The sequence below is a fragment of the Lasioglossum baleicum genome, chromosome 1, assembly GCF_051020765.1.
Source record: "Lasioglossum baleicum chromosome 1, iyLasBale1, whole genome shotgun sequence".
NCBI lineage: Eukaryota > Metazoa > Arthropoda > Insecta > Hymenoptera > Halictidae > Lasioglossum > Lasioglossum baleicum.
The window spans coordinates 22,102,553-22,224,448 of NC_134929.1; the positions used below are offsets into that span (position 1 = coordinate 22,102,553).

The following is a 121,896-nucleotide window of genomic DNA, read 5'->3' on the forward strand; positions in this document are numbered from 1 at the left end:
CGTTATGACGCCTGTTTTCCCTGTGTCGCTAAGCTAACAATACGTTCTTACCTCGGAGTCTAAACTCCCCTTAATTACCCCGAAACGGTAAATTTATGGCGGAATATGGTTTCTTCGAACGTTTCGTAGATAAATCAGCCTCCCCGTGTCCTGCAGATTTTTCTGAACTATAGAAACGTTCTTCTCATTAACAGCGCGTTAACCTCGAGGTCATTAGCGACCACATTGTGTATAGTCTACATTTGGAATAGGAAGGAATATAATAATATTGCGAACGAGATTTTATGTGTAAGAATTCCGAAGCAAGATGAATCTCTCGAGCGTGTTAACTTGAAAATAAAAAGAGCTCGACCGAAGGAAGTAGGAAGCTGCGGTCTTTGATAGAAGATCGTGAATCAGCCTCCTTTTACCAAGTCTTCCAATCTTTCCCGCTTCCTTTGGAACATTTCCATCCGACGTCCTCTGTATTATTCGCTTTTTTTTTTGTTTTGCTGTATTTAGTTTCCAGAAAATCTGAAAAATTCTAGGACATTTATTCGAGTCTCTCTACTTTAATTCTGTGGTTGTAAGGAAAAACGCTGCATGTTGCCACGACAGGTTAATGCTGTGACATAAATAAAGTGTAAAATTGTTGACTGGACTAAGGGGAGAGATAAGACTAGAAGGAAATTTTGTTGATAACGATTCAATGAAGTCTCCTCTGGGCCGTGTGCATCCCGGACAGTTCAAATTCATTTCTTTGACCCTTACAGGGGACCCTCTTCCGGCCAGGTAACACGGGAAACGGTTAAACGTCAACTGCCCTTTCTTTCTCGTCCTTTTTTTTCTCGAGCGTCTAATTTGACTTCCGACAGGTCCAGATCATCCCAGCAAACGTAAAGGGGTAACTTCCTCCCTTCCGAGCCCTTTTCCCTATCGTCAGGTCACGATGGACCATCTGGACATCGCGGTCAATCCTTTTCCTCTGACTTTCATTCTTATTTGGACGCTTTTTATCGGCCTGGAACAAAGGGGACCGGGGCAATCAGGACTCGGCAGTGAAGAAGTTAATGTGCCCTCGCGAAGGGAGTCCCCGTCCCTCGACCGTAAGTGGACCTTATGCAAATTTGCATTTTTTTCGGAGTGGGGGGGGGGCAACGATCTTCGCACCGAGATGAAATCGAATTTTTGACTCTTGCGCGAACTGCTTTAGAACTCGACTACATATGTATGTTATTTGGTGGTGGTAAATGATTAAATGAATATTTTCAATAGCGCAGATATTGTAACATGAACCGCACAAAGTTCAAATAAATTTAATCTTGTTATTTTTATAAGGCAACATGTATATCGGCTACTTTTGAAGCTAACTAGGTTTAGTGTTAATATTCGGACACTCTTAAACAGGTCATAAGTAAATGGAAGTCGAATGAAAATGTATTACTTAACTTTTAAACGCGTACATATTAATACCTGCAAAGAGTTTTTAGAGTTAGAAAATTTCAAGGTACACTCCGGGACAAAAAGATAGCACATCATCTGTTTTTCCTCATTTGATACATTAAACTGAAGAAAATGAATATTTTAATATGTCAACATATTCTGACATGGCTGTACGTACAATGTACTGAATATCATCCACCGTATTTACTTCAATAGAATTTTCGGAATGAAAACGTAAATATTGGGGCCCACAAGCGGGACAAAATGATAGCACAAATAGCAATTTTACATTTGTCAGTTGTGCAGAAGTTACTGAAGAACGAACATTCATTGTAAAACGTAATTGATAAAGTGGGTACTAGCTTCTTTCGTGCTTATTTATTAAAACGACATGCTAAAGCGTTAAGATTGAGTCGTGGAAAGAAACTAAGTGTATGTGAAGTACATACGATATTGATGTTAAAGGAAGAACAAGATTGAATTACATAAATATCAAAAATTGTAAACAGATGCCGAAAAGTGATCATGAGCTTGTTAAAAAATCCTGAAAATTATGGGAAAAAGAAGAGTTCCGGGCGCTCACAAAGTTTAACTGCCCGTGAAACACGTGCAACATTGAGAACAGCATCAAATTCGAGGATGACTGCGAGATAAATCGCCGAAAGTGTTGGCGTAAACACTAACGGAAAGAATGTACGTTGTGTTTTACAAAAATGCAAGCACTTAGCGCGAAGAGAATTGCAGAAAAACCTTGGTCAAAGAAGGAGCATAAAGCGTTCCGCTTACAATTTGCCGAAAAGCATATAAATATGAGGATAAAGCGGCGAAGAATCATATTTACTGACGAAAAAAGATTTAATTTGGATGGTCCAGACGACATAGGCTATTACTATCATGATTTGAATGAAGAACAGCAATTTTTAAGCCGTCGCTAAATGGGAGGCGGCTGTGTGATAATTTGGGCTGATATTTCATATTGGGGTAAAACAAAAATCAAATTTATAAAAGGACGAATGTGAATAGTGAATGGTATATTGAAATGATAAATGAACAACTAAACACTTATGCTGTAAGAATTGCTGCAAATAAACACATTTTACAACAAGATAATGTTTAAATTCTACGCTAAAAAGCTAAAAAAAGTCTACGCGGCGAAAGCGGTCAAGAAATACTTTTCTTCAAAAATGATTCGTGTTTTCGAGTGGCCAGCAAGATCTCCAACCTCAACATTATTGAAAATTGTTGGGGACATCTTGTCAGAGCTGTGTACCAAAATGGCAGACAATTTCAAAATATTAACGATATAAAATAGTGTATTTTGGACGAATTTGAGGATATTAGCCAAAACAGTATTAAACAATTGTATAAATATTTACCAAACCGAATGATTAAAGTCGTTAGCTGTAAAGGAGGTCCTACAAAATATTGAGCATTGATTTTTGTGGATTAATTCTGTTATATTTCAAGTTTTTCGTTAAGTGTGCTTTCATTTTGTACCTTTATATTTCGTTAATAATTCGACTTCATTCAATAAAAATAGATAAGTTGACGAAGCTTCGTTTCATTTCATACATATACATATGTTAAGAAAGACACACCAAAAATATGTGTATAAGAAATTGAATTTCTAATGTTTGATAAACAGAAATTATGATACATTAATTTGTAGAGATTTTTACGGTACTTTTACACTTTTATTTTCTACATAGACATCTATTGGGTTGGCAATAAAGTAATTTCGGTATTTTAAGGTGAAATAAAACTGAATTTCTTTATTCAAGCGATGAACTTTCATCAATAAAATATTTTCTTATTTGTTCTCTTTGGCAAAAGATCATCGCACAAAAGGGAGAATATTTTATTCATTAAAGATCATTGCTCGAATAAAAAAATTGTGCTCTATTTCACCTTAAAATACCGAAATTACTTTCTTGCCAACCCAATATTTTTGCCAAGTCACTGCTAAACTCTGTCATTTGTGTATATTGGCGTGCAAAACAATTCCATAATTTAGTTGTAGGGAGTGTAGAGAACGTCTGTTGATGGTAGAATGATTGAAGGTCGTTTCCACCATCGCGCGCATGTAGCTCGTTCGGGGCAGTTCGGGGCGACAATAAACCGTCGGCGATTGTCGCTATACCTGCGCCGAACAAAGCGAGTCGCATAATCTCCGAGGTCTGTTGGTCAAACAGCCGGCGGATTTTGTTGGACCCAATAAACTAATGCAGGACTGTAGTTGATTCCGGGTGTTATCCCTCGAGGCGCAATTCAGGATCATCCGAAGAAACAAGGAAAGCAACCTTACCCCTCGATCTTAGCGTTCGCCGAGACACTGTTCGTATGTTAATCCCGGATACCTGGAATGCTCTCGCAGTGGACTACGTTCAATATAACCTTTTGTTATCCTCGATACGGCGCGCGGCGGATAACATTTTAGGCTATACATTTAATTCGCAATCTCTTCCAGGGTTATCTTTGTTCAAGAGTTTAGTAACCTTCTCTCTCTAGAGGGTTCGGGATTGTCATAGGGGATCGGGGGACGTTACAGAGCCAGCTTAAGTGGGCCTCACAATAGTTAACGATGGTAAACATTGTAGATACGGTAAACTATGTGAAAAAATAAACGCCCGCTTTGGCTAATAGGCAAAATAAAAATGTGAGAACAAGGTGTCAAGTGAAAAAATAAAAATATACTGAATCAAGAAGAAAAATGAATGTGGGAGGGTAAAATATTAAAGCGAACAGGGGTTGAAAAGTGTGTTTGCTAATCACCGTGAATATTAACACATTACCGACCGATGATTATATAAAAACTGTTTTAATGGAGCCTTCAGTAGCAACAGCAATTTTCATTGTGAACTAACAAGTCACCCTCAATAACGTCATCTAATAGTTTCATTTGAGATTGCAATGTAAAAGAAAATTTCTATGCTTTCTTTTGATACAGCACAATTATTGGAAATCCTATTAATAGGCTTCCGGTAGGTAAAGTGTTAAGCGAAGGGATGAAGCTATGAGGAACTAAGAGTTGCGAAGATTGAATTTTGACCAAATCAAGATGTCGGGGCGATTTTTCTCGAGATCGATATGCATAGCGATGCGAAATAGTATGTACCGGGTGGACAGATGGAGTTTTCGACGAGCTGTACGAGACGGAAACACTGAACTTTCGCGACAGTTTTTATCGCTATCGCGAATTGCTCGACAGGCATCGTTCCCTGTTGTTCTAGCTGCGAGCTGACGCAAGTTCGAGCATACATTATCTAACGAAACTTTAATGCTCGGTCATCCATCCAATGACGGTGACCTTGCACCTTATCGGCAGGGAACTATCGACGACAATTTTCACGATCCGCGTTGTGCATTAGTCCAGACTCCTTTCGAACGACTTTGATAACAGACTTTACCGGCTCGGTGAAACAACAACGCACGAACGTCGCGCGTCGGCCCTCCGAACTCTCGATGCTGAAAATTCTTCCTGTCGCATTTTCAACTCTGGCAACAATTGAAATGATCGGAAATCTTGCCTCGGAAGAGAATTTCTTGCGAGCAACTGATCTCGAAGCTTTTCTGTTGCCGAGCTTCCGCATGAAAATATGTTTCGAGAGGGGAAGAAAAAGAAAGAATAAAGAAGAGACTCGAATTTACGTAACTCCCGTTGCACCGTTCGTTTCTTCGACGGTGCACCGTTTCCCGGCGCGGCGCGGCGCGGATGCGCTCGACCGATGGAAAGAGGGAAGCGTATCGGATCTGGAGGTGCGTATAGCTCGAGCGTGGCTAGTGTGGGTGGCGAATCCGAGAACCGCGCACACAGTGAAACACGGGCGCCCGCGAGCCCACACTCGCGCGCAAGATACATGGCACACACGAGTGCGGGCGACGAGCATTCGCGGCGGGATCCCCCGCGCACGTAACCCTGGTGCGCTGTAGCACGGGTTGGCGTTGGCATAGGTACAGCCTGGAGGATGGTGGGGATCGATGTCGATCCAAGCGGGAGAGAGAAAAAGCCACGGGAGAGCGTCCGAGAGGATTGGGAGCGGTTTGGTGGGGGGAGCGGAGAGGATAGGAGTCTCGAGAGAGAACCGGCAACGGACGGAGCCGGGCAGGTGGAGAAAAAAAGAGAGAGAACCTCTCGAAAACGAGGAGAGGCGATCCGGAACGACAGTGGGGGAGTTTCGAGAAGCAAGTAGAGAGAGAGAGAGAGAGAACAGGAGAGGCTGGAGGAGAGGGTTCTCCCCCGGAGAACGCGACGGATACCGTAGCGAGGCGGGGAAGAGGAGAAGGGGGTGGGTATGACTGCAACAGGGAGATCGGACGAGGATGGACATACGGAACCGTTCGTAGAGCAAATAGAGAGGCGAGCAGGGGTCCGGAGGACCCGTGGATCGCGATAGGGGGGCGTACGCGCTAGACGAGAGGGGGTAGATGAACGAGAGAGAGGGAGCAAGCGAGTGGGGATGAACGGGAAGAGTGGAGCGAGAGACGGTAGGGGAGCGAGAGACGGTAAAAGAGAGCAGATAGGAGGATGAGGTTCAGTCTGCGCCCAGAGAGAAATTGTCAGAAGCGCCGCGGCCGTGTCACTTCTCCGTGGTGAATCGGCTCGTCGTGACCTGTTCTCATAGACCTTCTCTCTCTCTCTCTCTCTCTCTCTTTCTCCCTCGCTCACCCTCCGTCCAGTCGTTCTATGTAGTGCGTGCCCGCTCGCGTCTTTCTCCCTGCTACGCTCCGCTCCGCTCCGTTCCGTTCCGGTCTTCCCCCTCTCTCCGGACGTCTCGGTCTCTCTTCTCCGAACTCCGACTCCGACTCCGACTCGGAACCGAAGACCGTCTGTTAGCCGCCGTCGTGGCTCAGCCCGTGTTCGCACCGCGGAGAGTCCTTTACTTGTCCGTCGTCCTTCGTACGTGTCGCATCGGCCGGTTGACATCGTTCGTTTGCGCGGTGATAATATTTGGTAGTTAGTGACATCCCTGTTGGACATCGGGCCTTCCTGCCTGCTTGGATGCAACAGAGATACATCATCGTTGGATCGCTCCGTTTGTTCCATCGACAGTGCTGTTCTACTATCGACGCATCCTCGGAGTTGTTCGGCCACAACGTCCTACTCCGCATCGTACATCCGAGCTACCCCTTGGACGCATCAGCGGAGGACCAGCGTGCCCGGAGGATGTCCTTGTGACGTTGAGCATCGTTAGTGATAGAGCCTGTTGTCGAGATTTTCTCTCGCGACTCGGACTCGAATCGATCACGCTTTTAGGATCTAACAGATCGACGAAGACGTGTGCAGCCCCCGATGGGGGGCTTGTGTTGAGTGCAACGTACCCACGCGTTTGTGAGGATTTTAAGTGACCAGCAGGACCGACCTTGGAGACGTACCTCATGTTTCGACCAAGACGCTGAGGACACCCAACCATGGATTATTCAACAAAAGGTACGTCTGCTACCTTTCTACACGATCATCGTCCCTGTGTCCGTGGTGATCGAGATGCTCGCACAGGACGATACCATTGCGGATCAGAGATCTTAGAGAAATAGGGTGCATCCTTGCGGGGACACAGGCCCCGCCCGCGATCGATCTACCTCGACCGTGTTTCGTTAGCGAACTCTGCCGCGGACTTTGTGGGTCAGCTTCGAACAGATTCGGTTTTCTCTCGATTTAAGCGATTTTACGCTCTTACGACGAGTTCAGGGGATGATTCGGTTGGGTCACACCCGATTGTACTATTTCTTATTGTAACCCTAGACAACCAACATCTGAATCTTATGTCAGACGATCCGCAAATGATTCAACTCGGAAATTCAATATCACGGATAACTGTTTCATCTCGGCGTACCGTTCCCTTATCAGGGATTTTTGTAAAAATAGTTTTCTCGTCAGCGTGCCATTCAATTTACGCTGTACCGTGAATGAAGAAACAACAAATTTTACATGTACTAATGTAAAATATTTAAAAAATGGAGAATTCTAGGACATATTAGGATCGAAGCTAATCTTTAAGTCACTTGGACAGTATTTTTATCTTATTTCGATCACAGAAGAAATCTTCCAATAGTCCAGAAAATTCTTTCCGAAACTACCCCTAGAAAATAGCAATTCGTTTAACGACTGTCCTGCCACCTACATTCCGATTCACTCTCAAAAAATTAATTCTTTCCCTGACAGAGTATAGTAATGGCCTGCGACCTGTGGAAGACCTCGAGATGACTAAAAATAAATAAATTACCTTGTTGTTACTGTTAATTACTATAATAATGCGATTTTAATTTACGTCGTCTAAACAATCTAGCATCCCGTGACCGTAAGATCTCGTTGACGTCTTCAACGATTCATCTCGAAGGTGCGTGTTACCGCCAATCGTCTCCATCGTTACGATTTCCTAATGGATCACGGTTGTATACAGTATGTACATTACATACATCTATGGTGATGATCTATCGTCGAGATCGACTCTACCACGTCTAAACGGTGGAACAGAAGTCGTTTTATATCGCAGATAAGTCGCCGAACATTATCTCGACAGTATCTTGTGCCTCGAGATGATCTGCCGGCGAGATCGTAGATCGCGAACTGGCACAGATCGTCGTCACGATCTAACCACGAGAAACGATGTTGCGCGATGCTCTTTCTCTCTCTCTCTCTCTCTCTCCCTCTCCCTCTCGATGCATGGAACTCGAACTTTACATGGGAGAAACGTTTTTCGGGGTGTCTTTGTGACTTTATTTGTCACTGGACGGAGATAGATATCTTCAAGATGATCTATCTCGGAGATCGATGCCGTGACTCATCCGCGTGATATTCGGCACCGCGAGCCAATTTGCAATTATTGCTCGTTTTATCTAGGGGGGTATCTGTTGGATGACTGTGTCATTTCGTGCACGAAATTCTAGAGCTTTGAAAACCAATTATTGCCGCCGCGCTAGCACGGCGCTCATTTCAATTGCTCATGGTAGAGTTTTATAAATGAAATTTACCATTTCAGCTGTGTAAAAATTGTGTATCGATCTCTCTTCTGTAATACAAAGAAATATTCTCGACTGTGTACATTCTTCTTCGTAAAGCTCCGAAAATGGAACAAATGTACGCTGTAAAATCTGCATTTTGAGTCAAGTTTTTCTCGCAAAAGTTGAACTTCACTGAAAATAATGGATCAGCGGATTCTGTTCACTCGCTCAAAGCGAAACATTGTATGTATGTAGTCTCTCATCCAGTTTCGTTTCAGTGCGATCGTTCCGAGACGATCCTGATCTCGATCCGGGTGTTCTCGATCGAGAGGCTTGTTTCTTTTCGGTTCATTTTTGCGTCGGTTTCGGTGTCGGCTGGAGGAGACCGCCGCGTCGTTTCTGTTGGGATCCGTCGAACGCCGAAGAGAAAAAAAGGGGGGGGGGGGAGGCAAAAAAAAAACGGCGAGCCAGCGAATCATAAAAGTATACTCGGTGTGTCTCATTTTCTTAACGAGCCTCGCCATTGTTCCGGGATCGAGCTAACCGCGGCGTTAACGTCAGCCCCATCAGCGGGCCTGGGAAACGTTTCCGCGGCCGATCGCAACAGGAAACGACCGAATTTAGCCGGCTAACGAGTCGAACAGCCAACGGAAGATCGTTATCTATCGACAGCTCGAGCTCCCTTATCTCGACAGCCGTTCGATTAACGCACGAAAATGCCGATCGGTATCCACACACCACCGCCTCTCTCTCGGTCCCCAATTTATTCCGCAATGGGATCTCGGTTTATACGTACTTTGCCGTGTCGGTGTTACCCAAGACTGGATCAGATCTGTTGTTTAACTGTTTTCGAGTTTGATTTACAGGCTGACCTTGACAGAATTACTGTTTGCACTTTTTCAACTTCATCTCGACAAGCTTCAAACTCGTGTTGAACATTTTGAACGCAATCATCGAGATCGTCTGGTATGTTCGAATAGATTTGACTCGTCGTGAAGTTGTGGAGGACGTCGCGGAGTTGATAATCGTTTAGTACATGATTAGCACTCATTTTATTAGACGAATTTCATTAACCCTTTTTCATTTACGAACGGACACGTGAAGGATACTGGGTCACGAGATGCGAATAATAAGGAAAACAAAACGATAATGGCTGACAGACTTGCAACCCCTTGTCCAATAAATTATAGAGTGAAATGGTAATCTTACATTTAAAAGCTTAAACAAGGGGGAGGGGTAGCTTCACCGACAAATCGGTAAATACCGGATTTTCTACGGTTCCGGGGAAACGGGGTTCGACGTAGCGACAGATAAGGATAGGAAGGTCCTTATCAGCGTGGACTTGAAGCTACCATTCGGTGTTCTCTCGACAAGAGATTAGGCGACTCGAGGGCTCGGGGTGACACGTAAGCGGAGGTGTCTCGCGACGCGAGATCTCTCGAGCGAAGGCTCTCTTTCCCGGTCGATGGATAGGCTTGGCCGCGAATCACGGCTATCGATGTGTATCGAAAAGAGAGAGAAAAAAATATAGCATAATCGATACCGGCTTCCTGGAAACTGTGGCACTCGGTAGGACTTGGTTCTCGGATTGCGTCACCTGCGATTCACCACGTAATCTCGTTATCTCGTAAGCTCTCGTTTCCAACGCCTCTCCCATCTTTGACGATTTCGGACCGTGCGTCGTCGTCGCCATTGCCTCACGTCGCGCGTCGGCCGATCGATCGATGATAACGTCGCAGGCGCAGGAGATCGTTCCTCGAAGAGAGATAACCTCGTAGGAGACACTTGGCCGCGACACCTTCCCGCGGCGTTTTTAACCGACGCGACGTGGACTTGTAATTGATCTCCTAGCTAATCGATCTTCTGGGTCCACTGCCTTTCGAAAGAAATCACCACCGTGGTAGGGCTCGCATGATTCTCTCGCGGTGATGTAACGTGGGGCGTGGTAATTAATTAAAACGGAGAACGCTGTTCTTTCATTGAACCGATTAGGCTGGATTTACCGATGTCTGGAGAACGATAGAGATAACGATGGTTCGAGGGGATATTATTGTAGATTGTAGAGGTACAAGATTTCTCGGGAGTCTAGGAAATTTGAAGGACTCGAGAATCCTGGGAATCCGAGGATTCGAAGAAACGAGCATCAATATTGAGGGTCCTAGCCTAAGAATTGTAGAACCTCGAGTTCCCTCCAGGAGTCTGAAGTGTCCGAAGATCCTAGACTTTAAGAATGGAACGGAGCAGGGCTCTGAATCTGTGAATTGGATGAACTTGATTAGCACTGCGAGAACCCCAGTAGTTTTCGAATAGAAAAGAATTTGACGGTTGTCACCGAGAGAGGCAACAGATTTATACGAAAGTGACGGACCGAGGGAATTGGATTTTCACGGGTCACGGGGGATAGAGCAGTTTCTACATATGGGGTTACGGACCCGTAAAAGCCGAATCAGGGCGTGGCGTGCAACGTCAACCACTCCCTTTTCTCACCCCACAGAGTCGGCCGTGTCTTTCCCTCTCGAAGCATTCCAATTAGCACAGGGCTCGTTAACGACCGAACAAAAACGTTTCGGCTCGTCTCTTCCGGCGCGGCGTTCAAGTCTCTGGGCCCCGCAGGATAACCCCTGGCTATTAAATCGTACTCGGTGCGAATCTACTTCTAATCCTGTCGAATAATTACCGTTGGAGGTACTTATTCGAAGAAATATTTATACGTTTGGAATAACAGTTTCTTGGCAACGTTACGCGGGAGTCTTCTGCAACACCGTCGATTTCTCGTCTCGCGTTTATTTTATTCAGCACGCCGATAGCTCGAGTCTGTAGCTCCCAATCGATCCACATTCGAGTTCAGGGTCGCTCTGTTCACGAGTCGAAAAAGATAGAGGATTCCTAACGAATGGTAGGTTCATTGCCCCGTCGAAAAAACTACAAGAAAATCTGCCGTAAGAAGTCACTTTGAAAGTAAACAGACATGGTATAGCGTCAACAAGTATTTACCTAGAGGTCGTGCGACATGTCGTCGTAAAAATACATAGCATCGAAGAAGCCTCCAGATATATTTAGCATGTAGATAGATAGAAATCTTCCACACATGGTGGAAGATCACTCGTTGTTGCTTAATTAGATGGTACTAACGCGAATTTGTGCGAGCAGTGGTTCTAGGATAAGAGAAATTCTCCATTTTTCTTCACGTCGATTTTCTTATATGGACCTGGTAAACAATTTCATGTGGCTCTTAGAAAATTCGAATTTGAGATGGTCTGTCATTTTTCCGATCAATTATATTCGGAGAATTTGTCACTTTTTGGCGACAAGATCTTTTCTGAAAAATCGGGAAACAAAGGATTGTGAAGATTGTGCGTGGTCGAACGAGAGGAGAGCCAACGTGTGTCCGAGCTTGCGATATAAAAGTGTGCGTCCGATCCATAAGTCGGGGCTGTAAGTATAACAACCGCGTTTCTAAGGTACATGCGGAAACACATGGTTGGGCCACGTATACTGGCAGATTGTTTCCCGTGACATTCTTACACGCGGACGATGCGGCTCCCCGGCCAATCGTAAAACTGGAGAAGAACTCGTTGACACGTATGTACATGTATAGCCACCAAGGCGGCGAGCGGCGCGGCGCGGCGAGGGGAGCCGGTCGATCATCCACAGGATTTATTAAATTCATGAGGGCAATTTCTCAGGGCTTTGGATGTGGTTATAGTTAACTGCGCTTCGAACCGCGGACGATTATTGTCGCTCGACCGCGAAGACACTTGCCTTTACCCCCTTTCCTTGGGTTAGTTACTTAATTCCGCGGCAAATCTTGACGTCGATAACGCTCGTGATTAAACCTCGCGATTGATCCACCTCGTTGAATAATGGATCAACCCTTTGCGGTCCGAACTGTTTTCTCACTTTTATTTTAGAACTTGCTACAACATCGTCGTATTAGTTTAATTATAATCCTAGCCTGCGTACAGTCGTTGAGAAATATTGCAATTGTTGCTACATATGTACCTATGAGATTGTGTAAAATAATTGTTGATGCAATTACGGTAAATCTTTCTATACATACTGTCATACTGTACAAATTTTTCATCTCTCCTTGCTAGCATCCTACGTGACATCCAGTCGTATTTTAGTAAAAAAACTTGTTTGTTTTTAACGATTTATTTGTGAATCCGATCAATACGATACGCACCACGATACACTTCGAGTATACATATGTAGCCGAGTAATGCACGATAGAGTAGAACCTCCGTTATTCGAACAGATCCGCGATCGGTAGAACTTCGGTATTCACGTAATAGAGCAATCGTTTGATTACGGTGCTCGGTAAAATTTTTCTGTTGTACGCGGATCAATCGTAAACATTCACCGGAGCTGTCAGACCTGTTAAATCACAGGCTCCCTCCCTCGTAAACTAATTTGCCAACTAAACATACATTTATTCCCCCCGTTAAAGGTTCCATTAAACGAGGACGTCAATTAAACGGAATTAAGTCTTCCAGTTATTCTGTTCCGCCCATTCGAATTCTCTGTAATCGCGGAAAATCCGCAATGTAGTAATTACTCGACTGCGGATTTCATGCATTTATAGCACACGCAACTGGTCGAGGCTCCGAGCTCACAATGGCCTGCGAATTTTACGCATTTTAAGCGTAAGATCGTCTTCGAAATTTCATTCAGGCCATCCAGTCGGATTAAGGTTTAAGAACGCTTCTACCAGCACGTGCATTGAGAAAAACTTGTTCTCGGATGAGTCTGCTAAAAATTTCCTCCTATTCTCTATCAAAATCTCTATTCGGCGAAGTTCAATTTGCTCTTACACGAGTCCGACAAAAATGAGCTCTTCGATGATCCTCGTACCGGCATCGCTGTCGGCGTTTCGCCGCTGTCGAACCGTGGAGAAACCGGCCGCGGAAAAATTCGAATGACGCAATTACAAATTCGTTCTGGTTTCACTGTCGGCCTGAGAAAAAGAGTTTTTCCGCGGCTTCGATCCTCGTGTGGCCGCCTTTCATTTTCCATACCGTTTATTGCCCGATCCGGGCGCATGGTTCCCAAGAGAATCCCGTAAACGTGAGAAACACCGTTCCCATTTATCACCCGACGCGTAAATACGAAAGCAGCGTTACGCATGCGACTACCATTTTCATAAATTCGCGGCAAATCGCTGCCGGGACGATCAAACGAACGCTCTCCGATTCGATTATCCTGCGCGATCCATTCTCGATAATGCAGAGAGGGAGAGATTTATCATTTCTAGAGAATTTAAAGGATTTTATAATCTCTTAACACATTATTGTATATCTACCGGTGATTATTCCATAATTGTTGATTGTCTATGGTTCATGGCTGAGGATTTTTTAAAAGAATCCTTCAATAGCAACAGCAATTTTAATCATAAACGAACAACTCACCCCCAATAACAAAATCCAATCATTTCCTTCGGGATTATTGTGTAAAAGAAGATTTTTAAGCTTCCATTTAACTATGATAAAATTCGCTCCGATAATTTTGATATTTTTCTCAAAGATCCTTTTTTGTGAATTCTTGAAGGATTTGCGACAGCCAGAAGCATCTTGTGATGTCTAGAATGATCGTGACTTCTAAGATTTGAAGGACCCCGCACTGTTTCTAAAGATCCTAACAGTTTACAGATCGGCTCATTCCAGAGAGGCGTGAATTCTCGGCGCGATACATCTGTTTTCGCGAGTCGATTTGCCCGACGAGGACATTCGGACGTCTTTTTCATTTTCCTCGAGCCGCGAGCTGTTTGCTCCCGAGCTAGAGGTCGACTCTTGTGTTTACACTCTGGCAGATCATCCGTTTTCAGAGAAAGCCCGCCGAGCATGATCCCAATCAGATAACGGCGTGTTTCGAAATTCGTTCGACGACGCCGCATCGTCATCGAGAACTTCGAGGAATGTCGTTCGGTACTATCGATCCGTGTAAACTAGACGTAATTTTCAAATTATTCAGATTCGTTCCTACATTATTAATTTCTGTTATAAATACGCGAAAAACCTGTCTTCTGTTGGACTCGTTGCGCGGAAGGGGCCGAAATTGTTAGACCAACGTGATGAAGCAATATCAACACTTAATACATACACGTCAGATACCGAAGATGATATCAGCGTTGAAGATCGCGGAATCGAAACCTCAATAGAATAGATCCCGGTGTGGTTAAAGTATAACACCTTTCATGGCAACAGATGATAATCTCCGTCGCGACGGAGCTAAATCTTCCATTGACTTGTTTAATGATGCCGCTCACCGGCGAACTTCGTACTCCCTAAATTAGAATCTAATCACGGTGCGTGATACTGTCTAATTATTCTGATTTGTCGCGGTGATACCGAGCTGCAGAGACATTTAATTCTTCATCATCGTTCTCTCTCTCTCTCTCTCTCTCTCCCCCTCTCTCTTTCTCTTAATATGTACGCATAGACTTTGAATTCTCCGAATCACGTTCTCCCGAGAAAAATGTCAAACGCGACTCCAGCCCGAGAAGCTGTGAATAGACGCAGATATAATTGCATACTATTTGCCTAATTGTCTTCATGAATAGATTAGACTGCGAATCTGTATGCAAAGCGAGCATTCGCTACGCCGATTGCGAGAATCTTAAATGGCGATTGTACTTCTTTGAATAATCCTGATAATCGAGAATTCTTTTTTATTTCTTCAAAAACCGGAATAAATACGTTCTCGCTGTTATTACAAGGTGAAGATACCACTAGTTCCCATCGATCGAATTTTTCGCGTCTCCCTACCGGTACGTCATGGCGGACCGGAAGTGGACACTGAGACGAGAGGAGAAGAGTAAGTGAGAGAGAGAGAGAGAGAGAGAGAGAGAGAGAGAGAAAAGGGGCGAAACGAAAAAGAAAAGAGCATGTGTCACCGGTGGCGGCAGGGTGGCCACAGGGTGTCACGGGTGGGTAGGTCCAAGGTTGTCAGGGCTACGGCTCTCGAAACACACCGCCATCTTTGCTTCTCCTGCGTGCTGCGTGGGTGTATCCGAGCGTGGAGAGAGCGGGGTTGAAGGGGGTGACGGGGTGAGAGAGGAGAGAGAAATACAAGAGAGGGAGAGTCGGGTCGAGACGAGCGAAGAGACGGTGGGACGGAGAAAGAGGGACGCGGAGCTCTGGTCGAACTCCGAGAGAAAGAGGAAGAGCGGGAGAGAAATATGTAGAGAGCGTTCGAGATATAGGGAGAATGGTGGGGGTACGACGGAGAATGTGGGAGAGAGAGAGAGGGAGAGATGAAAAAAGGGGGGGGACCCCGACGAGGGGAAATGTGAAAATGCGACGAGACAAAAGGGATGACGGGGTGGAATTGATCTGGCCGGTGACGTGGGTGGTTCTATGAATTCTCAGACTAAAAGTAGACGGGATGATAGGGGAGGTTGTCGTTTTTCAATACTTCCTTAGCGAATCTTCTTCGAGGTACAAATTTATCATTTATTCGCTTTCTGTTTCGACGAAATTGTGAATGACCTTGGATTAGTAGAATGGACCAATAGTAGTGTGAATTTCAGGAGTGGTCCGAAAGCTACCGACAGAAAAGTGGTCCGAAAGCTACCGACAGAAAAGTGGTCCGCAATCTACACATGTAGATTAGAAAAACACAACCGTGAATCTTTAACGATATTCGAAAAAAAAAATAAATCGAGGAAACAGAGTAGATATCGACCAAGGGTGCCAACACTGCCAACAGGGAGAGAAAGAGTAAAAAAAGGCGAAGATAGAGAGGGGCAGAGTCGTTGAGGCGGCAGCGGGGGGGAGAGCCGGGGCCGGGGGAGATAAAGCGGATCGTAGAAAGAGACGGCGAAACTGGTGGAGGGAGTGGAGGGAGGGAACGTTGCTAGCGGCAAGAGGGGGCGGCGGGGCGAGCGGCCAAAGGGGAGCGGAGGAGAGGGAAACGAGATAAAAGCTCGGACAGATGAGGCCGGCCAATGGCGAGGATCTCCCCCACCATTGGTTCAGCGCAGCATCACTATGATTCGTAGGTGGCTCGGAGTCGGCAGAAGTGCGCATGTACGCCCTCGATCAAACCGACTGACACTGCTCCCTTTTCCACGGCCCTCTGCGACACCGGCCTCTCCCTGGGGGTGCATTGCGGATATAGGGCGTGGCGGCTGAGCCCTTCGAGCCCGGCAACCCTAACCGTGCTTGCCAGAGAAATGGGTACCGAAAAAATATTACCTCGGCGAACGGAAGCAGAACGAGCCGTGCTCGTTTCTCGCGTTTTATACTTTTACCAACAATTTGGACAATACTGAACGACTAAACGATCAATTATTATTTTAGCTACAATTTATTTCACTTAAAATTTTCTTCGAGCTTAACTAATCGAATCGTTTCGGAAGAATCTGTGTACCAGTTCTCTGGATTATTTAAATATCCGAATCGAAGGTCGAGCCAGTTGAAAGAGGTAACATTAAAAAATCGCATCTGACGATAACAGCGATTACGACGATTACGACAGTTCCGTAGTACATAGTTCGCACCGCCATCACTGTGGCCATCAGCCGCGATCTGAGTTGAATCAACACAGGCAATGGGCAATCATCATTATTCGTCATTATCTATGAGAATAATAAATTCGAGTTTTTCCGTGCACCGAGAGATGACCAAGAGACACCGAAGAACACGCGACAAAGGTTGAGACAACGAAACCGATTTTTCCAGATCGATCCGTCGCGCGTCGCGTCGCGTCGCGTCGCATCGCATCGTTTTCTCTGCCGTGGTCGACCGGTCGAAAGTGCAATTTACGGGACGTTCGCCGCGAGCGAAGGAAAAATAGAAATCGTAGTTTTCGTGGTTCACAGAGCCCCGTAACGATTGTCCGTCCCCCTAGCGATCGGCGATCGTTAGAAATGGAAAGCACCTGGATTTCCACCTGCCACGACAGAGGAATCTGTTCCGAATTTCACCGGTCGTCTTACGAAGCTTGCCTGCCTCCTCGTATCCTCGATTTCATATTTCACACATGAATCGGAATGATCCCCGTGACGTACCGTCCGATCCACGGGACGCCCGCGCCCGCCCGATCCAGATAACGAAATTTTCGAAGTGGAATCTCTCGAAACGCTGATAAGTCTTCGCGAACGGCCGGAGATAACCGATTTTTGCGCCTGAATCTGCAGCGAGAGATAAACCGGCTGTGTTTGCCGCGTTACGAAATTACCGTCGCGACGAGTCGGAACTTGGGAGATCGATTGATCGACATTTTCCGAGAAATTCGGTGAAATCAATTGCCTAGAAAATTCTAGGGAACTTTCCGAATTGAGATACTCGCGTGATCTCGGTAAAGTACAACGAGCTAACAAATTGTCAAAACCGCAGGGCAAAATGGCTGATCCAAGATTCGCCCGGGGCCCGGGTGAATGGTGAAGCGAAGAACGCCGCGCGCCGTGATAAATTGCTCGTGTCGAATTAATATCCCACGCTTTACGCGCAATCGTGCGAGCTAAACGCGGACGCAAACCGCAAGCAAAGTGACCGCTCGCAAAACCCGTTTGGTCCGCGTGATTTACGCGCATGAATAAAGTCACCTGCCGGGCAGGTACGTTTGTCACAGAAGCCACGCAGGGAACAGGTTCATTCGAGACCGCTTGTTCGCACCTGTTCCTCATAATTCCGGTAACTCGCCGACTGACTACTTGACCAAGCAGGGAGACACGTGGAAAGGGACGAGGTTGCCGAATGATCCTGGTCGCCCTTCGGCGATCCTGAAACCGGTACAGAAAATCATTGTTCATCTTGAGCGCTTCTCGTTATGCGATTCGGGCGAATCTAAATTATTTTTCATCTTCATTTCGCCGTCTTACAATCGGCTTGGAAAATTTTAATTTTCCATAAAAATCCTTCGTATAAACCTTTGGATCGAAACGGTCCCGATTTCCGCCATCGAGGGTTAGCACGATGAGAGAGCGGGGCCCTGACGACTTCGCCATGAACCCCACGCGCATAACAATTGTTGACAAAGCCGTTATCGATCGCTGTCCGGTTGTTGTCGGCTGAGCGACCCGATGATCGCCGTGTTATCGCAGTTAATCGCGATTTGCTTTTTCTCTGGCCGTTTTATTTTCGTTCTGGTATCGTTCTCGGAAGTGGACTGGCTCCAGTCTCGCCTCCGGGATCCTTGGCCACCGTTTCCATAGCGCTTTCTTTATAAATAGGAACGGACTGTGGTCAGGACATTGTCGCACGTGGCCGCTGATAAGTGTCATTGTCCTAGCCCCGAAGCAGCGCGGCGGCGTTCCTTTTGCGGTCTCGTCTATCAGCTTCCGGAATACGGGCTGATCGCCGCGACACGATCGCGCGTCGACGGGACACGCCGTTTAAACTAAAAAATTTACAAACAATGCGCCATTATTGTCGGGTCGATGGAAAACCGACGGCATTCCCGTCGTTGTCGCGAAAACGTAGTCGTTCATATTCACGTTTCCAGTGGTCTAATTCCCTGGAATTCATTGTCTCCGTAGAACACCGTCGAATCTACTTAAATGTTTATCGAGTGTCGTTGCGTTTCGATATAGAGCGAGGCGATTAGAATGAACATTACAGATTCTGAAGTATCGAATTGTTGTTGGGCAAGTTAAGCGAGTTAGGGGAGATCCAGAGAGCTGGTTAACGACATTAATAGAAATTATTGTCAACGGACTTTTTGAACCCTTGTGTTTTCGATCTGGAAGTCTGGAAGTTTTCCATCGGCATTTGCTAAATTATTACTGTTGTTTGTTGATAATGTTTCTCTCGATTCCAGTGCTAATCTTTCCTATTTTGTTTCAGTTACTGTCAAGAGTAGCCCCGATCAGGGACGCGACAACGAAGCCCAAGTTGATGCAGCATCGCCACTCTCAAGTGTAAGTCGCCATTTTCTAAGTCTAGTTACAATAAATATGTAGGTCAGAAGACCAGGGCAAATTTCTATCGGGACCCCGTTTACGATGTCTGAAATCATATTCGATCATATCTCAAACCGAAGAACAGAAAATCTAAGATACCCGGGCGATTAGGTACCGTAACGTAACATTTCAAGTCGTGTATCCTTCCTTGTAGAACTTGATCCGAAAAACTGTAGGAACTGTAGGGAGCTCGAAGGATCAATAGTTTGAACACTGATAAGCCGATAGAAGTAGCGTGCCTCGGAGTCGTTGAACTCGTCTTTGAACTTGGATCGGATCGATATCTTTAAAAAAGCCTCTATGTATTGTAGAAAGACTCCAGTAACCTCGATTCGCGTAAAATCCATTCCTTCCCGGCCTCCCTGAAGATTCGCTTACACCCCGCCATCTTGTTTCCTGGAGTTGCAACGCGCTTTTCAACGCGGCCATTCTTATCCGGCGCAATTTATTATATTAATTCTGATCGGGAGATCTCGTCATTTGTTCATCTTTTTCACCTATTTTTGCACGTAGAATCAGCTTTCGACCGCTTGCACTCTCTCGAGAAACCCCGTACGAAAATGGTACTTGAAATTGCTATTGCCCAGGGTTACTATGTACCGAGAGTAACATTTCATATGTAAAATCTTGATCTGCGAAGATGGCATAGTCTAAACGGACACTCCGATCGTTGCAATTGCAGGTGGAGTTACCGGAAAGCGCTCACCCCTGTCCCGCGTGCCCCACGGTGCTGCCTAGCTGCCGAGAGCTGACACACCACCTGCGCGACCACAACTCTCCGCGCAGCACCGATTGCAGCGTCGAGGACGATTTCAGTTGCGGCGTTTGCAACAAGGTGCTGAGCTCCGCGAGCTCTTTGGACAGACACGTGCTGGTGCACTCCGGAGAACGACCGTTCAAATGCAAATTCTGCGAGATGGCGTTCACAACGAACGGAAACATGAACAGACACCTGCGAACAGCGCACTGTTCAACCTCCTCGCTCAGTTGCACGGACTCGGAAGTTAGCTGCGACTCGGAGAAACTGTCGAAGAGGAACATCGAGGAGTACAACAACAACGAGATCGCGAAAAGGAAATCGCCGGACTTGATCGACCAAGACCAGGAGAAGAGTCCGAGTCTGAAGCGAAAGTGCACGGAGTATCTGCGCGACATCGAAAACCAGAAGAGACACAAGATCCTGCTGAACAACTCGAGCCGGCCCGAGGTCAAGGCCAGACCCGACGACAGCCAGAAAGTGTACAACTGCCCTGTATGCGGGAGGAAGAACTTCGGGACCAGCCGGCTCCTGGAGAGTCACCTGGAGCGCTGCCACCCGGACTTCCCGCCGAACTGCGACCCCTGCGACCTGTCGTTCGGTAACTGCCGGGTGATGAACCTGCATCAATACGTGCTCCAGTACGAGGACCAACCGACCGGGAACACCACGAGGAACCTGCGCAACTCCGTGGTCGGCTTCAACGACCTGACCTTCGTCGACTTCTCCTCGGAAAAATTCCCAACGATCGCTCGGGCGGTCTGCGAGCAATCGGTTCATCGGCCTGCCTCGGGAGAGGTCGCCAAGTTCCAGTGCTCCAAGTGTCTGAGGGCGTTCCCCTGTAGATTAGCCTTGGACGCTCACGAAACCGATTGCGGCACGGTGAACGCTCCGACCAGGGTGATCAACGACAACCAGTCGAGAAGAGACGACTTCTTCGCCGGGCTGAACCTGCAGAACAAGGCTGCCATGACCGAGGCGAAAGAGGGCAAGGACCTGGCCGATATTCAGAGCATCATCTCCGTCACCTCCGGCCCCATCCTGCAGAACTTCCCCAGGTCGGACGCCAGCACTCCCGAGAACAACATCAAGTTCAACCTGAATCTTAGCTCTTCGGGCTCCTCCGGCACCTTCTCCACGGAGTCCCACGAGGAGGAGGCGCAGGACGCGTTCTCGGCCGAGTTCAGGAAGATGAAACTGAAGGGTGAATTCCCCTGTAGACTGTGCACCGCGATCTTCCCGAACCTGAGAGCGCTGAAGGGCCACAACAGGGCGCACATGGGGGTCGGACCTGGCCAGCCGTACCCTTGCAATATGTGTTCGTACACGAGCACGGACAAAGCGACCTTGGTCAGACACCTGAGGTCCCACAACGGCGATAGGCCTTACGAGTGCTCGTTGTGTAACTACGCGTTCACAACGAAGGCGAATTGCGAGCGGCACGTGAGGAACAGGCACGGGAAGCTCACCAGAGAGGACATCAAGAGCGTTCTGATCTATCATCCAAACGAGGACTCGACAACCGACAACGCGGAGAGAAGCTCGCCCAGAGTGATAAAAGACGACCCAAGGAAATCTTTGATGTACCCTAACGAGCGGGACGAGCTGCACCATCAGACGCAGATGCGTTATCCATCGGTACCGATGGAGGGCCGCAGCGAGATTAGGATCATCGAGGAGGCGAAGCTGCATAATTCGTTGTCCCTGCGCAACAGTCGCTACGAGAATGCCGAGGCGTTCCCGATGTCGAGCCACCAGCCGATGGAGTTAACAAAGAACGCGGACGATGGAAAGTCCGTGGACGCGAAGCAGGACTACGCGAAGCTCGAGGAGGACCAGGAGTCGAGGTCCTCGGCAGGCAGCGTGTCTCTAGTCAGTGATACCAAATCCGAATCGCACCAAAGAATTCAAGCTAGTCCGATGAACCTGAAGAAGGCTCTGACGGTATCGGAGACTGTCGGCGAGGACGGTCCTCTGGATCTATCCATGGATGTTCTAGATCTCAGTAAGAAGACGAAGGAAAACGAGGATGGCAGTTGCTCGGCCTCGCAAGATGGATACGGGAAGAGCCAGAAGGAGATGTACGATGCTGTGAAAAGTCGACTATTGATCACCCAAGCGCTGCTGGCCAAGGCTGGCCAAGGGAACCCGCCGCCTTGTTCCCTCGATACGCTTTACGCGAATGCTCATCTGATTTACGGAAACTTCGGAGCGTTCCCCGGAACTGTAGGAGCGGGAATATTGCCACCGTACTTGTTCAACCCCCACGTGTTCGGTCAGGACTTCACCGTGAAAGAGACACTGCAGAAGGAGTTGGTCAGGGGCCTGCAGCTGACCAGCGGCGGCACGTTGGTGGAGCCTCCGATCGGGACCACCGGCTACAACGCATATCCTCAAGGAAGAGACATGAATCCGCAAACGGCGAACGAACAGAACGAGTACGCGAAGCTGATCACATCGAAGCTGACGGGTAAGGCGCTGGCGAATCGAGATAAACCCGAGAACCACATACCCTCGTCGAACTCTGTGAAAATGGTGATAAAAAACGGCGTGCTGATGCCCAAGCAGAAGCAGAGACGGTACAGAACTGAGAGACCTTTCACATGCGGACATTGCTCCGCGAAATTCACCTTGCGGAGCAACATGGAGAGACACATTAAACAGCAGCATCCTCAGTTCTGGAGCCAAAGACCCAGAGGAGGGCACTCGACCAGGGGAAGACCTCCTTCGAGCCATCTGACTTTGTTGCAGAGTTTGGAGCAATCGGCGGCCCAGCTGACCCAGTCGTATTCTACCATCCTGCCCAAGGCGGATCAATCGAGTGGAGAGTACCCCGCGAAGCACCCCATATCTGATCAGGTCAAGTATGCGATCTTGGCGCAGCAGCTCAAGGCGAACAAGATCGAGGACAACGAACATTCCGAGGAGGAGCTGGTGATCGACGAGGGTCCGCAGGAGAAGGAGCAAGAATCTCAGAAGGAGAAGTGCACCAGTTTGTTGAGGGGCCAGTTAGAAGGATCAGAGGTTGCAAAAGAGATAAAAGAAGATGCCGAGAAATGCGTTAAAGAGGACACGACCAATAGACCCGAGTCTACGAACAGCAATAACGAGAACGAGAACGAGAACGAGAAAGAGGACGAGGACGAGGACGAGGAGAAGATGGACGCGGCGGAGCCGTCGACGACAGAGATGAACGAGTCGAGCGATAAGAAAACGATCAAGCGTGAACAGGAGGAAGAGAGGTCGGAGAAGGCTGAAGACGGTGCGACTGACTTGGCTAGCGTGTCGGAATTGTTGGACAATGCCTCGCAGCAATACCAGCAGTTCCAACCTCAGTATCTGAGCGACGAAGAAGGATTGGTCGCGTCGAACAGCGACTGCAACAACTCCGGCAGCGACGAGAAGTCGGACTCCGTGAACTCGTTGAACTCTGAGAGTCCCTCGTCGAAGAAGAAGAAGAAAAAAATGAAGAAGAAGTCCGCGTACTCGATGGCTCCGAACCGAGTGATCTGTCCGTACTGCGAGAGGCCGTTCCCCTGGACATCGTCTCTAAGAAGACACATTCTGACGCACACCGGACAGAAACCGTACCAGTGCATGCACTGTTCGCTGCTCTTCACCACCAAGTCGAACTGCGACCGCCATTTGCTGAGAAAGCACAAGGCGAACCCGAACAAGATCCGCAGGGTCCGAAACTCCTCGTCGCCGGACAGCCAAGCGGCGATCAGCAACAGCAACTCCTTTTCGATGAGGAACGTGCCCGAACGGCCGTACAAGTGCAATCAATGCCCCAGCTCGACCTTCTCCACTTTGGGCAACCTGAAGAAGCATCGCTCGACGAAGCACGCGCGAAAGGTCAAGTCCAGGTCCGACACACCATCCAGCGAACCTCAGAACAGTCCTCAAGAATGCTCGAAACAGAACGAACAGACCGATTACGACAGCCAGTCGTCCAGCGTCTCCGAAAGCATGGAGGTCGCTTCGGTGTCGGGATTACCAAAGACGAACTTGAACACCTTGCCGTCCACCAATGACGCGGCCAGGTCCAGAAGACCGTCTCCGAGGTCATCGCCTGGACCGAGCGACGTCCCGTTCAAGTGTCACCTGTGCGACTGCGGATTCTCCGACAGGCAGGATTGTCTGGAGCACATCAAAGTCAATCATAAAAGGTCGTACGAGATGCTGGTGGCTAAGGGAGCCCTGGACATGGATATCGACACCGTGGAGGACCAGCAGCCGCCTCCTTCTCAGCACCACAGCGACGGCGAAGAGAAGAGGGGCCGATTCCCTGACTACAGCAATAGAAAGGTAAGGAATCGTTGTTGGTCGAATCGTCTATGGTGGAACTTCGTTTAGCCGAACACGGTGAGGGATGGATCGTTTGGGGAACCTCCGGACCAGCCGGAGGTTCAATCGTTTCGATAATAGTTTAAACTAGCTCCATGCCCTAACCGAGGTACGGACAAACAAAGGTCTACCGTGTCCTCGTATCCCGTGATCAGTCTCTAAGCAACTTGTTCTGTAATAGATGTGTGATTGACGAAGAATCCCGGCGTAAACTAAACGAGTTGGCTCTTCCAACATTTCCAGGTGGTCTGCGCTTTCTGTATGAGGCGCTTCTGGTCTGCGGAGGACCTCCGTCGACACATGAGGACGCACACCGGCGAGAGGCCGTTTTCCTGCGACATCTGCTGCAGGAGATTCACGCTGAAACACAGCATGCTGCGACACAGGAAGAAGCACGAGTCGGTGGACTCGACGATGTACGTAGGCACCAGCGGGGACGAAGAGAACGCGCCGACACAACCGCCTACCATCGCGCCGAGGAGTCAACAGCAACAATCGCCGGTTCTGGTAGCTACAAACTCTGGAAATCCTAGGATACAGGATAGAATATCGTTGCCAAACATGGCACCGGTTGTAACAGGGGACGCCGCGCCCAGCGGGCTCGCGCGTTTCCATCCCTACGAGAAGCTGACAACTTTGACGGGTAAGCTGGCTAGTATTCCGCAAAACGCGAATCCCGAAGCCAGCGAGAACACCGACAACGACCTAATCTCGAATCTATTGGGGATTAGGGATAAGACCTTTATAGACAGAGTGCTTCAAGCGACCGCCGACGACGCAGCCAAACTACTCGGGGTGAAACACAGCCACGAGTGAAAAACTGCAGTCGCTGTTCAACAACATTTCACGATCGTGCCTTAGATAATTACCTCCTCGGAGACTGGTCGACCGCATCACTGGGTTGATCCTCAACCGAAACACTGTAGTGTTCTTATTCTTAGTTATACAATAAATAGATGAAAGTTCGATCGCGTGGTACCTCGATGTAACTTGCCGATACAGTTTTCAATTTGCTGATAGCTTTACCGATTATAAAGTACCGTCGCTGTCTGGTACAGTGTGATAATCGTGATCACGGCGAATTACGAAATGCGACCGAGTGCGCCTGACCAGTCGGATATGGTTTCTTGGCGAATTCCGTTCGCATTCCTTCCGAGTACCACGTTACGAGACAGCGACGATACTTTTTCTTTTGTTAGTCGCACAGTTTTGTGTCGCATGATATTTGACCGGTGATGGGATTCAAATTTAGAGATGAGCTCTTGGACACTACAGTTGAATACTTTCTCTTTTATATAATATATTCTAAAGTTTCTTTATTTACAAATTTGAGAAAAATCTTTCTTACGCATTGCAAACACAATGCAGATAGTATTATAACGTTATTAAATCTATATAATGATATCGGACATGGAACGGCGTCGAGCTTATTTCAGGTACAGCACGTTAAAAGCTTGTTAACGCTTTGAGTGCCGCATCTTCCAAAAACAGAAGACGTTACGCCGTTGTGGCTCAAAGCGTTAACAAGCATCCAGTAGCTAAAATGTGCTAGCAAGAGGAAGCCATGGGTTGTTATCTCGCTTTTGGAACGATAGTACGCGAGCATAACACGACCTTCTTGGATTTCTCTGGAACGGGACTTGCTTTTTTTAAGTTTTTCACACGAGATCGTACCGCTATGATCTTCGCGTACTATCGTTCCAAAAGTGAGAGCACCACCCGTGCCTTCCCTTTGTAAATTCCATTGGGGTTCGAATTCCACCACTGATTTTGCGTCTCGTAGCAAACGTATCATTTGCTAATTAAAAAAAAACAAAGAATCTTCTAATTCAGGCCTGCCGATGTCTTATGTCTTCGTTCCCCACAGTTCTGCAGGAAGTTATCGAGAACTAAATCTGATTTAGGATTATATATCAAAATTCTACCCCTTCCACTACTAAATGTGTCTCGATTTGACACCAGCGACGACTCTCTGCACGATGGGATGGGTGGCTATAGCGTTCCTTTCTCTCGTGCAGAGAGTCGCGAAAGGGGAATTTGATGGTGGAGGGGGAGCCTAAAGATCACGCTGACAATATCGGTGGGGCAACGAAAACTTTTTTCCCTCGATTCGAGTCGGAATTTTAAAAAAAATTACGATACTTTTGATTCGTACAAGTAAGGGGTTAGCAATGAACGGCAAAAACATCTAATCGGGTTTCACGCAATCGAAACAGGAGGAAACGATCGATTTCGGAATCATGGTACCACCGCTCGTATCATAGTGTAACTGGCCAACGATCGTAGGATCTCAATGGCATTCCTCCATCGATAATGTGCCTATACATATCGTAATCGAGAGCCGCGGGAGTTTCGAATTGCGGTAGTCTGTAATTGCGCGTGTCTCTCTCTCTCTATATATATATATATACATATGTGTAATATGTACATACTAAATAGGCACACGTGTGAGTGATATACACATAGAAGTGGTCGGTGTCGTACGTCGGGACATAACAAGCATCTCTCATTGTGAATCATAGAAGTGCAAATTATAACGAAGCGAGCCGGAAACTGTTCGTACTAAGTAATATCTTTAGTTTATTAAATATATGTATAGGTATATATATATATATATATATATATATATACGTACATATACATGTATATATGTTGTTGTGTACGTGTCACAACTACATATGTTTTAAAGTTAGGTTGACGCGCAAACGTTTGTAAGATATGAATAGATAAAGATGCCTTTAAACTCTCGTCGGTTAAATTCCCAGCGAGCTGGGGAAACTAATTTGTTGAAAATAACGACAGCGATACGAAATAACATTTTTTACTTGTTTGAACATCTCGAAAAGTAACATATGTTCCGATGTATAATCACCAAAATTTGAGCTCGTTGGGAATCGAACCGGCAATAGCTTGACTGTGCCACCAGCGTCTATGTGAGCACGGCCAATCGTTATCACACTAGTAGATATCATTTCAGTATTTCAAATCATCAGCATCTTTTTTTATAAATATCTTAGAAACGCTTCGATGTTGGACCCAGAGTCGCCAGATTAAGACTCGTGTTCTACCCTTCTCTTCGATCACGCGGCGCGTTCGTTTCTCTCGCGCATGGATCCGGTACTCTCGCAGAAAGAGGGTAACTCTTCCCCTTCATTTGGGGACTCTGGTTTGACCCGACTACCCTACAACATATGTATATGAGACACATTTAAATCCGTGTTTCACGTTTCTCGGCCTCCCCTTGTTAGACTAAATTCGGACAACGACGCTCCGTCTGCTTGCCCCGGCCGTACTGATAAATCCCAAAGACGCGTTTTACACAACGAATTAAGTTAGCCATATATACGTACTTCTATTTATTGTTTATCACGTACTCAACGTTCGCGATTCGATAGAGCATCTTTCTCGCGTGAGGATGACCTTGACGAATGTCTCGATAACATCGATTCGCGGAACGAAGTCACGGAAAACATATAAAGCAATATAGAAAAGTTATACAACATATATATATAAATATATATATATATACAATATAAATATATATAAATATACATATACATATGTAGTAATCGATTTCTATCCATTCGCGTACAGATATCCTTGTATATAGATAGCCTAATTGTCCACATTGATAAGTTTTCCGCGAAGTAACGGTTATTTAAATGCAATTACCAAATAGTCGAGCCACGGTTCGCTCGCGGACAGACTACAGATCGAACCGAGCCGATAAACAATTATTTGTATCTCCTAGTATATATCTTTTTTCCTTTCCTTTCGCTCACCATGTCTCTCTCTCTCTCTGTCTCTATCTCTGTTTTTTTTCTGTTTTCGTGCAATCCCTTCTTTCACATCCGTGGAGTACCTTTTTGCATTTCGTACACACGAGAACGCGCGTGTTACCTCTTAATCTCTCAATACTTCCTCCTCTATTTCTTCTCCTATAGATCTCTAATCCCATCTCCGATCTACGTCTCTCTTTTTTAAACTCATTGTATTTATTCTTTTGTAGTGAAAATGGATGCGCGTGACTCGACGTATGCTCGCGAAAATCTCGAGTTTCGAAAGTTCTTCGGGGTGACTTCCAGTACCCTGGTGAAATGAGAAGAAGCGTCCCGGAAACGGCGCAGGGGCTCCGACGCTCCCGTAGTCCCAATGCTTACGCTTCGACGTCACACTCTACGTGGTATGTGTGACCGCTTTAGTCCTGTCAGGGATCTTCTTCTCATCACACCACGATACTTCGCCACGCTCTTGGCTCAGATATTTCTTGCGACTTCTCATCGAACCCGTAGCGCGTTTATCCGTGTCGCATTTATAATATGTACGAACAATGTAACTTTCGCTTCGACCAATAATCATGACCCGTGGCGCCGAAGTCCGGGTCACGTAGAAGCGATTCGATGTCGTATCGATCGCCAAAACCAAATACTACGAACCATGCGAACCTGCGTTTTAATGTAAAAGAATGTTTGCGAAAACGGGTGTCAGCGATTGTTCTCGAATACGTAGAGACCGCGTTCGAAAGTACTTGTACTTACATTTTCATTTATCCAACCGCGGTGTGAGTACCTATTAACGCGGTAGTGGAAGATTTTTTTCAAAAGGCGAATCAACTGCGTACTGTTTTTTAGCTCATGGAAGACACCCCCGGTAATTTGACTTTGAATCGGTGTTTCTAGATCCTTGCGAAACATTACTACGAGGAGAACCGCCTACACGGAAGAGAATTGTCCCTCTCGAACTCGTAATTCTAGTTGCTCATTTGATTCGAGAGTATCTTGATCTATACGAGACGGCGCGGCGCGGCGTTGTAATGTTTTTCCGATGAATAATCGAAGAATGCGATCGTTTTGGCGCGACTGTACATACTTAATTGACTCCGACGAATTAGGAAACGCTCCTTGAAAAACTGTGTTCGACGTTGATGCACCACGACTGGTTAGCGAGATATGCGTAAAGAAATTATGCAATATATAAACGATAAAGATCTATTTGTTAAAGAGGCGAGAACGCGTTTGAATCTTTCGAGTGACGTTTTTTCTTGATTCGAGTTAAGAGGATTTAAGCTATGGAGTAATTATTGTAGCGCACGTGTACATGATTAAGTTGTATCCTTGTTTAAACTTTGCCTATGAATAAGAATATACGATATCAAAGACATTAAACGTTGTTCAATCAATCACTGCCCAAACAGCTCTCGATCCACTGTCGTTGGACTTGTACGTATTAGGCAAAAACGAGTAGGTGCGTGCGATTTGAAACAGCAGAAAGAATGAAAACAATTTAAAGTTCAACTTATATTAGAGAGAGAGTTTAAATATATAAATTAGCGAGAGTGACAAGCACGCAGAGCCAAATTAAAAGGCGGGAGTGGATAACATAGTCGCCGAGATCCCGTTTCCATAGTTTTATTTCCCGTCGAATGCTATAATATTTCACTAATAGTAACGTCCAGTAAATAATGTCAATTAAAGTAATAAATTATTAGGAGCAACCAAGCGCGCATCGCTATGTACATATAAATATTACACGTTTCACTAATCTGCGTTCTACTGTAAAACACGCTATCGACTGAATAGCGTCGAATGCCGATATAAGAAAGACTCGCTTATATATCTTTTTCTTCTTATTCGAATTATATATTTGTTTATTTTTTTTTTCTTGTAGTTTGTAAACCATTTGCACTTCCTTTTTCCGAGTCGCTCACGCGGACATGTACATCGTCACAGTGAGCGAACATCGTCGTTATCTATTACTTGGTTCGACGTTCGTTCCTGGAGGAGAGAGATCTGTATCGCTGTGTCGCGATTGTACAAACGTGTGCGTTTAACGAGAAAGAGACACTTAACTATCAAATGACCAAACAACATCGACGCTCGTACGGAGCTTTCTATTAAAAAGATCTCAATCTTAAACGGTCCAAGCTAGCAACGAGTATCTCAGTTAAAACATCATTATAGAACTTCCTTAATCGCTCATCATCAATCATCGAACAACCTCCGGAAGTATTGGTCACAGTTTCAGAAAACACGAACAGTGTATATATATATATAATTAAACGCACTTAAACGTAATATGAAATACGTGTACTAGCGGGTAACGATCGAATCAGATAGAACACTGAACTGTGAAGGAAATCGTTGCTAGAATCACCCTCATTCTGAAGTTGTTCCTCTGAGCCTATTTTTAGAAATTTTTGCAACTTTTCAAACAATGATATAACAACAGTTTCGCAGGTCTCTTCTCGAAGTTCATTTCATTCGACGCCTCTTTCAGCATATTATCAAAATGTCCAAGTTGTGCGCGGTGATTTTTTTCATGTTAGAAAGTTAGATTGGGACTCGTCATCTGACTATATCGTTACCGGTAAGTACACATCTCTTCTCGGAGATCTACGCGGAATCCCTATCAACGTGTCACAAACGATCCTAAATAAATCATCTTAAGTACATAACGTTAGACGATGTATGTACTACGACAATGGAAAGAACCCATGATGTTGTGCATGCATCTATGCGCAGGTCGGAAGTATGATACAACGTTAGTCGCTGAAGCACTGACCTTCGTGGCAAGAACTACGCTTGTACACACGCTCGAGTAATGGGGCAAGCGGACAAAACATGAAGCGACCACGAAATTACTACTACACATATGTACACGTATTGCGCAGCGTTCTCTGGCTTCTGACGATAAAAGCGATTTACCGAACTTCTGTTACAATTCTCCGTGAACCTTTCTCTGTTTTACTCATGTACTGCGATATCATTTTCCGTATAAACAAATCAGTAGCACTTTAGGCATTCTTCACATACAGATATAACATCCATTCTATATGCACTCGTGGATAAGTTGAACGTGGACTGAAAACTAAGGGGATCTTCCCGTTTCGGAGCTTGAAAACACGACAGTGATTCGTCAGATTTCTTACAGAGGAACCGTCGAGAGTCGCAACTATCTTGAAATTCACAACCCTTTATTTTTCGTCTGATCTAAGGGGAGAAAGCCTGCTCGAATTTTTAGTTTATTTTCAAGCCTCCGAGACGGAAGGATCCCTCAACAAGAATATTAGGTCGTCAAGATCACCATATGTTAAAATCTTCATGCTACAGTATGTCGGACACTTGTAAATCGGGATCCGGCTGGCTCACGCTCTCCGTCGAGAACTCCTCGAACGGCTCCAGTTGGTCCTTGATGTCTTGCTCGATCTTCACGGTATTACTGCTCATGTCGCCGACCACGGGCTCGTTGCATTCTATGGTCGACGGGTTCAACGGGTCCTCCTCCGTCTTTATGTCCTGATTCATCATGAACGCCGGCTTCTTCGACTTCGCGTCCCGTTTGGCCACCTCCGTCCGCTCTCTCTCGTACATGAACGTCTTCCGTTTCCTCTTCATCGGTTTGCAGACTTTCTTGTACAGGACGTTCATCTCCTTTATCCTGCTGGTCGGTATTGTCCAGTCCATTTCCTTGGACGTCGTGTCGGAGTTCCGTGTCGGATCCATTGTGCTCTCGTACTCCAGAATCTCGAGACCCAGCTTTTTCATCACGCTGACCATGATGTCGTCGATGTTGCCGTTGATTATCAAGTCCGCCTTTTTATCCTAAAATCAAGACATTGTTTTTCTAGTCGAACGCGCCGATTCTTCGCGAGTAACGATCATCGAATAACTTACATAGGAGCAACCTTAAATTATTAATCTATCGGTTAGTATGTTGAGAGGGTGCGGGGAATTCGGATTAATTACGTAATATGTTATCTTACATGTTTCGTAGGTTGTAGATTACATATAACTAGCCGGCCTCCATACTTTTTGGTGTACAGAGGCAGATTACCGCTGGGAATAATTTGTAACGTCGTCCCCAGACATATACTCAAGTCGGCCACGCTGTAATTGTATTTTTCTCAAGTTAGTTTTACTCCGGACGGCGTTTCCCGGTACCGTTTAAATGAAATATAATTGTCAACTGAAACCTGAGAGACACCGAGATAGGATTTTCTGATCAACGAAAGCTTTCCAAAAATTTTGTTCTGCGCATACTTGCGTAGATGTATCGAAATTTTTTAACATCTAACATTGTACTTCAACAACCGTGAAACATTTAGGCGCTCTTCTTTTCATCTGTTCGCAAAAAAGGATCAAATTTTTAGCGAATTAACAAAGAAGCAGTCACGTTTCCAATATGACTACACCGTGTTTCTCTTGGCGATATGATTTCGGTAAATTTTCTTCTTGTCAAAATTTGCGCAACGCCTCCAGATTTCCACCTTTCGTGTTTACATAACATGGAACATAACGTACGAGTAAATCAACATTTTTATCGACACGAAAAACGTTGTGTTACCTAGAGTGCAGATCGGACAACGTCAGATCGCTGTCTGGCAAGTTGTGTTCCCAATCGAGGATGGTGTCGTGCATACGGCCACGACAAGGACGTCCGCCTATCTGTTCCGATCTACAAACAGTGTCTAATGATTTCTTGCCCACGCTTTTCGTTGCAAAATTCCGAATGAATTGTCTGAAACGAATACAATGTGTCACTCTCTATCTCTCTCTCTTGTAAATGCTGCGCATAATCTCTGAGGTAAGATATCAACCTGCCACATTTGTCGCATTGTTCCGTGAACATGTTCCCGTGCAACTCCGCCAGGTGTTGTCTCTGCACTCCTGACCGTAGATGCAAACCGTCGATATTCTGACTTATGATGAACTTTACTTTTTCTACAATGGAATAGTATCGGTTTGAATATTATCGGTGCACGACTATTCCAGGTTCGTTATACTCACTGGCTTCCACCAATTTTTTCAATGCCATGTGCGTCTTGGTGGGTATCGCCTCGTCGAAGGAGATGCTCATCGCAGGTTTCAAACCTTTCTGTTCTAATGTCCACACTCCGTTTGTACCTCTAAAATATCAAACGTTGACCATGCAAATTATAATTACTATTTCTTCCCTTAATAATTTTCACAATTTTGCTATAAACGCATAAAGATCCGCAGTCTACCAATTAATTACCAAACGAGGTAGTATATCAATTTTATATCCACCAAATTTTTAAAAAATCGTAGAGAATGTGGAAATATTCTAGGTCGGAAGGAATGTATAATTTTCGAGTTAAAATAGCTCTGATTGCAAAGGGTTAACTTGGAGAGACATTATTTCGGGGGTTTTGATTTATTAAAAGCTCATTAATAATACGAGGTGACGATCGAAGATCAAACATTTTCGGCTATACGTAGAATGTTTTTTTCTTTGAAAAAAAGAGGGAGAAAATGAATTTCGCCTGGAATCCGGCGAGAGAGATCGTGCGTGTGTGTGTGTGTGTGCCTGTGAATTCATGATCCGTTTCGGGACGGATGATCGTCACCAAAGCTGCGCACAACAATGGTGGACACCGCGACCGAAACGAAACGGATTCTGGTTGTTTCTTCGCGGCTCCCGTTCCCGCTTGATTAATTTAAAAGAATTGACCGGTGGCGCTTTCGGGCTCACAACAGATTGGAATATGATGGGCCATCGGTGTGGCGGCGGGAGGGGATGGAAATACATAGAAGTAGGGTGGGGATTCGAACGAAAAATTACAAATGATAATCACCGAAAATCCGGAATGCCCGCAGCAGTGCTGATGCCGGCGCCGGTGTGAACAACGACGTGACGCGCCGCTTTTATCCAATCGGCGAGTAGACCGCATTTCAGTCGTAACGCCTCGACGCTGTCGTATCGCTGAAAACAACGAACGATAGAGGGAATTAAAAAGCCGAGTCGAAAAAAAAAGATCGAGGAACCAGCGGAGGGAGAGCGAGCAGGCGAGCGAGAACGAGAGAACGGGGACGGGACGGAGACGGACAGACTCGACGAAACAACAAAGGGTCAAAGTTGAAAGGGTCGCGGGGATGACCGATAGACTCCCGCCAAACGATCAGTAACAATGGAGTTTTTTTTACCTCTTCGAGACCCAGCACTCCTTTGTTTTCGTAGTGCGAGAGCCCGTCCGCGTAGCTGCATGACATTTTGCCTCGGTGTTTGACGACGCACAGAATATACGACCCGAAACCCTGAAAGCCCGTGCGACGCTTACAATGGTTCTCTCGATCCGGTTTTTTTTTCCTCTAGCAGTAACCAGCAGTAACCAGCATCCCGACGCCGATATCAGCCAGCTCTCATGTGCCTGTACCCGCGCGCGCGACACGTAAACAATTTGTAAGTTAATGACCGCGTGCTGTTATGTTTATACGCTACGAATGACGATAAGTGATAGGAAACTCGAGATCCACCGAGAACGCATTCTCTGTTTTATAGACTGCACTGCATGCAATGAAATGGCACTTGAACAGAAAGAAGATAATAAACGTGCGGCGCGTGCGCGTTGCGCGAACCCGGAACTGGCGGCTTTAGCGTTGCGGACGCTTGAGTTTCTCGCGTACATTCAATTCATGCCACGGCCAGTCAACGCCACCCACAGTCACCTCGACACACTAAATCGACTCGGCGGCATATTCGAAAACAGAACTGCTCCCCTCTCCGGGCGCCCTCCGCATTCTTCGCGAATTGTCGTGTAAAGCGCGCGCTTTCGTTACAGCTTCTTTCATCTTTCTATCAATTACCGGTTGTCTATCGCCATTCAAACGGTATGACGCATTCTCGAAACTTTCGCGTTCCTGGATTTCTATGGAATGGTGGAGCACAGTTGGGCAAAATGTAATTTCAATTACAATTACTTGCCAATTACTGTAATTTGAAATTGCAGAAATAAAATTACAATTACATGTATTTGTAATTGGTAATTGCAGTTACTTGACGAATCACTGTAATTGTAATTGTGATCCGCAATTACCATTACTGGTTGAGCCACAGTATAATTGCAATTACCAATTACAATTACATGTAATTGTAATTTTATTTCTCCAATTTCCAAGTAATTGTAATTGGTCGTTGCAATTACAAGTAATTGTAATGGGTAGTTGCAATTACTTAACGCTAAAATGGCACTAAAAAAAGGTAATTAGATACCTACTAAATGGAAATGTCTAAAAAGAACAAACAAAAGGCATATCTTAGGAAATATTTATTATTTATTAAATCACAGCACTTAAAGAAATAGGTTCACTTGTCACTTACATTGACAATGTAGTTTTCACTAGGAAATATTTATTATTTATTATGCTTTTTGGAGGGCGGAGATAGCGCACCTGTGCAATATTTGAATCTTTTCGAATTCGCGGATGACGGAGGCAGAGCCAATGCTGAATGTGAAAAAGAAACGAAAGCTCAGTAACAAATTAGTAATTATTTTTCGCATAATTACTACTTATTCTACACCGCTATAAAGCAAACATTTTTTCGAACTGATACTGCTCTACCATCCTCAGCTCCAATTGAAAGACTTTCATCGTTTGCTTCCATGACAAACACTCCGAAAGCAAATCGATTATCCGACTCCAACTTTGAAATCAGGGTCATTTTGAAAAGTAATGGTAATCGTTTTTGTGAAATATCAAAAATAATTAGCTACAATAAATATTTAAGAAATAATAAATATTTCCTAGTTAAAACTACATTGTCAATGTAAGTGACAAGCGAACCTATTTCTTATAAGAGTTGTAATTTAATAAATAATAAATATTTTCTAACATATGCTGTTTATTTGTTCTTTTTAGACATTTCCATTGAGTAGGCATCTAATTACCTTTTTTTAGTGCAAGGGTGTCGATCGGTTTTCGAGCGAGAGTGTGGTGCACACTGGATGGTTCACACTCACACACCGCTAGACACATACAGTGGATAACAAAAGTAAGTTAACACTCATATTTTCAATAATGAAATCACGATAACAGTAATATTTATTCACTTATAAAAATAAACAAGTTGATTACATATTTAATGGTAATGTTGAAAACAAAATTTATCACGATAATCACAGTGATCTGAAGATTTATCAAGATACTGATCTTTCTATACTAAATATACAAAATTTGGTGTGCCAAAAGTAAGTTAAAGTATCGTTTAATAACACTGTCCAACACCGTTCCACAATTAAATTGTGATGGTGGTTCTTATAGAGTTTTATGCACTGATTCCGAATCTGCTTTTAATTTTTCTCCTAGACGAACATTTGGGGCCCCTACGTAGTCGCAATCGCTAGATAGAAGATCAATCTAGCGGGGGTATATCCCTATTTGGCTTACTTTTTCGTTTTCGAGGCGTAATTTGCATTATTCGGCAGCATGTAGCGGAGCCGCAAGAAGCATTGGGCGGCGCGACAGTGCTGCTACTGTCAAGAGACATACACTTTCTTAAATATCGAGAGATGTAGGGTTCTTATAGAAAAAGTTGGAGGCAACCCCGCTGGCAGGGATACATACAATGTCAATGCAACGTTTATTATGTTAAACCATACGTATTTAAACACACAGTTTGTCAGATACAGAAATACAAAAGCGAGGGTTCTGCGACGATACACTTCCGGTTCGAACGCTGATATCTGTTTCTCACATTCAGTGTGGCATTGTATTTATCGCAACTCTAAAAGGCGGGAGAGATAGAGAGATTTTCGACCTTTTGTGTGTGAATATTGGAAAACTTGCATATTAAACTAATTCGATTCTGCGAATTCTCACAGTAACACCCAAGAAGAGGACTATACTTTGGAACGGCAAACAAGTCGTGCGTTATGGGACATCGCGGGGAGTTGAACGTTGAACGTAGTAACGTGCACTGTGAATTTGCGCTAACTACTTACGGCAACCTGGCCTCAGAACGTACCAATACGTTTCTTCTCTACGTAGTGGTCCGGTGGGCGCATGCTCCACATTTTGACGATATCAAAAACTCTAAAGTACATACATATTATAAAGTGTCTCCGAAATTTTAATATGGTCATCTCTACACTCTACTCTAATACTCTTATAATTAAATCCTGATCTAGCCGTATCAACTGCATGGACCATTTTCTCAGTGGTTCGTTGCAGCTGGAGCATAGACGCCTGCGCCTGAAATGACGAAAGATTCTAACGCAAACGCGATTCTTTTGCTGCGCAACGCTAATTCAACGAACACAGATCCAAAAGATCACTTTATATTTTGAACAGAACAACTATGCAAACTTTACTCTTATCAAATTGGAATATCTTAAAATTGCTTCAAGTAGAGGTAAAAATGGAAAAGGGAATCGCGACTATTTCATTCGCAACGCTACATATTGAATACAATGGAAATTAAAGTTAATTGAATATACTTAATCGAAGTGAATGGAAATCACGAGTATCTCCGCAACGCTAACTTATTTGATCTCTGTTCAAAAGCTTAATGCAACACGCGCGTGGTTTTTTCGCAACGGTACTGCAAATCGCACGTAACATCGTTCCTCTTATCAAAAGTTTTAAGCTATAACTTAAAGTAGTGGGATTTCTGAAAATTCCGCAGGAGGATCTTATCGGACGCCATTTTCTTTCCGTTTGAGGGCTCGTCGATAATGGCGGTCGTTATTTGGACCACAACAGCTTTTATCGACTTCGTTGTTCGGGCAGGTTATGGTTTTGAAATGATGCAAATATTATCGGAGCTAGTATCTGTTTGCAACAGGATTGTTGAGTTTACACGGGTTGAGTTACAACCTCTAAATGTATTTATACATATATATAGTATATGTGTACATATATATATATGTATACATATAAATGTTGGATTGCCGGTAACACTCCGGCAGTCCAAATGCAAAAACGAATTTAGTTTTGTGTGAGAATCACTGGCTTTAACAGTAACCAGATGTCAGCGGACCCATGGGCCTGTGATTTCTCTACATACCTATTGCCTGGGAAAAAGACAGAGCGCAGGCCTGGTCCTTTATTTCAAGTGGACAAGGGACTTTTCCACGTTGCCTTTTTCGCCTCTCCCAGCCTCTCCTCACTTCGAGTTTAGCTTTCAACGCGATACGACGTCCTTCCAAGCTCGGTTAAATAAAACAGTTTTAACAGTATACGCTGTTTTCGTTTAATCTACATATAACCCATTTCCAATAATAAATACAATTGATCTCACTATGTAAAGGTCCCTGCGGAACCACCGATTAGTATAGTAGTATGTCGTCAGTAGCGGAACTTTTAGCGATGTTGATATTTCAGATCACTGTTAGAACATATGGCACAGACTGAAGATTTAAGTATATGTATATGATCAGATTTGGTCTAATTCTCTAATTGTAAGTTTGAAATGCATTACAGCTTGCAACATCAACCACTAGATGGTCATAAGTATTTCGTAAATGGAAATGGAAGCGTGCATGGTGTCACCGAAGTTAACCTAAACTCCTATATTTTTATAATAGAAATTCTGATTGTCCCTTGAGATTTTAGAAGTTGTTATTTTTGTAACATACAATCATGACTCGGGTTAAAATAGGTAAATAATTTTTCTTAATATTCATATGAATTAACATTTCACATTCATGTACGATTTTACTTTTAGAGTATGAACAAAGTAAGGAGGAGCGGATGATGATGACAATTGGTGAAATTATACAAGAATTGTTGAAGGCGCACGCAGCGAATAGGGATGTGGACCTAAACAAATTAAAAACTCGAATATCTTCCAAGAATGGTTTGCAGACATCGCCTAGATTGGTCGACATTATTGCAGCTGTGCCTGCGGAAGCAAGGAATATACTATTACCAAAATTGAAAGCTAAACCTATTCGAACTGCTAGCGGAGTTAGTACTATAAAAGATGAAACCTTGTCTAGCAAATTATCGCGAAAGATACATTGAATCTTTTGGCTTCTGCAGATAGCTGTTGTGGCTGTAATGTGCAAGCCGCACAGGTGTCCTCATATTAATATGACAGGAAACATTTGTGTGTATTGTCCCGGCGGTCCTGACTCCGATTTCGAATACTCGACACAGTCGTACACTGGTTACGAGCCCACGTCCATGAGGGCCATTCGTGCAAGGTATAATCCGTTACTGCAAACAAGGCATCGTATCGAACAGGTGAATGCAAAATTCTACAAGCAACTCCTCCACAAGTGCTAACACCAAATTTTGTTATAGTTAAAACAATTAGGACACAATGTAGATAAAATTGAATTTATTGTGATGGGGGGAACCTTTATGTCCCTGCCAGAGGAGTATAGAGACTACTTCATTCGAAATTTGCACGACGCGTTATCTGGACACGTTAGCAGCAATGTCGAAGAAGCAGTGAAATACTCTGAAAGGAGTCGAACCAAGTGCATAGGTATTACCATAGAAACTCGTCCCGATTATTGCCTGAAGAAACATCTGTCGGACATGTTGAACTACGGGTATCTATCAGAGTCGTATCATAGAAGGAAACGATTAAACAACGTATTTTGAAAATATGATTTTTACAGGTGTACCCGCTTGGAGATTGGTGTGCAATCCGTATACGAAGATGTAGCACGCGATACGAACAGAGGACACACAGTGCGCGCGGTGTGCGAGAGTTTCCAAATGTCGAAAGACGCTGGCTTTAAAGTAATAGCACACATGATGCCAGATTTACCGAATGTAGATATGGAGAGGGACATTAATCAATTTATCGTGAGTCGCATTTTTCTGTAATCTTCGATTCTTTTTTTCTTTTGAATGTTTCTCAAGTTTCGTCAATTTTCAGGAATTTTTCGCAAACCCAGCGTTCAGAGCGGACGGTCTAAAGATTTATCCAACGCTGGTTATTCGCGGTACAGGATTGTACGAGCTTTGGAAAACTGGAAGGTACAAAAGCTACCCGCCCAGTGATCTGATAGATCTTATAGCTCGCATATTGGCCCTCATTCCGCCTTGGACTCGCGTCTATCGTGTGCAAAGGGATATACCGATGCCTTTAGTGAGGTATGAATATATCAAAATCACACAGAGGGCACAGATAGCTGTTCTGCAGGTTCATCAATGTTTAATAAAATATTTATTTAATACATAGTTCAGGGGTAGAACGCGGAAATATACGTGAACTGGCGCTGGCAAGAATGAAAGATTGGGGAACAGACTGTCGAGACGTAAGAACGCGAGAAGTGGGTATCCAAGAAATTCACCATCAGGTGCTTCCCTACGAGGTAGAGCTGATTCGTCGTGATTATGTCGCCAACGGTGGCTGGGAAACGTTCCTATCGTACGAAGATCCTACACAGGATATTTTGGTCGGTCTGCTAAGATTGAGAAAATGTTCCAGCGAAACCTTCAGGTAAATCGTCGATTCAACGTGTTGTTTAACGATTCTATTAATTATTTATATTTTATAGGCCAGAACTAAAAGACAGGTGCTCGATTGTGAGAGAACTTCATGTGTACGGTAGCGTGGTCCCGGTAAACGCCCGAGATCCTACCAAGTTTCAGCATCAAGGATTCGGTATGCTTTTGATGGAAGAGGCGGAGCGCATTGCGAGGGAGGAACATCAATCCGAGAAGATCGCTGTCATCTCTGGTATAAAAATAACTATACTCGGTCCAACAAGACAAGTCAGTGTAGATCAACAAAATACCAGCATACGCGTCCTTTGCTAACTATCTGAGAAATGTAACTTCAACTCTGTTGCACTGGCGTTTGTTTACCATTGCTAACTCGACTTGTTGGGCGAAGTAGATCGTATAGATATCCTATTAGTTGGTCAGCTATGTATTAAAATCTTTTCGTAGGTGTCGGGACGAGGAACTACTACAGAAAAATGGGCTACGAACTCGATGGACCGTACATGTCTAAAATGTTAATAGATTGCAAATAAACGGTGATTGATAATTGTACAATGGAATTGCGCGTCATTATTTCAACCGTGTCTCGAACGTTAAAAGAACTTGCAGGTGGATTTTGTCTCAAATCTTTATTTCTTGGAACAATCTAAAAAATATTAGAGTAAAGAGAAAAAAATACAGCGCATTATTTTGCGGCGGTCACCGGTGACCGATATCTATCAACTCTAAGAAACAGGACTATTCTCAACTTACTATTTTGCATAAAAATCCGCAGTTTAGTAAATAATTAGTGTTGAACGAATTGTCATTATCAGGAATAGTAACGTTTATAGAAAATCGTCTAGCCTCGATAATTGCGATCTATCGAAGGTGGACAATTCGATCGGGTGATAAAGGAATAATAGCATAAGAGCCATGGGATCATGGGATATGGGATCCCCCACCTTTCCTTGCGCCACCTGCTGTCACGAGCCGGAGAGAGTAAACAAAAGCGAGTCGCATTGGTCGCATTCGTGTTCGTGACACCGCTGTCGATCAGTGAATGTTATTGCTTGCGCTTGAACGGTTCCTGTTTTGTGATGTGTGTTGTTTCAAATACGTCTCGGTCACGGACGCGCGATTCGGCAGGAACGAAGTACCGCGTGTGTGCAGCAGCGTCTGACATTTTCGCGACCGGGACGACGATGTCGAGCAAGGAATGGGTCGGTGAACGCTAGAGGACATTTTGGGCGAATCAAGGCGGCTCCTTGACAGACGAAAGGGACGAAGAAGTGTCCTGGCGCCAAACCGTGTCAAGGTAAGCGAATTATTTGCATCGGAAAACGCCGATTTGTATTTAGGTTAGGTTCCTTCGGCTGGCACTCGTTGCGCTCGAGATCCTCTATCCCTGTGCGACATAACATATCTCGCTCCTCGAGAACAGAGCTCCTTGACCGGCGATTTTGAAATTTCGCTTCGGCTCTACAGTCGACCAGGCACGATGGCGTTCGATTGACAGCGAACAGTTCGGTTGAGAAACTCGCCGTTTTCGGTGGTTGCACAGTGCACACGATTTTCGAACGCATGCACTGCACAAGGATATCCGTGTTATGTAAACAAAAAGAGAAACTCCTCCGACATTTATAATCGCGGTACACGTAATCCTGCGCCGTAACTGGTTCTGACATGTTCCTCTCGCAGTTCCTTGATTTATCGAGGTGCTCTGACCTTGTCCGTGCATTCGCACCTCGACGCGCTTCCCAAAAATTGCGTCGACTGTGATAATGCAATTAACATTTCTCGACGAGGTCTGTAATCCGCGCTTACATCGTCGAATGGATCAAATTGATGCTTACACACTGGGCTTTGCCAACGTAAGCTCGGTTATGTTTCGTCGAGCCAGCAAAATTTCTCAGTCGATATAATTGTCTTGTTTTGCTGTGCCTTTGTGCCCGCTAGAACGATCAAGGTATGCAAAGTCATCGAAATCCGACACGGCATACATATGATAATAAGAGATTCGCAAATCTTTACTTTGAGAAAAATGATAAAATCTTTTATCAGAGAACCGATGTTTCGATAATTAATTCTTGCATATCGGAGGAACGTCAGACTTCTAGGAAGCACATTATCTACCGAGCAATAGAACAGATATATATCAAGAAAGGTGCAGATTTTCAAGGACTTCCGTTCGAAGACGATCCACGGTGTTTCAGTCTGTGTCGTCGTGTAGGCAAATTGGAAATGTACCCGAAGAAACGAGCGTGTTATATCACGGCTCAATTCGACAAAATCCAGAACAACGAATTATCGGCGGGTTGCGCAATTCTAATTGCCGATCGAAAATCACGATAAGCGGTGCGTTCGCACACGATAACCATCGGGGCAACACGTCACGTCCTCCCTCGTGCGTATCGTGGCGAATCCGCGCTCGGGTGCACGCCTCCCTGTGTTTCGCGATGATTTTGGCTCGGCGCTGGCGATATATGTATATTCGCAAAGTGGCCGCGAGTCATGAATTCGTCTCTGACCGGCCAATTGGATGACTCGCGATCTATAGTAAATATCCGGCTACTATTATTAAGTTTGTCCTTAACGATCGTTACGGGTATCGTCTCGCAACCATTAGCTCCCGTCGTACGAATGGCACCGGAGCGGTTCGCGGACTTCGCGAAGTTGTCGGGTCGTGATCTTGTGACGGGTTGTGTGTGTTTGCGTCACTCGCGCTAAGTGCCTTCAGGATTCGCGCGGGCAAAACCTACGGAATAGCCGATTATCCTGACTTCGATCCAGCATCGCAAACTGTCCCGGTCAGTATGTATGTATAAACTTCAGACGCGAAAATAGTTCTAGAATTGCGCGACGGTCACCGGTGACCGACACCCTAAAACACTGTTCGCTGATCACGGATCAGAAATATCGTTACCAACTATTAACGACACTCAATTTCATAATAATCGGCGATGTATCGTAAAGATCTATCGACACCGTGACGGGCATCCCTGCACGATAAATAGTTGCTTCGATTCGTGCCGGTCGCCTGTACACCGGTCAAGGAAACAGGATCTATGTAAATGAATCTTTTCTTTCCAATAGAACACACACGATATTGAAACTGGATTAATAAAATTCGGGAAGATTTTTTTTATTAATTTTGCAACCAGAGATGCGTTATAATTTCGAGCGGTTTTTGCTGTACGCGCAACTGCAGGCTCGAATCTCTGCCGCACAAATCGGCTCTCAGCATTAGGCTCGTATTTCTGGATAACGTTGCCGCGCTCGTCGATTTGTTAAAGTTTCGAATTATTATTAATTATAATTTTTCACGCGACCGCGGCTCGCACACCGTATTCAGAAAAATAAGTGCCGCTCGAGTGTGGCACTCGATACTTGTCGCAGGCGCGATCGTTTGCACTCGTATTACCGCCGCCACTGTTTATTCAAATAATACGGTTAGGCCACACAACGACGACGATGCTTGTACACCGGGAATTCCTAGTATCGGATTCGTGCGACTGTATTACGCCAGATAAGGGATCGATACGTCCGCGCGACGATTTTAAAAGCGGAACAGTGTAGGGCAATTAGGTTCAAGCGCGTTCGCATACCTCTTCTCCCAAATATGTAAATAGTACACCGACAATCTAATAACTAAGCGTATTGACACTGGCTGCGGGGCAGGAGGGGGTCGTCGTCTCTCGTACTCTTGTAATATCCGCGAAAACCGAAAGATGGCGGTCACTTAGGTAACCGTCATTTTTCATGTCCTCTCGTAACAAGATTCTAAAGAGGAAAAGAACCTCCTTTTCTCATGCTTATTCCCGTGCTTCCTGGCGAGCTTTTTTATCTGTTGAAGACAGTCTGAACGCGGACATTTACCGGAAAAATACTCTTTCAGAATGTCTTGAATCGTGCTCATATATCTTAAAACAAAGGACTATGGCTCCTTGAACTGTAATGTTGTTTCTTTCATAGATTCTAATTACCATATTTAGACACGTGTTTGGAATACGTGTAATACACATAACGTTGGAAATACAGGGATCTGTCCTTTGTTTAAAACATTTTATGACACCGGGTAAATCCTTAAACTTAAAAAAAACTTAATTGTCTTGTTATTGATCAGCGTTCAAGGTCATCGACGAGCTCCGGAATAATAATTGAAACATTAATATGTCTATTTACGAAGTCGAGAGATCAGCCGAGTGGAGGCTAATTACCAGCAGTTTGCTCGGTTTACTTTTTTTTGTGGTCGTCTCTACGTTGCACCGCGAGCGCCCGCGCGCGCACTAGAATTTGCATCTTTGTTCGCCGAAGTAGCACGTTGCCGGGAATGCGCGGTGTTATGCCCGTACGCCTACATGCCATGCCAGATAAGACGTCGACATGTGCAACGAACATTGTCGGAAAGTGGGACACTCCTGGTTGACCATGAATTTCTTGTTAAGCCTCGCGAATTTATGCTCGAGCGTGGTATATCGTGTTGCGCGGAATCTAGATGGAACTAATCTGAGATTAATCGGAAACGACTCGCGCGATGCTATCCGGCCGCCATATTCACGCCGTTTCGCCACCAATTAAAACCGAGCGTGTTAACAATAAGACTAATCGTCGGAAACGTACGTACACATACTTCTGAATGAACGCTTTCTGGAAATGTGGGAGACGGAGTTGGCCGCCTTTACTTAACCATCGGATTTTCTGGAATTTTTGAGTGTTGAAAATGTAGGTTTTGTCGGCGAACCGGTTGAGAGCCGCTGCGCTAAGTAAATCCAAAGATCGATGGACGCTGTCCAATTGTTCGACACAGATCGATACGCATCGATACATCGGCGAAACTCAATTCCGTGACGAAATTGGATCGTCGCGTTGATTGTTCGTTGTGCAAAGTTATCGGTACTTTGTCGTGTATGTACATATATTGCGCGGCGACGAAACCGCTGTTCCGTCGTGACATTGGAATTCCTTGAACGCGCTTATGCTCCTTTTTGCGAGCGTATAGCTGCCCAATGGGTGCCGCGGAACTATGCGGGACGATTCCATTCAATCATAAATTCCGACTCGTCTACGAGCCGAGCTCGATACACACATGCCTGCGAAAAAATCAATTTTTACTCTTCCATGAATAGTAATCGATCAACCATCGCTATCGTTAGAAACAATTTCTTTGGTGGATGTCATCGTGTAACGTAAAGCTCCATCCTACGAGGAATGGAGAAGAATAATATGTATTCGGATTTCTCGGGTCCAAAATGTTGGAGTGTCTCTTGCAGTCTTGCAGTACCTGCAACAACGGTTGCAAGTTTCAACAAACACGGCGGAGAATATTTTCGTGGAGGTGCAGGAGCACGAGCACGTAGCTGCATGTAATCTCGCGTGACATATTTTAATCGCCATAAGTTACGCCTCGGGTGGTTAACGCGCGCGCCGAGGATAAATTGCGCGGGCCTCTGCTCTCGCTTCTGGGTCTCGTAAAAAATTATTTAATAAAACCGGAACGCGAAAGCACGCCGACGTTAATCCGCCAAAAACGGACGAGAATGCCGCGAAATTGGTCGCGACGTTCAACGGCCGTCTCCCTTTAAATTTTAAAAGGAACAGGAACACACCGAAGCCGGCTAAAAATATTGGACGGGCTAAAGAGGTAGGGGATGCGAGAGTGCTTTCTTTAAGCTGATGGGCTATTTCAGCGCTGGGGATATATGTATCTTGCAAATTCCTCTTTTATCTGCAAACTAAAATTGTTCATGTTTCGTGTACAGGCTGTTTAAACGAACGTCTCCGATTATCTGTGATTTTTCAGAGTATCATCGTTCGAATACAACTTGCATGTAATGGATGGTGACAGTGTCTTCTAGTGCAAATGCACTCGTATCGCACGCGCTTAGGCTCGCTCGAAGGGAACGGAAGTTCGATTGGACGTGATCTCGAAATATGTCCAACGATCCCGAGGACGCGGCCACGTAATCGGTAATTCCGATTGCCTCCTCCTCTGATTAGCCTAAGCCCCTCTGCGCGGCGTGCGTTGCATCGCACAGAATACGCCAAGGGCCAAGAGTCAACTGTGCAATTGACCAGGCAGACGTGCGTTTCCGAGAAATGTCCTTCGAGTTATGGAACAAATGTCGTCTCCGACGGCTTCAGATTCCAACGAACCAGTCTCGCGCCGGTCATACATTTTGTTTGCCGCATCCTGGACAATCCACAATTCTATTCGTCGAACAGATTGAGCACTGAAACTGATACAATCGGTGTAAAACCTCCATTGACCTCAAAGAAGTAGAAAAGTAGAAAAGTAGAAAAGTAGAAAAGTTACCCTCTCTCTGCCAGTACCGGATGCACGCGTCACGTCACGTGTCGTGTCCGATCCGTGGGGGAATAGCGTCGTAGAGGGGGAAGGTTGTACGGGCCCGTACGGGCCTGTGCGGGCCTACGTGTGTCCGCACGATTATTTTCACGTTTTCATCGACTGCGTTTCCAACGATGCAGTTCATTTTTCTAGAGCTAAGCTTTCAGAGAAGATTATCCGTGAGCATACACGTGTTCGAGCGTATGCTAGGGCGCTCAGATGCCGCAAAGAACGGGTTCTAGAACCAATTAGCCCGTTCTAGCGTGGCATTATTCGCCGCAGGACGAAAACTCGAGAGCCGGGTTGCCGCGGCGCGATCGATTGGCCGCGCGTTTCAGACGATAATAAATATTGTTCGGCCCCGGTTTACGCGTCGATCACAGCTTTTCGACAATGAAACGCATCCCTCGAAAATAGAATCACGTAGCCGCGTGGGTGGGTGCATAGTGCGCGTTATGTAACCGGTGCACGTGTACAACGGATGTCGATACGAGGGAAACTTCACCGCTCCGAAGAGCAATCGTGTCCCGACTCCCGGTGGATCGCACGTGGAACATTTTGGCACCGAACCGATGTGACAAACGATTTCGCCGAACACACACAAACTGCTGGGCAACGCGTTGACTCACCAGCCTCGCGATTTATTTCCGAGATCTTGCCATTCGACGCGACGCGGGAAAACGCGACAATTTAGAGGGGGGGTTTGAAATTTGAATAACGAGTGTATTTCTTTTTACGAAACTTTTTGTCAAATTTGAATTGGTATCGTCTCACGTGACGCGTATTTGTCATTAATCGAACTGTGCAAGGAGGGATACAAACACCACCAAAAAAATCTGCTTAAGAAACGAACATAGCTGACACATGTCATTTATCACGACGAAGATGAATCTTTAGAGACGATCGAGGAACTGCGTCATCGATGCACGACCAACACATATGGCAATCAACGTATCGATAATTACAGGAAAAAACTGTCTTAGATTCTAGAAATAGATTGTTTAGAGATTATTATTATTCGAAATAAATTGAATGGCGGAGGCCCAACGATTTTTCGGATTTTTACGGGCATGTCCCACCTGTTCCCTTATCAGCGCAGCGCGTGTGGTTTCTAACAGCGTCGTGCGTCTAATTGCCGTTGTTTTTACGCGTGTTGCCAGCTGACGCGAACGAGCAAAACACGCAACGCGACGCTGTAACGACGGGAACGTGTTTCGTCTTCTTTCCCTTCGTTTTCTTCTGGCTTCTTTTTCCTCTTGTTGTTTTCGAGTTAGAACTTGTCCCCGCGTGTTATCATACGTCGGTCCTCTCGAGTGCACGCCATTAGAAGACAGCACTCGACGGTACTTGCTCGGCTTCGAACGAGGACGCGGGAGAAGAAGAGGGTTTCTCGTGGACACGGAACTCCGCGGGCTCTAGGCACCCCGATAACCAGATCCGGGGAAAAGAAAACAACTGGGACGAGCTGAAAACTACTGGCTCAGTTAATATTACCGAGACGATTCCGAGTGGCATTTTTAATTTTCCATATTTCAGAATTCTTTCTCAGATAACTGATTCCACACACTTTAAATCAGAACAACTTTTTTTATGAATGGACCAAACGACTTCAACTTCTCTGTGGGGCTAGAAGAATTAGTTTAGTAAATGATGTGTAAAAACTATGTTGAACAAATTCATTTGGACGGAATTGTGAAAAACAATAGTAAAAATTGATTTTTACAACTTTTTTTACCTGGGCCAATAACGAAAATTCAAAAGATGTGTCTGGTCAACTACTGTAAATTATATACGCTCTGAAAATTTCATTGAAATTAGTTAATTGGTTTGCGAATTACTAACGATCAAAAGTGGTATAAATTGCAATTCTTCAAGATTTTCGGCCTTTTTACCACTTTTGATCGTTTATAATTCGTAAACCAATTAACCAATTTCAATGAAATTTTCGGAGCGTATATAATTTACACCAGTCGACAAAACACATTTCTGAAATTTTCGTTATTGGCCCAGCGAAAAAAGTTGTAAAAATTGATTTTTACTTTTGTTTTTCACAATTCCGACCAAATGCATTTTATCAACTTATTTATTAGACGTAATTTACTTAACACTCTTTACCTACCGGAAGCCTATTAATAGGATTTTCAATAATTGTGCTGCACCAAAGGAAAGCATATATAGAAATTTTCTTTTACATTGCAATCTTAATTGAAACTATTACATGACGTTATTCAGGGTGACTTGTTAGTTCACAATGAAAATTGATGTTGCTATTGAAGGTTCCATTGAAAAGTGTTTAGCCATGTACCATGGATTTTTCAAAATTATACAATGATCATCGGTCGGTAATGTGTTAACTAATTCTTCTAGTGTTACAGAGAAATTGAAGTCGTTTGGTCCATTCATATAAAAGTTATTCTGATTCAAAGTGTGTGGAATCAGTTATGCTCCTTACTGGACGTACTTTCCCCATATTTTTTCATCCCAAAAAGTCAGCCAATTGAATTATTCATTGCATTATTTGGAATCGAAGTGGCGCCATAAACAATTTTTAAACGTTTCTGTGAGCCAAGTAGTGAAATCTGCTTGCACAATCGCCGACAGTTTTATGGTTATCACACCGCGCATCTCTACGCGTTTATGGCACTTGCAGATCCGTGAAATACTACGGAAACGTGCGCAGAGTCGGCGCAATCAACGGTGTTTTTATATTCGATCTCCACCGTTATAAAATTAATGGTCAACAAATAAAAATGTTTCCTTTACGATTCGCAATTTCTGCGAATTACTCTGCGAAATTGCGATATGTTTGTCGGTCGTCTGACGAATAGATTTGAAAACTGAATTGCTTATTAGCTCGTGGGAATGAGATCTCTATCGCCAGTTAGATCGCTAATTTTTTGCTGTTTAACGCTACAAGAAAGAAGCCTCGCGAAGAGGTAGCGACTGTGAGAAGTGTAAATTCTTCGTTATGGTTCAGCGCGTTGGAAAATACGGCGAACTCTGCGGAAGGGGGTTAATTAGCGTACAAGGGCCCGGCGATGTTGCGCGAAATAAGAAAACACGGCGAGCTCTTTATTTCGTGTCCGCAGGCCGGGAAATTTAATGGGGGATGATTACCATAAACTCTCTGGATTTACACGGGGGATCCCACGGTTCTGCCTTTAACTTGAACAAATGTGCTGGTTCGCTCAACACGAGTCTTATCGGAATTATAAACATGATCGATTACATGTATAGTTATAAAATAATGGTCCACCGTCCGAGTAATTCTTTGGAATGCTAAATCGATGTTGTAATTGGCCTCGTATCTCGTACAGCTGTTTTTCTGTTGAACGCCCGAAGATATCCAGAGTCCATTAGTCATAATTGACAAGTCAACAAAGAAAAATTGTTGCCGATCACGGATCTTTAAAAAGCCTCTCGGATAATCGTTGTCAAGCGACGCGTTAACATTATTTTACATACGATAACTACTCGACTGAAGATCAGAACCAGGTCAGCACGGTTGTAGCCAGGTTGTCGTTTGTCCGGAAGAAAAACACTGGCAAAAAGTAGCCTGCGACCGGACCTCGTCTCCATAAATTAATCGTTCTCGCCTATGATTGCGCGCAAACATCTGCCGGGCTCTCGATAATTGCGTGTCACCGGCGAAAATTACTGAACGTCGTTAGGCAGATGAGGAGAGAGAAAAAGCGTTGTATCGGTCCGCGGAAGAAGATTGTTCGCTGTTAAACGGGGTTGAAGTGACGTAACGTGAATCTGATCGTACGAACCGGCAAGAGAAAGAGTGAGTGAATGTCAGAGGAGTAGCTTGGGTGGAAATAAAGCGGCAAGTAAATAATGAGTTTCCTTTTTGCTCGTCCCTCGTGGCCCTTATCAATCGAGCGCGGTTATTGCATTATTTAAGACTTAGCGCCTCGTTAAAGCAGAAGGGATTGCCGAGATTATCAGCGGGCTGAAGCGGTGTGTCCTTGACTGATGCATTCTCGAGAGCGCGGAATTTTCATACCGAAGATACCGCCGCGCCGCAACAGTTTAATCACGTTCCCGTCATCGATTTTACGGTACGTGACCACGATAACCGATGCACCGACTTTCTTCCTTCTCCATACTGTCGAACCTTTTATTCTTGCATCGGCCAGAACACTGTAGCGCGTCCATGCATGCGGAAATTCCGGGACCGAAGCACCATTCGCTTCGTCTACAGGCGATATTTCTTGATAGAACTTGTTTCCTACGAACGATTCTTTAATGAGACTTTTATCAACGTATTACTGCTGCTTTCCCGATTAAAACGATACCCGACACGACGAATTTTGGATCATAGTACACATTTAATCCACGATCGAGTGGTCAGAGAGTAGCCAGAGTTAGAATAGAAGAACCAGGAGGATTTAAATGGGTAGCACGCGGTGAACATAGTGACAAACGATACAAGAAAAAACATAATAGTATCGGGTACCGGGTTGTGTAAGGTTTTCCAACACCAGGGTAGAACAGTTTAGTCTGCGGCGACCGCAGTAACAATATCCGGAGTCTGACATGGAATGCAACAAGAATACCGGCGCGTGCCAATGAACCATGAAAGGTCCTTTCATTTCGATTTCCCTATTGTGATTTCGTAATCCTAATAATTGCATCAGCCGGGATCTCGTTTTCCCCCTCGCGCCAGCGGAGTACATATTATTTTCATCGACAATCGACTGGGAACCAATGGAAACCGATCGAAATAAAAAAGAAAACAATGAGAAACATAAAAGCATTCTTATACTATTATGCTTGTAGTTTGCATGAACGCACTTTAAGGATTGACTTTTATACAAGTGTGCACTTATCTCGAATCGTTTTATCGACACAGGTATCAAAGTATGTATGTATTCGGCTCGAACGTGGAGTTAGATTGATTTAAAAGTTAAGGCTCCCGATGTAGGTCGGTTGGATTTTTCGTTATGTAAATGATCGAGTGGTATCGCAGGGATTCGGTGCCGCACGGTGTTAATGAAAAATAATAGATTGTCAGTTCGGGAACCGGTTCATGAGGTTGCGTCATCGGTTCGTGACGCCCGACGTAAGAGCGATTTTCATTCTGGATAATCGAGAACGGTAATTATCGCCTCTGCACCGTTGCACTTGCACCAAGGTTCTCCTCTTCCTACTGCTCCTCCTCCTCTTCGGACTGCATCGATGCGCCGCGCCGCGCCGCCGTAGAGACGTTTTTCACGGCCAACCGGGCCGGGCCCGCTCGTTAAACTCCAATTAAGTGACTCTATCTCGGCGGAGATCGTTTCCTGGATTGCCCTTCGCAAAAACTCGTTCAAGCCTTTGATCCACCTTGTCCTTTAAAATTCCGCGTTTCGGGTCGATCGGGTCGCCCGCACCCGTTCAATATGCCAATAAACGCCACGTGATGCAACAAAGAATAAACAATCAGGCAAAGTCGAAAACCCCACGATCTTTGGCAAGAAATATTAGAGAGAAAATACATTCTGTCAAGAAAGTACCGGGAATCGATCATTTAAAAAGTCCGCTTAAAGGGATTGTTAGAATTCTTTTTGTCGCTAAGTTGGCATAACTGTCCTCTATACTCGCGCGGAGTTTGAGCGTCACTTGTCATCTAGTTTGTTTACAATGCGCCATTTTGTCAGTTCATCTCAAGTGTGTTTTGCGATTTTTACAATGGATAAAAATATCGAACAAAGAATCTGTCTTTTTTGCATTGCAAATGGAATTTTCGTGTGCCGAAGCGCTGAAAATGTTACATAAGGCTTACGGTGAATAGACTTTATCAAAAACACGTGCGTATGAGTGGTACAGTGCATTTAAAAGCAGTCGAGATGTGGTGGAAGATTTGCCTCGTTCTGGTCGGCCATCAACGTCTTCAACTGAACTATCATTGTGAACGAATTTCTGGCCGAAAACTCAACAAATCTTATCGAGCAGCCACTGTATTCCCCTGATATGGCTCCGGCCGACTTTTTTCTTTTTCCAAAACTCAAATTACCACTTCGAGGCACCCGTTTTCAGTCGATAGATGACATAAAAGAGAATTCGCGGCGAGTACTGAAGTTGATTCGAAAGAATGCGTTCAAAAAATGTTTTGATGATTGGGTTATTCGTTGGCATAAGTGTATTATTTCGAAAGGGGCCTACTTTGAAGGCGATACAATAAATTTGGATGAATAATACATATTTCGTGTTCCATTGACCAATTCCCGGTACTTTTTTGACAGAATATAATTGCAAAATTGTACCGGCAGTGGATGGAATTATCAATGTTTAACGAACCATATATTTAACAAAACGTATTAGACGCTATACATATGTACAAACTATGTCCAAATATCTTAATACATATAAGTGTATTATTTTAGTGTTCAAACAGTGGTTACGAAAGGGCTGTTACTCCGTCGTAAAAGAAGGAAATAATATTCGTATGTAGTAGGTTCCGCTTAAAGTCGTTACGAGTCTGATTCGTTGTTAATTATGAAAACAAAAACGGCCAGTTTTTATGATACTTTAAGCGTACTATTAAATCTGCGGCGAACCCACGCGAGTTACAATTAATCACTCTTAAACATACGTTGATGTAATCGTTTGAAAATTTCAGTAATTCAGTGTTTTTGATACTGCACGACAAAATAGACTCGATCAAGCACAAACAAAAAATCATTTAAAAGACATTTCCATTCAGCGCGGCTAACAATTTCTTTTTTTTTTTTTTCGTTGCGCAACGCGACACCGTTTATTTTTTTGTTTGCAGAAACGTCCACAGCAAAGGTGTTTTCCTTTATTTTCGAGGCTCTGCTTTGAATTCGAAGCCGGATAAACAGTACCGCGAAACGAGCGTTGCGCAAACGAGTTCGAAAGCGGCGAGTGCATCGCGGAAATTTCGCCTCGGGCGAGTAAGCGTCGCTCGCCCGCGGATTTCGAATCCTCCGCCACTGTGTTACGTAAAAATATGCACTTTGCCACTCTTCCTCGCGCGCGGGAGAGAAAGAGAGGGAAAACGTTTCTATAGCCATCCACGGTCTCTTCGCCGCGATATCGCAGAGATTTTTCTGGCTTCAAAGACGTTCCGACGTTCAATGCCAAATCTTTCCTGCGCTTAATTATTTTTTGGTGAAACTTCCAGGCAGATATCGGCGGACATTTGCCTGGTTGAAATGATACCAAGCAAGATTCAATTTGCTGTTTACAAATCAAAGAATAGAGTGTGTGCACACGATACGAGTAACATTTTGGTGCCGAGGTGTTGACATACGTGAGCCATTGCTGTATGTATATCTGTCCTTATTGGATCGATGCAGCGCTCTTACATCGATGCGTCGATAAAACCCGAGGCACCGAAATAGAGGAACGCCCGTCGCGGACGAACGCGGCTAAAAATACGAGATAAACCGTTTGCCGGCGCGGGAAGATCCGTGTTTCTGCCAAACTTTACTACCCTGACGGCGAACGAGTAATTTACAGGTGTTTTCGGTGCATTTTGTCGCCCGAATCGCGCCACGTTCCTCGCTGATCTCGGCTTAGGGGATCATCCAATGTAAAATTACCTTGCGAAGCTCCTTCGGTAAACCTCTTCGCACTGTTACATCGACAGTCGCTCGCGCGGATGGTTTTTTTCAGCTAGCGCATCCGTGTATCTGAAGTTTGTATAAAACCACTGCTTTTTTATTACAGTTCGTGTAATGACTAACCCTTTGCACTCGAGCGGCGCCGCTACAGCGCCACAGTGGGACAAACCGATGGATTCTGTGTGAAAATCAAAAAATTTTCGATAGAAATGAGATAGAGCGATGATTTTTTTTTTTAAATTCAAGCTGAAACATTGCAGAATGTCGGAAAAATAGAGAGTTTATGGTACCAACGGTTTTTAACCTTGAAAAAAATCGTTAAACTTGCACAATTTCAAGAAAATTGTTGTTTATCCAATATCACGCGCCAAAAAAAATTTTTTTTTGACATGCTATACATCATTTGCATGGAAAGCTCCATGTTGTATTGAAAGGGGTAAAGAGGGGTTCCAAGGTTCGCTCTGACCGAAGTTTGCCTGGCGGTAGACGTGAAACCTCAAATTATTGTGATACGTGCCCTGACAAACCGAGGATGCATCTTGGAGATTGTTTTGTAAAATATCAAACGAAAACCAATTACAGAGAGTAATATTTAACAAATTTTGTTTTGTAGAACGTAGAAATCAATACATTATTGAAATTTTATTATTTGTATACGTTCGGTTGAGTATAAAATCATTTTAAAGTATGTACCTGTAAAACACTTGCCTAATATTGCCAAAATCGTCTCGAGTTACTTGTTCACCCGAGCGAAAAAGTCCTCGAGTGCAAAGGGTTAAGGACTGTAACTAGGTGACTTGTGAACAAAATTGTTTTATTTAAAGTAAGTCTTACGCGAGAGTAAGAGAGAGAGAGAGAGTGACTTTTACGTAGATTTTACGTATAACGAGAAAACCATTACATTACTTCGAGAATGATTAAGTTTGATGGAGCACCCAGCTAATTTGTCCCCGAAGGAAGGTTCAAATATTGTCCGACACATCCTGTAAATACAAACAGTTCCGGTGTTCCAGACGATCCCTCGTCGTCGTCATTGTATGCTTTGACCGTTCGACCGGACTCCAGCGCATTTTACTTCCAATAACAGTGTCCTTCCGCCGTCATCGGTTTCTCAGCCGTCGGCCATTTTAATCAGCCTAAGACCTGCTCATCGTTCGAAGGTCCGAGCGAAACTCGAAGCAATATCGCCGCTGTCAAAAACGATAGCACACCGGCCGCGCTGAGGATCTGCCGGTTTTCTTGGCAGCCGGTTAACTGTTTTACGACACGTAATTTTCACTGTTCGCGCGTGCGAGAACAACGAGGGTGAGGATAAATTTGCATCCCGATGGCGACTTTGTTGTTCCGACGCGATACATTGCGCAAGTTGTTATTTCCAGTCTTCGGCGTTTCCACACGGTTGAAACGAATTGTCAGTGGAAAATACGTACTGACGTTGCGTATTAAAATTCATCCGAGTGATGGCATGGTTATCGTCGGGGACGGGCCTGTACGACCTCGGAATCAGCTCGAACCGTCGACTTTTTCTCGAATTAAACAATGAAAAAAATGCACAACGAAATAAACAAGCGTGATCGATGCAAAATTGCAACGATTCTGACATTCGAAAACATGCAATTAAAATGCGGTCGCGTGGCGAATTTTTTTGCAAGTTCACCGAGCACATGTATTTAAGGGCTTGTTGTAACTTTTATTGAACCACTCGATACATTTAAACAATCCTTACGATTTTCCACACAAGCAATAGAACGTCTGCCTACTTTGACTGTTAGTCTCAATCTACTGCGACGCGCCTGTCGCCGAATTCGCTTCACGAACACTCTCTCATTCTATCCTCATTCGACCTATCATTCGTTCTGTTTATTCATTCGCTCACTCTCACACATACATACACCACAGGCTGAAGGGTTGAACGGAGTTAGGGTCGCGAAGAAAATCGGTATGCATACGTATTAGTTTCGCGGACAGGTGGCGGGCCGAAAGCTGCCGGATCGGGCCGGCCTCGTTTCCCTTGCAGATCGTTGTTGTAAAATGCGGCTAGTGTGCAGGCCGAAGGAGTCACGTATAGGCTGCACGCGCGTTATCGTCGAGCCCGGAGAGCCGCGATCGGAATTGCCGCGCAGGAATGTTTGTAATCGTTTGACCGGCGTGATTGTTTATTGTACGTGACCGAGATATATTCGACGTGTTTTATCACAAGCCGGCTTGCGAGTACCGGCCGAGTCTCGTGAACACAAGCGGAATTTCGACAATGGGAAATTAACCCTCTGACGTGTGTATGTATAGAGATGTGTCGGCGGAGTACACGTTGACGAAAAATATTTAATCTCTGTACTGTTTTAAATAATACTTTTGAAGTGAAACTTCTTTTGGCAGCGTGTAAGCATTAAGTGGCGAATTTCGCGTCATGGAATTCGCGACAGGAGAATGCGTAACGGAAGTGACGTGGATGGTTAGCTGATCCGCTTTCGAGCGGAGCCGCGAGAACTGTCAAGAGACATACATTTTCTTAAATATCGACAGATGTAGGGTTCTTATAGAAATATCTTTGTGATCGTTTGTGGTTTCAAAGTGACTCGAAATGTACCAACCAAAATTACGAAGAATTACTGCGAAGCGTCGCACAGTGGGCGAGAAACCGATCTTTTTTCACAAAAATCTGCCGACAACTCAGTTCTTCATCGATTCAATTGGAATTTTTTTAAAAATGTTCGTAAAAGACTATACTTTGATGACGTGCTGCGCGAAAATCGTTAACTATCACAAGAAATCCTTATCCACAAAACCCAATAACTTGGATACTTCATCCACCCATACCATACATTTGCATGTCCCAGCTGAGTTGCCGACACTTCTTAACTTAAACCTTAAACCGCACAATTTCAAACTGTAAAAAACATTAAAAAAAACAATTTTATTAAAATTTATCCATGGTATAAACTACCTCCGTCAGTTCATAAGGTACTGCAACATGGAAGTGAAGTACTTGCTACATTTGAACCGCCAATTGGTTTGTATTCAGAAGAGCCCCACAAGAGGCAAATAATAAAAGTCTTCAGGAAATCACGAGCTGAAAACTCCCGAATGTGTTGCCGCAAAAAGACAAATATAGATATTATACTGCGTATGTTATTATCATCCGATCCACTTATAAGCTCTCTAAGAATAAAGGATGACAAGTACAAGGAAGTTCTTTCTCAAGAAGCGAAAACGCTGCTATTGGATCTGTTGTGATAACGAGGTTGGGAAATCAAATATTACTGTATATTTAGTATTTATTCAAACTCCACGACACAATGAAATAATCGTCTATCAGTGGTGAGTTACAATAGTATGTACTGCTCGCATATAACACAATATAATATTTTCTGACTGTTACATTGAAATGGAACCATTGATGGTTAGAAAACTTAAAATTCTGTGAGAGCTGTTACTAGCTCGGTAGCAGAGTTGGGCAGGAATTAATTACATGAGTAATTAATTACATCTTCAATTACAATTACATGTAATTGTAATTGTATTTCTGCAATTCCAAATTACAGTAATTGGCAAGTAATTGTAACTGTAATTGAAATTACATTTTGCCCAACTCTGCTCGGTAGGCTGGCTCGGACTGAGTTGACCATTCCTTTTTAGGCCCTGTAGTACGGAAAAGATGGCTACGCTTGAGGTGCAATAAACGACAGGTCAAAAGAGACCTTTCCTCCTCCGCATGTTCCGTGCATTTCGGTGTATACTCCAACAGGATCAATAAATTAATGGCGAGTCTCATAAGTGCCGAATGTAATTCTATTCAATTGGTGATTCTCAGGACCAGATTTACAGTTTAAAATTTTGCAGTTTAGGGTTTAGGATTAAGAAGTGTCGGCAACTCAGCTGGGACATGGAAATTTATGGTATGGGCGGATGAAGTATCGGAGTTATTGGGTTTTGTAAATAAGGATTCTTGATTTCTTGCGACAGTTAACGATTTTCGCGCAGCACGTCATCAAAGTATAGTCCTTCACGAACATTTAAGAAAAAATTCCAATTGGATCGATGAAAAACTGAGTTGTCGGCAGATTTTTGTCCAAAAAGATCGGTTTCTCGCCCACTGTACGTCGATCCGGACGTGGACCTTACTACACTGAGAAAAAAAGTAGTTACTTCAATAACACGCGTGTTATTGTAATTTTTTTACTTCGATGAATATCAATGTATTCTTTTCAATAGTATGAAATTTAGAAGCAAATCGTGATGTATTTGAATTGTCTATCATGAAATGATTGAAAATATTATTCGATTCAATACCGTACGTTATTATTCGTAATATTTCTCTTTTTCCTAATCAGATATGTTGTTAAAAAAATTTGAGAAATGTATTGATTTATACTGGAATTGGTTTGAGGTCATATCTTATTTTTTTGAAAACATTGATGTCAAGCTATTCGCTTATATGATTGGCGGAAATGAGTTTTGCTATTGAAATTCAATAGTATTACATAAATATTAAAATAAGTTCATATGATATTGGCACTATTCAATAGTACATCTTATTGAATCAACATATATGTTTTTTGTTTCGACAGAATTTTTTTCTCAGTGTAGTATTGTGATATGCAAGTGTTGTAACCAATCTCTCAGTCGCAATCACATTCCTAATTTCGCGAAATTCAATGGATTCAAATATCCGGAAATGCCACCAAATCTACCACCATTGGATTTAGTGTCAGAAAGACTAATTTCTCCACGCATTCCTTTTATGCAGATAAGAAGATTGAGGCATGCACATGGCCAGTACGGCATTCTAGGACAAATTATAAATGTTCCAATTTGTGTAAATACGATGGTTCAACAATTACCCAGAGACATTGACGATGATCATTGCGTTAATGTTCATATTAAGAAAAAAAACGTACGCGTGGAAAATCACGCGCGGCAGAAGTGAAACTTCTTGCAGTCTAGTAATGTTTAGAAGTAAATTAAGATTGAAAATGGTAAATAATCCCAATGAAGCGACGACAAGATCAGGAACAACTCTCGATGCAGTATCTGCAAGACATTTAGACAAAATTGAATCATGAATATTTATATCACATTCTAGCTATCACAAGCCAATTGTTTCAATGATAGAATCATAGAAAATCATAGAAAAAAATAATGAAAGATCAAAATTTGGGGTTACCCTCGGTTGGTCGAAAACTCATTTCGCCGACACAGCTTTCATCGACGATTTGACCGTGTTAGTGTCTTGAAAATACTGCATCGAGAGTTGTTCCTGATCTTGTCATCGCTTCATTAGGATTATTTATCGTTTCCAATCTTAATTTACTTCTAAACATTACTAGACTGCAAGAAGTTTCACTTCTGCCGCGCGTGGTTTTCCACGCGTATGTCTTTTTAGTTCCAATAATGTTTTAAATTTTAAATGAAATTTTACAACATTCTCTGCCGTCAGGAACTGTATTATGTAGACTGGAAATAAAAGATTTGTATCGAGGATTATTGCAGTTTTTATGAGACACACCGTACACGAACAAACATCTGCCGTACTACATATGACATGTACATATACAGATAACAGTCGCTTCCTGACTCATATACTCGCGTATAACAGTCGTTACACGACTATAATATGTACGTATACATATTGATAATGCAACGAAAGAATTCTGTACAGATGATTCAGCCTTTACTCGAATTTTTCTGCGGTCTATAGTTAATGATTAACTATAGTCGAGTAATAATGCGAGGAGTTATCAGAAGAGAATCAAACGGAGATATACAATAAAATCCTGAAGATTCGATCTGAAAGGAAAAGTTTCACCGCGACTTATTGTGTGAAAATTACGCCAATCCATATTTATCGAGCCGCGTCGCTGATTCGGCTAATGAATCATTTTCGCCGTACTACGTTGCCCATTGTTTAACAAACCGGCGGCGTCCGTCTCATAAATTGTTAAACAATGTTATAAATAATTTAACAACTCTTGCGTTTGATTGGCTCGGCAACCTTGTTTCCAATTCGCTGTTACGCGGACGCCTCCGACTGATTAAATCCGATCTCAACGTGAAAATGAATGTTTAAATGATCGTTAATCGTTGCGTATGTATTATATTGTTCGGAATTGAAAAGCATGCTGAGTAGGCGTCGTATCTCGTTACGTTGGATTAGCTGATTGGTTATTAAGAAACAGAAACACCGAAGAACAAACATATCGAGCGTAATTACGTTGCCGAGGGAAACGTCTTTTTTCCGAACGGTAAATGATCTTCCCACACTAATGCGCTCTATGGCGTACTCTTTTCAATGTTCGACCGCCGTATCTCTAATGGCGGAGGGATAATTATGTGTGTAGTCCCCCACGAATCACCCTATTTGTCTTTTCGATGACGGACGAGGCAGAGAAATTAATTTTGATGTCGACAGAACCGGTACGCAAACTCGGGCATTATGCGGATAAATTATTTCGACGATGCCCCGCCCTTTGTTTAGGGGAGTACCTTTCCCTCACTACGTTTCGTGCCATTTCACTCTTAGAATGCCAGAGAAAATCGATCGACGCTCTAATGTCCAAGAAAAAGAATTTCCCGCACACTCATTTTTTTATGAAATGATGTGAAAAAAGATTTTATAATTTACAAGGTTACATGCAAAAATAAAAAAGGCATTTTTTTAACTTTTTTATTGGGGCCCTTAAAGAAAATTTAAAATAAGTATACAATATGTTTTGTAGATATCTCTCTCTCTCTCTCTCTCTCTCTCTCTCTCTCTCTCTCTCTCTCTCTCTCTGAAATCAAAAATATGAGTTAATCAGGAACACGGGACAACAATACCTTTATGATCAATCTTTAAATCAACCTCTTTCCTTTATAATTTCTCTCAATATCTGGGAAAAAAACCACTGCGCTTAACGAATTTCGCACTCGTAGACGCTGTTGTAACACGTTTCGCTCTGCGACATATTCTGGCATGTAAATATGTAAAATTTCGAAGCATAGATGTTGAAAGTGAAGGTTTAGCAAAGTAAAGAACTCCATTTTGAAAATTTGTTAATTTTACAGTGCGTTTAAACAAGTTTCGGTCACTTACACATGTTGAAAATTTCATCAAAATCGATTAACATACACAGGAGCTACAAGCGATTAAAAATGTTGAAAATTGCAGTTTTACGCGACTTTTGATCAGTTTCTGCTTAAAATCCACAAAATCGCACATCTTTCGATGCGTGTCGTTTTTTCCTGCGTCAACCGATTTCGATGAAATTTTCAGCGTGTGTATAACTATAACATAGATCTACAAAACATATATGTATATTTTAAATTTTCTTTAAGGGGGGGCCCTAATAAAAAAGTTAAAAAAAATGCCTTTTTTATTTTTGCATGTAACATTGTAAATTATAAAATCTTTTTCGCATATCATTTCATAAACCAAAGCTTCTAATTGACTATAAAAAATCAGGTCGTGTGGTACAATTATAAAAAAGTTATTCTGCTTTCGTTACCCACTGTGTATATGTATTGTATAACACATTGTATTTCAAACTGTATACAGTATATGTATACGTCGTCACAAATCAAGTTCTCACATGTACCAAGACATTACTTGTACGTAGTTGAATATTTGGTAGATTTTCTAAGCAAGGTCGTGTGGGGACAGCGATCTCTTTCCCATGTACCGAGGCATTACCGTAGTTTTGTGTACGGTACAATTCCCAAAGCAAGGTCGAGTGCGGAAACAATGGAACGTGGAGCAATCGGTTTCGAGGTCGATCCATCGATAACGATACAGAATGTCTGGCGACAGAAGTCGCAGTTCGATAACACTTGGTCCGCCCTTCCACTGCAATTTCGTTGCGAATAATCCGGCCGGACTAGCGTTACCTGGAGCCACGCGACAGCCAATCAAGAGAGGTCCATTCGTCTCCTGTACTCCTGTACATACCGTGTACCGTCGCGTCGCGTCGCGTCGCGTCGCGTAGCGACGCGGCGCGCCACGCTCGTCAGTCGATGTTTGCTCGTCCGTTGGTAAAGGTGTCGCGTCGCGTGGTTCCGTGGAAAACAAAGCTTGTTTTCCTGAAAACTCTTCTCAGTTCCTCGCACGGCCACATGTCTCTCTCTCTCTAAACGGCAACCCGAGTCGACGAGTGACTTTCAAGAGCATCGCGTTGTGAACGAAACTGTTGTCCCTGGTGTATATGTATAAACAGTGCAAGTAGAGGAAATTGGAGAATTAATCGAATTCGATCTTGGATTAGATAGATCGGTCTGTCGACGATCGGTATACGCCGTGGAACCAAGCAAATCGTGTCGTTTCTTCGGTGAATTCCGAAGAGATCTCTGCCACACCGGGAATAGGGTCAACTATTGTGGACAGCCTTGGAGGTAGTCCCAAGTTCGCTCGAAAATAAACGATTTCGGACTTGCCGAGAAACTCGAACGATTTCGACGATGATCCCTCGCCTGTGAAAGTCAGTCGGCGGTTTCCCGGTGCCACTTACCCCCCTATCAAAAAAAAAAAATGTTTTAGTCTTGCCGCTTTAATCTTGACTGCGGCGAAATTTCCTATACATATGTGTCAAGTACGGCATACTTTCGTAGATACGTGAAAGTAGACCGTGATTTTATTTGATTTCGTTTCGTTCGGGCGTGTACTATAATGTACAAACGATTTATGATATGTAAATAGCAAATGGCTATTTCGAAAGTACCATTTCAAGTGTGTAACCGGTTAATTGTTGGAGAGGTCGATGTTTGTTTATTATTTAAACTCGGTTTACAAGCGTTTCATACGCGTCAGTTTCCAAAAATATGAATTTGCATAATATTCCGCAGTACATACACTAATTAGACTGCGGACGTTTTAGATATATTAGACATATTAGACCTAGGAGGGGTGAGCGAGGTGCAGGGAGGCACGTAGAAGCTCCCCTTTTTCGGTTTTCCGCTTATATCTCGGAAACTATGCGTCCTAGCGATAAGACCATTCCATACAAAATTAAAGCTGACAAAATGTGCCACAACATTGACTGGATTCAGTTTTTCGCTATCTCGCATAGTTTTCCAGATATCCGCGTTCAAAGTTCACTAATTGTGAAAAAGAAATTTTTGCTTATTTGACTAGCTAACTCTTCAGCACAATTAGTGAACTTTGAGCGCGGATATCTGGGAAACTATGCGAAATAGCGAAAAATTGAATTGAGTCAATCTTGTGGCACATTTTGTCAGCTTTAATTTTCTATTGAATGATGTTATCGCTAGGACGCATAGGTTCCGAGATATCCGCGCTCAAAGTTCACCAATTGGGTTGAAGAGTTAGCTATTCAAATAAGGCAAAAATTTCTTTTTCACAATTAGCGAACTTTGAGCGCGGTTATCTCGGAAACTGTGCGTCCTAGCGAAAAACTAAATCGAGTCAATCTTGTGGCACATTTTGTCAGCTTTAATTTTGTATAAACTCGGTTTGCAAGCTTTTCATACGCGTCAGTTTCCAAAAATATGAATTTGCATAATATTCCGCAGTGCATACACTAATTAGATTGCGGACTCTGCGTATTCATATCGGCAGGATCACACGGACGATTTAATTCAAGATCAGAATTGTTCTGAATTATGAATCATGAAATACTATTTGCTATTTATTTATACATTTGAATGAAACATCTTTCATTAAACAGAAATCGAGTTTTTAAAGAATAAAGACATCGGGACTCGAATAAAAGAAAATTGTTGAGTGCGTTCGGTGCATACAGTGAGGATCGATCTGTGAAGCAGAAGAAGAGAGAGGTGATCGAGAAGCGGCTTATGATCTAGGAAGGCTCCCGGCTACCGGAAGTGTTCGCGCAAACGGGTACATACCAGCTTGTGATCGGTCTCGCAAGTGGAAGCCGCGAGAAAAATCGTATAGGTCGAGTGTATTCGATTTCTTCCACCGCCGATGGGAGAGAGAGGGAAAGTCAAAGGGCGGAAAAATGATCACCGTGCCGATATCCGCTTCGAGTCCTTACATGAAGGTTACGTCCTACAGCGATGCGAGCGCCATTGGCAAAAAGCCTGCAGTAAGTAGATCGAGAAGTCGTTGGCATTATTCAGACGGCGCGGCGCGGCGGTTCGGGGGTGTACAGTGTACGTGCACCAAAATGCACCGAACCCCACCAAAACTGTGCACTGTACCGATAACCGATAAACGAAATGCACGGCTTCTCCGTTCGCGCGGAAGGACACTTAAAATTTCCGCGTTATTCAAACAAATGTTTATCATAAATATTTGTTTCTCAAAACAAACGTTTTACGAAAACAAAGCAATTCAAATTGAAGGACATCGAATGTTTACAAATATTTTCAGAGCCGTGTATACGAATCAAAGAAAAACAACAATACATATATGTATATAATATAAAAATAACAATTTATATAACAAGGAGATAGACAACAATCAGTGTCGCCAATTTATTAAAACAAAATGTACCATCCAACTTGAAGGACACTAGATAGTGAAAAACATTTAAGGATGTTCTGGAGGTATATAAAAACGCATTAAAATTTTTGAAAATTTCACAAGGTATAATTCTTACTAAATTAATGCAATTATCAAAGTTTGGGTTCGATTCACTGCACCGTTTAAGAATTATAGCAACTTAAAGTTGGCACATTTTAACACGTCTTCTTATGGAGAATTCATAAAATTCCACTTCAAACCCTATTTAAACCTTGAAAAAACGCAACTAGAAACTCCAGTTTTTTTTTTGTATATGTAGTAAAAATTATGTAATTAATTATGTTCAAAATTTATTAGGATTCACTAAACAGTTACAGAGTAAAAAAGTTATGAACTGGTACAAAACGTCAAATTTATCGTGTAGTATCTCACTAGCATGGAAACGCGACAAGCGTAGACCACTGAATATAGCTACAGAGGGTATAGTATTCGCAAAAGTTTAACGCAAAATATACTCATGAATGGCTTTCATTGCCATGTATTGATGGATTTCGAATTTCTTGTACTTTTGTCTCCCATTGTACCTCCAGAACATCCTTAATCTCGTATATCTCGTTTAAGCAATATACAGGGTGAGTCCGAAGAAACAGAACACCTAAATATCTCCGTTGCTTTTCGTTGTACAAAAAAAACTTCTTCGGACAAAGATACACTGTTTGAAGGGCCACATGTAACGGTGTAAGGGGACAAATTTTCAAGGTCTTTTTTTTTTTTACAAGATTTCAAGGTCATTGATATTTTTTTTAATGGAATAAGGTATTTTTTAATAGATCAATCGATGCAGCTGGACATTCGTTATAAAAAAATACTAACCCATGTATGTCGAAAAGTTAGTAGTTCGGAAGATATTTCAATTTAAATAACTCTAAAACACCATTATACACTGTCGTACTAACAATAAGACGTTAGAGTTTACTTGCGAGTGTAAATTGAAGAGTTGAAATTGAAAAATTGACGTTGAAAATGAAATTGAAGATTTGAAATTAACGAATTGAAATCGAAAAATTGAAGTTGAAATTGAAGTTGAAATTAAAGTTGAAATTGAAAAATTGAAATTGAAAATGAAGTTGAAGAGTTGATATTGAAATTGAAGTTGAAATTGAAATTGATGTTAGCGTTTACTTACTTGTGTAACGTCTTAGTACGACAGTAATGGTGTTTTAGAGTTATTTAAATCGAAATATCTCGTAAACTACTAACTTTTCGACATACATATAGGTTAGTACTTTTTTATAACGAATGTCCAGTTGCATCGATTGATGTATTAAAAAATACCTCATTCCATTATAAAAAATATCGGTTAGCTTGAAATCTCATAAGAAAATTACCTCGAAAATTTTTTCCCTTGCACCGTTACATGTGGCCCTTCAAATAGTGTAACTTTGTGCTAAGAAGTTTTTTTTGTACAACGAAAAGTAACGGAGATATTTAAGTGTTCTGTTTCTTCGGACTCACCCTGTATATATACCAAATGCATTGTGGAAAGAATGATCGACTCTGTCGCTTCCGGGAGCCGGAAGAGACAGTTTCGCCACGTGTAGATCTATCGATCGCATTCGTTATTGAGTTGTTGCTACATCGATCGGTGAGGATACATTTCGTAACTGCGTCTCAGCTGGATCGCCACCGGCAGTCTCGAGTTTTCATTATTCATCGTTAGCTGCTTGTCCGGGATTATTTCGTTCGGGGAACATCGCAAGAAGAAGTTCGCTGGCCTCATGATTTTTCCATGTCTTCTCTCGCCTTCTATCCTTCGCAGGAGGTGGTATTTTCGTGAAACCGGGCGTAACGGTAGCTAAATTTACTATGGCGGTCGAATGTCCCTCTGCCAAAGAGAAGACCGTTGATCGACCGTGTTCCGACTTCTGACAATTCCGTGAAAAACTCTGTCACGGATGCCTCGGTGGTTCGCGACAGTTCTTGGACCACGCTCGGTTTTCCCACACACACACACAGTGCCTAAGAATACCGTTGCATTCTCACCTATACCTTGCACGCGGTGAAAGTTACGTAAAATACGAAACATCGCTAAATCGAGCCACGACGCGATCACTGGGCTCCGAGACATGTACCGCGAGAGCGTCGATACGAGTCCACTGGATCATTCGTGTGGCAAATGCACGGTGCACCGAGATATCTAGTGAAGTAAATGTTTTTTAAAATAATGATTAAAGAGAAGAAAGCTTTATCAATTCTACGAAATCGAGGAATAATGTCTGTGCTCGATATAACTGACATTTCGGTGTCGAAGTTTTTTGTATACATATCAAGATACTCTACATACATATGTAAATATAATACATACGTATGTTTTCATTAATACGACTGTGAGTGACAGTGTCTCTACGTCAGAGGCGATAGATCGACCGAAACTTGTTTAAAACGCATTTTCATGAGCGGCCTTACCAGTTTGGTGTATAAATAACCATACTTTTCCGAGCACCGCTCGACACGATACCTAAAAATGTAGCACGATCGGAGTAACACATTCTTCGAAAGAAAATACATGTACTGTTAATAAGAATCGAAAAAAAAACCGAAAAGAATGCAGACCCGGTCGTTGGACTTTGCACACTGTAGAATGGAAATACATAAAAACCTGCTCTCAGATTCGCGGAATCATTTTTCTTTAGTGTCGACGTTCCAGCGTAGGAACATCTCTCGTTCGTGCGTTTTGATAATGGCCACGGGAACACGGCTCGAGGAAAACTGTACGGTTGCGTAATAAACAGGAAAATGAATGTTATGTATTTAGCGTAGCTGTGTGCTCGAAGGCTACCTGGCCGAGGATCCGCTCCTTCGCATTCCACATTAGTGCATTACATTCTCCGTTTCTTCGGGTATTGTTCGATTTCCATTTCGCGTTCCCAGTGTCAGTTCTTGGTATTGTTTATTTTGTACCCTCCATTTTAGTCCCTTCTTTCACTCCAATTAGCGAACCAAATACCGATACCTGCTGACAACAATGCGAACATTTTTATGCATATGTAGTCAACTATCACGTTGCCGATTGAATCTATAAATAATTCATTCGTAATTGAACGTTCTAACAGCTTTCGCAGAAAAACATCTCCGTCTTCGTCTTTAATTGAAGCGGCTGCTCTTGACGATTTTGTGGCAGGGATTACCCCTCCAATCCAAAATGTATCAATTCTCTTTTGTTTATAGTCCAGTCAACGAAAAGTTGTAGAGGGAAATGGAAGGAACACATTTTTTTAACTTTGGGTCTTTGTTTGGACTAGTTAGGAGGTAAACATACTAAAAGTCCCCACTCCTAGGAGGTGAGCGAGATGCAGGGGGGGCACGTAGAAGGTCCCTTTTTTCGATTTTCCGCTTATGTCTCGGAAACTATGCGTCCTAGCGATAAGACCATTCTATACAGAATTAAAGCTGACAAAATGTGCCACAAGATTGACTCAATTCAATTTTTCGCTATCTCGCATAGTTTCCCAGATATCCGCACTCAAAGTTCACTAATTGTGCTGAAGAGTTAGCTAGTCAAATAGGCAAAAATTTCTTTTTCACAATTAGTGAACTTTGAACGCGGATATCTGGAAAACTATGCGAGATAGCGAAAAACTGAATTCAGTCAATCTTGTGGCACATTTTGTCAGCTTTAATTTTGTATGGAATGGTCTTATCGCTAGGACGCATAGTTTCCGAGATATAAGCGGAAAACCGAAAAAGGTGACTTCTACGTGCCCCCCTGTAGCCCGCTCACCTCCTAGGAGTAGGGACTTTTAGTATGTTTACTTCCTAACTAGTCCAAACAAAGTCCTAAAGTTAAAAATTGTGTTCCTCTTCCATTTCCCTCTACAACCCCCTTATGAGCATTCATTGACTGGACTACTATTTTTAGACCCACTTCTTCGAGATCATTGCCAATCCTCTTATCTAACAATTTGAATCGATTGTTGAAACTCTGGGTCAGAATGGACCCGAGATCCAAGCGTTAACGTTGCGAACGATCGGCAAAAGTAAGTGTCTCGCGTGTTCGAGCTGCAGCAGAGGATATTGCCGGCTCTCGCGAGGTTATAACATTTCGATCACGTATAGTGGCCGTTGCATTTGCGATTCACGGTGTTCTTCGAATCGTCGGAGTGCATTGGGAACCGATAGCGAATAATTCGCGCGCGCCTCTTGCACGCGAAACGAGTCGCGCAGTGGCTTCAGCCACCCATAGTCAGCCATAGTGAATCGTGCGACGAGCGACGCGACGCGACGAGGAGATCGCGAACGCGTAACCATATTGTTGCTGTGATTATAGTCGTTTTTGTTTCTGTTTCTGCAGCCGAGTGTCGGCACTGTCGGCGATAAGACGCAACAGTTTTTTTTTGCCCTTTTCATAACTTCTCTGTTTGTTTTCGGTGTCGGTGCTATTTCGGTCACGCGATTCGCTGCGTTCCTCTTCCGTTTTCGCAGAAACGCGGAATTTTGCCGAAGCCTGCAGCCATGTTTTTGTCGATCAATTCTGCTGTTTATGCACTACATACATACTCTGTTCTATGTATTAGGTCAGGCCTGGCCAACGCGCGGCCCACGGGCCGCATGGGGCCCACCAGGCGATTTTATATTTCTATTGAAACTTTTGTTTTTTGTTGTACGTATACAAAAAGTATTAAATAAACGAAGTGTCATTCTTATAATGCGCAACTGCGACTATGAACTCCAGTTTTATATTTGATATCTTCGATATAATTGAGTTACGGTGCAACAATAAAATGAAACACACACATTTTTGCGTCCACATCAAAATTTAATTTTTACAATAGTACTTATATTACATCCGAGAGATATTCCACACACAACTCAAGATATTTTGCACAACACGAGTTGTACGTTGTAACTGCTTTTGGATCCACATATGTCTGTGAAACATTTTTTTCGAAGATGAAATTTACGAAGAGTTCATCACGTGCTTCATTAACCGATGCCAATTTAGAGAACCAGCTAACAAAAGATGTGCAACGTCGAACATAAATATAGATTTACCGAAATTAAGCGAAAGAAAGGGTAAACAAATATCTCATTCATTAAGACTCGAGGGTTAATTATATTGAATCATAGTATAACAATAAAGTTTTATTCATTTTGTATTTGTATTACATTTTTTAAAAGCATATTTACCTAAAGTGCGGCACACTGTAACGTTACGCGTCATCAAAGTTGCCCGTGAAACCATTTGGGTTGGCCAGGCCTGTATTAGGTTGTGCTAAAAGTTGCAAACGTTAAAAAAAGTTAATTTTTACTGGAAATTACCTCGGGAATCATCCCGTTCAAGGAAGTACATTTTTCGAATACTTCCTATTTATCGATATGTATTACATATTGCTATCGTTCTTTTCGCGCGGACCATTTGCAAAAACTACAATGTCATCGCTGAAAATTTCGATAGCGATTCTACATAGCGTGCGGGAACGTTCTAGACGAATTCGTCCGGGGTCGAGCGCAGCAGCCAACTCATCTAATTATATGCAGACAGCTTGTCGCTCCTATTCCTTCCCCGAATACCGGAGCTTTCACTCGCGTTATTTAAATATCACGATCTCACGACGAGCTAAATGCTCGTGTTATTACCGATTTCCGTTATATTCGAAGCACCTGCTTGTCAGTGAAACTTCCGCGAGTTTACTTAGTCCATTCACTATCTCTAAAGTATTTTTTCCCTGTCACAATGTGTAATTACGCGCCGCGCATGGCAAATGCATCGTAGAATGTTTGTTTTGTCTTCGGGACTCTCTAGCAGTCGAATGAAGAACTGTTGTTATCGGTAAGGCGTAGATCCAAGGTGCCGGTCACCGGTCACCGTCACTTACTATGTATTTCTGTGTGCACACACGTGGAATTGTGATACATATTAAATATTGAACAATGGAGGACGTTGGAAATACACTCCTCAAAAGAATTGAAAAAACAAAACGAGTGCCTTGAAGAGAAAGAAACGCTCTTTCTATTGCTTTTTTTTGCACAAGATTCTACGATAATTTTTTCGCTTTCTGGAGCCAGTTAAAGTTAAAAAGCCCATATTTACTTCAATGTTGAATAATTCGAATAAAAAAAATCGCACAATATTCAACAACCACACAATTTACACAGGAAAGATAGCCCTTCCAAATGATATTAACGCGATTTATCAAAAAAATTTGTTGCTCACCGTGTGATATTCCAAAGTTGCACAAAATGTTTGTTAACCGTCAATGTTGTCTTCATCTCGCTATAACTTTGTAAAAAACCGACATAGCAACAATTTGAAACAGAGCATCTGAAACTAGCAGTTTCAGACTTTCAAACCATTGTTTAACGATATCGATACGGCGATTTTTGACGGAGTTATGATCACATAAAGTGGGACCAATTTTTCGGGTTCGCACAAGTGTTTTTAGAGGAATAACTAAATGAATTATTACAGTGATGACGTCAGTTTTTATTGAACTCCTCCTTCCTGCAAATCGTTACGGAACGTTCTCAAGTTGCATAAAGATCTGGACAGTCCGGCAGTAACAATGACAAATGTAAAAGACGCTGCAGTCATTTTGTATTCCTGTCTACCGCGTCGCGAAAGTGTGTTACTCGTGAAAATTGCAACATGCAATTCCTCGAACATTTATGCTCGTGTCGACTTCCACGTCAATTAATAATTGCACGCACAAGAAGAAGAAGAAGAAGAAGAAGAAGAAACAGAAACAACGAATAGGCCCACACCGATTGTTATGGGCGAAGGTGACTGCGATCGCAACCGACACAGTTTCCATTAAATCTTCGTTCATTAATAATTAATACGTCGTTACCTGTCACGCGGTACATTTACGTAATTATAAACACGTGCGCGCTCGCCAATGAAACATTGTAATTAAGAGGAGCCGGCCAGGATGAAATAATTATGTATCCCCACTCGTGGCGCACTCGATCATACTTTTCCCAGATTCGGTCACGAAACATTCCTAAAAATAATTGCACAGTGTGTACGCTATTAGCGAGGGAAGCTTGCCTGCACGCGATAGAAATATTAATAACCGATAAGAACCGACCGGGGCGACAGTTACTTGCCCTTAAACACTGTTCCACCGTTGATCCACGCGATTAGGACAATTTTTTTAATACCTACTACATATGTACCACCTTCTCGTCGTTTGGTGGACAGTGGATAGTAGTGGACAGTGTACAGGCTGTGGCAACCGAATGGGAACACCTAAATAACTACGTTATTTGTGGACCGAGACTGTTCGGGGCAAAGACACTGTGTACATATTGTGTATTTTAAGGGACAGATGCAACTGCAGGACCGGTCTCTACTCAAGGTCATTTTTTCTTGCGAAATTTCAAGGTTATCGGAAGGTTATTGTTGATACCATAGCGTTCTTATTGTTAGTGCATTAATCGTATTGAGCCTGGACAGTGGATTTATTTATATTCGTTGTATTTATGTACAGAGAATGATAAGCAGCATCGATAAACGCTTAGGAAATAATGCAACTGTTTTCAAAGGAAACTGGGACAACCTTGGAATGGAATAAAAAGAAATGAGCAGGCAAGAAACATTGCGTGATCCTTAATCCACAAACTGTTCAATAAAATGCCACTGCTAGAATGACTGGAAGAATAAACTTTTAATCAAATACATAAAAAAAAAACAAACGGGGAAATTAGGGTAAAAATCACGAAGCAGTTGACCAGCTTAAAACGGGACAACGTTCTTCTGTGTCTCTTGGCACGACCATAAATAACCGAGATATTCAGGTGTTCCCATTTAGGTGCCTCACCCTGCGTTTCAACTGTGTGAGAAGATCTGATAAGAATTTGTGGAGTAAACGCCCTCCGCGAACGATGGCGCCGATTTGATTCACGAACAGGTTAACGATCCAACTAAACAGTCCTGGAACAACCAAATTATCATGAACACAATTAATTGAAAAATCTATTCATTCCGGCACATACTATACGTTGTTGATAATGCAGCTCTCGCCGTATATTATAATCAGTGTTGGGCAAAAATTGTATTTAAATAAATTGTCTTTAAATTGTATTTAAATACAAATTTCGAATAACGAATAAAAGATACAAAATTTGTATTCGTTATTCGAAGGTTCGAATACAAAAGTATGATCTTTTATTCGACTTTTATTTAAACAATCTTGTATTCGCCGAGAATGTATTCGATGAATAATAGTTACAAATTGTATTTGAAGTATTCGAAGCTTCGAATACAATTTGTAACTATTATTCATCGAATACATTCTCGGCGAATACAAAATTATTTAAATAAAAGTCGAATGAAAGATACTTTTTTATTCGAACCTTCGAATAACGAATAAAAGTTATGTATCTTTTAATTTTAATGGTTGGTTAATGGTTTATTCGTTACTCTATGTATATCGTAGTACAGAGATGGCGTTGTAGAGCCGAGGCGAGAAGTATTTAAATACTGCCCAACTCTGATTATGATCTAGTTGGCTCCAGTATTAATAAATTGATATTAAGTAATTCCATAGCGCTGATCAACGATCAACTCCCCCACAGCGTCCTCCGTGTTAACTCGTTTAGGTGCCACAAACCCTAACGAAAAGACTTAATACATAACTTCTAAACTAATCAGATTTCCTTCCGAGAGCTCGAATACCTTTTTAAATTCGTCGCGATAAATTCCGAAGGAAACGCGAGCGAGCCGGTGTGGAATTCTGCAAAATGGTGGCCGTCGCTGTGCCCGGCCCTGTCTGCGTTAAGTACGATCTGGTTTCGTCTCGGAATTTCATTGAGGGAGCAACGCGAGGCTTCGCGACTCTACACGATTCTCGGCTCCCATTAATTCTTGGCCGTGAAGCGCGTCGGAAAAGCGGACGGAAACGATTTCTCCGGCTGGCTTTTCTCACGATCGTTGATCACGCGAGCGTCCTTGGTTCGAGATCGCGGGTTCTTGCGAAACAACCACCGGGTGCCTGGCGTTTCCACTTAACTGTAACCCGATGGAACGACGCGGCGCGGCGAATCATCGGGGTCGAGACGACGACGTTCAATTTAATTTCCCACGTGAATTCAATCTGCTTCGCGTCACAGACTCGTCGATGATCACGCGTATACCTTGAATTGCACGATGATCAATTGGACGAGCCACGAGCCACGGCTAGAACAAACGGAGAAACCAGAAGAGCGGCACGCGAACGCCTGATGGCCAGAGACCTTGCGCGAATCTTCCGACTGGTATTTATAGCGGGCCTGCAAATCAAATTCGAAGCACAGTAATGTATCTGTTTATGCCACGGAGACGTGCGCGACGTCTCTGAAAAATTTATTGTACCCACTACACACAAGTTCGACCAACGAGAAAAGTAACACGAGCCGGCGATAAAATTTTTTTAAATAATTCAATGCAATCTGCATTGTATCGTGCATGGTCTCGTTTCAATCAGGAAAATGTGACCAATCTGTCGGTAAAACTGTTCTAAAAAAATGATTAAAAACATCTGCGTGTTGTAACCCGGAGTTGCACCCGATCACCGAAGCAAATTATTCTGGAAATCATTCTTCGCGCTGGATTTCCCAGCAATACTTAGTCGTCGAGCTCTCCACATTAATTTTTAGAAAAAACAGCGCACGATCATTATACTGAAAAACGAATACCATTTATATCACAGGGCAAAATGCAGGTTGAAGATTACAACGTGTTCTCCACAGAGAGAAAGAGAGACCAAATTGTTTTTAGATACGGTAATATGTATGTAATTGTATAAATTACCGAGCGATTTACTAGATCGCGTTGCTGGTCAGAAAGGAAAAAATTGACCTCTGAAATATGTAAAGAGACGCCGATTTTACAATTCAAACGAGATTCATTATCTGGAAACGATCGTGCTGCTCTTCGGCGACTTCTTTCCGTTATATTATTTTTCTTCCGTTTTCACGATAACTGAAAATGGTGAAACGGTAATCTTGGTTTCTGCGCGTGAAACGTGCCGGCGTTAAAACACCGTGTGTCGGTATTTCTGTTTGCGGATCAAGTGTCAGTCGTACATATTTTCCAGGGTGAAGAAGAAGGGCCGGCCGGATAATAAAAAGAAAGCTTGTCTGGTAATTGGATGAAGGAAGCCCCACCGCTTTGTGCCTATCTGCTTTCTGTGTCAGCAGCTACCGAGACACGGCCTGCGCTTTTTAGCAATCTAACTTTGCCAAATTCACTGGCCAGAACCACGAGAAGCATCAAATGTCGTCCTTAATACAATACACTAAACTGACTGCATTCGTCGATATTAATTGATTCATCAATGTTAGTATAATATTCACGTACCACGTACATGAACGAATCAAATAGAAGATTGATAAATTTTAACCAGGGGCGAATTTCGTCCTTAATACAATACGCTAAAAACTGACTGCATTTGTCGATATTAATTGATTCATCAATATTAGTGTAATATTCACGTACATGAACGGATCAAATAGAAGATTGATAAATTTTAACCAGGGGCGAATTTCATCCTTAATACAATACGCTAAAAACAGACTGCATTCGTCGATATTAATTGATTCATCAATATTAGTATAGTATTCACGTACATGAATGAATCAAATAGAAGATTGATAAATTTTAACCAGGAGCGAATTGCGTCCTTAATACAATACGCTGAACACTGACTGCATTCGTCGATAATAATTGATTCATCAATATTAGTATAGTATTCACGTACATGAATGAATCAAATAGAAGATTGATAAATTTTAACCAGGAGCGATAGCTAGATTTTACGATATTTTCGAATAAAAAATGACTGAGGCAAGAAAATGAGTAATCGATTACATTCGGAAAGATCGTCCTTCCAAAACCACCGACTTCTATCATTACTCACATACATTCTAAACATACAGGGTCTGTCCGGAAAGTAATGCGACCACATTTTTTTTTTAAATCTATTGAATATATGTGAGTACAAACCTTTAAAATTCTTCAAAGTAGGATCCTTGGGCGGCGACACATTTTTTCCAGCGCGATTTCCATGCTTCGTATGCTCCCTGGAAGGCGTTATCTGGAGCCTCTCGTAGTAGCCTCGTCGCAGCCTCGACGAGCACTTCCAACCAAAACTTTTCCGTAGATTACGGGGAAAACAGTAAACGGTACTTCTTAATTGGATCACAACACTTCTTCAACCCCCGCGCGTACAGTCCTGACTTATCTCCCGCCGACTTCTTCTTGTTTCCAAAAATTAAAAATGTACTAAAAGGATGCCATTTTGAAAGCGTGGAACGCGTCAATGAGGCTGTGACGAGGGTACTACGAGAGGTTCCAAAAAACGCCTTCCAGGGAGCATACGAAGCATGGAAATCGCGCTGGAAAAAATGTATCGACGCCCAAGGATCCTACTTTGAAGAAATTTAAAGGTTTGTACCCATATGTTTAATAGATTTTTTTTTAAATGTGGTCGCATTACTTTCCGGACAGACCCTGTATATTAATAAGATACTATTTTCTGTTTGCACAAAATACGTCAAAGTCGAAGCCCGACACTCGCCATATAACCGTTCGTATTTCTCATTGATACAAATCGTTTCCTGATCGACCCCATCAAACCATATCCGACGTGATCATTCCCGATCGTATCTGTTATCGCGCAATCGAGCCTCGACGCGGTTTGCATAATACATAAATTGCTTGCTCTTATCGCTGTTGCGACGACGAGGAACGTTCATGCGAAGATCGATCGACGAGTTCTCCCCCTTTCGGATTCGATGGACTTTGCTGGTGGCCTACGTTTGTTTTGGTTTCTTGTTTCTTTTTTCTCGTGTCGCGACGTGTACCACGCGCGTCTTCACGATGTCGTCACGCCTCGGAACACCTGGGTACCGTTGGACGACACGAAACCGCTTGTTTCACGTGAAATAGTTCGTATGCAAATCTGCGTAACTTGGTCTCTGGCATCCTCTTCTTAGCGGAACCCAACAAAAAATTGAAGAAACAGCTGGTTTCGATTCCGAACGCTGCACAGTGGGCTGTATGCCCGATTTCAGCGGCCACAGCTAGTTCAAAATTCGCTTAATATTGAAACTGCTGTAACTTTGCTCAAATTTATCCAAATTTGATGAAAAAACAACCATTTTAAAGCTTGAGATTTCCACTTTTTGTACTGCATACCGTTTTTGCTGAAACAAGCAAAAATTTTACCATTTATGTAAAGTTTTAAAAATTGAATTTTGACCGCTGAAATCGGGCATACAGCCCACTGTGCGCTGCGAGCATTTAAGCACTGTTTGCTACGATATACATATGTACATACTACAATACTTTGTTTTTGCTCATCTAAAGATTCATGGTTGATTTCATACAGATACACTCTTTTGATTGAACATTTAGAGTGAAATAATTTCAAAATAGTTTAAAGTGGGGCAGTGTCCCAGAGGTGGGCATTATTTGGCGAAAAAAATATTTGAAATACTATTTAATATTTTAGATATTATTTTGCTTAAAGAAAATAGTATTTTATTTGAACAATTTGAACCTCGAAATAAAATATTTCTATTTGAACAATCTCTCTCTCCCTGAACCTCAAAATAAAATATTCCTATTTTAATAATCTGAAACACAAAATAGAATATTTTATTTTTTGCATCGTTATACCTAATATGTACTTTCAGAAATTGCATGACTTATTTAATATTTCTTATTTTAGCAATAATTTAAAGAAGATATAACTATAGAACTATAGAACTATATCATTTGCCACATTTTCGTTTTATGTTTTTGTTTGACTGCTGCTATTCGCATACAACAAGGTGCAGCGTTCCAAATTGGAATCTGTGAGGGTGCTCCTTCGAGGACACAGAATCAGTCCAGCAAAGCTAAAAAGTCTCACAACTGGGACAGAGGATGGAATAGCTGTGTTGTATTTTAAAAATAATGTTTTCATGTATTTGTACTTTGCAATACTTTCAATTCGTGTATCACTATCGCTCAAATATTGAAATAATTCTAATTCTGCAATGTTTGTATGACTGATATTATTTGTTTCTTTTTCCATAAAGGAAAAAAGTCATCTACTTCTTTGTTTCGTGAATGTAACTGAGGTCGTGACTCTGACTCTGGATTTGCTATCTGTTTCAAAGCATTTAATACGGTTTCATTGATAAAAGTACGTTTTTCTTCATGTAAGTCTTTCGGAATCCATCGTAATTTCTATTTTGGATGGCTAACAGTAGCAATTATACATATAGTCGCTTGCGTGTTCAGAAAAATCGAATAAATCACGAAATCGAGATTTTAAACTCAATAGTAAATGAAGTTTCAAAGGTTCGCGATATCTATTGAATGCGAACCATTATTTTGAGCAGTAATATTTAAAATTGAAATTGAAAATAAAGACAGAGTCCAAATATTTTCAATATTCTTAAAATGAAATACTATTTTCAAAAATTACTGCATCAAATAAAATATTTTATTTTCAAAAATTACTGCATCAAACTAAATATTTTATTCTAAAAAATTACTGCATCAAATAAAATATTTTATTTTTAAAGTTGTACACAGATACTGTAAAATAAATGGGATTATTTAATATTTACTATTTCAAATACTATTTTCCCCAGCTCTGCAGTGTCCTCAAACTCTTCGAATGTTTGTAGAATTTTGTGTTATTTCTGATAAGAAAAACAAAGCGAGGTTTAATATGTATAATAAAGATGAATTCCATGGGTGGCTCATAAGACAGATGGCATCACTTGCAGGGACGGTTTCGAACGAACGAAACGAAACGAAACGAATCGGGAAGAAGCGCTCACGGATATTGAACTTCGAAATGATTCAATTGACAAAATTGTACGAACCAACGAAATATAGACGGAGGGATATAGAAGAGGGAACCATGCGGTCGGCGAGTGCTCTCGAAATAAGATTTATTTTGGTCCACGGCCATCGGCCACGTTAGGTGCACGTTTCCTTGCGAAATCGGTTTTGTATATTAATGGTGCAGTTACCAGTCGAGATGCTGCATCCTGGATTATTTCGAGGACGAGTTTATCGTCTTGAAAATACCTACATATGTATATCGTTTGATTCACAGATGGCCACGTTGCGCCTTCTAATAAATCAAAAGATCTCGGATAATAATATTTAGACGAATTCCTTAAGAAATTTAATTTTCCAACCGATTTATTTTCTTCATATTTCCATAAGAAAGGTTCGGTCGAACTTGGAAAATTGTTTTAAATAAAATAATAAATAGTTAGGTTGTAAAGTGCAGTGTTAGATATTAAGCAAGCGAGTGGCACACATAGATGGCCGCGGCGATTGCGATGGCTACACTATACACGAAAATTACGTGCATAATTATTGCTTCTAGCCGCGTGACGAGCAATCATTCCTGGCTACGTTAATATCGTAACGACCCGTTTCACACCGGATCGCGATTCAACGATCCTTTGTCTGTTCGCAGGTTCAGCAATTCCTAAGAGACATGAAGGAACACTCAGCCACGTCCCGATTTGAAGGCAGAGAAGTACCTCAACGGTCGCAGAGCAGCGCGGCCAGCTTGATGTCCTTAGGTGCTGACATATCACCTAGTTCTTCCCATTTCTTTGAGGTAACTTCACTGATTCCACATCTTCAGGATCTTTCGAGATTTTCGAAATTATCTGATTATCACTAGATGCGAAATTGTGAATAAAGTGGACGAAATTTCTATAGTAACACTACTATTTTGAACAAAAAAGTTAAGTATTTTGATAATATCATATGATTAAAAGAAGGCTAGAAAATAATTAAGGAATATAAGAAAGCAGAAATCAATATTCTGAATTAAAAAAAACTGCTTTATTTTTGTTATAAACAAAATATTACAACTTAATGTACATAAGTATAACGAAATTTCTATCAGAACAGTCTAATAAATGCGAACAAAAGACCAAGTTTATAATTATTAGTATTTAGTACTTCCACCGCGTTACAGTTAATCACTTCAAATATTCTATTTTCCATACTACAAACTAATTATTGCAACGTTGTTTTATGGATTTGATTCCACTCATATCTTACTGCGTTTTCTAACTCTTTAATGTTGTTATACTGCTTCCCATTTTTATATATTGCTCGTAATAGGATTCCCCATAAATTCTCTATTGGGTTTAGATCGGGGGAACGTGACGGCCAGTTCATTAGTTGCAAATTCTTTTGTCTAAACCATTCCCAAGTCTTCTTAGCATTGTGCATCGCTGCGTTATCTTGTTGAAAAATAACGTTGTTGTCATGATTTTCTTCGATTAAGCAAATTAAAGTGTCTTCTAATAGGGCAATGTATTTTTCTGCGTTCATTCTCGTACAAATTTTGCATATTGGTGTTTTTGAATTATAGCTAAACGCAGCCCTCACCATTAAACTTCCACCGTCGAAATTCCTATTCATCGCTACGGCTTTATCCTTACGTAAATCATGCCAATAGTATTTAAAACCGTCAGGACCGTCTAGATTAAATATTTTTTCATCGGAAAATATAACATTTTTCCACTCTTGACGCCAGGTCATGTGATCTCTTGCGAATTTTAATCTAGCAGTTTTGTGCTCCTGGATAAGAGGTGGCTTCATTACTTTTTTACTCCATTTTAACCGTGTATCGTGTTGCAATATTTGCTATACACGTCGTGTAGTTACTGGCAGATCCAAAACTCTTGTTACTTCAATGGCAGTGCCATTATTAGTTGATATTTCTTTACAAATACGAGAACGATCACACCTTGCGAGTTTCGTATTTCCACCTGTATAATGGTTTCTGCCATATTTTTCACGCAATTTTAGAAAATGATGTATGCAAATACTAGATCTATTAATTTTTTGGGTTATCTCTCGAATAGAGAAACCTGCATCGTGGTAGGCATCTATTTTTATTCTTTCTTCGGAACTTAAAACTTTTCCGCGTGGCATTCTAATAAATGAAGAATTATTATATGTATGTTAAAAAATTGTGTATTTAAATTTCAATATTTACTCTGTCTGAGGTACGGACTATGTTTTTTGTAGTAATGATGAACTGAGAGAAACTTATCGTTCTTATACAAATTTCGTACTTACTGCGATGAGCATTGAATTATTTTTGCTTACAACACTGAGAACTTTCGAATTTGTTTACATACGTTACTTTACGGTAATAATTCATTGGTGTCCATAAGGTTTTCACACTATACTAACATAAATTTAACGAATAAATGAATTTTTGGTAGTAAATTATGATGTTTTTATAGAAATTTCGTCCACTGTACGTTAAATATGAAAATGATCAAACGAGGAAATGCATTCTGCCTTGGAATTTTGATATTGCATAAAGATCCGCGGTCTACTGTTAATCCAACTCCGAAACTGTTGATATGTATCGCGTGCCTAACGAATGCTGTGAATTTCCAGGTACTTTACGTCGGGAAAATCAAGGTATCGCATCCGAAGGTGTCCGAGGCCTTCATCGACGATGCACTGGTACGGTTTCGCGTTCACGGTCTCGAGAAATCGAGATCGTCGGCGAGTAATCTTCTCGCGGAGTACCAGCGTCAATCAATCCTAACGTCTTCCAATAACAGGAGAAACAGCACGGTAAGTTGCGCCGAAAGTTTCCACTTCCACCGAATACATGCCGCGGTGTTGTTTCCAGTACGAATCTCGACGAATCAGTAACGAATATATCTTGCTCTTCAGGAATCAAGCGCCAGCGAGACAGGAAGCATAGAGAACGTCTCTGGAAGCGGCCTCATATCGCAGATCAATCCGCTGGGAGTGTCGTCGACGCTGACCGGTTCCGTGGAAGTCTTCCCGAAGCTGCAGAATGCCATCCTCGTGGAGAAAGACGAGCACGAGGAGAACCGGGACGCTGTTAACAACAATTCCATGCAGTTGCCAGAAGTTATGCGCAATCGGGCGTCGTCCACTGGCAGTGTTTTGAATCCTAGGAGGGATTCCATAAAGGCCAGCGACGAGCACAACCGCACCATGCTCTTCCAGGTGGGGCAATTGTTCGGAAATCACGGGGAAAACTGTACCTCTCTGTATTGGAGTAATTTCTTTTGAAACTATTGGGTTGGCAACTAAGTTCGTTCGGTTTTTGTGATTTATTCCAATGTAAAAAAACCGAACGAACTTATTTGCCAACCCAATAGTAGAAACAGGTCCTATGGAAAGTGACCTGATCGATCGGACACGTTGGCTTTCAGGTAGGCCGACATGATTTGCGATTGATCAGCCCGGACAGGAAGCAGGTACTCCTCCACAAGCAGCTGCGGGACGTGGCGAGTTGCGTGCAGGGTATCAAGAACTCCGAACATTTCGGTTTCATTTGCAAGGAGAGCAGCATAGAGAGTTTCATCGGCTATGTGTTCAAGTGCCAGTCGGGATCGGTGGCGGACGACCTTGTCTCCGGTACGTCGTCGACCTCTGCGACAGATTCAATTAGACGAATTATACGTGGGTCATTCCATGCCAAATCGATCACTTTTTGCCGGCACCATCGTCGATTTAGTTCTAAATGAAATATGTTGTAGTCCATGTGAAATTAGGGGGGGGGGGGGTTAAAAAGTCACATCATTCTGCCGGTTTCGAATATTTTTCAGAAATGGCAGGCCTTCAAAGTTTTCAATTTTTGCCTATTTTGGCGAAAACGGGCCTCACTTACGAATTTTTATCTCGGGAACTGTTTGTCCGATTGAGCTACATTCTTTTTTTGTTTTATTCGGAAAGGATTGAGCTATTACAAAATAATTTTCTCAACCTCGAAAATCAACTTTATAATGTCGAAAAATTTAAACAAATTCTTTTACGTTTTTTTCGATGAGGGGCCAGAGTAATTTAAATTTTGAAAAAATATGGTTCCCTTTAAAATGAGCCCTTGAAAAAGATGGACCCACAAAAATTAGCGTCACAATGAGCTGGTAAAGGACGCCGCGCCGTTTCAGGTAGAGACGAGTCGAGCGCACGGATATTATGAGTCGAGCGCACGCTAATTTTTGTGGCTCCATCTTTTTCAAGCACTCATTTTAAAGAGGAAACTTCAAGGAATATATTTTTTTTCGAAAAAAACGTAAAAAAAAGAATTTGTTTAAATTTTTCGACATTATAAAGTTGATTTTCGGGGTTGAGAAAATTATTTTGTAATAGCTCAATCCTTTCCGAATAAGACAAAAAAATGTAGCTCAATCGGACAAACAGTTCCTGAGATAAAAATTCGTAAGTGAGGCCCGTTTTCGCCAAAATGGGCAAAAATTGAAAACTTTAAAGGCCTGCCATTTCTAAAAAAATTCGAAACCGGCAGAATGACGACTTAACCCCCCCCCCCCTAAGTTCACATGGACTACAACATATTTCATTTAGAACAAAATCGACGATGGTGCCTGCAAAAAGTGATCGATTTGGCATGGAATGACCCATGTAACAATTTCCAAGAATCGACACAGGCGCGACTAACCTTAATTTTGATCCCGTTTTCCGCAGCGATTTCGCAAGCGTTCGTCGGCACATGCGAGGTTCCCAGAAAGGAAAGGTACCCGGTGTTTTCGTGCGAGCACTGCCCCATGTATTGGTACAGCAAGTTATGCCAGGAAATCGAAGGTAATTTGCGAGAACAGGTGGATTCTTTTTTTGTTTTAATGGTCGCAAAGAAAATTGCCGTGGTTGGGTCTGGATCTAATGAGCTCGCGTGCGTCTCGTTCTCGGGTTTTGCAGGACAGAACGACAGGAGGACTCAGAGCATAATTTTCTCGCGGATGGAATTGTTGCCGGAGGACGAGCAGGAAATGGTAGTCAACAAGTACAAAAGCGCCGAGTCCGCTGGCGGCACAGGGACAACGTTGCGCGAGCAAAATCAGTTTTTAATGAGGCTGCTGCGCGTTCACTGCGAGACGAAACAAGCCAGGCATGTTCACGATACTGCCGAGAATAGGTACGATTATTATATTTCTCTTCCCTCTCGAGAGATCTCGTTTTTCCATACCATCACTGTGAATATCGTTGAATACCGTTAGGGAAGCCGAGAGTGTATGAACGTTGATTAAAAAAATAGAAAAAAAGGATTATTCGGAGCGTGAGATGTGAAATGCCACGAATACTTTGGAGTAGCAGACTAGTCGAGAAAGTCTGGACTGGGGAGGGATTTCTAAAAGAATGGAGGAAAGGGATTATAACACCGATCCACAAGAAAGGCAGTATAGAGGAATTGAGTAACTATAGAGGGATTACCCTGCTAGATACGGCATACAAAATATACGCGGGGGTGCTAAACCGAAGGATAATGGAAGTCATTGAAGAGAAGGGTGCACTAAGTGAGACACAAGCAGGGTTCCGGGAAAAGAGAGGAACTACGGACAACGTGGTCATTCTGTAACATGTGATAGAGAGGGAAATACGGAAAAAGGGAGGGAAAATGTATGCTTTCTTCATGGACTTAATGAAGGGGTGGAAAGAATTAACATAAGTATAGAAAAGAGAGTACAGGAGAAAAGAGTGAGAGAAACAGTAGAATGGCTTAGGAGTATAGAGAAAAAAAATGAAATAAAGCGGGGGAACAGCTGGATAGTTCAACATAGACTATAGACAATAAGACATTTGATGTGGCACGGGATAGGGATGGATGGGTGGAGGAACGGATGGATGGATGAATGGAGGGATGAATGACTTTGAGATCTGTAATCCAAGTCCAATTTCTTGGCCGCGAGGCTGAAATAAATAAATACTACTACTACTACTTTGGAGTAGCAGTACGGCGATCATGTTGAACGCGATGCGTGTTTCAGGAGCGAGTTTCTGAATCAGTACTTAGGCGTGGGCGTCGGAAGCACAATATTCATGAAAGCGAAGCGATCGCTTACAAATAGTTTTGATAACTTGATGAAGAGGAAGGGTTCGCGGGACGACCTCGGTCTTGGCTCGCATTTGAAGGATACGAGCCACCTGAACACTGTGATAAAAAGTGGTAGCCAAAGCCCAGACATTTCGCGGCAGCCATCGATAGTCGACATATCGCCGGACTCCAGCAGACCGAGGTCGCTGAGGGTCTCTCCGGAACAGCAATTGACTGTGAACACTGGACCAAAGAGCTCGATGATGGACATGTACGCCAAACTCTTACAGCTAGACTGTGAATCTATTTCTTTGTAAAATCGGTATCACCGTATTCACTCGAATTTCTTTTGCAGTTTCCTGAAGGTAGGAAATTCACCAAAAATGTCGCCGACAGAAGCGGACGGCACCAACTCGGTGCAAGCGAACAGCTCTTGGAGGCAAGCGATATTGAATCGCGTCGTGACTCCTAACAAGGATCACGAGAAGGAGAACGATAAGCCAGGAAATATCAATATCATGAAGACGCCCCAGCCGGCTGCGAAGAGTAGAACGAAACAAGAATTGAGAGATCTGTGGAAAAAGGCGATCAACCAGCAGTTGATATTAATTAGAATGGAGAAAGAGAACGCGAGGCTCAGGGGTAATTTTTAGCATTTTCTTTCAACTAAAATTGATGAACCACAATAACATTTACTTGTTGTTTCAGTGCGTCAAGAGGAAGCGACTGTTAAACGAATCAAACTAGAATACGACGAGCTCAGTAGTTGCGCCCGCGAATTAGTGGAAGTGTGGGATCTTCTTGTTAGCAAAGAGTCAAGAGTCTCTACCAAATGTGATAATCAAATGCTGTTGCATGCTATAAAACAAGGTACGCGATCAAGATATCGTCAATTTGATGAGCGATTCGATGATAGAAACGGTTAATGATAATAAGTTTCCGTTGCGTAGGCGTACCGAAAGGCAAGCGAGGAGAAGTATGGCAATTCCTAGCCGAGCAATTTTGCTTGAAACAGCCGCCCATAGACACACGCGATTTTCCTAACTACAACACACCGTACGATCTGCTTCTGAAACAGCTTACGTCCCAACAACACGCTATTCTTATCGATCTGGGTCGAACGTTCCCAAATCACCCGTACTTCAGTTCAGCCTTAGGGCCTGGACAATTAGCGTTGTTTAATTTGTTAAAAGCTTACTCACTGCTCGATCACGAAGTCGGCTACTGCCAAGGGCTCAGTTTTGTAGCCGGTGTTCTCCTGCTGCATGTGAGTATTACTTACGCTGAAGCTAGAACAGGGTTGGGCACGTTTTATTTGAAATAATTGTGTTGTACAACAGGAACTTGTTAAATAATCTTGTGTTACTTTTAATCAGATGTCGGAAGACCAAGCATTCTTTCTGTTACGCCACCTGATGTTCCGTAGAGGTCTAAGGAAATTATATCTGCCAGACATGGCAGCGTTGCAATTGTACCTATACCAATTGTCCAGATTGCTGCACGACAGGCTGCCAGCGATTTACAAGCATTTCGACAAGCACGAAGTGTCGCCGACATTGTACGCAGCCCCGTGGTTGCTGACTCTATTCGCAAGTCAATTCCCGCTGGGTTTTGTCACCAGGGTTTTCGGTAAATTCGAATAATCGTCATTTCAGAGTGCTCGCGTCGGTGCTCAGGTACTCATTGTTCTATGCGTTCGTGTTCGCAGATTTGCTGTTCCTGGAAAGCACGGAAGTGCTTTTCCGTGTGTCGATGGCGTTGTTGGAGGAGCACCAAGATCAGCTGCTCCGTTGCGACAGTTTCGAGGAGATCATGGAATATCTGAAGGTAACGAATCGTTTTCGTGGAATACAGCATTTACTTCGTGAAACTGTTACGAACAATTCCAGCTAATATTCTATGATTGTAGACGCAAGTGCCAGCTGTGGATAAGGAAATTCTAGACCGTGTGATGAAGCGTGTGTTCTATCCCGACCAAGAGATCACAAAGCAACTGAACGAGTACAGAGTGGAGTACCAAGTGTTGCAAGAAGAAATGATATCGGTGAAGCCGCAAATCGAGAACATGGAGAAAATGAAGCATCTGAACAAACAGTTAACGCAGGAGGTCACGCATCTGAACGAGCAACTCGAAGTGAGTTGCGAATACATTAATTGGCTATTTTACATTACATTTTTCTTGAATAATCTTTCCATTGCCAGATGACCATGAGCAACTTTCACCGTTTGGAAACGACCCGTTCGATGCAACAGTCGGCTCTCCTGAAACTGGAGTCTCAAAACCGCAGTCTAGAGGTGACCGTCGCGACGTTGGGAGCCTTCATTCAACAATTATCCGAAACCCGTCCGGACATAGAATATCCAGGCGAGATTCGTCGGATAATAGCGCAGCTGAGTATTGCGGAGAAGCGAAGGACAATGTCGGGAAGGTCCTACCCTTTGAAAGTGATCGAGGACAACAGCAAATACGGAATGATCAAGAGCAATTCCACCGGAAGAGAATCCCACAATTTCATGAAGAACAACAACTCGATCGAGGCGCCGTATCCTCTGAAGTCGACGCTGAGCCAGCCGAATCTAGCCACCAAGCTCGAGAGGGTGTCCTCGTTCTTTTCGAACTCGCACAACCACATACAAAAGCAACGAGCACAACTGGCCGCCCTGAGGAACGAGTACTCGATCGACCAACCGATGCGAAACGACGAGAACGACCCGAAGACGGTCAACATAGACATCCAGATCACCGACACGGTGACCTCGAGCAACGAGCAAATCGCGCAGATCGACAATCACCACCTGAAAATCGAACAAGTGAACCTGGAGAAGTCGGCCTCGCTGCCGTTGAACAACAGGATGAAGCTGAAATCGTCCAAGTCGGCGTACGAGTTGGGATCTGTGAAGAAAGTGCCGACCACCAAACTGGAGGCCACGACGGACGACGACGTGACGAACCTAACGGGCACGGTGCACCCTCTGGACACTTGCAGCGACGTGAACTTCAAGTACGGTGGAACGACCAAGTTGAAGTCTATCAAACCTACCAGGCTGCCTAGTCCCAGCGGACAGGAAGAAGGCGTCGGCAAGAACGCTCAAAGCCAGAACGTAGAAACACTGAACAGATAACAATTACTGATGATGCTGCGTTCAAGGAAGATACCTTGGAAGGTAACTACCTTGAGGAAAGTATACCCGACAAACTAACAGCGAACTGTACAATGCGTTTTGTATTGTGTTACTCTCTGGTACAGACTGTTTCATTTATTTTGATCGCTTGGAGTAGTTTTGTTATTTTTAACAACCGGGCTAACTACTACTAGACACACACACCGTGTAAAGGGAAGTTGTTCGATTTCGAAGGGCGGGTGGATGAATATTATTAGATCGATGCAAAAGTTCGTGCCCGATTTCGTATTGAAATACAAGGAAACGGGCACAAACTTTTTCACCGACCTAATAGTATAATTTCCATCACTTCGTTCTCCATAGCGGATTGTAATATTCGTTTCTGTGATTTTATTCTTGTACAATACTGATAAAAAACAAGTGACGGAGATATTTCAAATGGTTAGGATAAGTGAACCACCCTGTATACAACTCATACACTTTTGATACAATGATCGCTTTTCATTTTTTAACGAACGTTACCTTCGGCGGATTGTCGACCGAACCGCCTGGGATCCGTACTTCCCCTTTTACGATACTTATACCAATGATTTTAATACCTTATCGCGTGTGGAAGATTTAGAGAGAATGAGAGAAACAGAGTCAATTTATATAATATATTAAAATACGTTTAGTTGAGGATATTAGTATATAAATATACGTATGTATTGTGTATAGAGAGAAGAAATTAGAGTGAAGCTGTGAGATAAGTTAGTAACTACTAAAAATATTTATCTATTTCGCATAGTGAATATCCATTCTGACTAGTAGGAGAGAGAGAGAGAGTATAGGGAACATTTATATGAATATATTATATAATATACATATGTACGAACGTGCCGATTATAAGAAATTTGTTTAAAACGACAGTAACACAGATGGATTCGAGCGTGCTATGTAATAGGATAGGATTTTGTAGCGGGGACTTGTAAAATATAAAAATTTACGAACGATGTCGATGTGTTACTGAATGCAAACTAAATTTCTTAGAGTCCAGCAGACAGAGTCGTATCCGTAAGTTAAACCGAGCATCAGAGTGTACTGTAGGTTGTTGCAAAAATAATAGGAATTCGTTAAAGAATGTATTCACTATTTGTTCGGACAACGATCGATCAACCGTTGTTGGCACTGAAACGTGTTCAGCATCCTGTGTCTAAAATGTGTCTAAATGAACCAGTCGATCAAACTTCTGAACGGCCTTTCGAAGCTGTTCGGAAGCTTCCCTCGAAACTTGACGCTTCGAGCGTTGCAATAGAAACTATACAGGGTGTGTCACCTGATTTTGACATCTTGATTTTCTCGCTATTGTTACTCGTAGCAAAAATTTTTTCAGCATAGGCTTGAATGGTATCGAGTGAAGCATATTTTGATGTTATTAGTTTTTTCGTTAGCGGACGCGTAAAGGTCATATAAAGGTTAACTTTTTTTTTTAATGGAATGAGGTATTTTTGAATACATCAATCGATGCAGCTGGACATTCGTTATAAAAAAGTACTAACCTATGTATGTCGAAAAGTTAGTAGTTCAGGAGATATTTCAATTTAAAAAACTCTAAAATACCATTACAGTCGTACTAAGACGTTAGTGTTTACTTACTTATGTAACGTCTTAGTACGATAGTAATGGTATTTTAGAGTTGTTTAAATTGAAATATCTCCTGAACTACTAACTTTTCGACATATATAGGTTAGTACTTTTTTATAACGAATGTCCAGCTGCATCGATTGATGTATTCAAAAATACCTCATTCCGTTTAAAAAAAAAAGTTAACCTTTATATGACCTTTACGCGTCCACTAACGAAAAAACTAATAACATCAAAATATGCTCCACTCGATACCATTCAAGCCTATGCTGAAAAAATTTTTGCTACGAGTAACAATAGCGAGAAAATCAAGATGTCAAAATCAGGTGAGACACCCTGTATATTACCGTCTCGATTAAAACTAAAAAACATACACACACACAGAGAGAAAAGTTCCTATTACTTTTGCGCGAACCGTCGCGAAAAGTGCCAAACTTTCCAAAAACGAATATCGAGAATTGTGAATAGCGGGTAGGAAAAGCAAGTGTTTTATTAAACGATCATCAGAGAACGTGTAACTGTACCTTGTATAATTGGGAGACGCATATTTATAAAATATAATTGATAGATTATTGTGCACTGATTCGGGGAATCAAGTATTACTATTTTTGCACAAAACGAAGCCTTGTGATATCAGGGATACAATTAATGCCATTCAGCATTGTAACAGTAACGGATCGTGTTACCATTTTTCCCGATTACAAAAAGAAGAAGAAGAAAGAAACCGAAAAGAATACGAAGTCGACAAACTGTAATAATACTCACTAACGTTGGCGGCGAGTGTTATCGACCGTTTCATTGTCAACCGATCGCGCGATTTATTCGTCTCGAAGTAAAAAGAATTATATTTTCGGTCTTGCGACGACACAGTTTCATATTGAAGGAGAAAAAGAAGGAACGGAGACCGAGCAACACGTTCAAGAAAACGTTTGTATAGTAATCGTTAGAAACTATAAAATATTTTGTAGCGTTCAAATTTGTATCTTCCAATTAGTGATTTGTACGAATAGATTTTAGACGTTAATTATACATTTTGATTGAGAATACAGAAGTAAAGATATAACCCCAGTTTTTTCTCGAATATTTCTAGACTTAATGGACACGTTGTTACTGTTAGCTTAGATTCTCTAGTTAGTATTAATCCTCGAAGAGAGTATTTTGAATGACCGAGAAGAAAACGACGACGCATGAATTTATACCGTTTTGTATACATCGAGAAAATTCATAAAATTTTCTCCGGCTATTGTACCGAAAGTTTTACATCATTGCGTATACATGCGACTCGGAGAAATCGAAGTCTCCATTGTAACTCCCAGAAAAAAACAAGAAACGGAGATGCGTGACAAAGGTGAACGTCTTTTATATGAACTCACAAAATGTTACTTTATTATCGTCCTGTACGTGGATTATCAAATCAAAAGATGTGCAATTGATTTTTTGACAAGAAATATTCGACTATGCCTGACAAAAATGTGCCGGTGAAACCTTTCTTCCTGTCTGTATATTATATACAATTCTCATAAAAGATAACATTAAAATCTCTAATGCTTCGACTTTGATATGCTGGTCCTGAAAAAGAGAAATAACCAATGATTTTTCCATGGACAACTATTTCAAATCCACAGTCTATTAGACTCTAGAGTCTATATATATAAATATAGATATTACAGAGTACGAAATCTTACGTTTGCATTTGTTTACTGCCACTGAGAACTATATAGGGTGATTGAGTCTCCTTCTGTTTCGCTTGCAACAGATTAAGGGTACCCAAGGGTGTGTCTGTGGACGACATCCGTTTCATTAGAACTTCCTGTTCCGCCTTCTTCATTCGTTTTTCAACCTGAAAATTCGACAATTCTTATTTCAAAAATCCTCGATCACTAATTTTTTTATTTTCAAAACATTAAGCATCGGTAAGTGAAATGTTAAACAGAAAAAAATTGTGTTTGATATCTCACCTTATTCTTTCCGGGACCTTTCCCGTGGAATTTATGAGAAAGATATCTGAAAGCTTCCTTTGCACTGAGGACGTGTCCATCGTCGTCAATGTACTCCAGTTTGACGTTTGGTTTGAAGCCATCTTTCTCTTTGAATTCAGAGGTAGGACCATTGAAGCGATCTCTTCTACCAAATTTGTCGTCATCCCTAAAACAATAAAAGATGTGGATAAAATGACAGAAAAGTGCAAGCACCTGGTATAGTAAACTTTCGTACAATTCACACTAGCCCAAGAAATTCGGTGTTCGAAAATTTAAGTATACAGCGAATGTCGTTGAAAAAATTGATATTTCAAAGCGAACTGCTGCCTCTTGAAGATATATTACATTATGCGATCAGGTCAACGTAAATCTAAACAAGTCAATGTAAATATACTTACATCTACGCTCTTATTTAACTAAACTGTGTTTTTCTTCCTCCGAAAAAGAATTAAACGAAAATTACTACGAGACATCCCTATTCTAACGGAGCCTTTCTACAATACGGTTCGCATGTTGGCACATGCAATATGTATGTTTTTTAAAATTAAGAGAACATTATGCACATTAATTGCTCGTTGTTCGTATCATATATGAACATACACCTTATGAACTGTATGTCCACATACAACACGATCACCGAATGACATGTTTATATTGGATTATTCATTAGTTTATTAATTGAGATGCGATTTCCACGCTGGACTTGTCTAGAATCTTTGGTACAGATCTTGCTCGGCGACGGTAGAATCGCATAATATAAACATACCTCAATAAATCCTCTTTTTTCGGCCTTTGATCGTCTCCGACAAAGCAGTTAACTCTTGTTGCGGTAGCGGATCATCCATTTCCGAGCACCGAAATCCGGGCTCTATTTAAGACTGTTAACTAACAGTTTGAAATTCACTAGAGACTCGTCTAACAACATTGTCGAATACATTCAATAGAAGAATAGTTCTTACACAACCGTTTGATAGGGTTATATACCGTGAACGTGTTGCAAAGAAAGCTTCTTGTATTGAACGATAGTGATGCTCCGTACATACCCGTAAGTCTTGTCCTCTATCGAATAGTTCTGCGCTTGCAGGTGAGCAAACCGAGACGCGGACGGCCGACTGCTATCTTCCTTTTGCAGATAACCTTTGCTCATGGCGAGTTTCAAAGCTCCGCCAACGCCATGCCCGAGCGAAGGCTCGGCGTCCAAAATAGCAGCTTCCATTGCTACTGGCTCGGACGCGCTTTCATCTATTCAATAATACGCAAAGGTTTAATTGGTATTCGAAAAAATGATTCTGTAATATTCAAAGTCGATAAAGATACCTAGTTGTACAGTGTTCCAGGCGCCGCGACCATCGTCCTCTTCTTCGTTCGCGGGTGGTTCCTCTTTGATCCCGTCCATATCAAAGTCCTATATAATAACATCGTTTCAAAAACATATTAAAAACTACAAGAATGCAGGAGCAAAAGGGTTAAGAAATTGTGTTCTAATACCATAAGTTCCTGGCCATTCTCCTCCCTGTTTCCAGCGAGGCCGTAAGTAGGGATGTCTCCCAAAGTTCGACAAAATTCTGCGGTCGCGTTCAATACAATATTGCCGGATTGATTCTCCTCTGAACCAGACGGTTCCTGTTTGATGGTCTCTACGACTTTCTCGATGCTCGATAAATGCAATTCCTTCGAGCGCTGCGCTTTCTTCAACGTTAATTGCAGCTCGAGATCCTTGTCGTCGTCTTCCAATTTTGTTCCACTGAAATCCTCGGAGGGCGATCCTAAGTCGTCCACATCTAAAGTATCGTTATTTTTCGCTTCCTCGGGACGTTTGCTTCTTCTGCTTCCCAAGTCTCGCAGATAATCATTATCTTCAGGAATTAAATCTTCCGCTTTCAGTTTTTTCCGAATCTTTCGAACCTGCAAAAGCACAAAGTATGTACACAAATGATTCGCAATAATTATTTTTGAATACAAAGATTATTACCTTTTTCTTTGGTTTCTTAAACTTAGCGAGTTCTTCGTCGTTATAATACTCGCTAGCTAGCTTTGGCTCCGCTATCAACAATGACTCTAATTGTTTATTATTTGCCAAACGCTGCTTAACGTAATCGAGCTTCGCTTTGCTATCTTTCTGTTTCATCCCTAATACGAAATGATCTTTCTTCTCGCCCTCGATTTCCTCGTCGTACTTTTCCAATATTGTCTTTTTCGGGAAACCGTACTCGTCGAAATTGTCTTCGTCGTACGCGTCGTAACCAGGCTTCTTAGTCTTATTCAATATATTACGTTGATAACGCTCTTCGTCGGTTATGTTCACATTTACGAGTACGTCTTCGCCATCCTTCAATACTTCTTGGTCTTTCAGAGTCAAGATTACTGTTTTACCCGCTTCAAACTTGTTCTAGTAAACGGTAAAAGCTTTATCAGAAATCATATTGTATATATTATTAATATAACATTCATATTTGTTAGACTTTGTTAAGATCTTTGTCTCGAGCCTGATTTGTTAAAACATGACAAAGAGCGAAAACAGTATACGCACATATATACTTACAATATTATGCTCTACTTTAAGACGTTTTAAATTCTTTTCAGTATACGCCATGCTTCGTGCAGCAACTATTTCCTCCTTCACCAAATTTTCAATTCCAAACTCTTCGTCCAACTGATCCAACATTTTTGCCTAAACGAAAATTAGAGAGTTAAATTTTTCAATTGTTGCGACTTTGTTGAACATCGAAGAATTCTTAAAAATTACTATACCCTCTCTTCCGCTTTCCTCTTTTCCTCCTCCAAACGTCTGGTTTTATCAATCCAAGCTTTGGTGTCATCGTCGGAATCAAACTCGCCCAAGGCTTTTACTTTAGATAAATTAGCTTCGATCTGTCTCTTCTGTTTCTGAGTACCAATTTTCTCCTTTAGCTTTTGCGTTCTCAACTTCTCGTTAACGTCGGGAGCAGGCTTATGGTAAAACTCTCCCAGATCGTCCTTAATCTTATTGGAATCATCTTTCGGCGTACTATCGACTTCCAGGGGTTTCAAACCTAATTTTGCTCGCAGTTTATTCGTCTCTTCGATGGACAAAGAGGTCTGCGCCGCTCCTCCTTTGCTGGGCGATGGACTGTGTTGTTTGGAAATCTCTGGGGGCGGAGGTGTGGATGGATGCGAAGATTTAGAAATTTTTGGAGGTGGCGGAGCGTTAACTATCTCGACTGAAATGAAATAAACGCAGCATTAACTGATACTAAGTGCAGCGTGTTCGTTATAAAAAATGCTTATGTACCTATGCAAGATATAAATATTATTCGCTTCAGTTCCCTCCAAATTATTTAATCTTGAGACTGCTAAATGCGTTTCTGTCGAGGCGACACAAGATATTTTCGAAACCAGAGAGGACCGAGACGAACCGAACCGAAAATGCGTACCGTTATCGGGTAACTGCTCGTAAACAATGAAACATTAGGGGAACATGACGTACGGTGGATTTTTGCAAAAACCGCGCGACACCGTACACGTACAGAAACCGCATTTCACTAATATCGTAAGAATGAATTAATCAGATAATAACCATCGCTGTCATAATCCTTGCGCTCTTTCCTTCTATGCTTTTTGTGATGCCTGTGCTTTTCCGATTTCTCGCGCTCAGGCGTGTAACTTCGTGATCGGCTACGGTGACGCTTCTTCTTCGCGTCCCGACTCTTCTCGGTTTTGTGCCGTTTATTCGAACCCATTTCTTGATTGACAACGCGCGACCGAGATATTTCTACTTTCGTTAGATCCTTCCAGATTCTTCACAATACAAAATAACCAACTAGTGCACTCATTCGGCTACACGCTTCCGCCATCTTATTCGTTCTGCGCAACGCATGCGCTCGAAAACTCGAAACCATTATCTAGCAACACTGCGTCGGACGTCGGCCGAAACGGGTCCACTGGGCGCGTTCCCTTACAGATGCGCGCACAGACGCTCGTCAGAAATGAAATTTTTGGTTGTCAGGGTAGTTGAGTAAGATCGACTAAATGATATTTATACGACAAAACGCATCGACGTAAAACGACGCATCGTTGCAAAGAAATAAATGCGAGAAAGAAATGATCGTTGACAAAAATAAAGTAACAATCTCTTGACATTGTTAGGTACGCTTATTATTCTTCGTACGAGTTATTATTTAATGTCCCCTATACAAGAAACGATATAATTTGCGACGAAACGCATTAATCACCGTTATTGTAAAGAAATAAATCTGAGAAAGAAATGATCGTTCGCAAGAAAAGTAACAATCTCTTGACATTGTTAGGTACGCTTATTATTTCTCGCATTGTTCCAATTAGTTTCCTCAATAATCTGTCTATGTATACATATAGGGTGTCTGCTAACTCTGCTGGAAATAATTGCGGCGCTGCAGTGTGCGCTTTTCGAACTAAATAAACGCTCGGTGGCGGGATTTTTGAAATAGTAATAATATAAAATAATTAATTAATTATATATCGATACACGTTGATTTTAAACGTCGGATTCGCCTACGTTTCCATATCTAACGAGTAACGCGATAAATCTCGATTACAGGAAATTACGAATTACAGTATTTTTTCTTCTTCGATTACTTTTGTAAGTTACTGTACAGTGTACAGGTGTAGCTGTCAATCCCGTTGGCAGTACAATTTCGAGGTTATGTTTTCTCCAGAAAATTAACGAATTTTCGTTCATTTTTCTGTTTATCTAAAAAAATGTCGGCTATGGACGAGAAGAAAGAACAACCAATACTTCAGGAATTATTGAAACACGTGAAAACAGAATCCAAGAGTGGAATCTCTTCGTGCCTGGTACGACTAAAAAACGAACCCAAGTGCTACAAGCAGTTCGCAAAAGATGGAGGATTGGGTATTTTAGTGAATTTACTCCGTTGTCAGAATTTGAAGATATTAAACATGACTTTAAGCATTCTAGCGAACGCGTGTTTGCATTCGGATGCAAGAGAGAAGGTACCATGCATCAGTCTTTTTATATTTCAAAGCTTTTCGACTCAAGGATCTGTTCGGTCAGAGGCAGGGTCGAAACAGCTATCGGTAGTAGAACTACTCGGAGTTAATGTTAATCGTATATGTTTCAGGTCAGAGGTTCTAAAATAGCATGTAACGTAGTCTCTATAATCAAATATATAAAACTAGAAAGTACTTTACACTGTCGTGCGTGTAGATTAATTGGAAATTTGTCAGAGTGCGATTGGCATGCCAAATCGCTGTGCAACGCTGGTGCGATCCAAGCTATAGTCGATCTTTTACAATTAGACACAAATATGCAAACATATTTGATGGGCGTTAGAGCTATAAGGTACATTCAAATGTTGAAGATACTTTTGTAATGGCCAATGTTCTCTACTGTGTTTACTTATACAGGGTGAACCACGAATTGTGACCAGTAGAGATTACCCTGTTATTAGCAGTCCGATCGAAAATGTTTTAATCAGGTATAGCATGGTTTCAAGAGAGAGCTTTCACATGATTATAGCAAACCTTTTATCAACTCTTTTTTTCTCATGATTATTCAAGGTCACCTTCATCTTCTTGCAAATACACCTATAATTTTTTTACGCCTGTTAGAGGATTTGATAAGTATCATAACATAAAAAAGATTGCAAAATCTTGCTTTTTTAATTTTTTTTTACAAAAAATTTGCTATAATCACGTGAAAGCTCTTTTGAATCCACGCTGTACCTGATAAAAACATTCTCACGATTCATGGTTCACCCTGTATAAATATATATTGTATTTGTGTATACATATATATTTATACATCCGTCTCTTGTACAGAAACATTTGGAGTATATATGAAGGCAGCAGAGAAGAAATATTAGAAAGTGGAGTTATACGTAGAATTACGGGTTTGTTAATAATAGCGGTGGAGAAATTGGAGACGAGCACGAGAGCTGCTTCGGAACTGATAGAGATTTGTTTGAAATCTATGTGCGCGTTTTTAGTTGGTACCCTGGATCCTCGAGTCGCAGAACAAATTCGAGGGGAGAAAGATTTGCAAGGCTATAAATGCATCGTGCGATGTTGCGGTATGAAAAATAAAATGGCCATCAAGTGTTTGTACAATCTCTGCCAAATAACAGAATGTCGTCCTATTTTGGGCAATTCCGGTGCTGTCGATAGTCTCATCATTCTCATCAGAGACCGTTCGGAATTGTGCGAGGAAACGTTGGTCAGTTTATGTCTGTTCTGTTGGGAAGCTGTGAATCGTGCAAGAATTAGAATGGGATCTGGTCTGGAATTGATGCTGTCTTTATTACAAAATTCTCAGTACGAAAGGTATCATCCTTTCTTGCTGCGCGCCTTGGCGCAATTTGTTTACGACGATCCGAGCATTAAGATAATGGTGAAAAATGGTTTGCTCGATGTTTTGATAACAAGATTGAACAAAATGGTTGCCGAAGCTGCAAGTAACGAGGAAGCTAAAGCTTTAAAAAAGAGGGGCAACGAATCACCACCCAACAAGCAAACAGAGTTCAAATATAACAAAACCAATCTAGGCCGGTATGTCAGATTATTTCATGTTAATTTCGAACGAACCCTAGCAACAAACGCTATACATACTTTTATTCGACAGATATAGCTCGGATTACTATCGTGACGACTGGAGTCCGAGTAGTGCGACCAGTGTGTCTTCGTCACCCCCTAGCACACCCCCATTACCATTTTACGATTCGGTAGAAAACGATGAAAATACAGAAGACAATTACAGTCCAGTTTGTAGCGATACAGAATTTATGGACAACGAAGATGGTTTGCTAAATGATAACACGTTTTTCTAGAATATCGATAAAATTCTTGATTAGAAGCACAGTAATTTTCCGCAGAACTTCAAGAAGAAGTCGAATCGCTAAAAAGTTGTAAATCGGTGACTGCGGAGGTGGAAGAGCCTCAGAATTCGGAGAAAGGAAATAAATCGAGTAACTGTGAATACGCGAACGTTTGGACGTTAGTTTTATTGAGTCGTCTAAGTCATTCGGATGATCCGATCGAACGATTGGCCGATTCGATCATCATCGAACCATTGTCGGCTTATATCAGGTATGCTAAACACCCGAAAGCGTCCAGGATTTTAACCCAGATTATAAGGTAGGTGAAGAATTTCAGATCGAATTTTCACAGAGAATTTCCGTTACATAACGATTGTTTTCCCAAGCAGAAAAAGAGCGTATTTGATGCCTTTGCTGAAGCAGGGATTCGTGTTCGAAGCTCAGACATTATACGGTTCGGAACAGTACTTAAGACATCTATGCGCTCTCGCGGGAACTTACGGAGCAATAGGTGAATTGACATCGATATTACTGCGCGGCGACGAAGCTCACAAATTGGTGATCGCAGTCTCGATACCGTTTTTAATTAAGTCACGTGACATTCTGAAGTCTCTGCTGGACAATCACGGTGGCATGCCGCTAATATTCCGCGTGCTGTCCGACCGACAGCATAGTCTTTACGAGAACGCTATATGGTCGATTTGTCGGCTGGCGGACACGTTGCAGATACAGCCGGAAACAATAGACAAGTGTCAGATCTCTGACACCACATCGACCGATTTCCCACGGGTCTACGATAATCATCCGAAGCCGGCAACGGTCACGTTCGAGTTGGACGATGGCACGACCGTCGACGCTTGTAGACACACGCTGTGTCAGAAATCCGACGCTTTCTCCGCCATGCTCGAAGGAAACTTTTCAGAATCGGGCAAGAAACGTGTCAAGCTGCGAAACACGTCGAGAGAAGGTCTTAATACGTTATTACTCGCCGCGAACGGCGCCACCTTTGAAAACAGAACCATCGAGTCTTTATTGGACGCCGCATTGCTGGCCGACAAGTTCCTGATGAACGATGTGTCGGACGCCCTCACAGAAAGCTTGATCTCCAAGTTGAACTATCAGAATTTCAGTAGAGCCTGGAACTGGGCGAAAACTAACTCGTGCCACGAATTGAAATCTTGCTGCGTCAAGATTTTCCTCACGGCCACGATGACCAACTCGGAAAGAATACAAGCGTTTCAGGACTTCTCTAACAGCGGTAGCTTCCGCGAGTTCTTGAACGACGTCAGACAGATAATTAACAGCGTTCTGTGCCAAGGTTAAAGACAAAGTCGTGTAACCTAATTGTGATATTAATAGTAGAAAAAAATCGTAGATTATTTGACCGTTTAATCGTAAGTATATGAGGCACCCGATGAAGTTTTTATATTATGAAATCTTTTATTCGTCGTACACCTATTATCATAGCCTAGATACAAATACTTACTGTGAATATATTTTAAGAGGCGGAATTGATGTATATGAATGATTATTATACAATTTGTAGGTAATTTCTTTAAAGAATAGAATATACATTGAATCGCCAAATCGTTGTGTATATACGTGTAAAGGAGTCGAATTTAAAATTCACTAACATTAGAACGAGTGTAGATTTACGTTCTTGCCATTGTACCTTGCGTGTCTCAATCTGTTTCTTTCCTTTTTTTATTCTCTTCGCGTTAGTTTTAACTGTATCGAAACCGATGGGATGGAGATCAAGTGCAAAATCATTTGCACACGATCCTTGTTCACGCAATCTATCTTGAATGATTTCACCAGCTGAAATATTCATAGAAATGTTATGAATCGTTGTTTCACCGGTCGTCTATTTAATGATATATTGTACATCTATTATATTTTATTCACATTTTTTGTTATTTTATCTGGACAGTGTAATATATGCAAGCATTTATCTTGCACAATTTTACGAAGTAATCAATTTAATAAATATACATATACATATTATAAGATGCCCGCTTCTAATCTGTATTGTAGGGGTGGGCGGGTACTCGGAAATTATACCCGACTCCGAGTTCGAGGCTCGAGTACCGGCTCACCCTTACTGTATTGTATTATAATTAGACTGCGGATCTCTATGCAAAATAAAAATTGTCTGCATCGATTGCAAGAGATAGAAACCAAAATTGAATGTTATCTCTTCCCTTAATGATTTTAATAGAGGCGGAATCATATATGATTATGATACATGACGTCTTCAATTATTAAAATTATCCAACAACTTTGAATTTTAACAACTCAACTTTGCTATAAATGCATCAAGATCCGCAGTCTAATTGCAATCATTTGAATACCTCTGACAAGCCATAAAGTATTTGTATTTCCGCCAGTTTCCGGCCAATACAGCTTCTCGCGCCCAAAGCGAACGGCAAACTCGCGTGTGGATTCAATAAACTGCGGTATGTGCTTTTATCCGTTCTGATCCATCTTTCCGGTAGGAACTCGTTCGGTCGTGAAAAATTTTTCCCGTCACGACCGCTCGAATAGATCGACAGCACTATCAGTTCCTAAAATCAATCGAGTATTCTCCTCCGTTCCGCTCAATGCTAACACCAATAACATTAACGACAAGTTCATTTACCCCTTTTGGCACAAAGTAATTACCAATCACGCTGTCTTGCGGTAAATATCGCGAGATGAATGGCGCGGTGGGATATAATCGAAGAGTTTCTTTGATTATACCTTTCAAGTGTGCGTCTCGTAGCACGTCCTGTTCCGGAAGTTTCTTCAAATGTTCGTACAGTTTTTCTTGTCTGTGTGGGTGATGGGACATTAATAATAAACTCCATTGCAAAGTGGTCGCCGTCTGGAATTACAGATGGGATACATAGGTTGATACATAAAATACGTATACGTGTGTATGCGTATTATATACGTATACTATATACCGTATCGCCAGCCGCTAAAATAAAATCGGTAACAATGCAAATTGCATCCTCCTCTTGAATCCCTTCGTTCAGCATTTTCTTTAGCAAGCCGTCGCCACCTAATTGGATCATTCGCGGTACTAAAATGCGAACGGTTTCGAATGTCGTGTCCACGGCTGCAACGAACTTCATCCAAACCGGAAGTCGTAAATTCATGGCTACCTTGGCTGGCATTATCGCTAATTTAGCAGAGTATTCGAATATTTTGTGCAACATTCTCGCCAATTTTTCGAAATCCCGAGACAACTCGTGTCTGCAATTTTGCCAACAGGTGCCCATCAACGTGGCCACCATTGCTGCAAAAATTCAATCACAATTCTACTTTGATTTTTCAGATATTCGATGAAATTTCAAACTTGCATTTACCCTCTATAGACCACTGATAAAGTTGAACCTGTAACTCCGGTATCACGGGATCAGTGTTCACCTGTTCCTGCCATTTCCGTGTCAATTCTTTCGCTGCCTCTTTGCAAGGACTGGCCATCAGGTTCGTTGGATCCGGCACCAACATTACTTTGTTCAATATTTTACGAAAATGCATCCATTCTTCTCCGTCCCTGTTCAAAGGTGTCGCCACGTTAATTGACAATGAAAACTCGCTTGACCGCAAAGACTAAATTGTTGAAAATATTTAATGAATACTGTGATGCACACGACATTAAAGTATAAGATAAATGTATTAAAAAATGCAACGAATTGCATGTACACATGTATATGTATATATATCCGAGTGGATTCAAGCCTTTTATGTTTTTGTTGTTACTCGAGTAACAACAAAACATTGAGATCTCAATAGGTTATAGATACATGTTATTCTATTGTATTAAAATATTATTAGATAGACTGGAGATCTTTATATGCATTCATGAAGAAATTGATTGGGCGAAATATAACGCAGTCTAAAATATTAGAAAGCGTCAACAGTTAACACCGATTTTTACGAAGACCAATTTACATGAAGAGCAGTCCGCGCCGACATTTTCGTATATCGTTATACAGCGTCCAAGCTTCCGGTAGGAAGTGTTTAGGCGCCGGTCCTTCTATCCGGAAGATTCTACGAAATTCTTCCGGAGAATTGACGAAAACTGCCGTAATTGGGCCCAGACGTTCTCTGTAAACCGGACCCAGTTGTTTGTGTCTTCTGTCCACGTATTCATGTTGCCTTTTCGCGCCGCCAGCAAGTAGAAACGAGAAAAACGTTCCAAACAGTGGAAGACCTCTGGGTTCCGGTGCTTCTCGTCGAACGTTTCCGGTATCATTGGCCGTGGTCGTGCCTCCATAACATCCATCTCCATCCTGCGATTTCTCGACGATTTCGATCTTCGATCGTGCAACGCCATCTGCGGTCTTCGAGGTATCGGATGGATCGTCGATTCTCGTCGCCCCTGAATAACAGCAACCCGGCACGCGATAGTTCGACGGGATGATACCCTCGACATTGATTTTTTTCGCGATTCGAAGAAATGTTCGTGTAACGTTCATCTTTCGATTACTTTCGACTCGTCGATCGGAGAAACGGTAAGTTTTCGCAAACTACGTTTTACTAACGGAACGTTTCTTACTGTACCATCGAGCCTCTAGAAAAACGAAAAACATTGTTGACCGGCGAGATTTGTTTACTACTACAATAAAGCGCGGGAGATCAGGCCGCTGTCGACTCACAGATGGACCTGCTGCAGCTTCTTTCGCCCGATAGAAATGCAATCGATAACTGTTGTGCCTCGACTCGGTTGCAGAATGCTTTTGCAGAGTAATCGCGCGTATTAACACGCGTCGAATTCGACACCTTTTGCGGACTAGTCGTTTCTCGTTTCAGACACGGGCATACGTGACTCTATAGAAAAAATGCTCGACGCCGCGCCGATTCGCCCGGGAAGTTTTTGTTTTCCGTCTCCCCTGTCATTCTTGGTAGACCTTGACGCCGGTGGCGATAACGACGGTAACACTGATTTCTGAAATCCGTTCGATGTACCTATTGGTTTCTCTATTTTTGCCGGGCTCTTGTAGATGTTCCGGGGAGATGAATTTCGCGATTACTTAGAAAATTAAGTCTACCGAAACTGTTTCCCATCCACTTCCGGCCACGACCAGAAATATACGCACGGTAACAGGAAGTGCTATACCGTACTATACGATTTCTCTGGTACACTGGTAAACACGGTTCAAGTTGTACGCTGATTGTAGCATGGTGTACACGTGAAGAAGATCAAATACCGTTTACTATGCCGTTATCTAGAACCCGTTTATCCCGCCGCGCTGCAGGTTTCCACTTTCCTCGACAGAGAAATTCTTTGCGTTTGTGACTCAACCTCTCCTTATTATCCTCAACAGATTGGAGTGGCGCCGCGATTAACGTAATTACCACGCTCAAGTAATCAACGTAATGTGGGTATAGTTCGCAGTATAATATAATACTCGAATTATCTCTCAAAACTAGTAGAATCGCACACTACTATTATTTATTAACATTATCACGGTTTAAACAACCGAACGATTATTGCTTCGTTATCGTCGACGATGTACTTGATCTTTGAATCACACGATCCTTTTTAAACCTGTTGCACTCACTAGGTATAAGTTGAAACAACTCATAAACTTCTCATAAACGTTTACTATATTTGTGTATAAATTTTTCAGAAGACTTGTTTCCTATTTAGAATCGAACAAGCACGCCCATTGATCGAATCACACGCGTGGTTTTCAAACGTCGATACACCCTCGCTGCCTGATCGTGTCCGTCCCGAAACCATTGCAACGTCTACTGCATACTATTTAACAGTTTCGAACGTATTTGAATCTCCAGCCGAAACTTCTCGCATCGGAGTGGGGAGGACACATTAGACATCTCGCGGGGCTAAGGATAAGGAGCCGCATTTAAATAATCCTATCTCGCGCAGCCGTGTAACGGTAACAGATCTTCTCGATCAGATAAAAAAATTATAATCAATTCTGGACGCTCTTTACCTGTTTATAATCTTTCGCACATTTTTTAGGACATTCTCGATCTACCGCCGAAGATGCACTCCTAGGACATCTCTGGATAAAAGGTTAATATCCCAGATGGCACACGACATTTTCAAGACGTCCTTTTTACGCCTATTTTAGGTCTGAAAGTCTTACTTCCTAAAAACACATCTTTAAGACGTCTTTAAGACCATAAACAGTGTGGTTTTTATGTACTCATAATCTAGCAGTAAGTATTAGCATTGGTTATTATTTGTTCGAGTTAGTGCCCACAGGTAGCATACGACGTCTTAAAGACGTCCATTTGACGTCTATTTCAAGTCTGAAAGTCTTACGTCCTAAGAAGTCGTCTTTAAGACCATAAACAGTGTGGTTTTTATATACCCATAATCTAGCAGTACATACTAGCATTGGTATTATTTGTTCGAGTTACTGTTTTTGCTTCAATTTCAATTTTTCAATTTTCAAATTTCGATTTCAACATCAATTTCAAGTTCAATTTCTACTCTTCTATTTCAACTTCAACTCTTCGATTTCAACTTCAATCTTTCCATTTCGACTTCAATTTCAACTTCAATTTCAACTCTTCGATTTCAACTGTAATCTTTCAATCTCGACTTCAATTTCGACTCTTGAATTTTTCAAATTTCAACTTCAATTTCCATTTTAACTTTAATTTTTCAATTTCATCTTCGACTTCAATTTCCATTTCAATTCTTCGATTTCGACTTCAACTCGTCAATTTCAACTCTGCAATTTCAACTTCAATTTTTATTATTTTTATAGTGATTTAATTGCAATTGTTATTTTTATTACACTTTTTATGTCAATTCCACATGCGTTCTTCTGATAAAGCTAGGTTTAACTTTAAACTCGTTTTTGTCGTAATCTATTTTTACTCTTCCCTTCTTAATTTCATTAACATTTATGGACCATAAGACTTCTTAGGGACGTCTTGAAGACCTCCCGAATGTCGTACGACCGTCTAATGAACGTCTTCAAGACGTCAAACAGACGTCTTTGTGCTATCTGGGTATTTTTGCTTCAATTTCAATTCCAATTCCAATAAAATAGACAGTTGGCACTCCGGGCCGACTGTGCCAACTCGCGTCTAAGTTGTGCTCTGATTGATCCGTGTTTTTCGTTAATAACCCCTAAACAAAGCCGCGGACGTCATTTTTGCAGAGGAAAATGTCAATTCAAATGACCTCAGGCACCCACCCATTTCCGGGTTCTGCAGGAATCTTGGGACACCCTATACAGGGTGTTTCGTCTAAAACAGGACACCTTGGAGTGTCCATCGGGAAAAATAAAAGTCCCACCACGTGATGTCCCCCTCGGTACTGAACAACTTTCATCTGAAACATTTTTGCGTATAATCAATATTTTTGAAGATATTCGTCTGTAACGATTTATAATGTTCCCCTGTATACTATTATTACTATTATACTATTATACTATTATACTATTATTATATTATTATACCGCGGATGTTTTATTTGAACAATAGAAATATTTGCTACATTTGCAGGAATTGATATACAGTGTTAAAGCTAACATCAGCGATATTGACGTTCAACGAGGAAAAGAATTATGCGCTGTCTGTCTCCGGTTAGTCTTCCAAGATGCATAAAATTGAAAGTAATGAATTCACGTGGGGAAAGAAACCAATGGACAACGTATTCCATGACGGCATGGCGTGGCGTGGTGCGGCGTGACTCGAGGTCAAGGAATCGGTGTATCGAAGGTGTAGCAAAATGTATGCCGAATTACACATGTAGCGATCGATGTGTTTACCGCAGAAACTGCGTAGCGCTTTTGTCTTCAGTGAAGACCAGTGAAGACTCTTCACAGATCTCTCGCTCTTTTCCACTCTTTCACTGACTCTCTCCTTCTCTTTATCTTTCTCCCTCCCTCCCTCCCTCTCTCTCTCTCTCTCTCTCTCTCTCTCTCTCTCTGCCTGTCTGTGTTACACCCTTTTTTGTCTTCCCATGGTCAACGACCGTGAAAAAATTCATGTGTCCGGCGGGATGCAATAGGATGCAGGTTGAAATTGTCGACTGTATTTTGTACACTCCGCGGAGTCAAAGAATCCTTAATCATTTACGAGTCCGAGCTGCGCGTGGATGAAAAAACGAAAACAAGTATATATGCGCCTCCATAAATTATCGTCGCGACAACGGTTGAACCAAAAATAGGCATGGAATCATTGGAATCAGGCTTTGGGGTCCGAACGTTTCAAGAAATTTACACGATGAGAGCAAATTTATTCTTGTTAGCTTTATTTCAGAAAAACAATAGAGAAACTGACTTGTGTTGAACATTATTCCAACTGTATTTCGCAAGCGACGAATAATTTGTAACCAGTGAATAAAACGTCGATAGAGCAAGAATTGATATCACGGATAAATTATATTCATGAAATAAAATGTTTTACGAGTATGAAACGATATATACAGGAATTATCGTCAGGAATTACGTAAGTTTGGTTTCATTGGGAAATAATCTGGAAAAATTTCGTCACGTTCGATTATTTTTATATATGTACGTCAATTCGCCATTGATATACATATAATTTCGGCATTACGGGTTTCTATTTCGTTCCAATTAAATTTTGAAATTTTCACGTCGCCGCTTACACGCTCTGTCGAAACCGACTTTGTCGATTAGCATTTCGTTCGGTTTTGTCTCTCAGATTGGAATGCAACGTAAAATTCCAGTTGCGAATCACACTTTGAACAGAATTGTATTCTATTTCCTCCCACGGATTCATTATTTTTGGCACCGACGAGATACGTGTTTTTGGGAAGACGCTCTTATCATACGTCGGCCTTGAAGATCACGATAATCGAAAGACGGCTTTTAGAGCACTCTGTCGCTAGATCTACGAGGAAACGATTTAGATATAGCCGTAGCAATACGACACGACGAACCGACGAACGCGGCGTATCTGAATTTTTAGATGGTTCTTGGTTCTCGGCCATCATCTTTTCCATCGTCACAATGGACACCGATATTGAATCTTGTTTGAAAGATTGGAACGACCTAGCACAAGATTACAAGGAATTGGAAGTAAGAGTTATTTTTCGTTCATTCAAGATATCGATGTTGTCGACGGTTTCACGCAACCACCCATTTCGTAACGTTCGAGGTTAAGTGTGCCCTTTTATTTATCCATAGCGATACTCCAAACCGGTGTTTGAAGAACATAAATCGCTACTGAAACTAGCTATCGGTTTGGCCAGAAAAATCACTTATATCTTTCAATACGATATCCGCAATAATATCTTGCGCTTTACTCTTCTGGAATAATAATCCGAGATACAGTCGAGCCAAAAACAAAAGTCTATTTCAATTGTTGGGCCGAATTGTTGGAAACACGAGAGAAAAGAATCAAAATACATTCTTCGTCCGTCTTTGTACCTTTACGTCTTTTGTGTAAAAGAATACATTACGGGATCATTTTAATAACAGGAACATTCTTGTATCGCGTACAGGTACTGAATAGAGAATACCTTGCAAAACTAGAAGAAGTTAGCGAACTCCAGGCAAAATGCTTGAAAGGCATTTCTCATCAGAGGTACAGGATGGGTGTAATATCGAAATCACTGAAACAGTAAGTGGATCCGATAAGTTGCTCATCATTGTTTGTCTTTTTATGAATTATAACAAATTTTGTATAACTCGGAGCAGATTACATGCAGGCGAAGCACGTCAAACTATAGGCAAAGATATGACAAAGAGGAAGCAGCAGTTACACGAAATAGAACAGACCTTGCCGAAACCAAACGGCACGTACCTTCAAATTATCCTAGGCAGCGTTAATGTTTCCATATTAAATAAGAGCGATAAGTGAGTATAATTATATCGTTTATATCAAGAAATATAATAAATAGACTGCGGGTCTTTATGCATGTAAAAACCATATGCAAATATGCACAAAAAATATGCAAATATGGACGAAAAATATGAACAGAACTAATACAAAGAGATATTTATCAGTTATGTTTTAATTAACAATTTATTTATACAGAAACACCGTAATGTGCGTTACAATAAGTTGCTAGTAATTTTTCCATGTTTGTAACACTTAGTTGTTGACGTGCATATTTATATTTGCTCCAATAGCGTTGTGGTACATTAGTTGACACATTTTCTTTACATTTCGCATAAACCAGGATTCTTTTTTACCACCGCACCTATTTTAACACGAATTTGATCACCACATTTGCTCTTAAATGTTCAATACAGTCCATGAATATTTTCATTGAATTTGTGAAGGGTAAACCGACAGTTTCCAGTCCCTTTATTGTGGCTGGAAGAGTTTGTAAATGTACTTTTATAAACGTCAAATTTTGTGCAACTTGTGTCTGTTGCAACACATTCTGAGCTGTTGCAATTGCAGCTATATCATCTTGATCAAAATCTTCAACTACCTATTTACAGAAACAAAATAAAGATTGTGAATTAATGATTTTACCCTTTCCGGATGTTAAGAAATCGAATCTCTTTGGTTTTATTAAAATTTTCGGCATAAAATAGTGGAGTCGAACAAATCTCAGTGCAAAACATGTGCAATATACAAAATAATATTTGCGTATCGAAATATGTACATATTTACACAAACATCCGCAGTCTAATAATAAACAATATATAATCAACGTTCGTTGTAATTCTTTTCAGATTCAAGTATAAAGATGAATACGAAAAGTTTAAATTAGTTCTTTCTGTAATCGGCTTTGTTTTATCTGTGATAAATCTATTAACCAATGTCAGGTAAAACATTATTCATTTTCTACCGAGTTGTTCTACGCTTTTATATGAAATTAATATTCTATAAATGTACGTTTCAGAACCTTGGAACTTAGTTTTATGTTCCTTTTAGTCTGGTACTATTGTACGCTGACAATAAGGGAAAGTATATTAAAAGTAAATGGTTCGAGAATCAAAGGTTGGTGGAGATTTCACCATTTCCTTTCGACCGTAGTTTCCGGAGTTCTGCTGGTATGGCCCAACACCGGGCCGTGGTATGCATTTCGACACCAGTTTATGTGGTTCAACGCGTACATTAGTAAGCCGATTTTTTTCGAAATAATCGATAAAAGTTCAATCAGAGAATATAATAATTTTCAATTTACAGGTTTCGTGCAGTATTTACAATTCTGTTATCAACGCGGTGTTTTATATCGCTTGAAAGCATTAGGCGAAAGACATAATATGGATATTACTATAGAAGGCTTTCATTCGTGGATGTGGCGAGGATTGTCTTTTCTTTTACCATTCCTTTTTATCGGATACCTGTTCCAATTGTACAACGCGTATATGCTGTACACGTTAACGACCCATTCGGAAGCTACGTGGCATGTACCAGTTCTCAGTGCCATGTTCTTGGTACTCTTCCTCGGTAACATGATCACAACCATCATGGTGATTCCTCAGAAGCTAAGACAACGCGTCAAAGATCATCTTCCCGGTGTGTTCGCATCTAAAGTCGAGAAAAAGAGAGAGACCGACGACAACGAGGATGCGAGAGATAAAAAATATGAATAAAAGGACGAATACATCGATCGAAGTGGCAAGAAGGAAAAACAGATAATAAAGAATGAGCAAAATACAAAGTCGATGGTAGAGAAACCAAGTAGCTAGACATATTAGTTCCGAACAACAAAACAAATGCACAGAATACCAAAAAAAAGTAGATGAAACGTCTTAAAATGTACAAGATTCTTTCCTCTACGAACCAACGTCTTTCTACAACTATCGCTAAGCACAAGACTAAGTAACTGGTGTTTCAGCTCGTTGTAAACGTAGGAACAATTTCCTCGGAAAATATTCTTTTTCTATACCCTTTCATATCTTCGAGAATCCGATCAACTTTCTGGCTGTACCGCCTGAAGTTTTATTTTTCTAAATGCCGATGAGATGCGCAAAACTATTCCTGTGCATTTATCCGTGCATACGTCCGTGTTGAAATTTCACTGGTGTGAGGTGTAAATCTAACTGACGATTAATCGTACCTCAAGACAGTAATATATTTCACGGATTTCATGCGGGAAACCATATATACTATATATTTTTTAGCTTTTTTGTTTTTATAAGTTTTCCATTTCAGAGAATTCCTCGATCTGCAACTGTCAACGAAAACGTATAGGATTTCAAGATGTATTTTTGAAATGTATATGCACTTTTCGTCTAAATTCCAGCACACTTGCAAAAGAAAAAAGAAACGGTCATGTTCAGATAAAATCAAGTGTTATATACTTGAATTTTCACTATGGTTTTATCATTATAATGCTCCACATACATATATTCACTACGATTATTTAATTAGAATAACATGTACTCGCGCACACATTTGTATGTCAGTGCTCACTCTGCTGCTAAAATAGTTATTTATAAGTCGTGCATGACACTCCAAAAACTGTATGTAATATAAATATTATTTGTTCTTAATGTATTTATTAAATTATATGTGTAAATAAAAAAAATGGTATCTCTGTACTCATATAATATTAAAGTAATCAATTTTCTGTCACTAAATCAGATCGTGCCGTTAGTAATGCAAAATTGCACTACTCATTGTTACCACACAGTGCATGGCATATATATATATATATACATATGCAGCGTTCTCCAAGAAAAAGGAACTTATCATTAAGGCTAGTTACACTACTGGAGAACCGTTTGCGATAACATAAAGCAGCACTTATTCGTACATACTCTTTGCTATCGACGCTCGATAAATCCGTCGTGACGAAGGTGAAACAGCTCGCAGTCGCAAATACTATGCCTGTAAAAATGTCTTGGCCGATTGTGATAGGAGTTTTACATCCGAATATTGGAGGATGGGCTGGCGCTTACTTTACTAGAAAAAGCGTAAAAACTTGGTACGAGGTAATTAAACCGATTTTTTTCGAATCACCTGAATTCCGAGATCTGCAACGTAAAATTCATATATTGTTATAACCCGATATTCTCATTGTTTCACTGTTTATCAAACTATGAAACAGGTATAAATGTACAATCAGTCTTGAATAACGAATTGCTTTTTCTGCCGTTTCATAATTCGCGTGTTCCACTTCGCTAGGAGTATAGTTACGCTCGATTATGACATTGAGTAATGCGAGATACGCGAATAATTTTTTTCTTTTTTCGAACAGTCTCAATCAAACAATGATTTAACGTTACGACTATTGTTGGCGATTATTCTGAAAAAATAACAATCATTACTAGAAGAAACTTGATTGATTTCAATTTTTACCAACCAATACTTGCATGTATCCTTCTACATGTATCTATATTTTTCCAGCAGACGACGCTCGCGCGTGAACACTCGCACACCGCTAGACCACGTATACGTACGCGAGGATTGCAAGGGTCCGGGATTCCACTTCTAATTTCTCGATAATGCAAAGACGGGGCTTTTTAGTAGTCAAAATCGCTAGATGAAAAATCAATCTAGGCTGCTGTTTGCCTTAAAAGTTCTTCTTTTACGTTTCCGAGCAATGGTTTTGCAATATTTGGCTGCACGTTGCCCGTCAAATGGCGCTGCAGTCACGCCGGCGTACTAGCCTCTCCAACGGGCAACATGCAGCCGAATATTGCAAAACCATTGCTCGGAAACGTAAAAGAAGGACTTTTGAGGCAAACAGCGCCCTAGATTGATCTTTCATCTAGCGATTTTGATTACTAAAAAACCCCGTCTTTGCATTATCGAGAAATCAGAAGTGGAATCCCGGATCCTTGCAATCCTCGCGTACGTATACGTGGTCTAACGGTGTGTGAGTGTTCAGATTACACGATTGCATTTAAAATGATAAGGTATCTACGATATTTCTTGTGAAGATTTCTGAATTCTTTTTATCTGAACAAGACTTTGAAGAAACCATGTTGGACTCCACCAAACTGGATGTTTGCACCAGCATGGACGTCTCTGTATTGTACAATGGGCTACTCTTCCTATTTAGTATGGAGGGATGGTGGGGGTTTTGAAAAAGCAGCCGTACCGCTTTCTATCTATGGAACAAATTTGTTGCTAAACTGGGCTTGGACTCCAATATACTTTGGACTGCACAACGTGCAATGGGTATTCGAAAAAATAATAACTAGACTGTGGATCTTTGTGCAAAATAAAAATGTTTTGCATTGATTGCGAGCAGCGGGAATAAAATAAAAATTGTTGCTACACTAGAAACAACGTCACAATACTGTTAAATTTTTCTACTCTATTACTGTCTTACAATTCACCCAACCAATTTCTTCGCAAATGCATAGATCCGCAGTCTAATAATAAATAACTGTGAACTCCTAATTTTATCTTCTTTCTAATAACTCGCATCTCTCGTATTTGCAGGCCTTGTACGAGATTGTTCTATTATGGGGAAGCACCGCAGCCTTAGGCGTTTCCTTCTACCAAGTGAACAAAGTTGCCGGCTGTTTGATCATTCCTTATTTTGCTTGGACTTCTTTCGCTACGGCGTTAAACTATGTGATTTACAGAGATAATAAACCAGAAGTAGAAGCCGTCACAGACGAGAAATCAAAATAAGTCCGAGCAACGTATTCGTAGGAAAACTCACCAGTCCACGATATAACTTTTGTTAAAATAATATTTCATAGTTTTGCTTTTTATAATGATTGAACCACTGTTATTTAAGAAGATAATATGTGCCTTGCATTGAACATAAAATGCTGTTAGTATACATATTTTTATTATTTGATATGAAATAAAGGTTAGTTAATCAACCATACGTACATTACAATATATATATTTATATATACATATATATATATAATATATTTATGTATTACGTATATGTATAATATATATATGTATATATATGATATATATGTATTATATAATATATACATTACATATATAATTATAATTCATCATCCGCGTCATTAATAAAATCATATAAAGAAACCTGTAAAGAATCACTTTCGTACTCTTCCATGGGGTAATCTACCCTATTCTGTGTTGATCTAACAAACCTCACTATATTACGCTTAAATCTTAGTTTTGCTTCTTTTTCTACAATGTCATCTCTGTAGTATGATCAATGAATTAACATCTTTTATACAGAATAGGGCAGAATATCTTACACAAGAGAGATATCGAATACGATGCGGGTTTGGGCGGGTCGCTGTATCCTGCTGCCATGTTTCATAAGCGCTATGTAGGATCTGTTGCGTAAATGTAACCTTGCTGCTGAAGTACGTACAAGCGTTTTTCCACAGCATCTTTGTCTGAGAAACGAATAGAATAAATTAAAATTCTTTCAATGTTTCCACTAACGAAACGGTAACGCGTGTACAACGAAAATTTGTATTACATTTAATAAGGAGAGCTCTATCTTGACTGTGACTGACATGCTGTGATAAAGAATGTAGCAATATCTGTGCCGTATGATACCGCTGGAAACATTCCGCGGGGTTACCAAATAGTTCATCCAACGCTGCCGACTGACACTGTGAAAGAATACAAAAATAAATGTCGATACACCAGCCTGCGGCACTTCACGATAATAACACTGTCCAACAACTTTCAACTTTTTTTATGTTTCCTAATTACTGTTAGGTGGTTCTTATAGAGTTTTTCGTGCTGATTCCGAATCTGTCCTTCATTTTTCTCCTAGACGCACAGTTTTTGAAAAACATGACTTTGAAAAAATACATGTTTTTCAACTTTACACAAATATTGTGATGTTATTATAAAAGATATTGAATCGTTCTTTACAGCAAAAGATTCTGTAGACTTTCCCAAATACAGTGATATTAAATATTAATGCATTATGATTGTTTAAACATGTTTATAGAATCATTAAAGTCGCAGAGACACCACTTTTGCACCAATTTTTGAGGATATTTTTCAATTTATCTCAAAAAATAAGGGTTCAGCGGGAAATCGAACTACATACACTACGCGATAAAGCAGACTTTTATCTTGAGTAACCACCTTTTCAAGTTTGGAGCGCCGAAGTTTTTTTCGAACCAAAAAGCAAAATATCTTCGCCCGACGTGAGTTGCCACCAGTGGCGCTCACCTCTATAATAATCACCCAACAGTAATTGTGGAACAAATTTGGTGTTGGACAGTGTAATCTGCGGATGTTTATACAATTTTCAATTTTTGTAGACGAATTTGAAGAAAGTGGAATAAAATGAAATCTTATTTTCAGTGGTAGTAGCCTTTGCAGATGTGAAATAAATGGAAATTGTACTAAATTCTGTCGAATTTGATATTCTAGCATTTTTTGAAAATTTTCGGAAGCCATAAATGCATAAAGATCCGCAGTATAATAATCACGTTAGCAATAATAATATTTACCATTTGTATAGCATGATTATAAAGGATTTTGTCAGCTGTAGCTCCTGTCTGATGAAGGAGTCCAGCGCTGTTCAGCTGTTTGCATTCCGCGAGACACGATCTGAATTTTTCGTTCATTGTGTTCACAACTGAAATGCATTCGCGTTCGAGTAATGTTGACTTTTTTAAGTGCGCAACTAATCGTAAGAAAAATGAACGTGTGATTACCGTCTTTAACGCTGGCAGTCGGTTGTAACCTGCCAGCTTTGAGTTGTTGTGTCGCAAGACTTAATCCAGAACTGAGCCATTGAAGAGCACGAACAAGTAGAATGACTTGTTCGGCCCTTCTTCTTGTCGCTGCGTTGCTTGCTTGCTCGATAGCACCGAGAGGTGCACCCAACGGACCTGCTCTCGTTCTCGCTACCTCGCACACACATTCGCACAACGCAACAACAAAGTTTAACTTCGCTAATATCTCGCTGTGTTCTCGTTCCAAGAGCGTTTCCTCCGGAAGCTCGGGAGCGATGAACGTCAGCGGATGATCATCCTTTATCGTTGAATTGATGTCTGGTAGAAGGTTTTGGAAACTACCTGCCTCTGAATTTGTCATATATAATATAATAATATTAGAAAAGTTCAGTGCACACTGGAGGGCTATCAAATAGAAATAAAATACCAGATATTTCAGGAAGAGTAACAGCTCTTGTACCAAAAGGAATAACGGGTGAATGCCTCAACGTGTTGTTATTATCCTGAAATGCTCTCGATGTAGGTGAACCTAACCCTGCCAACGGCCCTGTTAGTAGTGGCGAGGATGCACTGTTGTTTCCAGTTGAACGTCTCAACGGTGATGTTCCACTGGAAGCATGCGAGTACCTCGCAACAGGACTGACGTGCCATGTGTTTGGCGGTGGGGGTGTCTCGCTTAATCTGAAAATAATCACGATAAAATCACGTTTCAAACGGCATAAACAAATGAATGCGTGCTAAAAAAATTGTTTGCGCACCTTCTGCTGGGTGGTGTACCAATAACAAATTGAACACTGGGTGGACTGAGAGAGCCGATATCAGGAGCATGACTCCTATGCGAATCCACGCTACGTTTCATACTGATTGGTTGAGAGCGTGGAACGACGCTGCTCCCAGATCTTGTGTTGGTAGAAGGAGATGACGGCTGAGCTATACTTCTCTGAGACGGCACGGGAATGGGTTCCGAAATGGGTAAGAAGCAGGGCCTCGGTGGACTTACCGCTTCCCTACTTGTTTGCTTGACATACCTGGTCAAACGATAATCAAATAATATCACGGATGTAATTCGACAAAAATTTACGACTTTATAGAATAAGAAGAAATTTACTTACTTAACTTGTTGCGTATTAGGATTATTGTCTGTGTCGCTGCTGAGATCACTTGGTACGAGCACATAGTCATCTTCAGGACTGGAACACGGACTTGTTGTCTCTGGTTCTGATCTTGTTACGGCTGCTGCTCCTTCTTGGATCACCAATGTTCCTGGTGTTGCGGGAAGCTCCGTAGGAACTGGACTCGGGCTTTCTCTGGCACCCTGAAGGAAAGCATGTCCAAAGAATTCGTCGAAAGGTATACGATCCCTAGCGTTACGTCTCAAGAGACCCATTAAAAGATCTGACAATTCAGGCGAGGTTCCAGGTGGAATCCTAAAATAATACGTTAGTAACTACACGAATAGCAGAGACTTTTACCATACATAAAAGTATATTTTAGTTGTTATGACGTACTTAGGTCCAAGATTTGCATTCTTTTCATAAAACAATTTCAAAGCTTGAGGCGTATGAGCTTGGAACGGCGCTTTCCCAGTAAGACATTGAAAGACAATTGTTCCTAAGGACCAAAGATCTGCTTTCGCATCGTACTGAAGCGACATTATAACTTCAGGAGCCATATACATCGGTGACCCGCATAACGTTGCAGCCATTACGCCGTCTTGTAAAAACCTAGCAAAACCAAAATCCGCTGAAACATAGAAATTTAGATTTTACAAATTGTAACATTCGCAATTCGAATGTAAATCGATCGAACTGTACCTTACCGATCTTTAAAGTTATTTGATGTGGCTGTGGACACGCTTTACCACAATTGTGACTGAGCAAAATGTTTTGAGGCTTCAGATCCCTGTGGACTACACCTTTGGCATGCAGTGCTTTCATCGCACCTGCTAATTGCTTTAGAAACACTCTGATAGTGTCCTCGGAGAGAGTGCCTTTTGCTAATAAATATAATAAATTTGAAATAACACAATAAACATGGCATGTACTTTGGCTAGTAGAAGGTATTGCTGCACATACCACTTAAATAGTCTGCTAAATCTCCTCCGTTACAATATTCCATAACCAGGAAGACATAATGATTAGACTCCTAAATAATTTGTGATTATATTAGAACGCAGAGATATCATTATACATATAATCCATATAAATAGATAAAAAGAATAATCGACATTCGATAGTAATGTATCCTACTAACCTTACAGTCCAATAATGCAACAACATTTTCATGATGCAATTCTGTTAGTTCCTGTAACGTAATGTATTAGTCAACAACAAAACAATGATTTCATATTAAAGCAGGAGAACTTTTATCTCGTGGGTTTTAAACGATTAATTTGTGAAAACTTGAAATACGGATTACGTTTATGCGATAAACCCTTTTAGTTGACATACATTAAAATGAATTATACAGAGCGCAATTCTTTTATATAGCTGAACTCGAATGAAAACAATAAATATAGCGCAAGCATGGTTTCGTTTCTATTTGAAATAATAAAAAATCAAATTGAAAAGCTCAGTAACATGCTCGGAAGAAACTAAACCACAGTATCGATGTACCTTTAAAATCTTGATCTCTTTTCCAAGAAGATTCTGTGACTTTGCTAGACTCTTCTTGGTAATACTTTTGATTGCCACTACAAAATTTGGTTTCTGTAAAAAACAAAAGACCCGTTAATCGTTCGGCGACGTCGTAATCCTTCGAACAATTTCTATCGACGATCACGTTTTCAGATGAAGTTAAATATCAAAAGACTCACTTTACGATGTCTACCTCTGAAGACTACGGCGAATGCGCCGTGGCCTATCAGATCTTTCGTGTTGTACTCGTAGTCGCCGACGATTTCCATTCTTGATCCTGATTACTCGGCGATCGAGAAGGTTTCACCGATCTTTATTAACCGAATTCAATCGTTTACAAACATAAAAGGACTGGCAAAGAAGATGCATCGCCTGTGGAAAGATCGATACGCGTTGTGAGAAAAGTCGCGGCCCGTGTCCCGTGTGATGTGCTCTCTCATGTGCTGTCTGCTCAGACACAGTCTCTTCGTTTCTCTTCGCTTCTCTCCTTTTCGATGTCTTCGACCGAGAAAACTATATCGGTCTACATTTTGTTCGCCCTTGTAAAATCACATTAATCATCGACCCGTATCACTACACTGACAACAAGAGGTATGCTGGAAAATACAAAACACGACGGAGCACCCACTGTGTCGTACACGTACAATTGCCGTCGCAAAATGTCAGACGATCGCGCATAGAGGTCGTGCTAACACGGCTACACTGACAGGCACGTGACTATCGCGTTCTAGGCCCGAGTTTCCATAAATTCATATGTATATAAATAAATACACAAGGAAAATCTCTTGTCTTTATTTCTAATACGGTGCGTACTGTTGAATCGCACACCATCATTCATATATTTTCGTTAAAAAATTATTCAAATACATTTTTTTATTAATAGAATTTATTTCAAGCGGATCAGTGGACAGCGGATGCGTTTATGTAAAATAAAAATTTTCTACCTAAATCGCAACAAATTGAAGTGGAATTTCAATTGTAGTTTCTTTACACAAATTTCACAGTATAATTCTATTAACTTTACCGTAGAACTTAAATTGAAAGAATTCTCAGAAGTTATTGAAAAAAAAGTATGAGTGCTTCGATTATAAAAATCCCTCTAAAGAGGGCTATAAATTTGAAATGTGCAGCCCTGCAAGATCTAAAATATAACTATAATACAGTCAGCTGAGAACCGAAGAAGAAGCCAGAAGAAGCGCATATCATGCACGCGTAAATGCATATCACTTACGCAAAGAAAAATAGTCCAATGTTATCATCAAATTGTATTTAGGCATCCACTACTTCGTAAACGTGATTATAATGAATCCATATATATACGTTTCAACGGCTTCTCAATCGATTTCAAAACGCTACGTTGAGATTTCAATAAGATATCACAAAGTATAAATCAATCCATTTATACACTTTTTTCAAATTAAGATAACACGATCTTATTTCATATATATATATATATATTGTCTTTGCATTACCAGAATACTCTCTGGCAATTTTTAGTATATCTCGACGATAACACTTCGTTTGATTACGGTTACATAATAAAATTAATTTAAACTTTCATCGATGAACAATCAAATCATCGCAATAAAAAAATAATATTTGTATTTTTTTCTTACATGTGTGTGATTCACGTAAGGCCAGGGAATTGGTTATTATCAGTGATCATTCTTTAGGCGCGAAATTTAAATTCTACGCTATGCGTGCGCCAGTGTTCCATTTATTTTGCTGACAGCGCGCCATCTAAAAATTCTAAGATTCGTAAATCGAATACTATTTAAATATCAAATGTACGACGATAACTATATTGTTTACCGTAAATATTACCGTACAACGTTATAATTAAAAATTTTCTAACAGGTTTATGTATGTATTTCATATCGAAGCAGTTGTAATTTATTTAAATACATAACCTCAGAAGTGGTTATGCGTTTCTTATTGAAGCTATAAGGAATTGTGGTGTGACGAGTTCAATTTGTACATTCACCACAATTCACCATGGAGGTGTGAGTAAACCTTGCTTTTTGTTCGCAATTATTCTATAAATTGCATGTTTGTTAAAGTTTCCAGTATGAAAAACAAAAAATATCTTTTTTCAGACTCAAGGAATGCTCGGCGTACTTAAGCAACTACGAAGTTCTGGATATGTTGCAAAATATAAAGGCAAACAAGAAACAAAAAATGAAACAAAATCAATTGGCAACTATAACTTACCAAACTATACGATATTTAGAAGAAACCTCTTGTAAAAGACAGTCTCCCGAGAAGATAAAAGATTTCCTTAAAGCTGTAGAATCTTTCAAGTTGACAAAATGCGAAAAGTTAACTCTTTTAAACGTATGCCCCAAAACACCCCTTGAAATTCAACTGGTATTATATGTTTCATTAAATTACTATCAATACAACACGCAAAGAGTAGTTATACACATGTATATATAATATTATAGATCGTGGAAGACAGCGAAGATCGCTTGTCCGACGAGGAAGTAGAATCTTTACTTCAAGTGATAGCGAATTACCTAGGCGAAGAAGAGCAAATCGAGAAAGATGGGTAACACTGTTGAACTATTTTATCTTCATAAGTTTTTTAAAAATATTTTATATATGTAGTATGTACATTTTATTCATAATAAACATGGAAATAGTATAATATTAAATACAATTGTGCATGTTAAGATTTTTAATTGATCCATTATCTCTTTTGATCGCCAAGGTCGTCTATAGAGTCTTCGTCGATCTAAAAGTACATTAAAAATTATCAACTGCACAATAATGAATAATAATCGAGTTTTTACCTGTGGCCACTTTTCTGGAATCACCTCGAACAGGTCATCTTTCACATCTCCCTGTATGACTATTTCGTCGTCTCCTGTTACGCTGGATCCACACGCGAATTTACTACCAAAAAACTTTGCAGCTACTTTCAAATCAATGTCTGAAAATGAAAAGTAAAATTATAATACGGTAATAGAAAAGGATATATTAGAAACGTTTCTATCTATTACCGAAAGTACTAAGTCCAGTTACAACAGTGACAGATTTCTTCTTTCCTCTAGGTGCTCTAGATACGGTCACTAACTTAGGAACATCTTCTTTCTTCTTAGTCTTGAGCATGCCTTTGCCACCGCGTTTCTGTCTTTTCTTTTCATCTTCACCTCCTCCCGCTTCGGTGGTATTGTCTTCGACTAGATAGTAAAATTGGTTGATAGAAGAGAAGTTACAGGAGATCGCTTTTGCATATAATTATTATAATTACCTAGCTTTACTTTCTCGAATTCTGTCGGCAAATTTCTTTCCAGCCATTGCTTGCATTTTTCGTATTCTGGATAATATTCGCAATACTGTGGCACAAAGACAGGGTTGGAGTTTGAAAAATATTTAAATATTATTGGCGTGTCATGCGATATAAACTGCGACTACCTATAGACCAGGAAAATTTTACCTCGATGGGAAGAGAACAGTTCCCACAGTATTGTACTTGAATCGGATAAGTGACATTAGGATCTGGTCCTAAGCGTAAGTCTGGTTGTTCTCCTGCCGACATTCTTAGACGCTTAACCTGACTCTAAAACTGAAAAACGTCTCGGTTAAGTGAACGTAAATATTTCTTGAATTCGTCCGATGTATTCTTAGGTTTATTTGAAATATTTGAACATTACTGCATTACATATATGAAAATATGCAGTACGGACTGTTACCTATTCAAATGTATAGCACATAAGGTTAGGAATTCGTTATCTACTTATTTAGTAATTTTATATCGTTGTACCTGGTTCCGTACCACAGCCACCACCATTGCGAACGATTACTACCAACACAGCCTACTCTAGTACTAGCCGTGTTGAACAACGTGGCAACACCGCTTGTGTGGGGATCGGGAGTCCTATTTTCAATATTGGGAGTCTTCTGTGGTCTTCTGTTTGGGAGCATTTGGGAGTAATGGCACGTTACTTTTTTTTATCTTCAAAATTATTTATTATATATATTTTTGCAAATTTTAATATTCTATTTTTCTGTTTATATGAAAAGATTATTTTTTCTAAAAAAATAATATCTATTACGTTTTTCTTTCAGAGTACTATCATAATTGCCCTTACATTTGGGAACACAAATGAAACTTGTGAAAAGAACTATGTAAACCAAATTTTCCAAAGTTCTGTATGTATGTAATAAATGTAATTTTGTAAAAATTTATATATGATGCTATTAAAATGTTATTAATACTAAATTGAAATATATCGAAAGAACAATATATTCTATTAAATAAATGTACTACACACAAAGATAAAAAAGACACTTTGTTAATAAATAAAACTATTACATTCGAAAAATAAGCGGGAAAATGAGAGGCCGGTAGAGGAGATTGGGAGTCTGATAGGGTGGGTTGGGTTAGGTATATTGATATGTAGATATACAGGGTGTCCCAAAATTTCAGTTACACGGGATATCTCTTTATCCATCGTATTTAGAAAAAAATACCTCCAATGAAATTTGTATGGTTTTCAAAGC

The 121,896-nt window shown here is 41.6% G+C and overlaps 12 protein-coding genes across 40 annotated transcripts; 7 read left to right on the top strand and 5 right to left on the bottom strand.

Annotated features, from left to right (window-relative positions):
- Positions 1-5,729: 5,729 nt before the first annotated feature.
- On the top strand, positions 5,730-30,238 carry LOC143208108 (uncharacterized). Of its 2 annotated transcripts, none has more exons than XM_076422192.1 (4): positions 5,730-6,850; positions 19,149-19,222; positions 19,947-24,329; positions 24,612-30,238. In XM_076422192.1, exons 1-4 carry the CDS (start codon positions 6,832-6,834, stop codon positions 25,182-25,184), a joined length of 5,049 nt encoding a protein of 1,682 aa, XP_076278307.1. In that variant the 5' UTR covers positions 5,730-6,831; the 3' UTR covers positions 25,185-30,238. The 2 variants fall into 2 exon arrangements, with proteins under 2 accessions (XP_076278307.1, XP_076278312.1); XM_076422197.1 differs by having other exon boundaries at positions 24,550-24,690.
- Sirt6 (sirtuin 6) lies at positions 29,761-34,448 on the bottom strand. Its single transcript, XM_076422646.1, has 7 exons — positions 34,313-34,448; positions 33,964-34,091; positions 33,155-33,273; positions 32,965-33,088; positions 32,712-32,885; positions 32,131-32,254; positions 29,761-31,969 (listed from the first exon to the last, which is right to left on the bottom strand). The coding sequence occupies exons 1-7, from the start codon at positions 34,376-34,378 to the stop codon at positions 31,472-31,474; spliced, it is 1,233 nt and encodes a 410-aa protein (XP_076278761.1). The 5' UTR covers positions 34,379-34,448; the 3' UTR covers positions 29,761-31,471.
- Elp3 (elongator complex protein 3) lies at positions 34,430-41,130 on the top strand. The gene is made up of 11 exons (XM_076422434.1): positions 34,430-34,568; positions 36,065-36,158; positions 38,588-38,765; positions 38,832-39,073; positions 39,149-39,352; positions 39,413-39,666; positions 39,736-39,925; positions 39,999-40,216; positions 40,305-40,565; positions 40,624-40,805; positions 41,018-41,130. The coding sequence occupies exons 3-11, from the start codon at positions 38,747-38,749 to the stop codon at positions 41,101-41,103; spliced, it is 1,656 nt and encodes a 551-aa protein (XP_076278549.1). The 5' UTR covers positions 34,430-34,568; positions 36,065-36,158; positions 38,588-38,746; the 3' UTR covers positions 41,104-41,130.
- Positions 41,131-41,539: 409 nt separating this feature from the next.
- Positions 41,540-91,163, top strand: Plx (PTB_TBC1D1_like and TBC domain-containing protein plx). 11 transcript variants are annotated; one of them, XM_076422298.1, is made up of 16 exons: positions 48,863-63,197; positions 64,129-64,509; positions 79,361-79,507; positions 81,319-81,501; positions 81,604-81,906; positions 82,116-82,320; positions 83,389-83,505; positions 83,620-83,836; positions 84,687-85,004; positions 85,089-85,375; positions 85,442-85,603; positions 85,684-86,000; positions 86,110-86,362; positions 86,442-86,560; positions 86,643-86,867; positions 86,936-91,163. In XM_076422298.1, the coding sequence occupies exons 2-16, from the start codon at positions 64,423-64,425 to the stop codon at positions 87,854-87,856; spliced, it is 3,861 nt and encodes a 1,286-aa protein (XP_076278413.1). In that variant the 5' UTR covers positions 48,863-63,197; positions 64,129-64,422; the 3' UTR covers positions 87,857-91,163. The 11 variants fall into 11 exon arrangements, with proteins under 11 accessions (XP_076278423.1, XP_076278434.1, XP_076278413.1 ...); XM_076422290.1 differs by having other exon boundaries at positions 48,863-62,836; positions 63,974-64,509; XM_076422283.1 differs by having other exon boundaries at positions 48,863-62,836.
- LOC143208219 (U4/U6.U5 tri-snRNP-associated protein 1) lies at positions 90,837-95,331 on the bottom strand. Of its 3 annotated transcripts, XM_076422412.1 has the most exons (10): positions 95,015-95,331; positions 94,210-94,658; positions 94,001-94,129; positions 93,431-93,847; positions 92,947-93,363; positions 92,776-92,863; positions 92,502-92,700; positions 91,438-91,624; positions 91,165-91,319; positions 90,837-91,048 (listed from the first exon to the last, which is right to left on the bottom strand). In XM_076422412.1, the coding sequence occupies exons 1-10, from the start codon at positions 95,175-95,177 to the stop codon at positions 91,021-91,023; spliced, it is 2,232 nt and encodes a 743-aa protein (XP_076278527.1). In that variant the 5' UTR covers positions 95,178-95,331; the 3' UTR covers positions 90,837-91,020. The 3 variants fall into 3 exon arrangements, 1 of the variants encoding a protein (XP_076278527.1); XR_013008874.1 differs by lacking the exons at positions 90,837-91,048; positions 91,165-91,319 and adding an exon at positions 92,225-92,343 and having other exon boundaries at positions 91,486-91,624; positions 95,015-95,330; XR_013008875.1 differs by lacking the exons at positions 90,837-91,048; positions 91,165-91,319; positions 91,438-91,624 and adding exons at positions 91,704-91,828; positions 92,225-92,343.
- A 729-nt stretch (positions 95,332-96,060) lies between these two features.
- Positions 96,061-99,584, top strand: Rnb (BTB/POZ domain-containing protein Rnb). The gene is made up of 6 exons (XM_076422385.1): positions 96,061-96,429; positions 96,558-96,778; positions 97,258-97,983; positions 98,057-98,232; positions 98,307-98,568; positions 98,639-99,584. Exons 1-6 carry the CDS (start codon positions 96,175-96,177, stop codon positions 99,570-99,572), a joined length of 2,574 nt encoding a protein of 857 aa, XP_076278500.1. The 5' UTR covers positions 96,061-96,174; the 3' UTR covers positions 99,573-99,584.
- An 85-nt stretch (positions 99,585-99,669) lies between these two features.
- On the bottom strand, positions 99,670-106,097 carry Sad (Cytochrome P450 family protein sad). Of its 7 annotated transcripts, none has more exons than XM_076422525.1 (8): positions 104,198-106,095; positions 103,802-104,087; positions 102,189-102,810; positions 101,600-101,790; positions 101,195-101,529; positions 100,888-101,112; positions 100,601-100,813; positions 99,670-100,067 (listed from the first exon to the last, which is right to left on the bottom strand). In XM_076422525.1, the coding sequence occupies exons 3-8, from the start codon at positions 102,713-102,715 to the stop codon at positions 99,954-99,956; spliced, it is 1,605 nt and encodes a 534-aa protein (XP_076278640.1). In that variant the 5' UTR covers positions 102,716-102,810; positions 103,802-104,087; positions 104,198-106,095; the 3' UTR covers positions 99,670-99,953. The 7 variants fall into 7 exon arrangements, with proteins under 7 accessions (XP_076278640.1, XP_076278631.1, XP_076278613.1 ...); XM_076422516.1 differs by having other exon boundaries at positions 102,896-104,087; XM_076422498.1 differs by having other exon boundaries at positions 102,189-104,087.
- LOC143208281 (transmembrane protein 120 homolog) lies at positions 102,486-110,696 on the top strand. Of its 5 annotated transcripts, XM_076422568.1 has the most exons (10): positions 102,486-104,140; positions 104,227-104,426; positions 105,383-105,537; positions 105,729-105,956; positions 107,160-107,269; positions 107,695-107,813; positions 107,891-108,049; positions 108,881-108,973; positions 109,051-109,268; positions 109,338-110,696. In XM_076422568.1, the coding sequence occupies exons 4-10, from the start codon at positions 105,791-105,793 to the stop codon at positions 109,745-109,747; spliced, it is 1,275 nt and encodes a 424-aa protein (XP_076278683.1). In that variant the 5' UTR covers positions 102,486-104,140; positions 104,227-104,426; positions 105,383-105,537; positions 105,729-105,790; the 3' UTR covers positions 109,748-110,696. The 5 variants fall into 5 exon arrangements, with proteins under 5 accessions (XP_076278683.1, XP_076278675.1, XP_076278692.1 ...); XM_076422560.1 differs by lacking the exon at positions 105,383-105,537; XM_076422577.1 differs by lacking the exon at positions 105,383-105,537 and having other exon boundaries at positions 105,743-105,956.
- A 159-nt stretch (positions 110,697-110,855) lies between these two features.
- Positions 110,856-112,947, top strand: Tspo (Translocator protein). The gene is made up of 3 exons (XM_076422779.1): positions 110,856-111,091; positions 112,071-112,283; positions 112,551-112,947. Exons 1-3 carry the CDS (start codon positions 110,984-110,986, stop codon positions 112,743-112,745), a joined length of 516 nt encoding a protein of 171 aa, XP_076278894.1. The 5' UTR covers positions 110,856-110,983; the 3' UTR covers positions 112,746-112,947.
- Positions 112,948-113,035: 88 nt separating this feature from the next.
- On the bottom strand, positions 113,036-118,063 carry Atg1 (serine/threonine-protein kinase unc-51-like protein Atg1). Its single transcript, XM_076422399.1, has 13 exons — positions 117,570-118,063; positions 117,370-117,462; positions 117,008-117,058; positions 116,830-116,899; positions 116,574-116,750; positions 116,263-116,497; positions 115,867-116,181; positions 115,513-115,782; positions 115,182-115,435; positions 114,734-115,102; positions 114,527-114,654; positions 113,533-113,668; positions 113,036-113,446 (listed from the first exon to the last, which is right to left on the bottom strand). Exons 1-13 carry the CDS (start codon positions 117,657-117,659, stop codon positions 113,373-113,375), a joined length of 2,262 nt encoding a protein of 753 aa, XP_076278514.1. The 5' UTR covers positions 117,660-118,063; the 3' UTR covers positions 113,036-113,372.
- A 958-nt stretch (positions 118,064-119,021) lies between these two features.
- Positions 119,022-120,049, top strand: Crcp (CGRP receptor component). Of its 4 annotated transcripts, none has more exons than XM_076422807.1 (4): positions 119,022-119,177; positions 119,248-119,393; positions 119,487-119,757; positions 119,835-120,049. In XM_076422807.1, exons 2-4 carry the CDS (start codon positions 119,386-119,388, stop codon positions 119,940-119,942), a joined length of 387 nt encoding a protein of 128 aa, XP_076278922.1. In that variant the 5' UTR covers positions 119,022-119,177; positions 119,248-119,385; the 3' UTR covers positions 119,943-120,049. The 4 variants fall into 4 exon arrangements, with proteins under 4 accessions (XP_076278922.1, XP_076278940.1, XP_076278913.1 ...); XM_076422825.1 differs by having other exon boundaries at positions 119,063-119,177; positions 119,277-119,393; XM_076422816.1 differs by having other exon boundaries at positions 119,093-119,177; positions 119,274-119,393.
- On the bottom strand, positions 119,967-121,283 carry Denr (density-regulated protein). Of its 3 annotated transcripts, none has more exons than XM_076422766.1 (6): positions 121,157-121,283; positions 120,830-120,958; positions 120,644-120,728; positions 120,393-120,572; positions 120,183-120,322; positions 119,967-120,124 (listed from the first exon to the last, which is right to left on the bottom strand). In XM_076422766.1, exons 2-6 carry the CDS (start codon positions 120,929-120,931, stop codon positions 120,080-120,082), a joined length of 552 nt encoding a protein of 183 aa, XP_076278881.1. In that variant the 5' UTR covers positions 120,932-120,958; positions 121,157-121,283; the 3' UTR covers positions 119,967-120,079. The 3 variants fall into 3 exon arrangements, with proteins under 3 accessions (XP_076278881.1, XP_076278872.1, XP_076278861.1); XM_076422757.1 differs by having other exon boundaries at positions 121,086-121,197; XM_076422746.1 differs by lacking the exon at positions 121,157-121,283 and having other exon boundaries at positions 120,830-121,033.
- Between the last annotated feature and the right edge of the window lie 613 nt (positions 121,284-121,896).

Bases quoted from the DNA above. Each gene is read 5' to 3' on its own strand.
- Tspo (XM_076422779.1), top strand. From the start codon at position 110,984: ATGCCTGTAAAAATGTCTTGGCCGATTGTGATAGGAGTTTTACATCCG. The intron at 111,092-112,070 runs GTAATTAAACCG...TATCTGAACAAG, and splicing joins GCGTAAAAACTTGGTACGAG to ACTTTGAAGAAACCATGTTG. The intron at 112,284-112,550 runs GTATTCGAAAAA...TCGTATTTGCAG, and splicing joins GACTGCACAACGTGCAATGG to GCCTTGTACGAGATTGTTCT.
- Sad (XM_076422525.1), bottom strand. From the start codon at position 102,715: ATGAACGTTACACGAACATTTCTTCGAATCGCGAAAAAAATCAATGTC. The intron at 101,791-102,188 runs GTAAATTGGTCT...ACCTTTGAACAG, and splicing joins CGGCGCGGACTGCTCTTCAT to GGACGGAGAAGAATGGATGC. The intron at 101,113-101,194 runs GTATATAGTATA...CTGTAATTCCAG, and splicing joins TTTTAGCGGCTGGCGATACG to ACGGCGACCACTTTGCAATG.
- Elp3 (XM_076422434.1), top strand. The intron at 39,926-39,998 runs GTGAGTCGCATT...GTCAATTTTCAG, and splicing joins GGGACATTAATCAATTTATC to GAATTTTTCGCAAACCCAGC. The intron at 40,566-40,623 runs GTAAATCGTCGA...TATATTTTATAG, and splicing joins TGTTCCAGCGAAACCTTCAG to GCCAGAACTAAAAGACAGGT.
- Crcp (XM_076422807.1), top strand. The intron at 119,758-119,834 runs GTATTATATGTT...ATAATATTATAG, and splicing joins CACCCCTTGAAATTCAACTG to ATCGTGGAAGACAGCGAAGA.
- Rnb (XM_076422385.1), top strand. From the start codon at position 96,175: ATGTCGGCTATGGACGAGAAGAAAGAACAACCAATACTTCAGGAATTA. The intron at 97,984-98,056 runs GTATGTCAGATT...TTTATTCGACAG, and splicing joins AACAAAACCAATCTAGGCCG to ATATAGCTCGGATTACTATC. The intron at 98,233-98,306 runs GTTTGCTAAATG...AATTTTCCGCAG, and splicing joins ATTTATGGACAACGAAGATG to AACTTCAAGAAGAAGTCGAA.
- Sirt6 (XM_076422646.1), bottom strand. From the start codon at position 34,378: ATGTCATGCAGCTACGCGGACGGGCTCTCGCACTACGAAAACAAAGGA. The intron at 33,089-33,154 runs GTGAGTATAACG...ATTCCATTGTAG, and splicing joins GAAAAAATTGGTGGAAGCCA to AAAAAGTAAAGTTCATCATA. The intron at 32,255-32,711 runs GTAACACAACGT...ATACAATTACAG, and splicing joins TTGTCCGATCTGCACTCTAG to CGTGGCCGACTTGAGTATAT.
- Atg1 (XM_076422399.1), bottom strand. From the start codon at position 117,659: ATGGAAATCGTCGGCGACTACGAGTACAACACGAAAGATCTGATAGGC. The intron at 116,751-116,829 runs GTATGTGCAGCA...TATATTTATTAG, and splicing joins TTTAGCAGACTATTTAAGTG to CAAAAGGCACTCTCTCCGAG. The intron at 116,498-116,573 runs GTAAGGTACAGT...TCTATGTTTCAG, and splicing joins TCAAATAACTTTAAAGATCG to CGGATTTTGGTTTTGCTAGG.
- LOC143208219 (XM_076422412.1), bottom strand. From the start codon at position 95,177: ATGGGTTCGAATAAACGGCACAAAACCGAGAAGAGTCGGGACGCGAAG. The intron at 91,625-92,501 runs GTATGTACGGAG...TTATTGTTTTAG, and splicing joins ATAGAGGACAAGACTTACGG to GGATGACGACAAATTTGGTA. The intron at 91,049-91,164 runs GTAAGATTTCGT...TCTCTTTTTCAG, and splicing joins GGCAGTAAACAAATGCAAAC to GACCAGCATATCAAAGTCGA.
- LOC143208108 (XM_076422192.1), top strand. The intron at 19,223-19,946 runs GTAAGTCGCCAT...TTGCAATTGCAG, and splicing joins CAGCATCGCCACTCTCAAGT to GTGGAGTTACCGGAAAGCGC. The intron at 24,330-24,611 runs GTAAGGAATCGT...CAACATTTCCAG, and splicing joins CTGACTACAGCAATAGAAAG to GTGGTCTGCGCTTTCTGTAT.
- Plx (XM_076422274.1), top strand. From the start codon at position 71,556: ATGCTCGTGTCGACTTCCACGTCAATTAATAATTGCACGCACAAGAAG. The intron at 86,001-86,109 runs GTGAGTATTACT...ACTTTTAATCAG, and splicing joins CCGGTGTTCTCCTGCTGCAT to ATGTCGGAAGACCAAGCATT. The intron at 86,561-86,642 runs GTAACGAATCGT...CTATGATTGTAG, and splicing joins AGATCATGGAATATCTGAAG to ACGCAAGTGCCAGCTGTGGA.
- LOC143208281 (XM_076422568.1), top strand. From the start codon at position 105,791: ATGCGCTGTCTGTCTCCGGTTAGTCTTCCAAGATGCATAAAATTGAAA. The intron at 105,957-107,159 runs GTATGCCGAATT...CTGAATTTTTAG, and splicing joins TATCGAAGGTGTAGCAAAAT to ATGGTTCTTGGTTCTCGGCC. The intron at 108,974-109,050 runs GTAAAACATTAT...TGTACGTTTCAG, and splicing joins AATCTATTAACCAATGTCAG to AACCTTGGAACTTAGTTTTA.
- Denr (XM_076422766.1), bottom strand. From the start codon at position 120,931: ATGTCGGCAGGAGAACAACCAGACTTACGCTTAGGACCAGATCCTAAT. The intron at 120,729-120,829 runs GTAAAATTTTCC...TTTGTGCCACAG, and splicing joins ACTGTTCTCTTCCCATCGAG to TATTGCGAATATTATCCAGA. The intron at 120,323-120,392 runs GTAATAGATAGA...TTTCATTTTCAG, and splicing joins AACTGGACTTAGTACTTTCG to ACATTGATTTGAAAGTAGCT.